Genomic DNA, 137,166 nt, shown 5'->3' with positions numbered 1-137,166 from the left:
TGCTATTCTAACCAAACAGGTGTTTCCAGCACCTTCAGTCTCCGTATTCCTCAGACTGGAGATTGCCTTTCATGGGCAAAGTTGAAACAACATGTGACCACCAAAGAAAAACTTCCAGAAGATCTACCAAAGTGCCTATTCTTGGGCTCTCTTATCTGGCAACAGAATATCTTCTGGTGATTTATTAACAAATTATTGACATCATTCTTAGAAAACATAACCTGTGAACAATTCAAATCACTTAGTCTTACTCCTTTATTCTAGACATAAGGCACAGAGTTCAGGGACACTAAAGAATTTATCTGAATCATATGCAGATATACCTATACATGCACACATGACACTACGCAGACATGCACACACACTTGTGAATACACACACATATATAAAGAGAATAAATTCTATAGACTTTTTTCACATTTGCCTCAAAGTTAATTCCAAGCTCTTCATTATTCACAGTGATCACAGTTTGCTAGAAATAGAAACCAACATAAGATGTCCTGAGTTAAGGGTAAACTTCCAAGGATCATGAGGCTTACTAAGGTCAACATTGAAGCTAAGAAGCAGGAAGCACCTGGAACCAGGACTGAAATCCGGGCAGGACTGTCAACCTCTGCTGCTTTGGCCGTGTCTGTATCCACATCCTTCAATACTCACTGAAGACCGATTCTGCACCGGGCAAATTGAACCCTCACTACACAGACAGTCAGCTCTCACAGACGTTTCACTGCTCCCGTCCATGTTACAGATTTAGCCACATGCAGAGACTCAAGTATAAGTCCCTTAATCCAGCCCCCACCCCACTCCGGTGAGCAGGGAGGCCACCCAGTGCAACAGGTCACCCTCCGTGCCCAATGGATCAGAACACTGCTGAGCAGACAACCCCACGGGCTCCTCAACAAGCACGTCATCTGATCCTTTTGCACCTCTCCCTCCACAGGACTTAAGCCAATATTCAAAAAAAAAAAAAAGGCACCCAGGCACTAGCATAGATGACCAACTATACAAAATAGCACAAATTTTAGTTTTAAAAAGTAGAGAAAATAACACATAAAATAATTTTCAATGTGATGAATTACTTGTTCAAAATCATAATTCTTCCACCTGTTTTCTTTCTACCAGACTTATACTGTACCGGGCTGTACTATTTCAGTTTAACCAGGAAATTAGTGGAGAAGGTACTGCTGAGAGTCTCAGTAACATGATAACTGCCCAGGCCAGTACATTTCCAAGTCAGGGAGAAAGCCACCATAAAGACCCCTACTTCTCCAAATTGATTAGTACACAATTACAAATATGTTGATGTATACCAAGACTTCTGACCTTTATATTCCTTCCTCTGTGCAAGGTGGCTCTTACACTTACACATTATACTATTATCAGATAAAAGGAAGTCATTAACTACTATCCCAGCTCATGGGAAAGACAGGGAGATGCTGGAAGGGGAATCAACCAGGCTGGCTCCATTTAGGCCTGAAGGATTACTTGTTACACTACCCCATTAAGTCCAGGACTCCCTCACCCCTGCCCCACCACCTTCTTTCTCTTGAGCTTGTATATGTCCTGGGGCATTGTGAGGTGAGAAGAAGTTAGAGACACAGCAAAATGTAAGGCAATGGATAGGAATCCTTTTCTCAGGGAGGACCCAAACAAGATGTCAGCTGATGGAGTGAAAACTTCAGGAGAAGCAGAAAACAAGTACAGCTAACTGAGCCCTCAGGGACAGGAGATGCACATTTGGATAAAAGCTAAGTTTTCCCAGGATGTCTCTGCTCCCATGAGTAGAACTATATCTTGTGAGCACACACCTGGGCAAGAATATTGCAAGGTTGCTCAAGGTCCCACCTGCATAGCTATAACCACCTCCCCTTGCCTCCTTTCCCTCACTCCCCCTCCTCATAGTCCACTGGAGAAGGGAATGGCAAACCACTTCAGCATTCTTGCCTTGAGAACCCCATGAACAGTGTGAAAAGGCAAAATGATACGACACTGAAAGATGAGCCGTTAGGTCGGTAGGGGTCCAATATGCTTCTGGAGAAGAGCAGAGAAATAGCACCACAAGGAATGAAGAGGCTGAGCCAAAGTGGAAACAACAGCCAGCTGTGGTTGTATCTGGGTGGTCAAAGTAAAGACCAATGCTGTAAAGAATGATACTGCATGGGAAACTGGGATGTCAGGTCCACTGATCAAGGTAAAGTGGAATTGGTCAAACAGGAGTTGGTAAGAGTTAACATGAACATCTTAGGAATCAATGCACTAACATGGACCAGAATGGGCGAATTTAATTCAGATGACCATTATACTATTGTGGGCAAGAATCCATTAGAAAAATTGGAGTAGCCCTCATAGTCAACAAAACAGTCCCAAATGCAGTACTTGGTGCAGTCTCAAAAATGAGAGAATGATCTCAGTTTGTTTCCAAGCAAACCATGCAGCATCACAGTAATCCAAGTCTATACATCAACCACTAATGCTGAAGAAGATGAAATTGAACAGTTCTCTGAAGACCTACAGGACCTTCTAGAACTAATACCAAAAAAAGACGTCCTTTTCATCACAGGGTACTGGGAATGCAAAGGTAGGAAGTCAAGAGATATCTGTAGTAACAAGCAAATTTGGCCTTGGAGTACAAAATGAATCAGGGCAAAGGATAACAGAGTTTTGCCAAGAGAACACACTGATCATAGCAAATACCCTCTTCCAACAACACAAGACATAGCTCTACACAGGGACATCACCAGATGGTCAATACTGAAATCACACTGATTATATTCTTTGCCGCCAAAGATGGGGAAGCTCTATACAGTTAGCAAAAACAAGACCGGGAGCTGACTATGGCTCAGATCATGAACTGCTTATTGCAAAATTCAGACTTAAACTGAAGAAAGCAGGAAAAACCACTAGACCATTCAGGTATGACCTAAATCAAATCCCTTATGATTATACAATGGAAGTGACAAATAGATTCAAGAGATTAGATCTGATAGAGTGCCTGAAGAACTATGGATGGAAGATCATAACACTGAACAGGAGGCAGTGATCAAAACCATCCCCAAGAAAAAGAAATGCAAAAAGCAAAATGGTTGTTTCAAAAGGCCTTACAAATAGCTGAGAAAAGAGGAGAAGCAAAGGCCAAGGAGAAAAGCAAAGATACACCCATCTGAAAGCAGAATTCCAAAGAATAGCAAGGAAAGATAAAGCCTTCTTAAGTGAATGAAGAAATAGAGGAAAGCAATAGAATGGGAAAGACTAAAGATCTCTTCAAGAAAATTAGAGATACAAAGGGAACATTTCATGCAAAGATGGGCTCAGTAAAGGACAGAAACAGAAAGGACCTAACAGAAGAAAAAGAGGTTAAGAAGAAGTTGCAAGAATACACAGAAGAACTGTACAAAAACGCCTTGCTGCTGCTGCTAAGTCGCTTCAGTTGTGTCCGACTCTGTGTGGCCCCATAGACGGCAGCCCACCAGGCTCCCCCGTCCCTGGGATTCTCCAGGCAAGAACGCTGGAGTGGGTTGCCATTTCCTTCTCCAATGCATGAAAGTGAGAAGTGAAAGTGAAGTCGCTCAGTTATGTCCTACTCTTCGGGACCCCATGGACTGCAGCCTACCAGGCTCCTCCATCCATGGGATTTTCCAGGCAAGAGTACTGGAGTGGGGTGCCATCGCCTTCTCTGCAAAAACACCTTAATGACCAAATTAAGGTCATTAAGATAACCATGATGATGTGATCAGTCACCTAGAGCCAGACATCCTGGAGTGTGAAGTCAAGTGGTCCTTAGGATACATTACTACAAACAAAGCTAGTGGAGGTGATGGAATTCCAGCTGAGCTATTTCAAATCCTAAAAGATGATGCTGTTAAAGTGTTGCATTCAATAGATCAGCACATTTACAAAACTCAGCAGTAGCCACAGAACTAGAAAAGGTCAGCTTTCATTCCAATCCCCAAAAAGAGCAATGCCAAAGAATGTTTAAACTACCATATACCTGCACTCATTCACATGCTAGGAAAGTTATGTTCAAAATCCTTCAAGCAAGGCTTCAGCAGTACGTGAACAAAGAAATTCCTGATGTATAAGCTGGATTTAGAAAAGACAGAGGAACCGAAGGTCAAATTGCCAACATCCGTTGGATTATAGAAAAAGCAAGGGAGTTCCAAAACATCTACTTATGCTTCATTGACTATGCCGTTGTATGGATCACAACAAACTGGAAAACCCTTAAAGAGATCGAAATACCAGACCATCTTACTTGCCTCGTGAGAAACCTGTATGCAGGTCAAGAAGCAACAGTTAGAACCAGACATGGAACAACAGACTGGTTCAAAACTGGGGAAGGAGTGCATCAAGGCTATATATTGTCACCCTGCTTATTTAAATTCTATGCAGAGTATATCATGTGAAATTCCAGGCTGAATGAAGCAGAAGCTGGATTCAAGACTGCCGGGAGAAGTATCAATAACCTCAGATATGCAGATGATACCACTCTAATGGCAGAAAGCGAAGAAGAACTAAAGAGCCTCTTGATGAGAGTGAAAGAGAGTGAAAACTGAAAAACTGTGAAAAAACTGGCTTAAAACTCAACATTCAAAAAGAGAAGATCACAGCATCCAATCCCATCACTTAATGGCAAATAGATGGGGAAACAATGTAAACAGTGAGAAATTTTATTTTCTTGGGCTCCAAAATCACTGTGGATGGTTACTGAAGCCATGAAATTTAAAGATGCTTGCTCCTTGGAAGAAAAGCTATAACAAACCTAGACAGTGTATTAAAAAGCAGAAATACCACTCTGCCAACAAAGGTCTCTATAGAGAAAGCTACAGTTTTCCAGTAGTCATGTATAGATGTGAGAGTTGGACTATAAAGAAAGCTGAGCGCTGAAGAATTGATGCTTTTGAACTGTGGTGCTGGAGAAGACTTTTGAGAGTCCCATGGACTGTAAGGAGAACAAACCAGTCAATCCTAAAGGATATCAACCCTGAATATTCACTGGAAGGACTGATGCTGAAGCTCCAGTACTTTGGCCACCTGATGTGAAGAGCTGCTGCTGCTGCTGCTAAGTCACTTCAGTCGTGTCTGACTCTGTGCGACCCCATAGATGGCAGCCCACCAGGCTCCCCCGTCCCTGGGATTCTCTAGGCAAGAACACTGGAGTGGGTTGCCATTTCCTTCTCCAATGCATGAAAGTGAAAAGTGAAAGTGAGGTCGCTCAGTCGTGTCCAACTCTTAAGGCTCCTGCGTCCATGGGATTTTCCAGGCAAGAGTACTGGAGTGGGGTGCCATTGCCTTCTCCGTAATGTGAAGAGCTAACTCACTGGAAAAGACCCTGATGCTGGGAAAGATTGAGGGCAGGAGAAGGGGGCAATAGAGGAGGACATGGTCAGATGGCATCATGGACTCAATGGACATGGGTTTGAGCAAACTCTGGGAAATAGTGAAGGACAGGGAAGCGTGGCATGCGGCAGTCCATGGAGTTGCAAAGCGTCAGTCAGGACTGAGCAACTCAACAAGAAAAACAACCCCTACTCATATATACACGGTGCTTTCCTCTCTCTTCTTGTCTGTCCCCATCCTAGAACCCCTTCCCTTGCCTGGAATGAAGCCCTGCTCTTTTCTGTTTCTGTTCAAGATATTTTCCTGATGCCCCAAATTCTCTTGTTTTGGCTTCTAGCCAAAGTATTTTGTCCTCTTTTCATCTGAAAGAAAGTGAAAGCGTTAGTCACTCAGTTTTGTCCGACTCTTTGTGACCCCTATGGACTGTAGCCTGCCAGGGTCCTCTGCCCATGGGATTTTTCAGGCAAGAATACTAGAGTGGGTTGTCATTCTCTTCTCCAGGGGGTCTTCCTGACCCAGGGATCAAAACTGGGTCTCCTGAATTGCAGGCAGCTTCTTTACCATCTGAGCCACCGAAGAAGCCCTCTTTCATGTAACTAATCTAAAAAAGAAAATCTCTTCAGTATTCAGATTTTCATGTTAAAGCTTGATGGCACTTCAGACTCCAAATCTAATCAATGACAAGAACAACAAAATGTCTACTTTTGCTCAAGTAGCAGGAGGATCTTAAACTCTCAACTCTGTGAGTAAAGCAAGGAAAGAAGAAAACCAGAGCAGTTGGTTCTGAACTAAAATTGTAATAGGAAAGGAATATCTACAGTTCAACCAAAAGGTATCTCTTAAGAATCAGAGAAGTAAAAAGTGTGCTTTGAAGAGTTCTTGTGTCATGCTGGCCTTGTTACATCAGTCATTCCTCTCCTTTCATGTGGATCGATGGGCGCTGCCTGTCCTGGACTTCCATCTGTCACCAGGAGAATCAGACCATCTGGAGTCGGAACAGATCATCAATCCTTCCACACATTCAAGTTATTTTTTTAATTTAAAAAATGTTATACAACCGAGAAGACGTTATCAGATTCCTTTGTGGTTCTAATTTCTGTTTGGGGTCCATGACAACTCAGAGTGATGTGAGTGATGCCATGATGTCAGGGCAAAAGCTGTGCCTTAGGAGTCTATTAGATTCCTATTGCTGTAGTAACAAATCACCACAAACTGAGGGCTTGAAACAACACACATTGATTTTCTTACACTTCTGTAAAGTCAGAAGTCTAAAACAGGTCCTATATAAGGGTTTAAAATCAAGGTGGTAGCAGAGCTGTGTTTCTTTTGGGAGGCTCTAGGCGAGTTGTTCCTTGATGTTTCCAGTTTCTGGAGACTGCATGAGTTCTTTGGCCTATGGTCACATGACTGACCTTTGCTTCTATCATCACATCTCTTTCTGACTTTCCTGCCTCCTTCTTGCTCTAATAAGAACCCTTGTGTTTATGTTGGGCCCACCCACAAATGCAATAATCTCTGCATCTCAAGATCCCTAACTTGATCACATCTACAAAGTCCCTTCTGTCATGTAAGCTAACATATTCATAGGTTTTAGGGTAGGATATTGGTATCTTGGAAGGGTGGGGGTGGATTTTTCTGCCTGCTACGTGGTCTGACAATCAGAGGCTTACTTCATGAAAATCAGAAAGCATGATTTCCAGTCCATAATTAGGAATTTCAGTAGAAGAGTGCATGGGGGTTGTTAGTGTCTGGGTTTGACCTTGGCTTACTTGACTATTGTCCCAAATCCTGGCCTAGAACCATAGGATGTTACAATGAAAAGCACTGGCTTTCAATTATACTAACCTGGGTTCTCATCTCCACCACTTAGAAATTCTGAGCACATGGGCAAGTCCCTCAGCTTGTCTGAGTTTCCATTGTCACCTGTCCTCTGGGATATTTTAGGAAAAAAGACTCAGAGACTTGCCTGCAGGAGTCCTCTTGAGGCTAACACTGTTATGGGATTGAGGGAAGCAGGACTGGACTGGGATGAAGTCACGAGACAGGTCTCAGCTGAGCCCACAGGGACTGTGGTGCTAGGTGACCCTTCAGCCTTGTCTTCCTGTGGGGCAAACAAGCCAGGCACTGATACCACTTACCATGGCTTGAACTAGGGTGAGTTGAGGGAGGTCCTCGCCTCAAGGACAAAATTTAGGGGTGCCAAAAAACTCAGTAACTGAGGTAAATAATATTTCATTGCACTATTAAAAAAAAATCTAAACTAATGCAAAATTGTGCAATGAACATATTGAATAAAGACAGAATAAGTGAGGGAATTCCCTGGTGGTCTAGTAGTTATAGGCTTCCCTGGTGGCTCAGATGGTAAAGAATCTTCCTGCAATGCCAGAGACCCACGTTCAATCCCTGGGTTGGGAAGATCCCTAGAGAAGGGAATGGCTTCCAGTATTCTTGCCTGAAGAATTCCATGGACAGAGGAACCTAGTAGGTTACAGTCCATGGGGTCACAAAGAGTCAGACATGACTGAGCAACTAACATTTTCACACTAGTGGTTAGGGCTCCACACTCTTACTGCCAAAGGCCTAGGTTTGATTCCTAGTGAGGGAACTAAGGTTTCACAAGTCATGTGGTGTGGTTCCCCCACTCAGAAAAAGGGAAAAAAAAAAAAAAAGAATAAGTAACAGAGCTGTGCAGGGTTATATTGGAGCCTCAGATAAAAGGAGGAATCAGTTATTACTGATATTGTCTCTATTTAAAATTGTGATATTTTGAGTAGTATGGATTCTTTTCATTCTTGATTTTTAAAAATAGTGCATTAAAATATCATTTATCTTGATTTCTGAGTTTTTTGACACTTTATTAAATCTAGCATTGAGGCTTATTCCTCACTTTGTTTCATCCTCCTCCTGGCCCTGTGTAGTGTGGGGGCTGCTCTTCACCTCCCCTTAGGAAGGGAGACAATCTTAGGTCAAGGATAATTCCTGGAGAGGGGCTTAGGTGTGAACCATTTGCAGCCACCACTCCTGGCACCTGGGGAAAGAAATACCTAGATTCTGAATAGGGAGAGGGAACCAGCATCCACTGGTGGGATGATGACACCTATCTATAAGGAGATTGCATTGTCATATAGTTTTCCCTCATTGGGACAGAAAGACAGCCAGGCAGCAGTTGTTTGATTACTAAAGCTCATTGTTTCAGGTGCTAGTGAATATGTTCACAGCCAAATTTGGCCTGACCTCTTCCTTCTACCTTCTTAGGAGCCAATCATCTGAGTGAAAGGTCTAGATTATTTACTTGGATCTGAGACTCCAATTAATACTACTGTAAACATATGACTTTGATTTTTGGTTAGAATTGCTGAGCAAATATACCAAAGTCAAACTTCTCTATCCTGTGGCCAGATCAGACCCTTACCCCCTGGACAGCCTTCTTAGACTAGTGGTCACAACCAAGTGGTGAATAGGGATAACTCTTTCCTTGCTACAAGGAAAAATTTATATAGAGATATACAGACAAACATAGCTATCCCTCAAAGCTCTACCAAATGTAGGATCATGGATGCCATGTGAATGTAGCCTGTAGTCACCATGTTCTTGAAGTTTGTTAACCTGGCATGAAGTAAATACAGAGATTTTTGTCTTTATCCAAAGATTGCATGCGTGCTAAGTCACTTCTGTCATATCTGACTCCGTGCAGCTCTATGGACTGTAGTCTGCCAGGCTCCTCTGTCTGTGGAATTCTCCAGGCAAGAATACTGGAGTGGGTGGCCATGCCCTTCTCCAGGGGATCTTCCTGACCCAGGGATCAAACCCACATCTCTTATGTCTCCTGTATTGGCAGGTAGGTTCTTTACCACTGGTGCCATCTGTGAAGTCCTTATTCAAAGATTACTGATTCTCAAAACAGTAAGGATTCTATAACCCCTGGGGGCTGTGTCAGAATCCCCTGAGGAAGGTGTTAAACTGAAGTCCCTTCTCAACTTCCCACTGGACTAACAGCCATAAAAGGAGAAATCAACAGTAACACAATAATAGTGGGGGAATTTATAACACTCCATTTTCATCAATGGACAGATCATCCAGACAGAAAACCAATGAGTAAGACTTCCCTGGTGGCACAGTAGATAAGAATTCACTAGCAAATGCAGGGGACACAGGTTTGATCCTTGGTCCAGGCAGATTTCACATGCCGTGGAGCGTGCACCACACACTCCACAACTACTGAGCCTGTACACTCTAGGACCCATGAGTCACAGCTCCCGAGCTTCATGCCCACATGCCCTAGAGCCTGTGCTCTGCAACAAGAGAAGACACTACAATGAGAAGACCACGCACCACAATGAAGAGGAGCCCTTGCACATCTCAACTAGAGAAAGCCTACGCATAGCAATGAAGACCTGGTGCAGTCATATACATTTTTAAAAGAAGAAAATTAATGATGAAACACAGGCCTTAAATGACACATTAGATTAGATGGACTTGATTGATATTTGTAGAGCATTCCATCCAAAAGCAAACATGTTCTCCTCAAATGCACCAAGTACATTGTCCAGGATGGATCACATGCACAGCCACAAATTGAGTCTCAGTACATTTAAGAAAACTGAAATCATACCAAGCATCTTTTCTGACCACATGCTGCTGCTGCTGCTGCTGCTGCTAAGTCGCTTCAGTCGTGTCCGACTCTGTGCGACCCCATAGACGGCAGCCCACCAGGCTCCCCCATCCCTGGGATTCTCCAGGCAAGAACACTGGAGTGGGTTGCCATTTCCTTCTCCAATGCATGAAAGTGAAAAGTGAAAGGGAAGTTGTTCAGTCATGTCCGACTCTTAGCGACCCCATGGACTGCAGCCTACCAGGCTCCTCCGTCCATGGGATTTTCCAGGCAAGAGTACTGGAGTGGGGTGCCATTGCCTTCTTTAACCACATGCTAGGAGATTAGAAATCAACTACAAGGGAAAAAAAAAAACTGTAAAAAGCACAAACAAGTGGAGGCTAAACAATATGCTACTAAACAACGAATAGATCACTGAAGAAATCAAAGAGGAAGTTAAAAAAAATACCTAGAGACAAAGGAAAATGAAAGCATGACAATCCAAAACTTATGAGGCATACCAAAAACAGTTCTAAGAGGGAAGATTAGACTAACACAAGCTTTTCTCAGAAACCCAGAAAAATCTCAGATAAATAACCTAAAGTAACTAAAGAAGAACAAGCAAAAACCAAAGTTAGTAGAAGGAAAGAAATCATAACGATCAGAGCAGAAATGAATGAGATAGAGATGAAGAAAAAAAAAGATCAATGAAACTAAAAGCTTGTTCTTTGAAAAGATAAACAAAACTGATAAAACTTTAGCTAGACTCATCATGAAGAATGAATGAGTAAAAAATCAGTAAAAGTAGCAATAAAAAATGAGAAGTTACAATGGACACTACAAAAATATAAAAATCACAAGAGACTGCCACAAGCAACTGTATGACAATAAAGCGGACAACCTAGAAGATATGGACAAATTCTTAGAAAGGTACAATCTCCCAAGAATGAACCAGGAAGAAATATAAAATATTAACAGCCCAATCACAACTACTAAAATTGAAACTGTGACTTAAAAACTTCCAACAAACCAAAGTCCAGGAAAGGACCAGATGGCCTCAGAGGCAAATTCTATCAAACATTTAGAGAAGAGTTAACAACTATCTTTCTGAAACTATTCCAAAAAATTGCAAAGGAAGGAGCACTCCCAAACTCATTCTATGAGGCCATTGTCACCCTGTTACCACAGCCAGAGAAAGATGCCACAGAAAAGATAATTACAGGCAAGTATTGCTGATAAACATAGACACAAAAAGCCTTCAGCAAAAATTAGCAAACTGAACGTACTGTATTGTACATTAAAAGGATCATGCACCATGACTAAGTGGAATTTATCCCAGGGATGCAGGCATTTTTCAATATCCATAAATGAATTAGTGTGATATACCACATTAACAAATTCAAGAATAAAAGTCATATCATCTCTATAGATGCAGAAAAATCTTTTGACAAAATTCAACACCCATTTATGATAAAAACTCTATGTAAATGGGCATAAAGGAAACTTACTTCAACATAATTAAGGCTATATATAACAAACCCACAGCTAACATCATTCTCAACGGTGAAAAGCTGAAGCATTGCCTCTAAGATCAGGAACAAGACAAGGATGTCCACTCTCACCACTTACACAGCATAGTTTTGGAAGTGTTAGCCTTGGCAATCAGAGAAGCAATAAAAAAAATCCAAATTGGGAAAAGAAGTAAAACTGTTACTATTTGCAGATGACATGATACTATACATAGACAATCTTAAAGATGCTACCAGAAAACTACTATAGTTCATCAATTAACTTAGTAAAGTTGCAGGATACAAAATTAATACACAGAAATCTCTTGTACTTTCATACACTAACAAAAAAGATCAGAAAATGAAATTAAAGAAACAATCCCACTTACCATCACATCAAATAAAATACTTAGGAATAAACCTAGGTTTCCCAGGTGGAGCAATGGTAAAGAATCCACCTGCCAAAGCAGGATATGCAAGAGAGGCAGGTTAGATCCCTGGGTCAGGAAGATCCCCCTGGAAACCTTTCCACTTCAGCAGGAAACAGCAACCTGCTCCAATATTCTTGCCTGGAAAAGTCCATGGACAGAGGAGCCTGGTGGGCTACAGTCCATAGAGTCAAAAAGAGTCAGACATGAGTGACTCTTATCACAACAACAAGGAGGCAAAAAAACTGTATTTCAAAAACTATAATACACCAATTAAAGAAATATAATATTAAAAAAACAGATGGAAAGATACACCATGTTCTTGGATTAGAAGAATCAATATTGTGAAACTGTGTATACTACCCAAGGCAATCTACAGACTCAATGCAATCCCTATCAAACTACCAACGGAGTTTTTTTTGCAGAACTAGAATAAAAATTTAAAATTCATATGGAGACACAAAAGACCCAGAATAGCCAAAGCAATATTGAGAAAGAAAAACAGAGCTGGAGGAATGAGGCTCCCTGACTTCAGACTACATGAAAAGCTTAAGTCATCAAAACAGTATATTACTAGCACAAAGATAGAAATATAGATCAATGGAATTGGATAGAAAGCCCAGAAATGAACTCATGAACCTATGGTCAATTGTTCTATGACAAAGGAGACAAGACTAAACAATGAAGAAAAGACAGTCTCTTCTATATGTGATGCTGGGAAAATTGGATAGCTACACATGTAATAAATTAGAACATTCTGTATCACCATACACAAAAATAAACCCAAAATAGATTAAAGACCTAAACATAAGACCTGACGTAATACTCAGAGGACAACATAGGCGGAACACTCTTTGACGTGAATCACTGCAGTGTCTTTTGATTTATCTCCTAGAGTGATGGCAATGAACAAATGGGGCCCAATTAAACTCAAAAGCTTTGACACAGCAAAGGAAACCATAAGCAAAAGAAAAAGACAACCCACAGAATGGGAGAAATTATTTGCAAACAATGTGATCAACAAGGGGTTAATCTCTAAAATCTACAAACAGCTCTTGCAACTCACTATCAAAAAACCAACTCAACCAAAAAATAGAAGACCTAAACAGACATTTCTCCAAAGGATACATACAGATGGCCACGAGGCCCATGAAAAGATGCTCAACATAGCTAATTACGGGAGAAATGCAAATCAAAACTACAATGAGACATTGCCTCACATCAGTCAGAATGACCATCATCAAAAAGACTACAAACAATAAATGCTAGACAGGGTATGGAGAAAAAGGGGCCCTCTCACACTGATGGTGGGAATGTACTGGTACAGCCACTATGGAGAACAATATGGCAGTTCCTTAAAAACTAAAAGTAGAGTTACCATATGATCCAGCAGTCCCATTTCTGAGCACATATCCAGAGAAAACTAAGATTCAAAAGGATACACACACCAATGTACACACACCATTGTTCACTGCAGCGCTGTTTACAATAGCCAAGACATGAAAGCAACTTGGATATCCATCAACAGATGAATGGATACAGAAGATGCATGACATATATACAACGGAATATTACTCAGCCATTAAAAAGAATGAAATAATGCTTTTTGCCACAATATGAATCAACCTGGAGATTCTCATACAAAGTGAAGTCAGAGAGAAAAAGACAAATATTATATGCTATTGCTTATATGTGTAATAAACTTATTTACAAAATAGAAAGTGAGTCACAGACTTAGAAAACAAATTTATGGTTATCAAAGGGGAAATATGGTGGAGGTGATAAATTGGGAGCTTGGGATTGACATATACACATCCCTATTTTTAAAATAGATAACCAAGAAGACCCTGCTGTAGAGCAAAGGAACTATGCTCAGCATTCTCTAATAACCTAAACAGGAAAAGAACTTGTAAATGAATAGATACGTATGTATGTATAACTTGATCAATTTGCTGTATGCCTGAAACTAACACAACATTGTTAATTAACTAAATATTTTTTTAAAAAACTTTCCATTAGAGAGGGGTTCTAGCACTTAAATGGTCTCTGAGAAAAGATTTCGTGATTACTTAGTGAGTCACTGTCAGTGATGGGAGAATAACATGTACATCAGGTTTACTGAAACATAAAATGACAAGAACCACTCTTATAAATTGTTGACACAAGTGTGCATGAAAGGAAAGTGGCAAAATTTTGCAGAATTAACTGACATGCGTAGTGGCATATGAGAAATAGAACTTCAGCTTTTTCATAAGCCAAATTTAAACAGCTATTAATGGTATTGAGAGAGCACGTGGTTTGTGGAAACAACCTTTTTTCCCAGGCTTAATGAGATTTTTAATTTTTATATGTTAGCTGAAGGGTATATTTTAATAATCCCCCTGCCACATTGCGAAATGAACATTGTTGACACTGCCTTTTGCTTCTTGATACTAGTTCGGTAGCTTTTTACCTTCTCCTCCTCCTTTAAATAACTTCCCATCCTTACTAAAGCAAACATTACATTGATCGTGATGAAAGAAGCAACAGACTTTCTGGACACTGTGTACTCTTCAGATAATGCATCTCTACAATGAATCACTTTTTCTAATTTTGCAGATCATTTAGCAAAGTGCACATCCTAAAATGGATCCTATAAATGGTTTTTCATCTGTGAGCTTATTGTATTTCCTTTAGACATTTTTCTATGTGGTTTTAACATCTTCTAGGGTAGGGTGGAGATAGTTTATATTTACTTTAAAATATTCTCTGTGATTGCTTTTTAAATCAAGCAGTCACTTCTCCTTCCTTGTGATAATCATTTCTTTTATGAGCTGAAAGGGATTTTTGTTTGTGGTGTTTTGCTATAATCCTAGTTGATAATACAGTATCTTCATTGTTGCTCAGTGCATAAGTCTTTGAGGTTTCAACTATAGTCAAATCATGAGGAGTTTTCATCACAGCCACTGATGAAAACTCCAGCTTTTTAGCTGATCTTTGGAACAACATTATGTACTGCCTTTATTATAATGTCGGAGCTTTCCTGGTGGATCAGATGGTAAAGAATCTACCTGCAATGCAGGAGACCCAGGTTCAATCCCAGAGTTGGGAAGATCCCCTGGCGTCACAAAGAGCTGGACATGACTGAGCGACTAACACACACACAGATACATTATAATGTCAAGTGATGTGTATCTAGGTGATCTGATGATGGAGGTTACACTTTATAATCATCCTTGGAATACCAAAGATTTATTTTCTACTTGTTCATTAGAGAGGAAAAAAGAAAATATAAAATGAACTAATTGAATAGTCTACATGACAGTTATCTTTTTGTATTTTTCTCTCTGTACCTTTCTAATTTAAACCAAGATAGTATAAAAGCCCACTCACATTTCACATGTAATTTTTTTTAAAAAAGCAACTCCTTTTATACATCAAGGGAAAGAAAATTCAGTATTTTCAGAAACCTAGCAAGAAATTTGAAACTTAAAATATTACAGAGAAGTTTCAGATAAGTTAATCTTGCAAGTATTAAATTGAAATAAATTACAAAATAAATTATGATAACAGATTAATTGTTGACTTTAAAGGTAGAAAATGTAAGGAGGATGGTTTGAATTTAATGAAGTATAGATATTTTCATTACTGTCATATTATGGCTTTCCATAATAGTGGAAATTTAATAGTGGCTTTCCACTGTACATTCTTAAATCATTTAAAAAATTACTTTAAATTTTTAATTGTCATTATAGTCCATCTAATAAATATATCAGAAAACAAATTTAGGTATACATTTATGTTTGCATATACCATCATTGAAAAGTTTTTTATAATTACTACAGAATGTATCAAGTATAGATTATTTACCTTCTGCTACAAATGATAAACTGATCTGATTATGTTTGACAATTTTCTTCATGAAAATTATCACCTATAAATATATTGGTGATCTTGTCTGAATGTGGCTCAGAAATATTCCTAAAGGCTTGTCACTTTTAAAGGAATGGGGTTCTTTTGTGGGGGCTATGACCTATAAATTTATAATACAATATATGTGACAAGTATAATGAAGATGTTAAATTTACACAAAAGTCTCATCTCAGTATGCCATCAGGGTTGACTGCCCATTATTACTTAATAACACTGAAGAAATGAAGGTAGGAATTAGAAGATTATCTTCTAACATTTTGTACCCCTTTCAGGAAAATAACCTGAAAAATGAAAAAGGATCTTCCATTAAAACTGGTTTAAGACATTATTGGATTAGAAGGGAGTGAGTGTAGGAGCCCAGCATACTGCAGTTTATGCTTTCTAGACTTTGTGTCAGTCTCCTGTGTCCCTTCTGATTGTGTTTACACAGTGAGAACAACTGGTGAAGGCATTCAGCGGTCCTCACACTGTTTGAGTGGTCACTGGATTGAATGGACAGTGCATGACACGGCGCAGAGCCCAGATGACTCAAGCCTTCCTTAATTCTAACCATTGCATTCCTGCAAAGAGCGCTGGTGGCTGATGCTTAAGGGAGACTAAGTTGGGAGAATGCAGACCAATTCAGAAATGGTTTCACCGCGTGGTTTGTTTCCAGCCTGAGTAGGCAGTTATATCTTCTTTCATGCTGACTAAGTGGGACCAGATGGTTACTACTATTATTTTTCTTTTATTTGTAAAAATGAAATAAAAATGTTTACTAGTTAAGGTTCTCTTGAGGATTAAGGAAAGGGAAATTGTGTGTATTTACACAATACCTACCAGGGATAGAGTACTGTGTTTGACATATGAAAGGTTTCTGTTGGCAGGTTGACTTTTAAGTACTGTCAGCAGCTTTAGAGGATGTCCAAGGAAAATTAATGATTATGATTTTGATACAATTCTGCTGCTAAGTCTATGGATGTAGTCTCATTCATAACACTGTATCTGGAGAGTAGCATTCTAATGAGAAAAAAAAAATCTAGGAAGTTCTATTGCTATCTCTTCAGATTAAGTAATATTTGTATTTTCCAATGCTAAATTTGGCTGTTGCTGTAACTAGGTGAAAATAATACTCAGATTTTGGTAGCCTCTGAAAATTTTGGCATTAGCAGAAGACAGAAAAGAAAAAAAATTTACTTTGAACTCACTTGTAAAATACAAGAACTGTACAATAAAATAAGTATTACTAAAATTCTAAAATTCTAATGCTTTTGGTTGATCACTTTGTAGAATGAAATAAACTATGAACTCCAAATGAGATACACATATCTATTCATAGATAGAAAAATCCTTAATAAAAATTGTGACAGTTTGATTTAACTAATTTTTAACAGAAAGGATACCACGAAGCTTTTAGAATTTTCCTTGGGTGTTTGGGGACACACACACACATACAAATAGGGGAAAATAACCTCTCTCCGAGGTGGTCATGAAGTCCATGGACTTTTTTTTCCCACAGGAGAGAATGTGACTGCAACAGTCATGGGGATGGCCAAGGAAAGGGGGGATAGCTAAAAGCATCGTGGCAGAAAGAAGTAAGAGAAGGCAGAGAAAGAAGATACCAATGAACAGCACACTGAGTTTATAAACATGTTGAAGTTTAGGGCTTTCATTATCTCCTAAAAGAATAAACAAGTGAAGTAACTTCTCGTTCACTTTATTTTTTTTTCTTGTTTATCTACCTGCTACTTATCAAAATAGGCAAAAAATATTTTGATATGATGACATTTATTATGGGACTGCTGCTGCTGCTGCTAAGTTGCTTCAGTCATGTCCAACTCTGTGCGACCCCATAGACGGCAGCCCACCAGGCTCCCCCGTCCCTGGGATTCTCCAGGCAAGAACACTGGAGTGGATTGTCATTTCCTTCTCCAATGCATGAAAGTGAAAAGTGAAAGTGAAGTCGCTCAGTCGTGTCCAACTCTAACGACCCCAGCAACCCCATGGACCGCAGTCCACCAGACTCCTCCGTCCACGGAATTTTCCAGGCAAGAGTACTGGAGTGGGGTGCCATTACCTTCATTATGGGACATTCTTCCTCAAATTTGTAGCCAAGGGTGATTAATCATACTGAAGGCAAGGTCGTGTATATTTTCTGTTTTGTTTGATTTGTTTTCATTTGTTTATTTACTCATTTATCATTTCTAATTCATCTAGAAATTCATTTACAATTTCAGTCTAGTGTTTCTGAAACACTACACTGAAATTACATTCTGAGCCTGATACCTAAATAATATCAAATGTGTATGACTATTTGGAAGGGAATGCTGCTGTGAAAATGCTGCACTTAATATATCAGCAAATTTGGAAAACTCAGCAGTGGCCACAGGACTAGAAAAGGCCAGTTTTCATTCCAATCTGAAAGAAAGGAAATGCTGAAGAATGCTCAAACTACCACACAATTGCATTCATCTCACGTACTAGTAAAGTAATGCTCAAAATTCTCCAAGCCAGGCTTCAGCAATATGCAAACCGTGAACTTCCAGATGTTCAAGCTGGTTTTAGAAAAGGCAGAGGAACCAGAGATCAAATGGCCAACATCCGGTAGATCATCAATCAAAAAAGCAAGAAAGTTCCAGAAAAACATCTATTTCTGCTTTATTGACAATGCCAAAGCCTTTGACTGTGTGGATCACAATAAACTGTGGAAAATTCTGAAGGAGATGGGAACACCAGACCACCTGAACTGCCTCTTGAGAAACCTGTATGCAGGTCAGGAAGCAACAGTTAGAACTGGACATGGAACAACAGACTGGTTCCAAATAGGAAAAGGAGTACATCAAGGCTGTATATTGTCACCCTGCTTATTTAACTTATCTGCAGAGTACATCATGAGAAACGCTGGGCTGGAAGAAGCACAAGCTGGAATCATGATTGCCAGGAGAAATATCAATAACCTCAGATATGCAGATGACACCACCCTTATGGCAGAAAGTGAAGAGGAACTAAAAAGCCTCTTGATGAAAGTGAAAGTGGAGAGTGAAAAAGTTGGCTTAAAGCTCAACATTCAGAAAACTAAGATCATGGCATCTGGTCCCATCATTTCATGGGGAATAGATGGGGAAACAGTGGAAGACTGTATTTTGGGGGCTCCAAGATCACTGCAGGTGGTGATTGCAGCCATGAAATTAAAAGACACTTACTCCTTGGAAGGAAAGTTATGACCAACCTAGACAGCATATTAAAAAGCAGAGAAATTACTTTGTTAACAAAGGTCCATCTAGTCAAGGTTATGGTTTTTCCAGTGGTCGTGTATGGATGTGAGAATTGGACTATAAAGAAAGCTGAGTGCCAAAGCATTGATGCTATTGAACTGTGGTGTTGGAGAAGACTCTTGAGAGTCCCTTGGACTGCAAGGAGATCCAACCAGTCCATCCTAAAGGAAATCAGTCCCAAATATTCATTGGCAGGACTGATGCTGAAGCGAAACTCCAGTACTTTGGCCACCTGATGTGAAGAGCTGACTCATTGGAAAAGACCCTGATGCTGGGAAAGATTGAGGGCAGGAGGAGAAGGGGATGACAGAGGATGAGATGGCTGGATGGCATCACCAACTCGATGGACGTGAGTTTGAGTGAACTCCGGGCACTGATGATGGACAGGGAGGCCTGGCGTGCTGCAGTTCATGGGGTCACAAAGAGTCGGACACAACTGAGTGACTGAACTGAACTGAAATAAGCTATTCCTAGTAACTTATTACTTGGGAAATCAGACTGACCATATAAATCAAAACAACTTCAATGGTGTGCCCTGCCTTGTTAAGCTGGGTATCCACACGGACCTGAAAGCACAGGTTCCATAGCTTTGGTTGGAGAAAATGAGTGGGATGCACCATGAAATCCAGGCTGAAGGGCTCTTTTGACTCTTTATGCAGAATAATGATCTACCACAAGATTGCTTAGCTCAAATGGAAAATTTTCATCAAAAAGATTCTCTTCCATTAAGACAAGACTAATGCACAATTTTAACACCTTGCCAAAACATTAGTCATTGTGTTTTCTCCAAGCACAAATCTAAGAAATTACCCACTTTATTTTTAGAAACAATTTCCCTCTATTCCCCTCAGGTTTTGAGAGTGCCATTATGATGTGGCTCCTCTCCCAATAAAAAGTACCCATATTTTTTTTTTATTGAAATATCCCAGATTGATGTAGGTTCTTTGGCCAATAACTATAGAGCTTCATTCCACAGCATTTTAGTTCTTTTGAGGACCTCAAGGGCTGAGACATGAGTTAAACATACCCTTTAGTTCATAATGAACAACCGTTAGTCTGGTCAAGGACCCTTGCTTGCTTTCTTTCACATGTGTTTTCAATTCATTCCTGATTACCCTCCCCCCAACCTCACATCCACTTTCCCCTTGCCTACAGATGGCCATTTTAATGAGTTTGATGTTGTTAAATATGTAAATATCTTTGAAAAATACAATATGCATGTTTTAATTTATGTAAGTGGTATTGTAACAGACCTAATTCTGTCATACTTTGTATTCACTCAGTGCTATATTTTTTAAGATGGTGCTATGTATACCGATTCATTGCTACTAATCACTCTGTGTTATTCCACAGAATGTATCCAACACATTTTACTTATTCATTCCTGTAATAATAGATCTGGATTGACACCTAGCTCCCAACTCCTACAGACTAGGTAGTAGAATCTAGTGCTGGGTCTGGAATATGCACATGCTAAATTTCTCCAAGTATTGCAAACTGATCTCATCAGTTCTGAACAAATACTAACCTAATACAAAGTTTCCCACATCTACCTAGCACTTGGTATCTTTGCAAGTTCTAATTTTTACCAATTTGATGAGTATAAAGGGACATCCCATTTTGATTTGTGCTTCTCCGATTACTGGTGAGGATGGCCATTCTACCGTATAATTTTTTTTTTTAATTTTTATTTATTTTTGGCTGTGCTGAGTCTCCATTGCTGTGCAGGCTTTTCTCTAGTTGCAGCGCATGGGCTTCTCATTGTGGGGGCTTCTCTTGTGGAGCACAAAGTCTTCAGTAGCTGCAGCCCCTGGGTTCCAGGGCACAGGCTCAGGGGTTGTGGCACATGGGCTTAGTTGCTCCCCAGCATGTAGGATCTTCCTGGGTCAAGGATCAAACCTGTGTCTCCTGCATTGGCAGGCAGATTCCTTATCACTGAGCCACCAGGGAAGTCCTCTACGTATACTTATTAACCATTTGGAGTTCTCATCTGCAAATTGTCTTTTCACATTTTCCCAATATTTATATATATATATTTTCCATAGCATATTTGGGCTTCCCAGATGGTGCTAGTTGTAAAGAATCCACCTGCCAATGCAGGAGACATAAGAGATTCGAGTTTGATCCCTGGATGAGGAAGATTCCTTGGAGAAGGGTATGGCAACCCACCCCAGTATTCTTGTCTGGAGAATCCCATGGACAGAGGAGCCTGGCAAGCTACAATCCATGGGGTCACAGGGTCAGACACGGCTGAAGTAACTTAGCAAACAAGCATAGCATATTCACATTTCTAATATGAAATGATAGAAGTGAAATAGGACAGTTGTCTGTGCATCCTTGGGCTTAAAATATGGCATGAAAGTTGGAAGTCAGATTATTAGGGGGAATTTCCAGATAGTGAAAACTGGTAAGTATAGATTTGAATCACAATTTCACAACTTAATTGCTGGTTGACTTGGACCAAAGTTCTTTCTCTGTGTGTGTCTCTGGTTGTATGTGTGCGTGTGCGTGTGCGTGTGTGTGTGTGTGTGTGTGTACACATGGGAGTCTTATATAAAGGTAACACGATCACAGGAGTGACACCTCATCACCTTTGCCATATTCGTTGGTTAGAAGCAGGTCCCAGGTCCTGGCCACAAACTAGTGGTAGGAAGTACGATACATGAAAGTGTGAACCGTTGGGGACAGGAATCATGTGGGGGTCACCTTAGAGTGTCACCTTAGAGTGGCAGACACCCCACATGCAAAAGACACATGAAGTATACATGAGGAACTCTCTTGGCTTGTATTACATACTCTGTCACACTTACTTGTAAATCTTAAAACTTTGTAAATTAGGGAACTACTTAATTCTTTACATTCACTGTTAGCTTTAATTCTTGTTCCTGAACATACTTTCAAAAAATTCCATTTTGTCATCCCAATTTCTTCACACATCCCTCTGTTTTTGCTCCCTTTCTTCTTTCATTTTGCAGACATTTATTTAGCCCTCTTGGAGAAGGCAATGACAACCCACTTCAGTACTCTTGCCTGGAAAATCCCATGGACAGAGGAGCCTGGTAGGCTGCAGTCCATGGGGTCACTAAGAGTCGGACACGACTGAGCGACTTCCCTTTCACTTTTCACTTTCATGCATTGGAGAAGGAAATGGCAACCCACTCCAGTGTTCTTGCCTGGAGAATCCCAGGGATGGGGGAGCCTGGTGGGCTGCCATCTATGGGGTCGCACAGAGCTGGACACGACTGAAGCCACTTAGCAGCAGCAGCATTTAACCCTCTTAATGGTTCCAAACACTATTTTAAATACTGGGGATACCATGGTGTAAAGAAATATACAGTGTCATCATGTTCACAGAGTTTATGGATTATAGGAAACCGAAATTATAAATGACAACTATAAGACAGTGTCACAAATGTAATCAGCCAAAAAGCCCAAGGTCATGTGCAGGCATGTAGGAGGAATACCCAAACTGTTCTGGAGGGGAAAGGAAAAGCTTCTGAGGCGGTGACCACAAGATTTTAGTTAAAAACCTAGAACAGTAGTAAAATAGCAGGATGTCAAAGTCTATACTGAGAACCAAACATTCTTAACGACCTAAACAGCAAGCTGAATTGCTGTATTTTCATCCATCTGTTTGAAATTATAGCTTAAACCTCAAACTTTCTTAAGTAAATAGAACTACCATATGATCCAGCAGTCCCATTCCTGGGCATATACCTGGAGAATATCATTACTCAAAACGATGTATGCACCCCAGTGTTCATTGCAGCACTATTTACAACAGCCAATACATGGAAACAAGCTAAATGTCCACCAACAGAGGAATGGATAAAGATGTGGTATACACACACAAACATATATATAATGGAATATTAGTCATAAAAAAGAATGAAATAATACCATCTGCAGCAACATGGATGAACTCTGGCAAGCTACAGTCCACAGAATTGCAAAGAGTTGGACACAACTGAAGTGACTTAGCACAGATGGACCTAGAGATTATCATACTAAGTGAAGTCAGACAGAGAAAGATACGTATCATGATATCACTAATTCGTGGAATCTAATTGTTTTTTACCTGTACAAATGAACTTATTTACAAAACAGAAGACTCACAGATGTTAAAAACAAACTTATGGTTACCAAACAGGAGGAATCAAAGGTGTGGAAAGATAAATCAGAAGCTTGGGATTAGCATATACACACAGGTATACGTAGGCCACCAACAAGGACCTACTGTATGGCACGGGGGACTCTACTCAATATTTGATGATAACTTATATGAGCAAAAAACCTGAAAAAAAAGAATATATATTCAGTATATGTATAACTGAATCACTTTGTTGTATACCTGAAAGTAATACAACATTGTCAATCAACAATACTCTAATAAAATTTTTTTAAGATTAAGTACATCAGCTTTTGTGATGCATTAGTAAAAGTGAGTCTATGAACAAACTCATAAAGATTATAATATTGTTGAATAAAAGTTGTTATTATCTAAACTTAAGTCAAAACTCTTTACTTCTCTATGGCTCAGGTCTCTCATTTATAAAACAATTTGGGATTAGTCATTTCTAAGATATTTGTGTGTGTGCGTGTGCTTGCTAGGTTGCTTCAGTCATGTCTGACTCTGCAACATAATAGACTGTAGCCCATCAGACTCCTCAATCCTGGTTCTAACTTCAGTGATTCCACAAGTCTGTTGACTTTAGAATGGCATTACTTAAACAGGAATGATGGTGCTAGAGGACACTTTAGCTGAGATCCAAGCCCATGTCAGCCAGTCCAGGTAAGACCTCCATCCACTAGCAATATCTTTGTGTGAATTATCATAAGGCTCCCCCTTCTGGTGGATACTTTATAGAAAGGTGTCCTTTCTTCAAGGCACAAAGCTTTTTGAGAGCAGTGAAGGTTGGGTTCAGGGCCTCAGAGGCTCTTGGTGGAGTGGAAGAAGTATATGATTGTACTGCTGCTGCTGCTAAGTCGCTTCAGTTGTGTCCTACTCTGTGCGACCCCATAGACGGCAGCCCGCCAGGCTCTGCCATCCCTGGGATTCTCCAGGCAGGAACACTGGAGTGGGTTGTCATTTCCTTCTCCTGTGCATGAAAGTGAAAAGTGAAAGTGAAGGTGCTCAGTTGTGTCCGACACTGTACTGAGTTCAGTGTTATTTCTGACCCAGTTAGAACCATTCAAAGCTCCAGCTTCACAAGAAATCAGAGATATAGTGGAAGAAGCGGAGAAGGCGATGGCACCCCACTCCAGTACTCTTGCCTGGAGAATCCCATGGACGGAGGAGCCTGGTGGGCTGCAGTCCATGGGGTCGCGAAGGGTTGGACACGACTGAGTGACTTCACTTTCATTTTTCACTTTCATGCGTTGGAGAAGGAAATGGCACCCCACTCCAGTGTTCTTGCCTGGAGAATCCCAGGGACGGGGGAGCCTGGTGGACTGCTGTCTATGGGGTTGCACAGAGTCAGACATGACTGAAGCAACTTAGCAGCAGCAGCAGCAGAAGAGGATTAGACGGTGATTCGTTGCCTGTCACAACCCACCTCAGATCCATGTTAAGTTCCTGAACACTCCAGTAGAAGAAGTAAGGTGCACTTGGACTTATTTTTAACGGCACCTAATGTTTTCAAAGGTACAATTATGTGTTTGCATTTAAAAAAATCTATTTCTGTAATCCTTACCTAATCTTTTCTCAGGCTCTAGTGTTATCACACTTAAAATCTGTAATGGCAAAATTATGAGATTTACAATGAGAAGGGTAGCATCCATAAAAGTAAATTTATTATTTTCCTCTTCTGAGTGACAGTTCTGGTCACAGCCCCTCCTCTGCCCCAGAGCCCTCAGTCAGCTTCAGTCAATACCCTTCTTAAAACCCTGGTCAAACCCTTGTCAGCTCCTCCTAGGGACTTATTGCCCACCACACCCTGTGATTTCTCTCTCCAGGGCAGGTTGTGTCACGGATTGCCTGGTAGCTATTCAGGAGTAATTAGGTTCATTTAAATCCTCACTGGTCTCAAAGGCCCAGTAAGCCCCACCCAGCAAGTATCTCTCCTTCCCATAAGGGTTCACTTAGGTTCTCAAATGTCCTTAGAAGCTAAATGCCTTCTTAGATGCCTCACCAGTTGGCAAATGGATGGACTGTGTTTTATGCTCAGTTTTGGCACTGAACTGGGTAGTCATGGCCAGGGTGACCCTGGACAGTCTGACAATCCTCCCAGAACATGACACCCGTTCCTCCATAAAACAGAGCCCAGGTGAGGTCTTTAAAATTAACGTATAAGATGAGGAATATTATATATAGTGAATAATGTTTTATATATTTATATACAGGGGTAAGAAATCACTTCTCTGACAATATCAATTTATTAAGATTGAGGTAGGAAAGATGGCCAACTTCAATTATCATCATTATTGAGTTTAACAGATTATATTTATTACTCCTTCCCTGTGTACCAGACATTTCACAAAGTACTTCCCTGAATTACCTAATGAAATCTTCACAATGCCAAGAAGTTGCTACTACTACTATTTTAAGGACAATCTCATTTGTTTTGCAACTAATTTTACAAAAGTTAATTAATAAAAAAATGTTTAAATGACTTCCAGTGCTCAGTTGCTGAGTTGTGTTCAACTCTCTGCAACCCCATGGACTGTAGCCTGCCAGGCTCTTCTGTCCATGGAATTTTCCAGGCAAAAATACTGGTGTGGGTTGCCAGTTCCTCCTCCAGGGGATCTTCCCAACACAGGAGTTGAACCTACATCTCTTGCCTCTCCTGCATTGGTAGGTAGATTCTTTGCCTCTAGCACCACCTGGGAAGCAAAATGACTTCCTAGAAGTTGTTTAAAAATGAGCTAAATGGATATATATTGCCATGAAAAGATGTTCAAGAGATGTTAAGTTGGAAAAGAAAATGAAACCAAGCTGTTGCAATTTTTTTTTCAATTTTTAACATCCTGCAAAAATAATTCCATCTTTTTTGTAAAGATACATTGTATATCTGATTGCACACAAAAAATAGATTTACTCACAAGAAATTATTAACTAAAATTTTAATGTAGTTAATTCTAAATATGGCACGGAAAAGATTAGGAAGGGGAGGGACTCTTCTTTTTTAATTTACTCAAGTCTTGTAATTTAACTACAAAAACTACATGGATTTTTGTAACAAAGACCTTTTTTAAGGTAAAAATAAATGAATAAAAGATGTCATAGTCTTGTCAAGTTCTAAGCATTTTCTTCATACAACCCAGGTGAGTATTTCTTCCAAGTTTTAAAACATCAATATGATGAAAAGCATATATAAATATTCATAATTGATAAAAGCTGACTAAATCTAACCAAAGTAAAGAAGTCTGCTTCTATTTTTTAACTGGCCTAAATAAACTGATCCAAGCAGAGTTTTCTGGAAGTCATCTAATTCTCTGTAATAATTTAATGATGATGATGACAATTATGACCAACATTTATACAGTGATTTTCAGATTTACAGATTAAAAATCATGTTCCCTTGCATTTTATTCTATTAATAACAGCAGTCATCTTGTATTAGGTTCAGCAACAAGTTTCAAAAAGTAAATAACAGCAGTAGCACAAGCAAAACAGAAATGCAAGACTTCCCTGCTGATCCAGTGGTTAAGAATCCTCCTGCCAATGCAGGGCACATGGGTTCAATCCCTAGTCCCAGAAGATTCAACATGCCACTGGACAACTAAGCTCGGCCCCTAGAGCCTGGGAGCCACAACTACTAAGCCTGTGCATCACCAGGACTGAAGTCTGAGTGTCCTAGAGCATGTGCTCTGCAGTGAGAAGCCACAACAATAGGAAGCACCATGACTAGAATGGAGCCCCTGATTGCTGCAACTAGAGGAAGCCTGGGCACAGCAGTGAAGACCCAGCTCAGCCAAAAGCAAATAAATAAATAAACTAAAAATATAAACGCATTTCTTTTCTAAAAGCCTGGGAAAATAATCTAGGGCATTTGTGGTGATGATCATAAGAGACCCCGATTCCTGGTCTTTCTCTGCTATCCTCAATACACAGCTTCTGTCTCATTGTTTAAAATGACTGCTTCAGTTCCATCCATCATACCTGAATTCCAACTTGCAGAAAGGAACAAAGGGAAGAAAAGGTGCATCCTCCCTTTTATAAAGATACTTTCTGGAAGTTTCAGATACAACTGCTGCTGCTGCTGCTAAGTCACTTCAGTTGTGTCCAACTCTGTGAGACCCCATAGACGGCAGCCCACCAGGCTCCCCTTTCCCTGCGATTCTCCAGGCAAGAACACTGGAGTGGGTTGCCATTTCCTTCTTCAACACACGAAAGTGAAAAGTGAAAGTGAAGTCGCTCAGGCGTATCCGACTCTTAGAGACCCCATGGACTGCAGCCCACCAGGCTCCTCCATCCATGGGATTTTCCAGGCAAGAGTACTGGAGTGGGGTGCCATCGCCTTAGCACACCTAGTAAAGTAGTGCTCAAAATTCTCCAAGCCAGGCTTCAGCAATATGTGAACCGTGAACTTCCTAATGTTCAAGCTGGTTTTAGAAAAGGCAGAGGAACCAGAGATCAAATTGCCAACATCTGCTGGATCATCGAAAAAGCAAGAGAGTTCCAGAAAAACATCATTTCTGCTTTATTGACTACGCCAAAGCCTTTGACTGTGTGGATCACAATAAACTGTGGGAAATTCTGAAAGAGATGGGAATACCAGACCACCTGACCTGCCTCCTGAGAAATCTGTATGCAGGTCAAGAAGCAACAGTTAGAACTGGACATGGAACAACAGACTGGTTCCAAATAGGAAAAGGAGTACGTCAAGGCTGTATATTGTCACCCTGCTTATTTAACTTATATGCAGAGTACATCATGAGAAACACTGGGCTGGAAGAAGCACAAGCTGGAATCAAGATTGCCAGGAGAAATATCAATAACCTCAGATATGCAGATGACACCACCCTTATGGGCAGAAAGTGAAGAGGAACTAAAAAGCCTCTTGATGAAAGTGAAAGAGGAGAGTGAAAAAGTTGGCTTAAAGCTCAACATTCAGAAAATGAAGATCATGACACCTGGTCCCATCACTTCATGGGAAATAGATGGGGAAACAGTGGAAACAGTGTCAGACTTTATTTTTGGGGGCTCCAAAAGCACTGCAGATGGTGATTCCAGCCATGAAATTAAAAGATGCTTACTCCTTGGAAGGAAAGTTATGACCAACCTAGATGGCACATTCAAAAGCAGAGACATTACTTTGCCAACAAAGGTCCATCTAGTCAAGGCTATGGTTTTTCCAGTAGTCATGTATGGATGTGAGAGTTGGACTGTGAAGAAAGCTGAGCTCAGAAGAATTGATGCTTTTGAACTGTGGTGTTGGAGAAGACTCTTGAGAGTCCCTTGGACAGCAAGGAGATCCAACCAGTTCATCCTAAAGGAGATCAGCCCTAGGTGTTCTTTGGAAGGACTGATGCTAAAGCTGAAACTCCAGTACTTTGGCCACCTCATGCAATGAGTTGACTCACTGGAAAAGACTCTGATGCTGGGAGGGGTTGGGGGCAGGAGGAGAAGGGGACGACAGAGGATGAGATGGCTGGATGGCATCACTGACTCGATGGACGTGAGTCTGAGTGAACTCCAGGAGTTGGTGATGGACAGGGATGCCTGGCGTGCTGCAATTCATGGGGTCACAAAGAGTCAGACGCGACTGAACTGAACTGAACTGAACCAAAAGGTCAACTAGCAAACTTTGCTTTTGGACTGAATGTTCATTTGCTGCGTTAGTTATTCTGCTTACCAGGCATAAACAAACACTCTATGCATGTCTACTTTTGGTCAATACATAGTTTAAATGTAGGAGCTTCTAAAATGAATTATATTATTTCCATCTAATACCAGTAAAAGTGATATTCAGTAAAGAATAATAGGGAAATCCTTGGATAAAGAGAAATAGCCTCCTCCAAACCTACTGAGAAGATTGGCTTACAGCTCTTTATTAGAAATTATGACATATATAAAGTTGCGTTAGATCAGAAAAAAAGAGATGGAATGACACTAGTTTAATGATGATTGCAATGACAAGATAGTACAATTACCTAATCAAATATGTCTTGAGATGAAACAGAAATAAAGGAGATTCATCTCTAGCTACAACTGCACTGTCTGTTGAGCACCTAAAATGTGGACAGTCCAGATTGGGAAGAGCTGTAAATATAAAATGCACATAGAATTTTGAAGACTTGGTATAAGTGTAAGAATGTAAAATAACTCACCAATACTTTTATATTGAGTATATGTTGAAAAAATGTATATATACACACATAAATTTTTTTCCTTTTTTTTTTTTTTTTGGCTGCTCTGCAAAGCTTATAGGATCTCAGTTCCTTGACCAGGGATTGAACCCACACCTCTTGCAGTGGTAGTGTGGAGTCTTAACCACTGAACTGCCAGGGAATTTCCATGAAAAGATATCTTAGATATTTGGAACAATTAAAGTCTATCATTAGATTTCATTTCACCTATTTCTTTTTACTTTTAAAACTATGGCTACTAGAAAATTTTGCTCTTGCATGTAAGGTTCATGTTGTAATTCTTCTAGACAAACGATTTATACAAACAGCGTGAAGGAAAAGAACAAGGACAGAGGGTCTTTACCATTGTCCAAGAGGGGAAAAGAGTCCTGCTCTGAAGTGAACTGAATTTCCCAGTGACAAGACTGACCTCTGTTTCTCAGTAGCAATATTTCAATAGGATTTCTAAACATGCAGTTAAAATCATCTGGAAAATAATTCTATAACTAGCCTATTTCCCTGCAAAGGATTCCACCCTTAGGGAGGGGAGAGAGAGAACCATCTGATGACTAACTGAGCTTTCCTAGATCTTCCAGTATGGGAAGGAGCGTCTGGAGTGGGAGATAAGTGCATTTCTGGTTACTGGAAAGAATATGCTTTAGTGGAAGTAAATGCGTTGATGTACAGTCAGTTATGAGGCTTTTGACTGCAAATAATAGAAAACCTGACTTGAGCTGTAAGGAAATACGTTATCTTAACACCAAGGCCAGAGATAAGGCAAGTTCTTCTGGGTGATAAGGCTCCATTTGTCAGCAGGCTTCTCAAGCTCTGCTTTCCCAGGTGTGTTGGCTTCTCTTCAAATTATGTTTAATAATGTAACAGATAATGTTACATTGTATTTAATAATGAAACAAATGTAAGAAATGTAGCTTCATTTCTTCTCATTCTGTTTAATTCTTACTCCACTCTTCATCATTCAAAATTCCCCAAATATAATCAAATTAATCTTGTCACAGGTTTTTGCCAGCATTCACTTGTTTATTCATTCACTGAGCACCTGTGATGTATCAGGCAAAACACAGTTCTTGCTCTTATGGAACTTTCTGTCTCTCTTCCCATTAGACACAAAAGATAAATACATACAAGTCATAGCCTCAGTTTTGTCAAAATGGTAGGGCTGTTCAATATGCTTGAAGTTTGTGTTGTTGTTATTGTTGTTCAGTTGTTAAGTCATGGCCAACTCTTAGCGATCTCGTAGACTATAGTCCACCAGCCTCCTCTGTCCATGGGATTTCCTAGTCAAGAATACTGGGTTGCCATTTCCTACTCCAAGGGATCTTCCCAACCCAGGGATCAAATCTGTGTCTCCTGCCTTGGCAGGTGGATTCTTTACCACTGAGCCACCAGGGAAGCCCTGCTTCAAGCTACATATGATCTAAACATACCCCTAAAATATACATCTTTGAGAATCAGCAGCCAAATTAGGTGAAAGAGCCAGACAGGTCAGTCTAAGTCACTCTAGGTCTGAAACTTGTATCAACAGGTTTTTCCATTCTTCAGTGACTTAAATCCCTTAATGACTAGTGCCTGTGGGACTATATGATGATGTTTGCCAAAAGTCTTAATCAAATGAGGAGAGTAAGGCTTGAATTCTTCATGAACTTGTTTCTGACCAGCAGAAACACTGGGGGTGAGGGGGAGAATTTCTAGGACTTGACTCAAGGAAGAAGGCCAGGCTGAGCTATCTAATACTACCACCATAATATCATTTCTCAAAACACCTGAATGGTGGGTAGCTCCAGGGAGAAACAAATCAACTCACCTTTTGAACTGGTGAAGCATTTTGCCAGCACTTTAGATCAATTATAAACTGAACTAGACAGAACTTGGTTTGAGTTTTCTGAGTTAGTGACTTTGGATGTGTTATCTCACATGTGATGATCAGGTTTGGGGTGGAAGGTATCTCCAACTCTGTGAAGTTGGTTTTGTTTTGTTGTGATGTCCATTTGAAACCTGAGGAAACTGAGGCTCAAGGAGTAAGTTCAGTTCAGTTACTCAGTCGTGTCCAACTCTTTGCAACCCCATGGACAGCAGCACGTCAGGCCTCCCTGTCCATCGCCAACTCCCGGAGTTTACTCAAACTCATGTCCATTGAGTTGGTGATGCCATCCAACCATCTTATCCTCTGTTGTCCCCTTCTCCTCCCGCCATCAATCTTTCCCGGCACTAGGGTCTTTTCCAATGAGTCAGTTCTTCGCATCAGGTGAACTCCAAAGTATTGGAGTTTCAGCTTCAGCATCAGTCCTTCCAATGAATATTTGGGACTGATTTCCTTTAGGATGGACTGCTTGGATCTCCTTGCAGTCCAAGGGACTCTCAAGAGTCTTCTCCAAACACAGTTTGGAGAAGTTCAAAAACATCAATTCTTTAGCGCTCAGCTTTCTTTATAGTGCAAGTCTCACATCCATACATGACTACTGGAAAAACCATAGCCTTGTCTAGACAGAACTTTGTTGACAAAATAATGTCTCTGCCTTTTAATATGCCGTCTAAGTTGGTCATAGCTTTAATTCCAAGGAGCAAGCATCTTTTAATTTCATCGCAGCAGTCACCATCTGCAGTGATATGGAGCCCAGAGGAGTAAAGTTTGTCACTGTTTCTCCCCTGTTTCCCCATCTATTTGCCATGAAGTGATGGGACCGGATGCCATGATCTTAGTTTTCTGAATGTTGAGTTTTAAGCCAACTTTTTCATTCTCCTCTTTCATCAAGAGGCTCTTTAGTTCTTCGCTTTCTGCCATAAGTGGGGTATCATCTGCATATTTGAGGTTATTGATATTTCTCCCAGCAATCTTGATTCCAGCTTGTGCTTCAAGTCCAGCGTTTTTCATGATGTACTCCGCATATAAGTTAAATAAGCAGGGTAACAATATACAGCCTTGATGTACCCCTTTCTTGATTTGGAACCAGTCTGTTGTTCCATGTCCAGTTCTAACTGTTGCTTCTTGATCTGCATACAGATTTCTCAGGAGGCAGGTAAGGTGGTCTGGTATTCCCTTCTCTTTCAGAATTTTCCACAGTTTGTTGTGATCCACACAGTCAAAGGCTTTGGCATAGTTAATAAAGCAGAAATAGATGTTTTCTGGAACTCTCTTGCGTTTTCAATGATCCAGAGGATGTTGGCAATATGATCTCCGGTTTCTCTGCCTTTTCTAAATCCAACTTGAACATCTGGAAGTTCACGTGCTGTTGAAGCCTGACTTGGAGAATTTTGAGCATTACTTTGCTAGTGTGTGAGATGAGTGCAATTGTGCGGTAGTTTGAACATTCTTTGGCATTCCCTTTCTTTGGGATTGGAATGAAAATTGACCTTTTCCAGTCCTGTGCCCACTGCTGAGTTTTCCAAATGGCCCCCTAATTTTCCCACTCAAAGTTCTTTACTATAAGCAAGTGGGAACCACTGTGACCCATTGCCCTGATCATTTCTTCTAAAGGTCTAAGGACCCAGGAATTCTTTAGTCATTGTACAATGAAACTTCTATAACTTAATCAGGAAATTCAACTGGAGGGAGAGACAGGGGCCGCTGAAAATATTGTGCTGTGCTTAGGTGCTCAAGTCATGTCTGACTCTTTGTGACCCCATGGACTGTAGCCCTCCAGGCTCTTCTGTCCTTGGAGATTCTCCAGGCAAGAATATTAGAGTGGGTTGCCATGCCCTCCTCCAGTGGATCTTCTCAACCCTGGGATCGAACTCAGGTATCCCTCATTGCAGGCAGATTCCCTACCAGCTGAGTCACCAGGGAAACCTCCTAAAATATTAGGAGGTAACAAAAACCCAACCCCATCTACCTTTTGATTTTCCATCTTCTTGGTATTGAGTTGTCAGAGTTAGGCTCCCACTCACTTTAGACTCTAACATGAAACAAAAAGAAATGGAAGTGCTATGCCACCTCCAAGTCCATCAGTCAGTATTTGTTGAATAAATAATGAATTATGTTGAATAAAAAAAAAAAAAAAAAGGAATGAAGGAGCCCAGATTTTTCTCATCTTGAAGATTGCAATGAAGTTGTCTGCAAAGATAAGTTTAATCGCAGGCTGATCACAGCAATAATAACCAGTTGGGGCTAAAAAGTTTCATATACTGGGTTTCATCCTAAAGCCCTTAATAAGTTTCATTCTTTTACCATTCCTCCATAGCAGATAATTTTATCCTGAGACAAGGAAAACCCAAAATGTCTTTAGTTCTCCTCAATTTTCCAACTTCTTTTGATTTGGAAAAGAGAAAACCAGAAAACCAAGTATAGGGAGAATGACTGGCCCACTCACAGCTGGCTCTTTTCGGGCTGGGGAGGAAGATTTTTTTTTTTTTTTCATTTAGAGCAGCTCCTTGGGCTCAGTGCAGGTGAGAGAGATGTAGAGGTGTTTTTCTTGACATTCTAAGTGGAATTGGCCCTCGAAGCTGCTGAATCTCAGGTGGGATACTCAAAGGCTTCAGCCACTCAACTGAATGTGGTTGTGTTATGGAAGCAACTCAGTTTAGGACCCTTCATCAATGGTGAGAGTTTTTCCTGCTATTCCATGAGGCCATCCCACTCCATTTCCCAGCACCTCAGGCCATTTGCCTTGATAGTGATATTTTATCCAGCGAGACAGACAACTATTCCCATGGATGCTTGATATTTTTAGTGGCAAATGCATAACACACATATACATAAATGTAGGTAGATAGGCATGTAAAGACTAATACACTTCTATTTCCTCACAACAATCCACATTCAATAGCAACTTTTTCACAAAACTCATAAAACAGGTAGAGTTTTTTAAACACAAATAAACTGACCTATGGCAAGAGAGGATTTCCTTTCCTTCAAACTACACTTTACCTCAAATCCTACCATCCCATCCCTGTGTCCTTTCCTTTCTCTAAAAGGAAGGAAAACACAAAAGTTCTCCTAAGGATACTTGTCAGTGATTAAAATCGCACCTGTGGAAGCATGTAGTCCTTTGATAAAACGTGTTACTACTTAACGAGACATAGATGACTCCGGAGTGAACCTGCCCATTTGACTTCATCTCAACCTTTTATATTGGTAGGGGAGAGATTTGCCTCCAGAAACCAACTCTGAGATCGGCAGAGGTAGCTGAGTAGGAAAATCTCCAAGTCCTCTCACCAACACACCAAGATCACAACGATCTGCAGAAGAGCCCTCGGTGAGAAAGACTGGAACCTGTCAGAAAAGGTCTGAAACTAACAACATCAAGAAGAAACTATGATGAGATGGGGAGGAGGGACAGACTGGCAGCATACTTAAGCCCCACACGCCCAGGTGTGTGACTCACAAACTGGAGAATTATATTGCAGAGGTTCTTCCTAAAGAAGCGAGAGTCCTGAGCCCCATGTCAGGGTCCCTCGCCCAAAGGTCTTGCACAGGGAAGATGAGTTGCCAGACTTTGAAGGCCAGTGGAGTTTAATTTCAGGATTCCCACGGGACTGGGGGAGACAGAGATTTCACCCTTAAAAGGCCCACACTAAATCCCACATGCCCAAAACAAAAGCAGTAATTTGATAAAACTTTAGCCAGTCCTACCTGCTGGTCTTGGAGAGTCTCCTGGAGACGTGGAAGTCGCCTGTGGCTCATGCTGGGGACATAGGCACTGGCAGCAACCGGTCCTGGGAGCAAAACCTGGCGTGGATGCTGGTGCACGCAGAGGCTGACGGTGAATTTCAAAACCTTCCCTCCAGTTCATCAGTGTCAACACCTGCCCCTACCCAATAACCTGTAGGCCCCAGTGCTGAGAGACTTCACATCAAGCAATTAACACGGCAGGGATACAGCTGCTCCCATCAGCAGACGGGCTGTGTCCAGACCTGGCGGTGGGTTCAGGAGGTCTTAGTACTTTAAGACTCTGCGCTTCCACTGTAGGGGGCTTGTGTTCAATCCCTGGTCGGGGAAGTTTCGCATGCTGTGGTGTGGCCCCAAAATAAAGCCTGATGGGACTTGGGCTCCATATTAAAAAAAAAAAAAAATTAAAGTGATAGAAAATACAATTTAAAAAAATAAAGAGTTTATCCCCTGCCTTAAATTTAAAAAAACAACAACAAAAAAAGGTGGCTGAATTATTTGTTGGCAGTGTAAGATTTTAAAATGTATAAATCTTTTCTTTGAATATAAATTACTTACAGAATAGATTTTCACCCTCTGCATGTTCTTACACACAGCAGTTAACTGCTGAGGCTTAAGGTTTACACAGTGAATGGTGATGACAGTAGTTTCAATAGATAACTTCTGGACAGCTTAGGATAGCTCCCCATAGTTCACTGTAATTGAATAAGATTAGGATAGATAAAAAATTTTCCCTGCTAACCTACTATGATATGTATCTTAAACTCAGAGCTCTGAAACAGTTCAAATAAACACAGTAAAATTTTCTTTAAGTGTAGCTGAATCTGAGAGTTACACTCTGAATGGCTGATTTCAAGGTTTATAGCTATTTCAATTTATGTTTCATTTTGGATGTTTAGTTGCCTTCTTGCTTGTGAGAGCTCCTTGACTACTATCTGCTTTTACCCATCCTTGTAGCAATGGCTTCTTTCAGTTCCGTTCAGTCGCTCAGTCGTGTCCGACTCTTTGTGACCCCATGAATTGCAGCACGCCAGGCATCCCTGTCCATCACCAACTCCTGGAGTTCACTCAGACTCATGTCCATCGAGTCGGTGATGCCATCCAGCCATCTAATCCTCTGTCATCCCCTTCTCCTCCTGCCCCCAATCCCTCCCAGCATCAGGGTCTTTTCCAATGAGTCAACTCTTTGCATGAGGTGGCCAAAGTACTGGAGTTTCAGCTTCAGCATCAGTCCTTCCAATGAATACCCGGAACTGATCTCCTTTAGGATGGACTGGTTGAATCTCCTTGCAGTCCAAGCGACTCTCAAGAGTCTTGCTGCTGCTGCTGCTAAGTCGCGTCAGTCATGTCTGACTCTGTGCGACCCCATAGACGGAAGCCCACCAGGCTCCTCTGTCCCTGGGATTCTCCAGGCAAGAACACTGGAGTGGGTTGCCATTTCCTTCTCCAATGCATGAAAGTGAAAAGTGAAAGTGAAGTCGCTCGGTTGTGTCCCACTCTTAGCAAACCCGTGGACTATTAGGGGAAGCCTAATCTTGTTCTCAGTGAGAGAATAAAATGAGCAGTGAAATGTAAACAACCTCTATTGACTTGAAAGAAATACATTTAGACACAAGTCTCTTTCAAGGTATTCAAAGTCCAAAAATCTCTCTTCACAGAGTAATAGCTGCACCAAGTTTTAAGCAAATATACTCTTAGCAATTATATTTCACATCATTTAATGCTGACTATCTGTGTCTAAAAGTCAAGCCAGTTTTGGTGGGCATCTCTTTTCAAAGGATTCTTTTACCTTCTGAGAGGATTTCTCTGGCATTCTCATCTCACTTTCTTTTTCCTTAATTTTAAGTACTGTTTGAGTTTGCAAGAAATCTCTTTCCTGAACTCCTGTTTCTGGCAGAAGAATGAATTTAGATGAGTGAGAAAACTGATAAGATGAAAAGTGAAAAAGAATGTTGTCTGTCTAGGTACCAATTACACTGCTGCTGGTTGTCTATTATCATGCATTATCTCAGGACTTGGGCTTCCCTGGTGACTCAGATGGTAAAAAATGTCTGCAGTACAGGAGACCTGGGTTCAATTGCTGTGTCGGGAAGATCCTCTGGAGGCTTGGCAACCCACTCCACTATTCTTGCCTAAAAAACCCCATGGACAGAGGAGCCTGGCGGGCTGCTGGCCACAGGGTCGAAAAGTCGGGTATGACTAAGCAACTAAGCACAGTACATCTCAATACTTAGAAAACAAGTGATTAGTATGTCTTAGAGGGGCATCTCCTATTGTACCCCAGTCATGATTCTATGACTGTTTTGAACTGAATAGAGAGATAAGCAGTTTTAAAGTCTATAGAGAATCAGACAAGGGTGTTGTCTAGTAGACTTCCGGAGAATAGAGATTAAGATGCTGTTTCTGAACAACTAATTGAAACTTACAAGTTACAGGATCTGATCAAAGGTGGGCCTTTACTCATTCCAGGGCCTATTCCCCTTCTATGTCTTATTTCTAAATTGTATAACTTAAGTCATGTATGTGTATGCTCAGTTGCTCTTTGCAACTGTAGGCTGCCAAGTTCCTCTGTTTATGTGATTTTCCAGGCAAGAATACTAAAGTGGGTTGCCATTTTCTCCTCCGGGTAAGTCATGCATAGGTTATTGCATAACTTAGTGATGGGAATCAACAGCAATCATGTATTATTTTTAGGATTTCTCATGGTTTTGGAGGTTAACTGAACTCAGCAGGTGGCTGTCACTTGGGGTGTCTCATGCGGTTGCATGTGATTCTGACAGTTGGTGCTCCTAGGACATCCCTGTCATCATGTGGCCTCTCCAGCAGGACAGTTTTAGGGAATCAAATTTGCAACATGGCGATTCAGGAGCCCAAAGGCACACAAAGAGCTTCCAGCCAGCTTTTTAGCTCCTCATTCTTAAATATGATCACATTGCCAAGGTTTATCAGGTATAGGAGGAAAGTAACACAAAAGATAAAGACTAAAACAAAACAGAAACAAAATGGGGGAGGGAGTTCAGAGGAAGTAGATGAATGACATATAGGCTTACCATTGTCCAGGTACTGTTCTAAATGAGTAGTACATATTAATCTCATTTGAACCTCCAAACAACTCTATGCAGTGAGTACTCTCATTACTGCTCTTTTTGCTGAGGAAACTGATAAACAGAGGTCAGGTAACTTGCCTAAGTTACTTGTCATAGTGAGTGGCAGTACTGGCATTTGAACTGGTTGCAGAGTCCAAGTTCATAACCATTACAATCACATACCAGAAACCATTCATGGAAGAGCAGGAAAAGTCTCTATATGTAGTATCTTCAGAGACAAAAGTAGGTTTCACACTTATGAAACAAGAACAGAGTGCTATTTTACAAAGAACATTTAGGAGAAAAAGAGATTTTTAAAATTAAAAAGAAGGCAATGATACAAATAAAAACAGAGAGATTATAACACAAATTTTGAAGGAAACTTTCAGAAATTTAAATAAAAAGCTGAGATGGAAAATAAGATATTAATAGAAGTGACAGGAAAAGGAAAGGCTTAGGGGCTTCCCTGGTGGCTCAGATGATAAAGAATCTACCAATGCAGAGATCCAGGTTCAATCTCTGGGTCAAGAAGATCCCCTGGAGAAGGGAATGGCAACCCAGTCCAGTATTCTTGCATGGGATATCCCATGGACAGAGAAGCCTGGCAGGCTACAGTCCATGGGGTTGAAAATAATTGGACATAACTTAGCAACTAAATAGCAACAATCAAGGATCTAGCATAATGAGTGAAATAAAGATCTATATCAAGGCTCACCATCAAAAAGCCAGAGATAAAGACCTTAAATGTTTTCCAGAGAGAAAAATCAGCTCTTAAAAGGATTTAGAATCCACTGAACTTCTCAACAGCAACATGGGCCATGTTCCAGTTGGAGCATTGTCTTCAACTCTGAGGGAAAATGATTTCCAATCTTGAATGCTGTGTGGTGCCAAACCACAACCAGACCAGAGTACCCAGTAAAGGGATTTTCTGACATGTAATCCTTCAACATGTTTCTCTCTCAAGTCCCCGTTCTCAACAGACCACTTTGCTTCTTCCAAATGACGGAGGAAATAAAAAAAGAGGAAGGCATGAAATTCAAACACTGAGGGGTAGATTGCAGATGAGAATGGATGCTCATGGTCATCCATTTCCAGGGTGGAGGAAATTTCCAGGACTGTTGCAATGTAGCAGGCCTGGAGCACAGAAGGACAGAGAGCCCCATGGAGACTTTTACCATGAAAAAGGCAGCACTGATACGTCACCTAATGGGTCTGATTTTACTAGAAGTTTAACAGCAGTGTTAGAAAATTTGAGGATGTGTGAATAATAGATACACAGGAGGCTAAGGACACAAAATAGTACAGGACTTTGTTAAAGTCCAGGAAACACAAAAATTACTACAAGAAAAGAGAAGAAAGTTGCAAAACATGGTGTGGCCCAGCTGTGAGTGGTATGTATTACGCAATGAATTAACTCGAAAGTGTGCTATAAATACAGTGGGAAGTTTGAAAAAGAGACCTATATTTGTGGGGTATGCCCAGGCCCCTTGATCATCATTTTAAATGCAGGCAAATCAAATCAATCAATAATGATATCTCAAGTTGAAAAGTCAATACCGTGAACAATAGGTAATAAAAATTGGGAGATATGTATTATTGTGGACAGAAGATGTTGCCTGCCGTCAAGACTTCCACCACTGTAGTTGCCCCCTGCCCTCTGACAGGAACTCAGGATGGAGAAAAACATGATACTGGCTCTAAATAGTTAAGATCCATGTGTGCATGCTAAGTTGCTTTACTTGTGTCTGACTCTCTGTGACCCCATTGACTGTAGCCTGTCAGGCTCCTCTGTCCATGGGATTCTCCAGGCAAGAATTCTGGAGTGGTTGCCATGCCTTCCTCCGGGGATCTTCCTGACCCAGGGATCGAACCCGTGTCTCATTGGAAGGCAGGTTCTTTACCATGAGCACTACCTGGGAAATTTAGTTAAGACGCATATCAAGGAATAATCTCAGTGAACCCAGTGTCTCTTGCATCTTCCTACATCTCTCTACCAGCATCTGTAAATGCAAATAGAAACCAGGAACTTTTGCCTCATTTGGCAAGCTTAGACATTTACTTGAAAACATTCTGTTGCAAGAAGCCTGAATTCTCTTTATGGAACAGATTTTCTTTCCACTGGGGCATGAAGGGTCCCTTTTAAATTTCTCTGGTTATCTGGAGTAGTAATAGAGCTGAACTATCATTAATCATTAATTTTGAAAGGAGTTCATCTGATAAGTGAGCACCATTTAGGAGTGCCTTGAGGAAATAAGGACTTCCCTGGTGACTCTGACTGTAAAAAATCCGCCTGCAACACAGAAGACATGTGTTCAATCCCTGGGTTGGGAAGATTCCCTGGAGAAGGGAATGGCTACCCACTCTAGTATTTTTGCCTGGTGAATGCTATGGACAGGGGAGCCTGGCGGGCTAGTCCATGGGGTCACAAAGGGTCGGACACGACCGAATGACTATCACTTTCACTTCTGTCAAAAACTAAAGCGTTCAGTGGGTGTAAAGACTGAGAAAAATATGATCCCCACCTGAACGGAACAAGCTGGACTGGGAGAGAAGAGGTCTACAGGGGCAAAGTGGTGTCAACTGGTGAGTTTGGACATCTGAAAAAGGATGGGAAGGTCGAAAATTAGTTTCCAAAAGGATCCGTTTTTCTAGTTCATGGGTTTGCTTAAAGCTTGTTTAGGAAGCTAGTAACCTCTGTAGTTTTAGCCATCTAATAAACACATCTGATTTAAATACTAGAAGAAGTTTGAAAAGTATCTTAATTTGCTTTGGAATATTTTCAAAATAAATTCTATTTCTAGATGTATTTTCTCCTGGAGAACATTTGTTAATTAGATTTAACTCAGTACCTTCTGGTCCATACTGAAGATGTGTGAGGGAAAAAGAAGACAATGCATTTTTCAAGTAAAATAGGAAAAGGCAGACTTGGCCTTGTTTTTATGGCTCACTGAAAAATTGGGAATATTATAATCTGAAAATAGATGTAGGCAAGATCTGCTATCTTATCCAATCTCCAGAGCAAAATAGTAAAATTCCTGCTCATTAAAGCTAAACATTTTGGGTTTCTCTCCTTTGAGTAACTTGGCTTGCAAGAGTGTTCTCTCAGCAACTTCTCTGAATTTGGTGACTGACTTCATGTAACTCATATCTTTTTCGTGATTTTAAAAGAAAAGCTCCAAACTATACTCATTTTTCTATCTTCTCACAGATGACTTTTCTTTAAGAAGTGCATCTCTTATTGTCTTCATCTCTTAGAGCTCTTTCCCTCCTCACCACCTGTCACCCAAAGGCTCTTTCCAGATAACTTTCCTGTGAAGTAGAAACTACTCTTTAAGGATATTAAAATCATACTTTGGGTTTTAACATGTTTGAAGGGAAAGCTGAAAATACGTTTCAAACATTTTAAATATTCATAGTCAGTGATCTTCTAAAAGAGATATCAGACAAATACACGTGGATATTTCCATTATTTAAAATTGAATTGAAATTACTTAAATATTAATAAATAGTGAATTGGTGAAATAAGTACAATAGTACTATGCAGTGTTATAAATAGTGATGTGGAGATAGTCTATCTATCTAATTATCTATCTTTATATATTTTAAATAGCTCAGAGTATATTGCTACCTGAAAGAGTATGGTATGACCTCATCTTTGTCTTTAAAAAATGTGTATGTATTTAACGTCTATCCACATAAATGTCTGAAAGAAGGTACATGAAAATACTGGCTTCTTTGGGTGCTTACGAATATGCGTGAATTTCTTTTTTCTTTTTTACATTTTAATGAATTGTCTGTTTTGTTTTACAGTAAATAGGCATTACTCTTTAATCACAGAAAGAACAAATCATTTTCATTTAAAAATGCATACTATGGGAAATTATGATTTAAGTTCTTTAAAAATCCTTTCAGTAAGAGGTTATTCCATTCTTAATATATTCAAATTAACTATTGAGGAAAATAGATAAACAACTTTCAAATCATAAAACTATAAACAATAGTCCTGGAAGTAGGACTAAGAAACTGTATCTTTGAGCAAGATAATACTCTTAAATATTTTAATGTGAATATATTTAGGGGCAATATCGGGAGTATAATTAAAAAGTGTTAGTTGCTTAGTCATGTTGACTCTGTGACCCCATGGACTATAGCCTGCCAGGTTCCTCTGTCCATGGAATTCTTCAGAGAATACTAGAGTGGGTTGCCATTTCCAACCATGAATCTTGACTGGGGACAGCTATACCCTTTGGGCAGAAGTAACTGCTTTCATCAACTGAGTGAAAATCATTGGTAAAATCTTTTATTATATGTGCATAATGGGAGTCAGAATCTCAACGCACCATTAATGAATTGGGAAATAAAGTATGATGTCTTGTCAGAAACCCTAGAAATGCAATTGTGAGTTATTAGAGTTTCCAGAGTAAAACAGAAGCCTGTACAAATGTTTTGAGGATACCACACAAATAGTACCTGCTTAATTGGCACAAGGCAGAATAACTTAATTAGGGTAATTGACCACAAGGAAACTGGAACCACTAGAATAAAAAAGAAAGGTTCCATTGACCTGTGAGCCTCAAACCCATTGAAAGGAAAATGAAGTACATCTCAGAATTTTCAGAGGCCCCAGTGTCAGTTTCTAGTTTTAGCCAAATTCCTATTCCTGGTAGTTAATACATATTATCTTTGTAATTTTTTTTTACTTTTATACAGGGGTTCATCATTATTGCTCTTATTACTAATAAGGACAAGGAGCTTGGTTTAGGTCCAATTTAAGGTCTGTGGAAATTAGTTTGGTTTCCTTCCAGACCAAGCCAATGAAAATAACTGGTTCCATTCATTTATTAGTCCAGATAAACAAAGCCAGTTTTATTCTGGGCATAATGCTTATCTGTGTGAGTGACCTGCACTGAAGCCCAGGGGAGGACAGAAACCATGAAAAGCAGAAACTGAAAAGTTGGCCTCTTTCCCCAGGAGCCAACTGTGCTCCAGAGCAAGGAGAAACTGTACTCAAATGAGCTGGAGAGCAACAGGCTCTTTTGACCTTTGAATATAGGAAAATAAAAGCAATTTTACTGTGTAATCTGGAAGAACAGTTTTTCCTAGTTTGTACTCAGTTTAACAAAATATAAAAAAGCAAATGGATTGCTCTTTGGGGCACTGCTCTCTCTTTGTCTCCCAAAGTGTATAGAATATGTTTCCTTTGAAAACAAAAGTAAATTATCTTTATTTTGAGATATTTAAGATAATCCTATATATATACTTGAGCTATTTGGAAATGCTCTTATAATAAAACCAAGTATATAAATATAGATATTCATATCAAGATTGTATGTTACTTACTCTCCAGAAAGCTGCTATAGAATTTACCAAAAATGGCTTTTTTCCATTTCTTCAATTAAATAACTTATAATGGCAAATACATTGGCACTGTAAAAATGCAGAATACAAAGTATTTGCAATAAAAGTATACCTGCTTCCCAGGTTCCCATCCAGAACTAATCATCCTTTGTACTTTTTCACTTATCTTTTCAGAAATTTTCCACGCACATACAGCATTTGTATGTAATAAATTAATGTATAAAAAATATTTATGTTTCACAAGTGGGAACTTTCTTGCTTTTACCTACTTTTACTTTTTATTATTTCTTTTATATTGAAATTAAATATATGTCCTAGAGATCATCCAAATAAGCCTATATAGGCCTGCATTATTCTTTCTAATGAATGTAAAATATTTAATTATATGAATGTACCATAATCTATTTGATCAGGTATGTGTTGAAGGATAGAGAGTTGTTACTTGCTTCTTTCTTTTTCTACAAACAATGCTTCAATAAACATTCAGATACATATGTCTTTGCATGCACATATAAGAATGGGTAGATAAGTTCTAGAAGTAGAGTTGTTAGGTTGAAGTCTGCACCTCATTTTAAATTCTCCCTATTATAATAAATTTGATAAAATTTTGATTTTCACTTGAATCATTTCACAATAAAAATGTGAAAAACCAAAGAATTTACTATATAAAATGGAAACAGTGATGGGTGTTGATTTAAGGTCAACAAAACACTCAGTTTTGAATGTTTGTTGTTTAGTCACTCAGTCGTGTCCCACTCTTGCAATCCCATGGACTGTAGCCTGCCAGGCTCCTCTGTCCATGGGATTTCCCAGGCAAGAATATTGCAGTGGGTTGCCATTTCCTTCTCCAGGGGATCTTCCTGGGCCAGGGATGAAACCTGCATCTCCTGTATTGGCAGGCAGATTCGTTACCACTGAGCGACCCAAGAAGCCCTTTGAATGTTCAATGACCCTGAAAATAGTCATGTAGATGCTACTAACCCAGAGAGAAAGAATCTCTACAAGCTTACACTCCCTTAAAAAAAAAAAAAATCCAGCTTTTAGTTCTGAAAGAATTTGGCACTAAGTTGTGAAGAGGATATTTTCTAGAGCATTTACGGTCTCAAAGCAATTCAATTCAACACTGCAAGTACTTATTGCCTGTTTATTCATTATAAATCCCAGTGGACTGTAAAAAGAATTGTATGCTGTCCCTGCCCATCAGGAACATGAGAGTATGATCACTGCATAAGCAAGCTATTTAGTGAAAGAGACTTATTTTGGGGGAAAAGGGGATTACTGTAACATGGAAAAATCTTTATCATATCAGTTCTCACATAACAAAGTTATGTCATGTCAGCAGTGATATAAGGGAAGACATATTTCTTTAGCACATTATGGGTGTTAATTTCAAATATTATAAAGGAATAAAAAATGGAGGAAAGCAAGGAAAAAAGAACATGAAAAACAAAAACAATTTCCAGCATGCATCATCCAGAAAAACTTCTTTTCTTTGTATCTCCATCAGTCATGTGATGGCCCCAATTTCACACCTTATGACTCATCTACCATGAATTATTTGCTTTTCTCTGCAACACACACAGCACTCTCCTATTGCATTGCCTTTAAATGTCTCCCTTATGTTAGTCCACCCAGTAATAGTCTGTTTATCCTTGCATTGCTGACTCAAGGATCATTATTTTCTCTTTCACCCAGGAAAATATACCCCTTTCTTCCCCTACACTCCTATGCTTCTAGGGTAATATCTCCATCATAGTTTGTGTGTGTGTGTGTGTGTGTGTGTGTGTGTGTGTGTGTATTGGCCATGACATGTGGCTTGTGGGATCTTAATTTCCCAACTTCCCCAACCGGGGATCAAACCTAGGTCCAGTCATGAAAGCGCCAGGTCTTACCCACTGGACCACCAGGGAATTCCTTCTTTTTTTTTTTTTCTTTTCTTCTTGACCTTTTGTATTTCTGAGCTTTGTGTTCTTTCTTGCAATATTTTCACATACTGTCTTTGTCATGGTTACCTGTGAATATTACAACTAGGCTATCGTTTCTTTATTTTCTCCCAAAAATACAAGTTTATCTCTCTCACAATTTTTAAATACAGACTGCTCTGTATTTAATTTTACAAAGCTTACTGTGTGTCTGCCATCCAGTTAGGATGCTAATTTAATGGCTCATGTTGCATCATTAGGGTTTCCCTGATAGCTCAGTTGGTAAAGAATCTGCTTGCAATGCGGGAGAACTGGGTTCGATCCCTGGGTTGCATCATTAAACACTTGGTAATAATAGCAAATGATCATAGTGCTTACAATGTGTGGGCACTCTCTTAAGCACTTTATATAATTAACTTTAATTCTCACAGCAACTGTGGGAAGTAGACTTGGTAATACTGTGGAAACTGAGGCACTGACAGGTTTGATATTTGCCCAAGTTTAATGTTAAGTGTTGGAGAAGGCAATGGCACCCCACTCCAGTACTCTTGCCTGGACAGAGGAGCCTGGTAGGCTGCAGTCCATGGGGTTGCTAACAGTCGAACACAACTGAGCAACTTCACTTTCACTTTTCACTTTCATGCATTGGAGAAGGAAATGGCAACCCACTCCAGTGTTCTTGCCTGCAGAATCCCAGGGACGGGGGAGCCTGGTGGGCTGCCGTCTATGGGGTCGCACAGAGTCGGACATGACTGAAGTGACTTAGCAGCAGCAGCAGCAATGTTAAGTGTTGGCACCAGATACTCTGGGCCATTGTTTGAAAATGACTAGAGGTTTGAGCAGACATTTACATTAACAGTTAGAGCTAGGCATCACAATTCCTGTTTTGGAGATGAGGTTCAGAGAGGCAAAATAGCTTATTCAAAGTCACATAGCTTGTTGGCAAAAACAGGATCCAAATTATGTTTAATTTCAAAATCCGTGTATTTTCCACTGCCTGTTCTTCAACTCAACCTATCTCTTTCTGGGGCATGACTCAAGTTTCAGATTCAGCATTTCTCAGCAGTAGTTTTTGCCTGCCAGCATCCATCTTCCTTTTCTCTAGTAACATCATGTTATTCCTTCAAGGACCTACCCCATCTTACCCTCAATACATGGAGGACACAGGAATTACATTCCTGTTATGGTTACATGTCTTCTTCCCAGGAAGATTTGAAGTTTCTTGAAAGCAGGGATAGTTTCCTCTTTTTCCTCTTCCTCTTCCCTCTTCTTCTTTAACTCTTTCTCTTCTTTTTCTTGTAGGTACATCTCACATGCATAATCCTTAGTAGAGGCTGAAAATATTTTCTGAATCAATGTCTTGCACATGGGACTTGCTTACTCTGTATTTGTGAAATTGGATTGTTTGACAAGATTGCAAATAAAATGAGCCTCAGCAAAGTATAAGAATCTCAGCAGGCAGAGAAAGGTCAAATACATGCCCCAGGCATATTCTGTTTCCTTGTACCATTCAAAAACAGAGCATTTGAGCTACTGGAGGTTTCTGAGATGGTTTTCATGGGAAACTCCACATAGAATTCTTGAGCATAATCCAACCTGTTAGACATGAAGGAGCAATGAAGCTGACAAATTCCATATCTTAGAAAAAAAAAAAAAAAAGCAGCATTCTCCAGGTAGAGAAGTAAAGGGATCATACCTATATCTCATTGGCAAAAGGCAGATAATCCCTATGTGGCATTAATCTAAATTTGATTAAGACATTTAGAGTTTCTAAATTAAAAAAAGATTATTATGTCCACCTATCCTCTACCTTTCTAAAACTAGAATTCAAAACAAAATGAAACTGTACACTCTAAACTAAAAATAAACATAACAAAGTCTTGTAGAATTCTATTTTTTTTCTACTACTGATGATCACTTTTAGGCTTTCCAGAAAGGATCACTGTCTATCAAAAATTTTTTGGAGGAATCTGCTCTGTTGTGTCTCAAGCATGTTGCTGATTTTTCTTTGGAATAGTCTTGTGTTGCCTCTAAAGATGAAGGCAGCAGTAATCAAAGTGTTGATCCAGTCATGAAAAGAGAATGTCTCTGTTTTGTACAGTGACCCTAACTTGAGACTTAACTGGTCTAGATAGCCTCTCTCTTCCTTGTTCAACAGTTTGACATGCATTATTCCTGTACAAAAACCACAATTTATTTCCTATTACCCACAGCAGCATTGCCTGAACATTTTCTGAAGAAAATCATTTTAATAGATGTAATGCAAAAAGTGCTTTGAGGTCACACGTATATGGGGCTTTCATTTCATCCACTGGGGTTATCATGATATCATGTTACCTATTATCATATTAAGAAAGATCTTAAAGGGGAAAAAAAGGTGTACATAGTGACAATATGGGGTCTCCAAAAAGCTGACGCTGGATACCATAATTACCGTGGGACAAAAGAAAAGTGAAGGATGCTAGTACAAACGTGCAAGTCAGACAAGATGCAAGCAATTAAAATGAGTCTTCTCAGTACTACACTTGAATTCCTGCTTTTGACTAAAGACCCTAATACTTTAATCAGCTATTCTCCAGACTGCTAAATCTAGTATAGAAGGGCTATGTTTTTAATTGTACATAACCTAAATGTAGAGTACATCATGCAAAATGTTGGGCTGGATGAAACACAAGCTAGAATCAAGATTGCTGGGAGAAACATCAATAACCTCAGATATGCAGATGACACCACCCTTATGGCAGAAAGTGAAGAGGAATTAAAGAGCCTTAAAGAGCCTCTGGATGCAAGTGAAAGAGGAGAGTGAAAAAGCTGGCTTAAAACTCAACATTCGGAAAACTAAGATCATGGCATCTGGTCCCATCACTTCATGGCAAATAGATGGGAAGACAATGGAAACAGTGACAGACTTTATTTTCTTGGGCTCCAAAATCACTGCAGATGGTGACTGCAGCCATGAAATTAAAAGATGCTTGCTTCTTGGAAGAAAAGCTATGACAAACCTAGATAGCACATTAAAAAGCAGAGACATTACTTTGCCAACAAAGGTCTGTATACTCAAAGATATGGTTTTTCCAGTAGTCATGTATAGATGTGAGATTTGGACCATAAAGAAGGCTGAGTGCTGAAGAATTGATGCTTTTGAACTGCAGTTTTGGAGAAGACTCTTGAGAGTCCCTTGGACTGCAAGGAGATCAAACCAGTCAAATCTAAAGGCAATCAGTCCTGAGTACTCATTGGAAGAACTGATTCTGAAGCTGAAACTCCAAAACTTTGGCCACCTGATGCAAAGAACTGATTCATTAGAAAAGACCCAGATGCTGGGAAAGATTGAAGGCAGGAGGAGAAGGGGACTACAGAGGACAAGATGGATGGATGGCATCACTGACTTGACATGAGTTTGAGCAAGTTCTGGGAGATGGTGAAGGACAGGGAAGCCTGGCCTGCTGTAGTCCACGGTGTTGCAAAGGGTCGGACACAACTGAGCGACTGAACAACAACAAAACATAAAATTGTGGGAATTCAAGGAGGCGGGTAATGTGAAAGAGGAAGTGTCTGCTAAGAGAAAATGTGGCTTAGATCATCACTGTTTCCTTTTGGAGCCATCGATACTTCTCTTTTTGCTAATTTTCGTCTAAATTTCTGTTTTCTGTCTCTATTTACTGAAGGACAACAGTGAGAAGAGCTGGGTCTGGAAAGGAAGTAGCCCAAAGGATAGTTTCAATACTGGCAAATATTTTCACTTAATAATGATTAATATTTCCCTAAGTGCTGATATGTCACTGTGCTAAGACTTGTATCATCCCATTCAATCAAGTTCTTCCTAAAGTAGGTACTATTGTTTACCTAGGTTTACAAATGAGGAAATGGAGACTTAGAGAAGTTCAAACAAACAAACTTATCCAGTGTCCTATAGCTGTGTTTTAATTACTTATCCTGAAATGACTAAGGAATGAAAGGGTCATGCTCTAGGAATTAAAAGCCCCAGACTGTTGTCCCAACTTTTCTTAAACTTTCTGAGCCTCAGAGCTTCATCTACCTAAGTTATGGGGTTATTGTGTAGATCAGTAAGATAATGTTTACTTGAAGGACTTGTAAATACAGACAAACCATAATGCATTACTATATTATACATAAGAGAATGGATCTTGAGTTAGGAAGTTTCCACCTCAGGACTGAAGTTGGGAAAGACCAGACTGAAATGTTAGAAGAAGAAAGGTGGCTATGTGGTGAAGAATTCTGATATTTGGGAAGATGGGGCAGACTGAGGAAGATGAACCCAAGATGCCTTCTGGGAGAGGGAAAGAGGAAGTTCCCAGTGGAAGATGAGTATGTGATGACCAGTATGGGATTCTTAGAGCAAAAAAATTAATAAAAAAGCCGAGAGAGAGAGAGAGGATGTAAAGCCCAACCCAAAGCTACATACTGGAGAAGATGATGGCATCCCACTCCAGTACTCTTGCCTGGAAAACCCCATGGACGGAGGACCCTGGTGGTCTGCAGTCCATGGGGTCGCGAAGAGTCGGACACGACTGAGCGACTTCACTTTCACTTTTCACTTTCATGCATTGGAGAAGGAAATGGCAACCCACTCCAGTGTTCTTGCCTGGAGAATCCCAGGGACGGCAGAGCCTGGTGGGATGCCGTCTATGGAGTCGCACAGAGTCAGACATGACTGAAGCGACTTAGCAGCAGCAGCAAAGCTACATACATACAGAATGCCTGTGTGTGTGCTCAGCTACTCAGTCGTGTCTGACTCTTTGAGACCCCATGGACTGTAGCCTTCCTGGCTCGTCTGTCCATGGAATTTTCCAGGCAAGAATACACAAACAAAATAGTATAAGAGAAATAAAGACATGGAATCTTCTCTGGCTGCTGGATTGTCTACGTTTGCTTATTGTAGCTGCAGGAACAAAAGGTAACCTATTCTGAAGAAGAGAGAACTGCATCCTTGCTCTTCAGCATTTTTGTTTCGGGGATTCATGGGATATATACATTATTTCTATGGGCTTGTTTTTTTCCTATTTTTTCCCCTTAAGGGGGAATGTACAAAATTGAATTTGACATTTTTGCCAAACGTCTTAAGCCAGTGGTCCTCAAATTTAGTAATTGTTAGAATCCCTGGGATAGGTTTGCCAGATTTAGCAATTAAAAATATAGAACATGCAGTAAATTTTCAGTTAAATACTGAAGAATTTTGTTATATGTCCCAAATAGCTCATGGGACATGCCTATACCAAAAAAAATTTACTCATTGTTCATCCAAACTCCAAAGTTAGCTGAAAATTCTGTATTTTATCTAGCAGCCCTACCTGGAGCTTGTTAAAATTCAGACTCACCTGTTCCATATTCTAATTCTGGAAGTACATCTGAAGTAGGGCCAAGTGATCCTCCCGATGATTCCAATGCAGCTTATGCTTAGCTAACACCCTGAGACATACGGGGTAAGCTTGGAATATGCCAACATGGGAATGAGAGGTTTCAAGAGGCCCGGAGGACATCTTCGGAAGATGATGGAGGTATGTGTGCAGTGCTTAGGGGATACTGGAAGACCTGTTCCTTGAGTGCAGCAGGGAGAAATCTGAGTGCTAAGACCCCAGTGTGGTAACTTAGTCCCCACTGTTGTGTCATTTAGTCCTTTCAACAACCCCTGGAAGAAGAAAATCTATTATCTCAATCTCTTTACATGAGGAAACAAAAGATCAGGGTGAAGTAACTTGCCCAAGGTCACATAGGTAGTATTTCACGGGTCAGGTCTGATCTAACATCAATCGTTTCCATAGTCCACGTTCTGAATCAGCCCTATGCAATGCTAGGAAGTTTGGGCAATTTTGCCTGTGCAACTTTTTCCCACTCCCATTTACAGCCTTCTTCAAATTGCGGAGTTAACTAAAATATAGTCAGGTATGTGACATCTGCACTCTAGAAGTACTCAAAGATCTCCACATTCTAATGTATAATAGCCAAAAGGCCTGGCGGTTTGTGAAAAGCTTAAGGGTCTAAGCTGATGAAAAAATGGAAGAGCCATTAGATAAGATATTGTTTGAGGCAAGGTTTTTTTTTGTCTAGAATGCTCAGCACCAGCCAGAATCATCACATCAAAGGGGACTGTGTCAGGGGATGCTCTCCTCTGGTGCATCAACCAACCATTTTCTCACCAGGGGACCTAAGTTGAATAGTCTCTGAAGAGGACACTGGCAGAGGCCACTAGATATAGGGAACAGGTTGATGAAGAAATTGGATCTGATAAGACTAGAAAGGAGACAACCCAAAGAAATCGTGGCTTCAGTTTTCTAATATTTGTAGAACTGGTAGGAGGGAAGAGCAACGAGCAAGGACCATAGGTTAGATGTTAGCAGGAAAAGGATTTTGACTCCACATATGTGGCGGAGTGCACTATTATTCACAATTATTGCTGTTTCTCTGGGGCATGTCTTTTTCTGCCTTGTCCCTTCCTAGGGGAGGTTTTCACATGATTCATGTTGAAAACTTTAAGGTCCAGCATGGGACTCTCCACTCTCTTTTCCTCTGCCACGAGATCTGCAGTGTCCCTGAGAGGGACATTCGCCTGGATCCCAGATGGAAACTGATATGGGGCAGAGCAAAGCTGACCTGGGGTAGGCACCCAGTATAAGCAAGAAGGAAGCCTCTGTGGTTGAAAAAAAGTCACAGACATTTTCCAGCTTTTTATTTCTGTGGGATATCTCACTTTTGCTGACAGGCAAAATGAGAAAGCACTCTCTAGAAGTCAGAGTGGTCCAAGGAGGGAAAGGACAACCTGGAGAAATGAAGAGTTTCCTGGACTAGAAGTATTCAAATATAGCTACAGACAACTTAGAAGGATGTTTGAAAAGCAGGGCGGGGTTGGGGGAGGGAGGCGGGGGTGGAGGCTGGGAGAGGTGAATTGAAGTATTGGCTGAGTGGTTAGGACATTAAGCTCCTTTCCATATCTGAGAGTCTGTGCTGCATGAGTAATAAGGTAAAAGTAGCTGTGAAATGGGCAAGGCCTTTTGCACAGCCAGGCTTTAAATACACTTGAGGAGGAGGAGCACAGTGACACTAGGGCAGATTAATATCAGCTAGTGGTTACTGAAATTTAGAATATTAACTTGTGTTTTGTTTGAGAACAGGCTTCTGGAATGTAACTAAAAAGAGAGTTAAATATTTATGTGGTTTGAGATTAACCATAAAAGACCTTCAGGGGAGGCTTAGAATACAAGAATAGCTCCGGAAAGTGTAATTCAGTCACTGACTCGGGCCTCTCCCAGAACCCTGCTAACTGTTAGATGTACAATGCCAAGCCACACGCTTGGCCAGAGATCAGAGAAAGCAGCCACGAGTGGGATCCTGCCGTTTCATCGATCTGCAGCCCAGAGAAAGGCCAAGTTGGGGTTCACTCCCTTCTCTCTCCCCTTTCCTGTTTTGTCCCTTCATAATCCCAAGTTTTTCTCTTGGCTCTTCTTTCACCCTTCAATTCCCCTCACTCTTAATATTGTCTCTTAATACTCTGACCTGTCATTATTGGATCATCTCTCAATAATCTGATCTTGATTCTACCTATCATTTATTTACCTAAGTCACCAGTGAGAAAGCTAGAAACGAAAAGGTAAAACAAAGCAACATTGTAAAATCAGGAAAGTGTTCATTTATTCAATGAATTAAGCAACATGTGGTGGAGTGTGTACTATGTACAAGCATGGCTTTGAGGGGAAGAAAAGATAAATTCCAAACTTCAGATCCACTGCTTAAGACACAGGGGACCTTGAACAAGTTCCTGAAAGTCTCAGTGTTTCAGTTCCTAATCCTTAAAATGAGGTCAGTAATCTCCTGGCAGGGTAGTTGGAAAGATTAAGTAAAGTAAAATACTTTATACTGCAAATACATAAAAGATACCAGGTAAAAGGTTGATAAATTTCATAACATTTTAGTTCAGCTTGGATCTGTGTTTACAGTTTATTTATTTAATTTCAGGTTTAATACCTTAAAAGCTAGATCCATTTTCTGTTAGTATATTTCAGTGTCCACCATTTGGTTGATCACAGTATTGTATAGTAAGTACTTGAAGACATGGGACCAAAATCTACATATCTAGGTAATATTATGTTGGATTAACCAAATTTTTGGCCAACCCATATTTCATATATATGCTATGGACTGAATGTTTTTATCCTTCCCACAAAATTCACATGTGGAGTTCTAACCTCCACTGTGATGATATTTAGAAGTAGGGCCTTTGGAAGATAAATAGGTTTAGATGAGGTCATGAAATGGGGCCCTCATAGTGGGATCATTGTCCTTATAAGAAGAGGAAGAGAGACCAGAGCACTCTCTCACCATTACATGAAGACACAATAAGAAGGTAGCATTCTCAGTAGGATTCGACTCCAGCAACACCTTGATCATGAACTTCCTGCCTCCAGAACTGTGAGAAACAAATGGCTGCTATTTGAGTCACCCAGCCTATGTTTTGTTATAGCAAGCTGAGCTAAGACTACACACACACACATATGTACATAAGCCTTCAGCACCGGGAGATAGTGCAGCACAGAGGAGCCTGGCAGGCTGTAGTCCAAAAAGAGCTGGGCACAACTTAGTGATTGAAAAATAACAAAAACAACAAAGTTTTGTATAGTACCTCTCCTTTAGAACAACTGAGTGAGATTTGGAGATACTGCCTTAGTATATAGATTATAGTGTATATATCTATATCATATGAATGTCTATATCTAATAAAGGATTTAGTGTCAACTATTTTTGTTATGATGTAGGTCCCATACAGAAGGAAGGGAATAGACGCAATCCCAGTCTTTTAGAATTTTACATTTGTCCAAATGATCTAGGGCATTTGAACAGGTCCTTTTTGTTCCCTTCTTTACTGACAGGTTTATGATTTTCCTTGAAGTGTCAGTGTGTTCACCCTTGCAGTGTCTCACAGTGGTCTAAGTCAATCATGAGAATCTTGTTTCCTGCTTTCCCAGCCCCCCTTGAAACTTGTGGTGTTCTTGAGACATAAGAAGTCCCTAAGGGGGCTCCTTGAGAAGCTTTCACCTTTTTGACAAAAAGAGACAAGTAGTTGGGAGCCGCTTTCACCATCCTGTTCTGGCTTAAGTGCTGGCTGGCAGTGACCATTTTGATTTTGTGACCCTGATATGACAAGTGGAGGAAGAAAAGTCGACATGCCAAAGGTGGTGGAGCAGAAAAATTAAAAAAAAGTAAGTTATTGATTATACTGTTGAGTAAGCCAAAGACTTGTTACATCATAAAAATAAAAAAGCTATCTGTTAAGTCACTATTAGATATTTTTGATAAATTGCAACCAAAGATAATATTATTTTTAAATTTTATTTTATTTTTTTTGGAACTCATGCTATTTTTATTGCCTCTTCACTTTTCCATGTTTTTACCTCTTTCATCTTCTTTTTTTTTTAAATTTTATTTTATTTTTAAACTTTACAATATTGTATTAGTTTTGCCAAATATCAAAATGAATCTGCCACAGGTATACATGTGTTCCCCATCCATTTTTAAATTTTATTTATTGATTTTTTTTATTGTGCTGGGTCTCTGTTGCTGCCCACAGGCTTTCTCTGGTTGCGGTGAGCAGGGGCTGCTCTTGGTTGCAGTGCATGGGTTTTTCATTGCAGTGGCTTCTCCTGTTGTAGAGCACGGCTCTAGAGTGTACAAGCTTCCGTAGCTTAGTGCACAGGCTTAGTTGCTCTGTGGCATGTGGGATCTTGCCAGACCAGGGATCAAACTCTTGTCTCCTGCATTGGCAGGTGGATTCTTTACCCCTGAGCCACCCCTTTGAGTGAGGCCCCAAAGGTATTCTTGATAGATATCAGATAAAAGGATAATGTATAGTGGAATTTCTGCTGCTGTGAAATTTCAGGACAAATGAATAGTGGAATGAAATATTATTGGTATTTGATATTTGATATCATTGGTATAATGATATTTCAAATATCATTGGAAACAAAAAAAAGAGAAGGTTTCACTGAGGAGCTCTTTCTCCCATAAAGAATACAATTTATTTGAGCAAACAAAATCTTCAATATTTATACTATCTTAAAGTAGATATAGTAAGAAACATGAAAATATATATTTTGATCCTGAAAAAAGAATATATATATATATTCCAAATATATATATACATCTAGCATTCTTCATGCTTTGAAATATATGTGTATATATATATATTTGAAATATGTGTATTTCAAAGCATGAAGAATGCTAGATGTATATGACTATCTGATGATGAAAGAAAATTATTTGAGTGAAAATTTTTATAGTAAATAGTAATTATATAATGTTGGCAATTAACACAGTTTGCCAGCTGTCTCCACATGTTTAAGGAAGCTAAGCATCTATTTCTGCTTTATTGACTATGCCAACGCCTTTGACTGTGTGGATCGCAATAAACTGTGGAACATTCTGAAAGAGAAGGGAATACCAGACTACCTGACCTGCCTCTTGAGAAACCTATATGCAGGTCAGGAAGCCACAGTTAGAACTGGACATGGAACAACAGACTGGTTCCAAATAGGAAAAGGAGTACGTCAAGGCTGTATATTGTCACTCTGCTTATTTAACTTATATGCACAGTACATCATGAGAAACGCTGGACTGGAAGAAACACAAGCCGGAATCAAGATTGCCAGGAGAAATATCAATAACCTCAGATATGCAGATGACACCACCCTTATGGCAGAAAGTGAAGAGGAACTAAAAAGCCTCTTGATGAAAGTCAAAGAAGAGAGTGAAAAAGTTGGCTGAAAGCTCAACATTCAGAAAACGAAGATCATGGCACCTGGTCCCATCACTTCATGGGAAATAGATGGGGAAACGGTGGAAACAGTGTCAGACTTTATTTCTTTGGGCTCCAAAATCACTGCAGACGGTGATTGCAGCCATGAAATTAGAACACGCTTACTCCTTGGAAGGAAAGTTATGACCAACCTAGATAGCATATTCAAAAGCAGAGACATTACTTTGCAAACAAAGGTCCGTCTAGTCAAGGCTATGGTTTTTCCAGTAGTCATGTATGGATGTGAGAGTTGGACTGTGAAGAAAGCTGAGCGCCGAAGAATTGATGCTTTTGAACTGTGGTGTTGGAGAAGACTCTTGAGAGTCCCTTGGACTGCAAGGAGATCCAACCAGTCAGTCCATTCTGAAGGAGATCAGTCCTGGGTGTTCATTGGAAGGACTGATGGAGTACTGGAGCTGAAACTCCAGTACTTTGGCCACCTCATGCAAAGAGTTGACTCATTGACTCATTGGAAAAGACTCTGATGCTGGGAGGGATTAGGGGCAGGAGGAGAAGGGGACGACAGAGGATGAGATGGCTGGATGGCATCACCGACTCGATGGACATGAGTTTGGGTAAATTCCAGGAGTTGGTGATGGACAGGGAGGCCTGATGTGCTGCGATTCATGAGGTCACAAAGAGTCGGACACAACTGAGCGACTGAACTGAAGTGAACTGAAGCATCAATATATTCCTTTAAAATTTTTTGAAAGTTTGGCTGCAGTCTGATTTTCTTACTCTTAACTACTCCTTCCTCACCATGACCACCACATATCAGTCTGTGTCCTAATGCCTGTTTGATGGTCTTGGAGTGTTTGCCTTACTGCAATTTTCTCCTGAGATATTATTACCTCAGAATACATTCAGTAGTCTTTTATACTTTCTCAGTTTCAAAAACATCTGAGTTTTACATTTCTAAGCCTATAAAAACTTCTAATAGAAGTAGTTCTTACCATGAAATTTTTTTTCATAAAGGCGTTTGATCATAGTTGGACAGTCAGTTTTATATACTTTTCCTGTTGACCTCTTTTAAAACTGACTTTCCTATATTTGTAATATTTGGTCATTACAAAATTTCCAACTCGAAACCTTGTGATTTGCTGCTATGTTCAGAGGGATCAGAGTCAAATTTAGAAGTTCCAAAGACATCCCTTCAACATGTATATCTATTTAGTCACAGTAGCAGTTTGTATTGTATAACAAACCACACTATAAAAAATGGTCTTAGTCTTTCTAAAATTTATCTCACAGAGTTATGACATGGAATGATATCCTTTAAATGATCAAATAGCAATTTTAATACTGATAGAGATGAATTTTGAAAATCCTTTACTCGCAAAAAAATAAACACAAAAAACCCTTTATTAGACACCATTGTCAAGAATATACTCAATGAGGTTCAGATCTATTATACAAACACTTTTTAAAAATAAAAAAAGATAATTATATAATACTATGTAAAATAAATTTTAATAATTCTAAAATTATTTTTTAAAAAATTAACAGAGAAAATACAAACCAAAGCATTAAAATTAAGTTCTGCTCAAGTCTTTGTTCTTGTTTTGTACACAAGTCATCACTATTTCAGTTATAGTGAAAATTAGCCTCTTTCTCCCCCATTAGCCTGTCAAGGGCAGGAAATGAAAGTGAAAGTGTTAGTCACTCAGTCATGTCTGATTCCTTGTGACCCCATGGACTGTGGCCCATTCAGCCTCCTCTGTTCATGAATTCTTCAGGCAAGATTACTGGAGTGGGTTGCCATTCCCTTTCCAGTGGATCTTCCTGACCCAGGGATTGAATCCACATCTGCTTTGCAGACAGATTCTTTACCATCTGAGTCAACAGGGAAGCCCATCAAGGGCAAAGAATGGTCTGGTCTTACTCACTCTAGCGACTAGCAGAGTGCCTGGTACATACTGACAAATATTCATAATATTTGTTGAATGAATGATATCCTTCCTGCTTCAGACTTTCATGACCCTCCCTTGTCTAATAATTTAGCACAAATTCTTTCCCCCAACAGATAGGTCTTTATACATAACCTGTCTGAGCCCAACCACCTTTAACTAGAACAGAGCGTGCCTACAACATGCCTTAAGCTTTTAGCTGCAGGGCCTGCTTTGTCCAAAATCTTGACTTTGTATTTCACCGCATCTCAAAAGATTCATATCACTTGCTTTACAAAGATACTTCTTGTCCCTCTTAACCAATAGGGTTTCTTTCTTTTGTGCATCACTACAATATGTCTTTTATGGCATTTGTCATATTTTGCTTTTGATTATATGTATTTTCATTTACAATCTATCCCATCAACACTGTAAGATCCTTGAATAAGTTCTTTTATCACTCCCCACAGCACAGCATACAAAGTAGGCATTTCATTCAGACATAAGTGTGTAAACCTACTGTTTGGGCCATCAGAGTTCTTAGCTGTGAGAAGGAAGCTACTAATGCAAAACACATATTATTAGAGTATTCCAAATTACACAGTGATGAAGGATGAAAGCTTCTGTAACAGCTTACATGGGTTGAATCCTCATTCTGCTGCTCAATAGCTTTGTAGCCTACATAATCTTCTAAATATCAGTTTCCTCACCTGAAACATGGTAATACTACGACCTGCCTCACAGGGCTTTTGTTCAAATTAAATGAAATAAGTTGTGTAAAATGTTTCGTATACATAATACACACTTGTTACGATTCCCTCTTAGTATTATTATTATTTGAGCTTAGGACGTTTGATTTTTTTGATGGCTGATATACTTGCACTGCAGTATTAGAAGATTATAGGTTAGAAAGTATCTCTGCACTGAGTAGCCAGCCCTTCATCAACCAAATAATTTAGGGCCCGTATATATATTGCTTATAAATCTCAAAAAATTTCTGCAATTCTCCATTTAATTTTTGTGGAGACCTTTGATGGGCTTCCCTGGTGGCTCAGACAGTAAAGAATCTGATTGCAATACAGGAGTCCCAGGTTTGATCCCTGGATGGGGAAGATCCCCTGGAGAAGGAAATGGCTACCTGCTCCAGTATTCTTGCCTGGAGAATTCCGTGGATAGAGGAGCCTGGTGGGCTACAGTCTATGGGGTCACAAAGAGACCTTTGATATGCTTATTATCATGATATTTAATGTCCAATTATTCCTCATTAGGTTAATAGCAATGATTTATTATTAATAACTCTGTTTACTTATTTAGTATTTATAAACCACATTATAAAGGCTTTTTAGGAATACATTAGAGAGTAATGTATATTACTGAGTACATTGCCCCACTGGAATTATGTACTATCTAAACCACTGTACCTTCATTTCAAAATAGGGCTTCGCAGCTTTCTCGTCCTAGCACAGGAGACCATCGAGGGTGCGTGCATTAATCAACTGAGCAGAAGATCTGGGAGGACATCACTCAACGAATCTTCAAGATACTATTACCATGTGCTTGATTCTAATTTAAATAATTTGGAGTTCTTATAAGATTAGGAAGTTTTGAAAAGTAGAATGTCGACACAAAGAGAGTGAAAAGAAAATTTGGGGGAGGATTTTACAAAATGTTTCTTCTAAAGAACAACATGCTTTTATAGGCCTGAACTGATTTAAAAAAACTTATTAGATATAAATGAGAAGCATGTGCTTCTGGTGGTATTATACTCAAAGGATTTTAGTTAAGTAATGTCTAAACTTTCAGAGTATTTGAAATATACCCAGTTGGACAGTTAATGAACCCTCTTCAACTTAAAGTAGAGAACTGCTACAAGAGAAAAAAATGCACAAAAAAAGTTATAGAAGAGACAAATGGATATTGAAATCTTTTCCAGTGTTCCCATTCCAATGATTTTTAGGAGTTATAGTTAAAGAAGTACAGCTTTCCTTCCATCCCTGAAATTGGTTTCTTGCATAACACATTATTTTGAATGTCAGCAATAAGCCCTTGAACTTCTTTAGACCAAAGACCAAGATTGAGAATAGAGTGAATGCCTATTTCAGTTCTAGAAATGAAGGCATCGTAGTATAATAGAAGGCAAGTGAAAGATAAATACATTTGTTTTTCCATCTGCTAAGACATAACTAAAACATTCTTCCCATTTTTTCCTTAATATTTTGTTTCCTGGCAACTAATAACAAAAATTCCCAATCAACCACATCTTTCACAATTCTTGGTTCTTTAAAAAAAAAGCAGCACTAATACTGTTAGTTAGATTTCTAATATATAAAATTATTTTCAAAAAAGTACTATATATTAAAAAGTTATATATATTATATACACAGGCATACATACATAAAATTATATGTGTATGTATAGTTCAGTAAAGGAGCTATAGGGATGTATTATACAACCATTCTGAAGAACAATGGGGCACTATCTGGTAAATTTTCTGTAACCCAGCTATTTTACTCCTGGATGTTTATTAAAGAGAAGCTCTTTCACATGTACCAGAAGAAAACTAAAAGAATACTTTTAGCAGCACTGTTTGTGATCTCTTTCTCTCTCATATGTGCACTTGGAGATTTTTCCGATGTTTATCAAAAGCAGAATGGATTAACCTGATACAGTGTGAATCTTGTCTACACAGCAAAAAAATTAGCAAAATCTTACACCTATATTTCCATAATATATAAAGTTCAAAAATGTATACAAAATTAACCAGTATTTTGTTTAGGCATACAAACATATGAGGCAAAACCAAAGAAAAACTGGACAATAATTAGCACAAAATTCAAAGCTTTGATTAAGACCTGACAGAGTCCCAAGGGGACATGAAAGTAATATTCTTTCTCTTCACGTAGGTGGTGGGTAGAGAGTTGTTCATTGCATTGTGATTCTTTATATATTGCACATATATAATAAATGTTCTTTTGAAACTGCTCAATATGTGGTAAAAACATATAAACAATAAAACAATAAAAAGCAAAGGTCTACACAATTACTGCCATTATTATATTTGAACAAAATGTTTTAAAAGTAATATATTGTTCAGTCATTTATAATCATCTACTTTTGTGTGGTCTGGGACATTATTTCCTGATATAGCATAGCATGAGATTATGGCAGCGTTTAAGTACTATTAAAAATAAAAAGGTGGCAAAACTAATCAGTCTGGTTCATTTTATTTTGTGATGCTACAAAGGGTCAAATTCCATAAAACCAACTGACGGGCTGTCCCAGGACTTTTGCTTTAGACAATCTTTAAAAATGAAAGGTTATTTTGAAAACTCACTGAGATATTATAAAATACATTTTTTCATGAGGATTTTTATTTTCTTGTACCTTTTTACTGAATAGTTTTATATTACACATTTCTAGAATGATCCCTTAAACATGATCCATGCACTGCAATTCCATCTGTCTAGTGTGTTTATATGGGGTCCAAAAGTCAGGTTACAACATTCACAATTTAATTTTTTATATTGATGAATTTTATTGTATCTTCTCACTTTATGAGAAGAGATAGATTGAGCTAAGAATCATTGGTCCAAAAGTATAAGTATTTCACTTGCAACTGAAGTATATGTATCACTTAAAAGTAAGAGAGACTCTTATCTTTAATGTGAAAATAGAAACTGTCAATGAATGCTTAAAGACAAGCTAAAGATACTGAGTTATTCACCCTCGGATTCAAGGCAAAATGATTTTATAACTTCTCTCATATGATGTAGTTTATAGAACACAGGTATTTGGGTCTGACGGACCTGCTTTTAAATCCAGCTCTCTCAACTGTGCATCTTTGAGCTATTTCCCAAGATCTCCTCACCTGAAAGACAACAGGGATTTTATGGAGACTCAATTAGATGATGTAGGAACAATTCCTGGTACAAAACTATTACTGAGTAAATGTTATCCTTTCCCCACATTGCAGGTCAAAATAGGAGATAAAATGTTTTCAGTACAAGAACATCAAGTCATTGCAACGGATTATAAGCAAATTCCTTATCATCCAAAGCACTTACCAGTGTTTTTTTTGTGTGTGTGTGACATAAACCACAGACTTATGGATTCCTGCCCCATTATCTCCTCCCACTCGCTTCACACATGGTTTCCTATCCATCATTCTCTTTTATTTGGGGGAGTCGGGGTAAGAGAGAGAAATGCCATCTCAGGAAATGGAAAAACTTACTGCGAAGGGATGTACATCATCATCATCATGACCGCTGAATAAAGTTTATAAAAGACATGAGTTGTGAATAACATACTTTTTGACATAAATTGGCAATGACAGCATGCAGTTTTGTAAAATAAGAGACCAGAGAAAATCCCATGGAGGCTGAACATTCAATATAGATTTCTTTTGCATCATTTTATGCTTATTACTATGAAGGCTTTGTAGTGGATGCTAGTTCTGAAGAGAGATTCAGATACATAACAAGCAACATAAAATTATTTTTCCATGTCTGTTGTTGTTGTTGAGTTGCTAAGTCATGTCTCTTTTTTTCACCCTGTGAACTATAGCCCTCCAGGCTCCTCTGTCCGTGAGATTTTCCAGGCAGGAATACTGGAATGGGTTTCCGTTTCCTTCTCCAGGGGATCTTCCTGACTCAGGGACAGAACCTGTGCCTCCTGCATTGGCAGGCAGATTCTTTACCACTAAGCCACCTGGAAATCCCTTTCCATGTCTATACCTAAGTAAGGATAATTTCTTTCTCACATCCATTCTTACTTACACTGAAAAATGTTTTGTGGCCTCTCTGAATCTTTCTGGGGCACTAGAGGGCTTGGGGGCTGTCCTACATCTGACTGCCTCAAGAAGGCTTTTGGAAACGTTTTCTGTTCTAACTCAACATTAGGTAAGGAATAAACTTAGGGTCTTTCTGCTCTCCACGTTAGAGCCTATGAGGCCAGCTTCTTTTCTGCTCTCAGAGTTCCCTCAGCAGGCTGGCTCTTAGCATCAAGTCTGCGTTCCTGCACATCTTATTCTGCACACCATTCTGTGAATGGTGGCCCATGCAGTTGAGCAATATGGCATTCCTGCACAATGAGGTTACAGGACTTCTTCTCAAGCATCCTTTTAATGCCCTTATCCCCACCCCACCTTGATTCTCTTCTCTTTCCTCACTCTTAACACATTTTATTAAGATTTGGGGTGGGGAAGAGAAAACTGTCTCTGACTGAGCACATATTCTTTAAAATATATAGTTTATGGTGTATGTTTTGTGCAGTCATTTTAAGCTTAGACTTCAAAATTCCAATAAATCCAAACTTTGCATGTCAGAAGTTTTCTCTGTACGATCAGGGAGAGTACAAAGGGAGCACAAACATAAAACAAAAGGTGCTTGCTCTTGTTGAGAGACCAAATTTAGATGAACTTGTTAAATAAATTAAAAAACTCAAAAAAATAAAAAATAAAAAAACTCCCCCCGAAACTTAAAAGAACAAATTAATCCTTTTCATGATTTTGTGGTTGGTCAGGAGAGTAAAAAGGCTGACTTAAAACTCAACATTCAAAAAACTAAGATTGTGGCATTTGGTCTCATCACTTCACGGCAAGTAGATGGGGAGACAATGGAAACAGTGACAGACTTTATTTTGCTGGTCTTCAAAATCACTTCTGATGGTGACTGCAGCCATGAAATTAAAAGACACTTGCTCCTGGAAGAAAAGCTATGACAAAACTAGACAGCATTTTAAAAAGCAGAGACATTACTTTGCTGACAAAGGTCCTTCTAGTCAAAGCTATGGTTTTTCCAGTAATTATGTATGGATGTGAGAGTTGGACCAAAAGTAAGTTGAGTGAGGAAGAATTGATGCTTTTAAACTGTGGTGTTGGAGAAGACTCTTGAGAGCCCCTTGGACTGCCAGGAGGTCAAACCAGTCAATCCTAAAGGAAATCAGTCCTGAATGTTCATTGGAAGAACTGATGCTGAAGCTGACGCTCCAACACTTTGGTCACTTGATGTGAAGAACTGACTCATTGGAAAGACCCTGATGCTGGGAAAGATTGAAGGTGGGAGAAGAAGGGGGACGACAGAGGATGAGATGGTTGGGTGGCATCACTGACTCAATGGACATGAATTTGAGCAAGCTCCAGGAATTGGTGATGGACAGAGAAGACTCTCATGCTACAGTCCATGGCGTTGCAAAGAGTCAGACATGTCTGAGCAACTGAAATGACTGACTGACTGAGGTGATTCTTTAGCTGGTATCTACCTGGGCTCTGACACAGAGTTACATTTAGCTGATGGATGGCTGAAGTCTGAGCTCAGCTGGGCCTCTGGGACATTTGGGCCTCTCTCTCCCCCCATGGTTTTCCATTTCAGGCTTCTTCATGATATGAAGAAGCAACATTCCAAGAGACTAAACACAGAATGTGAAAAGTCTTCTAACGCCTAGTCTTAGAAGTCACAGAACACCACCTCCACCATATTCTGTTGGTCAACACAAGTGGCATAATACTCCATGTTTAAAAGGTGAGAAAACAGATTTTACCTGAGGGACACCAGGTTGTGTGAGCTGAGCCCTGCTTGCATCATGGAATCCTGTCAATAGACAAGTAGGGCTGAAATGCACCCTGAGCTCTCTTCAGCCACCTGGATAACCTGGAGTGAATTTACATCTACTGGGAGGATAGGCTCATCCCCTTGGCTCATCACAAGCCATGAGCCTGTGAACTCTCTCTGCCCATTAGTGACATTCTCTAATCCACACTCGCACACACACACACACAAGACACTGTTGAGGCTGGTAGAGGCCCAGTTGAATATCATCTGAGTTTGAATCGAATACACACTAGGTCTTGATGAAGGCTAAAGGCTTTCCCACATAATTAGGTGGTTATTCCAAGGCTGCATAGAGTTTGCAATTGGGGGAGAAAGGGAGAGGAAAAGAAGTTGGACATTGTTCCTGATTTACCTCCTCTGCTCCCTGTTCACTCCCAGGAGTGAAGCCACATTATTAGGCCTTGGGAGGAACGTGTCCCCAAGACTGTTCTTAAGCCTTCAGAGGATGTCCCACATGGATGAGTCCTTTGTCCTCTACTCCTTCTTTATCATGTCTATGCTATTTAATCCCTTTCTGCAGTATCTCCATCTCCGCTTGCCTTTTCTCTGTGGTCCATCAACTCTTCTAACAGAAATAAACACATTTCCTTCCCTAGCAGTGATTTTGTGTGTGTGTGGCCTCAAATGTCAGTTACTTGTCAGGGACTCCTGTTATTGAAGTTTTGCTGAGGGGAGGATCGGGCTGTTTTAGAGTTGGCTGACTCCCTCAGGAATAGAGAACAGGTGCATTCCAACTCTGTGATTGGACATATGTAAGGAGGAAATGACTTTTCTGTTAATCAACTAAAAACAAAGCCACTGAAAAATATAATTTCCTTCAAAGTTTTCCTTCTAGTATGCATGAAAAATCAATATTTCTCTCTTAAACTTAATTATAATGATGCTATTTCTTTTTGGTATAATACCTTAGACCTATTATGCTAAAAGAGCATCCCTATCTTCAATGATTAAAATTACTGGATAGATTTTATAACTATTTAGCAATAAATGATACCACACCTAGGTAGCATCTCTCAACAATTCTCCCTTTATGATACTGGAGTAAGGAGGAGGGAAGGACCAAGAGAGGAGGGAGGTTTATTTTATGCCATTGCAAGGAATGGAAAAATATCAAGGTGATTTGGATTGATTTTGGAGGCTTGCTAGTAGACCAGGGTCTTCAGCTGTGTTAAAGAGTCTTTGGAGAGATGGAGGGAAGAATACTGTATCAAAAGATGTACAAATTTTCAAAAGTGGGAAGCTAAGTGTGGTATGATCAGGAGACCCTAAAAGATTTAATTTATTTAAAATAAGGGGGCACATCCATATTTCTAAAGTAATAAGGTTTTAATTACAATGATCATCCTTTACATAAAGGCTTGGTAACTAAGATTCTTACAAATAGAAAATGCTAATTTGTTTCTATATTTTACTGTTTGGGATAAGATTCTTCTAGTGATATCATCATTGTTTAGGATCTTGAATGGCTGATATAAAAGTCAGAAGGAAATCATTACAAATGTTTCAACAGATGAAGACAGTAGTGACTAGATGAAGAGCCTGATCATCATAGTACTGTTTGCAATGACAAAATTTGGAGACAGTCTTCACTATCCAGTAATAAATGACCGATTAAGTACATCTACACAAAAAGAAACAATGCTGTAATTTGTTGCAAATTACAAATACAAAATAATGTTGTAGAGAAGTGAATTAATTGATGTGGAAGTATATGTTAAGCAGAAAACTTTACAGAACAAGATCCCAAAATGACCTAGATTTTATTTTAAAGACGTGTCTCTATCTCCCTTCACATCTCACATTCCTCTCCCCCAACTTTTTCCAATAAAATACCTTTGGAAAGATATACAATGAAAACAGGTCTGGTAATTAGTACTGATTTATCCTCATGGCAGAAATTCTGGATTTTTCAAAATTCATCTGCATTTTCTGATATTTCTATAGTGAACATGAATTGCTTTATAATTTATTCAATCATTTTAAAGAAAACAGAGAGATAAATTGTGGGGAAAAACAGATCAAGGATACTTGGAGAACTTCTCTGAGGTTAACGTCATGCAGGACTATCACCATCTTTTCCCACAAAACATCCTTTGGTGCCACTGTCAGAATTTAAAATCAGCTCGATTGAATTTAGCCTGACTCAGCATAGCATTTGTTTTTTTTGTCTTATGCTAATGCTGGAAAGCTTGAAACTCTGCACTCTATTCAATCCATTTCATCAAATATTTATTGAGCACCTACTATGTGCCAAGCATTAAGGATACAAGATTAACAAGACATAATTCTGTTGCAACTTAAGTCAATAAGTGCCCTCATAGAAATCTGTATGTCTTAGAAAGTCCCAGATGGTTGTTCTGATGATATTCTTCAAGGGAAAAATCATAAACAATCCTCATACAAGACAATGTCCAAGAGACTTCATACTAAAAATAATCTATCCATGTTTTCACTCATAATATTTTAAGCACAATGTGGAATTATGCTGAATCACTATTTTTAAAAAAACACTCACATATTTGTGGCTCTTCACTATGATACCAGCACCATTCTCCTTTTAAATCAATAGCTTTTCAATTCTTTTAGTAGAAATTATTTCAATCTTTTTAGTCTTTGAGTCAAAACTCTCAGTTTGACTTTGATCCTGAACTGGAGACTCCAGTTTCCACACAAGGAAAAACTGTTTTTAAAGTTTAAATCAGGCAGTATGTTTCAAACTAAAGTTGTTAAGTCCAGGAAAACTAAAAATTAAACAGTTAGCAAATCCAAAACACTTAAAGTTGGACTTGGTGAATCTGAACAATTTCACTAGTTATATTACATAATTAATTTTTGAATTAAAATTTCAGTCTCAGTTAAGTAATTTATGTGTTTTCATTTTTGTTTTCTTTTAGAGGTTTTTTTTTTTCCCCCTGACAATTTTCATGGCATTTACATGAATCAGTGTGTAAAGGAACTTGGAAATCACATTATACCATTGTCTTATTTTGTGGAAAAGAAAATGTAATCCCAGAAACAAGTAACTCATAGGAGTGTAAGTTTCTTTGCATCAGTTCAGTTCAGTCGCTCAGTCGTGTCCGATTCTTTGCGACCCCATGAATCGCGGCACGTCAGGCCTCCCTGTCCATTACCAACTCCCGGAGTTGACTCAAACTCATGTCCATCGAGTCAGTGATGCCATCCAGCCATCTCATCCTCTGTCGTCCCCTTCTCCTCCTGCCCTCAATCCCTCCCAGGATCAGAGTTTTTTCCAATGAGTCAGCTCTTCACATCAAGTGGCCAAAGTATTGGAGTTTCAGCTTTAGCATCAGTCCTTCCAATGAATACCCAAGACTGATCTCCTTTAGGATGGACTGGTTGGATCTCCTTGCAGTCCAAGGGACTCTCAAGAGTCTTCTCCAACAGTGCCTTTGAAATATAAGTATGTGATAACTGGTAACTACTGTTATTAGAAACTTGTCCCTCAGATTCCTAGTCCATTACTCTTACTTGCCTAAATTATTTCTCCAAACTGTTTGGTTAAAGCATTCTTTTGGGCTTGTACCCAGCTCAAGACACTCTGATTATTGTTTTTTTCATGATATTTAGTGGATCTATTTATTAATTTAACAAATATTTATTGAGTACCTATTAAATTTCAGATACTGGTCTTGCCACTACTTTATATATTAACAGAAATTATTAAATAGTGAGTATTATTTTGGGAGTGGTTTAGTTGCTAAGTGCTGTTCGACTCTTGCAACCCACGGACTGTTGCCCACCAGGCTCCTCTATCCATGGGATTCCCCAGGCAAGAATACTGGAGTGAGTTGCCATTTCCTTCTCCAGGGGATCTTTCTAATCTAGGGATTGAACCTGCATCTCCTGTTCTGCAGGCAGTCTTCTGCATTGCAGGTGGATTCTTTACAGATGAACCACCAGAGAGGCCCAAGTATTATTTTAAACCCATATAAATGAGCATTTTGTGGTTAGTCTTGTGTGTGTGTGTGTGTTTTCCTGTGGCAGAGGGGAGTGGAGGTGAGAGAATGTCTGTCTTCCTTCCTGTGTAAAATCTGCTTGGTTTTCTATCTTAACTGACATTTTATACCAAATATGTAGTGTTAAGATAAGCTTGTTTCAGGAACTTCCCTGGTGGTCCAGTGGTTAGGACTCAGCATTTCTGGTTCAGGAGATGCAGGTTCAATCCCTGGTCTGGGAACTGGGGTCTTCCTGCTTCATATAGTAGCCAAAAAAAAAAAAAAATAAAGCTTATATATGTATATATAAAATATGCTTGTTTCTGAGAAGCATGTCTACACTAAGTCTTCTGGGTTTTATTTTATGATGAAATACTGATTTCCTCTTTATAAAACAAATTCTTTATTCCATAATTTTGAATAACATGATACTTTCAAAAACCCTTTGTCTGATTAGATTTAGGACATTAAACATTTCAGCATAACAGTATTTTCCTCTGGGCCTGCGGCATTTTAATTTTATTGTTAAGGAATAACTTTCATTAATTTTAAGACTTTGCTTCAGAATGAAATGAAACAGTATGTGTAATGCAAATAGTAATGCCAGACAAAGAAATACTGTTTTTCTTATTTAAATGATTTGTCTTCATTGTAAAAGTGACCATCAATTTTTAGCTCTTTCTGATTTTTCCTGGTCTTTTTTCACTCATGCAGCATTTTGGTCCTATTTACTTGTTCTCCCCTAGCTTCTCTTTCGGCTTCCCAGGTGGCTCAGTCAATGGAGGAGACTGTCTGGAGTACAGGAGACAAGTGTTCAATCCCTGGGTTGGGAAATTCCCCTGGAGTAGGAAATGGAAACCCACTCCAGTTTTCTTGCCTGAAAAATCCATGAACAGAGTAGCCTGGCAGTTATTATTTGACTTAGAATTGCCGTCAAAGAATTTCAGTTCTTGGATTCCAGGTTGCTTTTCTATATTCATCTGCTCTATCCTGCCCTGTTAGTGAAAATTGCTTGTTGCTTGGTGGGACATCAAAAATCTGATAGTCTTTGGCTCCTGCCTCATTTAGGGATGAGGAGTACCAGATAAGAAACATAGACTCCTTGGTTTAGGATTTCTTAGTTTATTAATTTCTCGGTTCAAGTTTATTGCCTTCGTATTTCTCCCCAATTTCGCAAAGGCTGACACTCTAATATCTGCTTAAAAGCAAACAACAAAGAAAGTAGCGGAATTTTTTAAAAAGGAGCTGGGGGATGTGGAATTTAGGTAGTGTTTTTAGCTCTGGATCTAACAACAAATATGATCAAGTTGGTATGGTAATACACATAAGTAGCTCCTGAACTTTTGTGGGAAGAAAGGGAGAGCTTAAAAAATTGCAGGCAAGTACTGATATAAAAGGGGCTTTTCAGGTGGTGATAGTGGTACAGAACCTGCCTGCTAACCCAGAAGACATAAAGAAACAAGGGTTTGATCCCTGGGCAGGGAAGATCCACTGAAAGAGGACACAGCAACCCAACTCTAGTATTCTTGCCTGGAGAATCCTTTGGACAGAGGAGCCTGGCAGGCTGCAGTCCATAGGGTCACTAAGAGTCAGACATGGCTGAAGCAACTTAGCACACACACACACACACACACACACACACACACATATTAAAATGTCATAAACATAAAATGGTTTCTTGATGCTTGCAGTTCAGTTCAGCCGCTCAGTTGTGTCCAACTCTTTGCGACCCCATGGACTGCGGCACGCCAGGCCTCCTTGTCCATCAACAACTCCTGGAGTTTACTTAAACTCACGACCATTGAGTCAGTGACGCCATCCGACCATCTCATCCTCTGTTGTCACCTTCTTCTCCTGCCTTCAATCTTTCCCAGCATCAGGGTCTCTTCCAGTGAGTCAGTTCTTCACATCAGCTGGCCAAAGTATTGGAGTTTCAGCTTCAGGTAACCACAATATACAAAATAAACAACTAACTAAAGTTTTAAACCCGATTTATGACTGTAATATAAAATAGTACTGTGGATGCTAAAACCAATGTTAGATGAACCAAGTCCTAAAACTACACCTGTTGATACTGTACTGACCAGTATTTCTAAGCCTTTACTTTTCAGTTCAGTTCAGCCACTCAGTCGTGTCTGACTCTTTGTGAACAAACCTTTACTTTAGTAAAGTAAAACTAGTAAAGTACTTTAGGTTAAGAGTATGTACCAAAATGCTGGAGGAAGGCCACAGGTAAACTTTATGGAAAAACCTGCCACCAGGTAATTAAGCATGCCACTGAAACATTTTCAGCTATTTTTCTCTTAATAGTCCCATGTACATTCAAGATACAGCTAAATAAACGAGTAAGTTCATAGGAAGGTAGAAAGGTCATTTTAAGTCCTGGTTTCGGGTGTGTCAATGCTTGTCAGAACAGCAGCAGGAAGACTGAAACAGAAAGTTGTATCTATCATAGAAAGATTTAAAATTTGTCTTTCTTTCTTTTTTTGGTTTTGGGAAGAACAGCAAATCCCACCAGTTCCTTAGAGACTGCGTTCTCACTTCCCGATAGACGTTGGGTTTAAGCAAAACTGCGGAGAAGCAAGCCCTCTCTAGGAAACCTCAGCGTCTTTGCAAACAAGGACAGCGGGTTGTTCTCTACTGTCGCTGCTTTCCCTCTCATCTGGCAATTGGTTTGCCTTTCGATAGCAACCCAGGAAGGAGTGGCGCGCCCCAAATTCGCGAGGCTCTGCCAAATACCAGAAGCTCTTCTTTGGAAGACAGAGGCTCCTCCTTTGGACGTGAGGCGCCCCTACCAGAGCGCGCGCTTGCAGAAACGGAAACCACTAGCTGCGCTGAAGTGAGTCAAGTGATGAAATCAAGACTGCATGGGAAGGAAGCTCACCCAATAGCTCACGAACCTAAGTGGTGACAGACGCTGCTGAACTCTGCTCGTGGAAACCCTACGAGCCAACCGTCGCTACTGTCATGAGGTGGTCCTCGGAGGCACGGGGCACCCCGATCTCCGGACAGCCCACCCCTTCATTTTGGCAAAACGCAGAGGAAGACAAGTGTGTCTGAGGGATATCTAGATCCTCTGGTTCCCTAAGGACTCAGACTGTGTCCCGGTTACAAGGTGACCCCTGACATCAGGTCAGCGCAGGACTCCTCAGGGTAGACAGGCTGAGACTCGCCCGGAACGGAGAACCAGCCTCGCCTCTCGCGCGGACAGAGGAGCCGCGCGGCGGCTGCGCGCGGACAGGGACTGCGCCCTCGCCCCGAGCGCGGACCTCGGTCCTCACCTGGAGCGCTCAGGTAGGGCTTGGGCGGGGCGGGAGGCTGGCGCGCAGGCGCGGGGCGGGGGCCTCGCCCTTGCCGACGTCGCAGGCTGGAGCTCACCTGGGAGACTCCGAGAGGAAGCGGAGCCTCGGTTCGGCCTCTCCTGGCAACGCCGGAGGCCCAGCGGGAAGGCAGGAGGCGGCGGCGGAGGAGGAGCTGGACTAAGCGGCAACTGTAGCGACAGCAACCGGAGCCGTCGCCGCCGCCACCTGCACCTGGCGCCCGGCCCACGTCCAGCGCCCGCCGTGCCGCCGCTTCCCGCCGCCCTGCCCTGCCCTGCCCTGCCCACCCGCCAGGTGAGTCGGCGGGCCGGCGCTGGTGTCGGGGCTGGGGACCCGTTGTCCCAGGGCAGCATCGGAGGTGGGGAGGGGGGTCGGATGGACGCGGAGGCTCACGTGGCGGGGAGACCGGGACGGTCCTGGTGGCCGGTTGGAAATGGTCTCGAGAGCGGTGTTTCAGTTGCCCTTCGGGAGAGGCCGAAAGAGGTGCCCGAGGCCGGGGGAGGTGACGCCCCGGGGGTCACTCTGTCACCCGCGGTGCCCTCTGTAAGGAGGCTCCAGAAGATCCAGCCCCGGGCCGAAGTCCCGGGGGCCCGGAGCCTGTCCCTTTGAGGGTCGCGGACTGGGGGTGGGGTGGGGAGGTGGGAAGGGCAGGGACCGGGGCGGCCGCGCTTCCTCTCGGGCTAACAGGTTGTAGGTCTCCTCCCTCCCCGGTGTGGGTGCCGGAGCGGCGAGCCCGCGGCGGGAAGGGCCGAGCTTGGCAGACAACTTTCCCAGCCGGACCCCAGACAGTCCTAACTGGAAACCGCGGCCGCCGAGCCATTCGAATGGTTTCCGAGTGGTTTGGAAGGCGCTCTGTGGTCGGGACGCGGACATCCTTCTCTCTCTGTCTGTTTGGTCTCTGCACTTTTCCGGGTGCGCTCCCTAAGCCAGAGCTGCGCCCACTTTCCGGTTTGATCAAGAAGCTATTTTCTTCGTGTCAGGAGGAAATCCAACTGCCACTCACCGACCGCACACCATCTCGTTAAAGGACCTGTTGACTTAACAACCTGCATATCGCGGGTTTGGTCTGCCTGTGGCATATGACTCAAAGGTTCAAAAAAACTTTGTTTCAGGAACCTGCCACGTCTGAACCTGGGTGTGCCAGGCCCAAATTCCTTTCCCTGCCTAATTAGGCTTTTCTGAAGCCCAAGAAATGAGGGTAAAACCGGTGCTTACCTTAGATTTTTATTTTCTTTTCTTTCAAAGTCCATCGAACACCTTATTTTAAAATTGATCAAGTAACTGTTTCTGTTTTAAGAACTCCATGGAGTTACCAATTCTTCTGGTTTTCAAAATACCTTATCAAGTGAACAGTAAACATAATTTGCTATAGAAGTTATGCTGCAATATTGAAGACATTTTAATTCAATTTGTATTATTAAAAATCAAAGTTGCTGCCTTTATTTGAGAGTTTCTGGTTGTGGGGAAATCTATTGCTTTTTTTACTATGCAAATTTTTCCTTGAATTTGTGGCTAAACTATGTAAGGTTAGAATCATGCCCTACAAATAAATTTCTTTAAATTTAACTTTTAATATCTGTAGTCTAGCATACATATTAGTTGAAACATTCTGAACAGTTTGTACCAAGCATCTTTCTTTTTGCATTGCTTTGACTAACATTTTTACATAGAAATTTTAATAATATACAGTCTCACTGTCTAGATTTTTTTAGTTCTATCTTTGCTAATTTTTTTTAACATAGTTTAAATTGAACACTTAAAATGCCTTACGAAACACAAATAATATTTTAAGGTGCAATTAAAGTTAAAAATTCAATCACAGCACAATAGGAGATTATTATTAATGACAGCTTTAACCAGTGCGTTTTGCTTTTCATAAAAGAGCCTCACCTTCCCTCTTCTCGCCATACAGAGAAATATACGTGCTAAATACTGTTTAAAAATTAGATATGGGTATTGCTCTCTCTTCTGAGGGGCTTCACAGGTGGGTCAGTGGTAAAGAATCTATCTGCCAGAGCAGGAGATGAGAGTTCGATCCCTGGGTGGGAAAGATCACCTGGAGAACGAAAGGGCAACCCATTCAAGTATTCTTGCCTGGGAATCCCATGGATAGAGGAGCCTGGCAGACTACAGTCTGCAGGGTCATAGTCAGACAGGACTGAGCAACTGAGCGCACACACATTGCTCTCTTGAGTGTATGGTATTAATTTAATCTTATTGATTATTGGGCCAGATGTTATTAGATTATCTTTGCTTTTAATTCTAGAGAGAAATGTAACATATCTGCATTATCTAGAGTAACAGTGTGTCTCATTTAAACTATCTGTAAAATAGAAAAAAATAATACTTCCCTAGATTAAGATAATGAGGACTTAAGTCAGGACTCCCTTCTAGCCCTACCATTCTTAGGATCCCCTTCTCACATTGGATATCCAGTCAACCCATCCATTTTGTGATGAACTGAAGCTGAGAAGAGATTCTAACTTCAGTTCACCTAGCAAATTAATAGTAGACATGGCCTTATTTGAGTGACTTGACTCAAGACCCATGTTATTCACCACCCACCTTCTCATTTATCTTAAGATGTTTATCTTTCTGTCTTTCATATAGTTTGTAAGTCCTTTGTAATTACAGAACAGTCAATTGTTCTTTGTCCAGCTCTGATTTACTCTAATTTCTACTGCCCAGATGATGCCTGACTCCAGGGAGACTGAGTGAGGCTGTCAGTCTTTTCTCTCACTGTGAGCACATGTGTATTGATGATGATATGTGGCTTGAGATTTTTAATCCTTCCTTGGTATTTCAGAGCCACATTTAATTTTTTGACTCAACTTGGACGACATAATTTAGTCTTCTGATCTTTTATTATATTGGCTTAAAATGTATTTTATTTTAAGCCAATAAAACATCAATGTTTTTAAAACTTTTTTTTTTTTTTTTGGACTGCAGTCCTCGGAATTGCATTCTATTCTTCAATACAATAGCCTGAAGTATGTGTGTATATAAATGAAGCAAGGTTTACAAGGCAGTACTAACCTTACAACTGGATGTTCTCTATTATTTACTGTAAAAAATATTGGTCCTAAAACACTGCATTGATTTTATGGGCCCAGATGGGCTGGAACCTACAATAAAAATGGTGATGTCCTATTGAATTTACATTTTTTTAAGGCTGATTTTTCTAGCAGTTTATGTCTCTCTCTCACACACATATTCATGGGGAAGAAAATCAAACTGTACTTTTAAAAATGTATAAAATTATACTGTAATCCTTATGAAACATTTATTGGATGGCTAGAGGCTCTAGGACCTGGTGCTAGACCAATCTCTCAAACATTAGGAACTGCATGAAACCTTATTGTACATCATTGTTATCTTAAATGAGTTCTCAGTATATTGTGGTATGTTTGGGGATAGGAAAAATTGGAAAGGTTTTTCTGAAGGGATTTCAGTGGTAACTATTATCAAATGAAAGCTTGAGAGAGAAAAAGAATTATGTCCAGCTCTAAGTGCTAACTTTTATGGCTGAGTTATATGGTGGGTAGAGGGTGAAAAATATTATTATAGTAAACTGGCAAGTTTATTCTTTGGTTTGTCGTTTGTTAATGTATGTTTTCCTTTTACTATGAAACAAACATAAGACATATTGTAGAAATCATACCATTTACCCACCCCCTGCAAAAACTAGATTGGGAAATTGAGAAATTTGACTGGATCCCTAAAGGACCTGTAGGGATGTACGCTTGGAAACTCTGATTGGATGATTAAGCCTTCCATAGAAGCTTTTAATTTTAACCTGCCTTCTGATTCCTGGTAAAAGGAATCTTTCTCCAAAAAGCAAATATTACTGTTTTAATATTTTGGAAATGATTAATGCCCAGATCATCTTCAGACGTATTTAACTTTTTGGTCCATAGAATATAAAAATACATTTGTTATGCTAGATCTTTTATGACTGTAAAATCTTATTGAGAAAGAAATATTTTTAATCACCTATCTAATTACGCATCTAGTTAGGATCAGAATGATTAGTTTGTTATAATTTGAGTAATCAAAACGCAATTACTATGGGGCCAATGCTGCTGCTGCTAAGTCGCTTCACTCATGTCCGACTCTGTGCGACCCCATAGACAGCAGCCCACCAGGCTCCCCCGTCCCTGGGATTCTCCAGGCAAGAACACTGGAGTGGGTTGCCATTTCCTGCTCCAATGCATGAAAGGGAAAAGTGAAAGTGAAGTCGCTCAGTCGTGTCCGACTCTAACAACCCCAGCGACCCCATGGACTGCAGCCTACCAGGCTCCTCTGTCCATGGGATTTTCCAGGCAAAAGTACTGGAGCAGCAATGAATTCAAATAGTGCCAATAAAGACAAAAGACCAACATGCATTAACTTATGGCAAAGCAGAGACAAGTAGGACTCTGAATTCTAGGTCATTAGTGACTACTGGCAATTAGATGAAATCTTCTTCAGTCATTCTCTGGGTTGGCCTCATATTTTTGGCGCTAAACAGAGATTATTTTCCCAAGTACACATTTTTCCCCTATAATTGTTACAGTTTCAAACTGTCCAAACTAGTTTTTTCATCTCATCTATCCCATTGCCTGCTGGACATCTTTAAGATGTCATAATTACCTGAGATTATACATGTGTAAACCAGAACCTTCATCCCATCAAAACAGCAGCAGCAACAGCAAAAGACAACCTCTTTTACTTCCTGTATCTTCTTTATGAGCATTAGTACATTTACTGTATCTTATCCACAAATCCAAAACCAAAAGAATCTCTGATAACAAAAATTTTTTTGGTTAACTCATTTTTCAGTAGAATTCAGTACATTTGCCATGAAACCTGAGTGAATTGTCAGGAAGCTGTTTATCATCTACTCTGCTTGGTGGATGTGTCTGGCTGAAGAAATAGTTCTGTGCTTGTTTGAGTGTGTGTGTGCCAAGTCACTTCAGTCATGTCCGACTCTGTGCGACCCTGTGGATTGTAGCCCTCCAGGCTCCTCTGTCCATGGGATTCTCCAGGAAAGAATACTGGAGTGGGTTGACATGCCCTTTTCCAGAGGATCTTCCTGACCCAGGGATTAAACCCTCCTTTCTTACATCTCCTGCATTGGCAGGCGGGTTCTTTACCACTAGCTCCACCTGGGAAACCCCTCTGTGTGTGTTTGCTGCTGCTGCTGCTAAATCGCTTCAGTCGTGTCCGACTCTGTGTGACCCCACAGACAGCAGCCCACCAGGCTCCCCCGTCCCTGGGATTCTCCAGGCAAGAACACTGGAATGGGATGCCATTTCCTTTTCCAGTGCATAATAGTGAAAAGTGAAAGTGAAGTTGCTCAGTTGTGTCCGACTCTTAGTGACCCCATGGACTGCAGCCCACCACGGTCCTCCGTCCATGGGATTTTCCAGGCAAGAGTACTGGAGTGGGGTGCCATTGCCTTCTCCGGTGTTTGACTACATGGTACCATCCAAGTGCTGCTGGGGGATACTCTGTTATATTGGCTATGTAAACCATATCTCCTTTATAACATCCAAAATATCTCAATTTTTGAAACATATTAGGCTCCTGGGATTTTGGAGAAGGGGTTATTGATCTGTATCACCATTCAGGTGTCATGCCAGAAATCCAGAGGTCATTTTTTACTCTCATTTTAGTTTCTAGAACTATCAGAATACTGAATCTCTTTAAGGTTTTCCACCTATTTTTTTTTTCTTTCTTGTTTCACAAATTCCTCTCCTACTTCTACTGCTCTAGTTCAGGGTCTCGTCACCTTTTGTCTTGGGTACCATAGTCCCCTGCCACCTGATATCTCAACGGATAGTGTTAAGCTCAAATCCATCCTCAGAAGAACCCCTGAGGTGCTAATCTCTTTAAAAATATAAACCTGAACTTCTTTCTCCTCTGCTTCAAATCATGTAATGACTTTTCATAGCTCACAGGATAGAGAATCTATGGCCCTTAATATGGTCCCACCAGGTATGACCCTCATTTAACTATGGATTTATACTCAGAATTTTTTATTTCAGCAACAGATGTCATCTGTTTGGTTTGTTTTTGTTGTTCCTCTGCACTGCTCAGAGCACCTTCCCTCTTATGTTTACTTCTATAACTTTTTCTGATTCTTAAGAGTCAACTGAGATATCACATCATTTAGGATACTGCCACCCCAAGCAACATACACTCTACATACACCTGAGCTGGGTGAGGTGTCTTTTTATCATGTGACTTACATATGTGATATAATATAGTCTGCTGGCTCACCTGTGAACTCACACACAATTTTTATTAATAAATTATTTGCAAAACATGTAAAATTTCTCTTTCCACTTAAACTATTATGGAATAAAAATATTGGAGTAAAAATGGCACAGAAAGGAGAGAGAGGCATTGGGCAGGAAGAATATTTGCTTTTTTTAATAGACATTGCAGAAATTGGGAAGTAGGAAACATACTTAATTAGGCTATTTAATTTATATTGCTATTATTTCCATCTGATTTCTGTGAATTCAGTGTTATTTTTGTGCCTTTTGGTTCTGTTCCAAGATCTGGGTTTTACCATTTAGAAGTGAAAAGTTAATTTTGTGATTGAAATGCCTTGCAGCTTTTGTTTGCAAATATTCTACAATTGAGTACATATGTATTGGTGAGAAGTTTAGGAGATCAGCTTTCACGTAAAGAATATAATGTAGTTAGACTAGACCAGAAAAAAAAGATGAAAGATTCCTTCCTGGAAGTCTCCCTTCACCAAGTTCTGTCAATTTTACCTCTTAAATAAATATTTCTCAAATCCATCTACTTTTCTCTATTCCTAGCACTAGCATCTCTTGCCTGAACTTTGGCAATGTGTCCTCCCTGTTGCCTCTCTGAACTTCTTTCTAGTTGCTTCGCAGGGTACCTAGAGGGATCTTCTCAGAATATTGGTCTTCTTACCCAGCTGCTTAAAGCCTTTCATTGCCTCAGGGTAAGTCAAACTCCTTAAGATAGCCTAAAGGCATGGCTTGATTTAGTTCCTGCCCAGAACACATCTCTCTCATCATCACTCTCTGTTCTAGCTCTCAGTTCGGTTTAGTCACTCAGTCCTGTCTGACTCTTTGTGACCCCATGGACTGCAACACACCAGGCCTCCCTGTCCATCAACAACTCCCAGAGCTTGCTCAAACTCATGTCCATCAGTTGATGATGCCATCCAACCATCTCATCCTCTGTCATCCCCTTCTCCCACCTTCAATCTTTCCCAGCATCAGGGTCTTTTCAAATGAGTCAGCTCTTCGCATGAGGTGGCCGAAGTATTGGAGCTTCAGCATCAGTCCTTCCAATGAATATTCAGGGTTGATTTCCTTTAGGATGGACTGGTTTGATCTCTTTGCAGTTCAAGGGACTCTCAAGAGTCTTCTCCAACACCACAGTTCAAAAGCATCAATTCTTTGGCGCTCAGCTTTCTTTATTGTCCAACTCTCACATCCATACATGACTACCGGAAAAACCATAGCTTTGACTAGATTGATCTTTGTTGGCAAGTAATGTCTCTGCTTTTTAATATGCTGTCCAGGTTGGTCATAATTTTCCTTCCAAGGAGCAAGCGTCTTTTAATTTCATGGCTACAGTCACCATCTGCAGTGATTTTGGAGCCTAAGAAAATAAAGTCAGCTACTGTTTCTACTGTTTCCCCATCTATTTGCCATGAAGTGCTGGGACTGGATGCCATGATCTTAGTTTTTTTAATGTTGAGTTTTAAGCCAGCTTTTTTGTTCTCTCTTTCACCTTCATCAAAGGGCTCTTTAGTCCCTCTTGGCTTTCTGTCATAAGGGTGGTGTCATTTTCTGCATATCTGAGGTTATTGATATTTCTCCCAGAAAACTTGATTCCAACTTTAGCTTCATCCCACCCAGCATTTTGCATGATGTACTCTGCATATAAGTTAAATAAGCAGGGTGACAATCTACAGCCTTGATATACTCCTTTCCCAATTTTAAACCAGTCCATTGTTCCATATCCGGTTCTAATTGTTGCTTCTTGACCTGCATGCAGATTTCTCAGGAGGCAGGTAAGATGGTCTGGTATTCCCAACTCTTTAAGAATTTTCCAGTTTGTTGTGATCCACACAGTCAAAGGCTTTGGTGTAGTCAGTAAAGCAGAAGTAGATGTGTTTCTGGAACTCTCTTGCTTTTTTGATGATTCAGCACATATTGGCAATTTGATCTCTGGTTCCTCTGCCTTTTCTAAATCCAGCTTGAACATTTGGAGGTTCATGGTTCATGTACTGTTGAAGCCTGGCTTGGAGAATTTTGAGCATTACTTTGCTAGCATGTGAGATGAATGCAATTGTGCAGTAGTTTGAACATTCTTTGGTATTGCCTTCCTTTGGGATTGGAACTGACCTTTTCCAGTCCTGTGGCCATTGCTGAGTTTTCCAAATTTGCTGGCATATTGAGTGCAGCATTTTAACAGCATCATCTTTGAGGATTTGAAATAGTTCAACTGGAATGCCATCACTTCCTCTAGCTTTGTTTATAGTGATGCTTCCTAAGGCCCACTTGACTTCCAGGATGTCTGGCTCTAGGTGAGTTATCACATCAATGTGATTATCTGGGTCATGAAGATCTTTTTTGTATAGTTCTTCTGTGTATTCTTGCCACCTCTTAATATCTTCTGCTTCTGCTAAGTCCATACCATTTCTGTCCTTTATTGTGCGTGTCCTTTATTCTAGCTCTACTAGCTTTTTTTCTTTCCTTTTCTTTTACCAAGTCCCTCTTGCCTTTAGGTCTTTGTGTCATTCTTTCTGCCTGGAACTCTCCTTCCCCTTTCACCCTATCTAGCTAAGACTTACCTTCTGATTCCAATTTAAGCTCTTACTGTAACTGGAATTTTTCATGGGTCTTTTTCCCCACCTCCAGCTATGGATTAAAGTGAAGACTGAAGCCCAAAGAGGTGAAGTCCTACTTAATACCTGGGAATATTACCTTAAATAAAATTAAAGTTTCCTCTGCTCCTAAAAGGAGCAGACTTTCGTATGTGACTCGTATGTATAAAAAATAGATTTTAGTTATTAATGCCTTTATATTTTTACCAAATAACAGTAGTTAATATTTATTGTCTTAATAATTTTTGTCCTCAGTTACTACTTTACTACTAAACAGTTATGTGCCAGGCATATTTTAGGAACTTACGTGAATTAGTTATTTAATTTTCAAAGCTGCTCTGTGAAGTGCATGTTTTTGCCCCTAATTTAGAGATAGGAAAATTGAAAAATAAGTAATTTCCCTCTATCTACAAGGCTAGTGAAATGTCAGAGTCAAGATTCAAATCTAAGTTGTCTCATTCCAAATCCTATACTTCTCCTGACTTACATGTAAATAAAATTAAGTAGGATTTAAAAGATTCTGCAATAGCAACAGAAATCCTCTCAACCCTCATCTCTCCCAATCGTGCTATGAGAAGGCAATCGCTTTCACCTCTTTTAGATGTTTCTTCCCATTTTTACCTTTTGAAATAATATGCTTATACTGCTATTTCTTAATGTATTATTTTGACATTACCTACTGACTGCCCACATGGTAGATAAATCTTAAGCTTTTTCACACACATACTCACTGCACTCCCTACCTTGATTTGCCAATAGATGTCACAGTATAGTCTCACATTTTGTTGGCATTTTAGTATGTATTTATTGTTGTGAAATCTTGTTCACCAGTGAGCCGAGCAAGTCTATTATGAACATGCTTCCTTGTAGAATTTTAAAAAATCTTTGAGTTAAGCATAAACTCACTTAAGAAAAAAGAACGTGTTTAGCTTTTCCATATATGGTTTTCTATATAACCCAACACTGTCTCAGTAAGATATTTTTCACCTAATCAAACCTATCAAATTCATGGGTCCCTTCCTAGAGCTCTCTGTCTTCTTGTTTCTGTTTGGACTATTGCTTTCTAGTCCTTTTCCATAGCAATTGTTTGGGCTCTTTCTTTGCTGACTTCTGACAGAGTTTGTATTTATTAGATATCATGACTTCTGTTGTTTTTGCGCTCCCTAATTTGGATGGAACACCCCCAAATCCAGTAGCCCTTTTCCTTTCACTGTGTCCTTTAATACCCAGTTTTCCTCTCTGGAGGCAATTAATACTTTTTCTTTAAAAAAAAAAAAAAAAGATGTGTATATTTTCTCTGTTTTTGAAATGCAAATAAATTTTGCTTTTTTTCCCCATTTAACTGTATTGTGGAACTAACATCATATCAGCATATAAAGTTGCTTCTTTGTTTTTAACTTTGCTTACTATTCCATCATATGACTCTATCATTATTTATCTAGTTCCCTTTTGGTAGAGTTGTAGGCTGTTTCAACATTTCAATATTAAAAAGAATGCTTTACCCTGGAGAAGAAAATGGCGACCCACTCCAGTATTCTTGCCTGGAAAATCCAATGGACAGGAGCCTGGTGGGCTACGGTTCATGGGGTCGCAAAGAGTCGGACATGACTTGGCAACTAAACAACAACGACAAACATGGAAGCTGTTCTTTTTTCTTTTTACTTTTATATGTTTTAGAATTTTCCATAATAGAAACTTTAATAGAAATTTTAAAAAAAGAATGCTTTAATGTAAAAACTTTACAGGTTGTCATTTCACTTGAATACTAACATGTGTGGGATAAATTTCTGGAAATTATTCTCATACTTGGTTGATACTTTGATGGAGATCTGGGTAGTATAAGACCTTGCATGTTGGATGATTCTGCATCAAATGGGGTAAGAATAAAGGGTAAAAGAATAAGTGGGTAATACTGGTGATAAGTGGGCCCTTCTGGACAGCCATTAATAGTGCAGAGAGGGTTTCTAATGCAAATTGTTTTCTTTGAGCTTTTGACCATGACATTTGTTTTTTCAGATATGACCCATCTTTTTGAACTTTGTCATCACCTCCTTTAGTGTTCATGGCTTCTTGCTCCATTACTTTAGCTCCAGGTCTACCCCTGAAGTAATCCAGAGCGGAGATTATGCTGTTATTTTTCAGTCACTTAGTCGTGTCCAACTTTTTTGTGACCCCCACGGACTGTAGCCTGCCAGGTTCCTCTGTCCGTGGGATTTCTCTGGCAGGAATACTGAAGTGGATTGCCATCTGCTTCCCCAGAGGATCTTCCTGACCCAGGGATTGAATCTGCATCTCCTGAATTGCAGGCAGATTCTTTACCACTGAACCACCAGGGAAGCCCAAGCATGTCATTACGTGGTCTTTTTCAGCAAGCCAAGAACCTATCTTTAACACACTTAACAGCTCAACAACCTTCCCAGCCTCCACACTGATTTATTTGTTGAGTTCAGCTAACTCTTTATTTCCAAATCATATCCTGAGCCGCCACACCTCTTCTGCTCTCACCTGGATTACTTTTACTAGTTTCCTAATTGCCTTCAGCCTCCTCTCTGGCTTTCCCAACCATCTCCCCTCAGGGGGAAAAAAATCTATATTCATCACAGCTTCAAGAGCAATCATTTTAAATTTCAGTTCTGATTAGTTTATCACCCTGCTTAAAATCCAATAAAACCTCTTCCCTTTGCCTGAAGGTTTAAGTGTAAATACAGATCCCACAGAATTAGGTACCTCTCCCTTCTCTACATGGAGCTTGGCATTCAACATGTGTGTCACAGGCCTCAGTGTGTGGTATTGTCCTGACAAAAATTGCCCTACTTGAGGTCATCTGTTGAAAGAAGAATTAAAGTTTAGGCTGACATTGTTTTATTTCCAACTGAAACATACATTAAAAGGGTTTTTTCATACTTTAACCATAGGATGCAGAAATTTCAAATGATTACTGAATCAGTGGAGGGATATCATGTGCTTCAAATCAGGCACATGTCTGGCCTAATCTTAAAGGAAGACATTGCTTTTATGCATAATTAAAATAAATAATGTTATGGATTTATGGAGAATTTATTTTGTTCTTTTATATCTGGGGATGTGTTAGCTAATGGAAATGGGGTAAGTAAGGGAAATATATAAATGCTGAGGTGGAAGTTTTTTTTTTAATTTCTAGGCTAGAGGGTTGGCAAACAGGCCTTGGGCCAAATTCATTCTACCACCTGTTTTTGTAGAGAAAATTTTATGAGGACCAGCTATGCCCTTTTATTTATATATTGTCTATAGCTGTTTCTACACCATAAAAATAGAGTTGAGGAGTTGCAATACGGATGATTTCTGCCCACAGAGCAAAAAATATTTATTGTTTTGCCCTTTCCAGAGAGTTTGCTGACACTTTCTAGAGAGGAATGGAAGTTGAGAGCTTGAGAGCAAGTATTTACTAAATGAGTTGTACATAAACCTGTAGAAAGATGAATGCAAAGGGATAAAGGTTTGAGCAAGCAATCTTCACTTCTCCCCTGTTTCTTAATACTCTGAGACCTCAAAAGAAGAGTGCATGGACAGGCATATATCTGCAACTTGTGAGTTTTGGACCCCAAAAGGAATGTTTGATTGGATTTATTGTGTGCAACTTGCACACCCATCTTCCAACTGTATTCCATGACAAGGCCCCATGCACACTTCCTTCATGAAGATATTGAGAAAAAAACAATGAAGGGGCCCCTGCATTGTTGAAAAAATCTATAGTTGCTATCTTTAGTAACCCATGAGATTGGCTCCCTAATTTCAGTGGAGATGGTGGAATCCTATAGCAGCAGAAACCAAGTGGCAACATTTAACCACCAAGGATGAATCGGGTTACCTGTGCAATAAAGGAAAGCAGGGACATAGGTGTAATCAGAAGGCATTGGCCCTCAGATGGGGCCAAAACCCCAAATGGTTTTGTGGGTGAAGTCATCAACAGACTTCTGGCACTTTGTGTATTTCACAGGAGAAGCTCTAGATCAGGTAGCAAAAAGCTTTAGTGGCCACAGTTGAGTGTCATGACCTTTCATCCAGTTTCCAAACCTAAGTCAGTTTCCAAGTCGAGAGTGATTTGATTGATGTGCCGCCCTGTTCCCCTAGAGGAAGACCACTGTGTCACTGCCTCAAGCGTATACCATAAACCTTCCTCTAAGCCTTTCCCAAAGGAACCTGTAGCCATTTGTTAAACTGCAGTTTGAGGAAAAGGAAATAATCATAGCTTTCACACTTAATTCCTGAGGACCAAAAATATCCTTGTGGTCCACCAGTGAAAATGGGGATGTGTAGTATATGGAGTCTTAGCTCAAGCCTGACTCACGGTATGCTCAGATGAAGGTCAGAAGATCCCCCAGTTTCTCAAAGTATAATTGGAATAGATATACAATATAACTATATTAGCTTTCTAAATCACAGGTCCAGAACCACTATGGTAGGGGACCTAAGTGGAAGACCTTAGGACTTTTCCTTTGTAAGACAGTAGATCAGAAGCAATGCCATATCCCAGAGGAAATTGTTGAGATTAATGCCACCATCAAAGGCTTGAAATAAGACTAGTGATATTTGTCACATCTCCATTTACGTCACTTATTTGGCCTGTGCAAAAGTTGGATAAATCTTAGAGAATGACTGGACTACCATAAATTTGGCTGATTCCACATTACAGCTGACCTTTGAACAATATGCAGGTAGGGGCACCAACCCTCCAAATAGTTAAAAATCTGAGTATAATTTATAGTCAGCCTTCCAACTGTGTAGTTTCTCTGTATTGGCAGTTCTGCATCCGCAGATTCAAAAAACCTCAGATCGCATAATGCTATAGTATTTACTATTGAAAACATACACGTGTAAGTGGACTCATTTATTTCGAACCCATGTTGTCCAAGGGGCAGCTGTAGTTGCTGACCCAGATATAGTATCTTTACTTGATCAAATCAGCACAGCCCCTGGCTTTTGGTGTGTACCTACTGATATGATGAATTTACCAGGACTACCAAAAGCAATTTGCTTTTATTTAGCAGGGCCAACCATATATTGTCACAGTTTTGCCTCAGGGTCAGGTTAGTCCTTCTGTTCTAGAAATCTTAATCATCCCAACATTCCACAAAACATCACACTGGCCTACTCTTGATGCTATTTTATTGATTGTATCCAATGAGCAGGAAGTACTTGGTACTTTAGATGTCTTAGTAAAGTATATGAGAACCAGAGGGTAATATTGATAATTGATAACCAGAGGGTAATATAATATTGATAATCAGAGGGTATATTACCAGAGGGTAATATTGATAATTCAGCCCCACAAAAATTCTAGGACACTTAAGTAACATTTCTGGATATTCAGTAGTCACTGTGCCCAAAAGGCCCTTCTGGATTTTGAAGCAACATGTACTACCTTTGAACATGCCACTTCAGCTTGTCTACAGAGTAACCCCTAAGGTTGCTAGTTTTGAAAGACTATCAGAGCAATAAAAGGCTGTGCAGCAAGTCCAGGACACATGCATACTGTGCTCCCAATCTGGCTATGTGACCTAGCAGAGTCAATGATTTTCTGAGTGTCTACAGGAAATGGAAAGTCTGTACAGAGCCTCTGACAAGCACCAAGAGCAGAATCACAGTGCAGATTTCTGAGATGTTGAAGTAAACCTCTGACCTCTTTAGCTAACTCTTCACACTTTGACACACAGCCTTTGAAACATTTTTTGGTTTGCTACCAGGTAGATCCTGAATACATGAATGTAGGGTGTCAGTTTATCATGTGGGCCAGACTTCTCATCATTGAGTGTTGTCTGAGCTACCTTGCCATGAAGTTGGCCATTCTCAGCAACAATCTGTCATCAAGTGGAAATGGTATTGTCAGGAAGAGGAAAATGTCCTCCTCTGCTCCTCCCGAGTCCCTGTGACTGGACTAATAATAAAATTGACACGAGAGACTAACAGAAATAAAAGAAACAACTTTTAATGCATGCACACAGAGTTCTCATAGAAGATGGGACCTAAGAGGTAGCCAGAGTAGACATCTTTTACACTTTTTACACAAAGAAACAATACAATTTGTGAGGAATTGATAGGACAAAGAAACTTAGGCTTTGAGTGCTCAATTGGTCAAGAATCTAAACAATTTGGGCTGTAGTATTAAATTAAAGAAGTAACAAAGTGTGTGTGTATGTTTAATACAGGTTTCTTGGCCCCAGATTCCTTGTCTCTGGCAATAGGGTGTCCTCTACCTACACAAGGAGAGCATGCCCCCATTTACATGAGAGATTTATTTCCTGCTTCCTCGTATACAGGAGGGCTGAAGGGTCCCTCTTTCATTCAATATTTCTTTTTTTTTTTTAGTTACTCAGTCATGTTTGACTCTTTGAGACCCCATGTATTATAGCCCCCTCCAGGGTCCTCTGTCTATGGAATTTTCCAGGCAAGAATACTGGAGTGGGTGGCCATTCTCTTCTCCTGGGGATCTTCCTGACCCAGGGATCAAACCTGGGTCTCCTGCATTGCAGGCAGGTTCTTTACCATCTGAGCCACCAGAGTAGCCCAGATGTTTCATAAGTAACTTTAATTCAAAATAATATGCCATTGAGGCATATTTGGTGGGGAGGCCTAGCCCTCAGCTCCAGTAGTATGTAAGGGACAGAGCTTGTGCAAATTTGGAAAGTATGAGCAAATGACTCAGACTCCTTTGATGGCAGCTCCTATTGTATTTCTCAAGCCTGGGTTACAGGGGAGTCTGCAGAATATGCTGGTACCATTCAAGAGCTGGTACCCAGCAAGAAAACTCCAGAAAAACATCTACTTCTGCTTTATTGGCTATGCTAGGGCCTTGGACTGTGTGGATCACAACAAACTGTGGAAAATTCTTAAAGAGTTGGGAATACCAGACCATCTTCCCTGCCTCCTCAGAAAGCTGTATGCAGGTCAAGAAGCAATAGTTAGAACTGGACATGGAAAAATGGACTGGTTTAAAATTGGGAAAGGAGTATGTCAAGGCTGTATATTGTCACCCTGCTTATTTAACTTATATGCAGAGTACATCATGTGAAATGCTGGGCTGGATAAAGCTAAAGTTGGAATCAAGTTTTCTGGGAGAAATATCAATAACCTCAGATATGCAGATGACACCACCCTTATGACAGAAAGCCAAGAGGGACTAAAGAGCCCCTTGATGAAGGTGAAAGAGAGAATAAAAAAGCTGGCTTAAAACTCGACATTCAAAAAACTAAGATCGTGGCATCCAGTCCCATCACTTCATGGCAAATAGATGGGGAAACAATGGAAATAGAGAGTTTATTTTCTTAGGCTCCAAAATCACTGCAGATGGTAACTGCAGCCATGAAATTAAAAGACGCTTACTCCTTGGAAGAAAAGTTATGACCAACCTAGACAGCATATTAAAAAGCAGAGACGTTACTTGCCAACAAAGGTCCATCTAGTCAAAGGTCCAGTAGTCATGTATGGATGTGAGAGTTGGACCTAAAGAAGGTTGAGTGCTGAAGAATTGATGCTTTTGAACTGTGGTGTTGGAGAAGACTCTTGAGAGTCCCTTGAACTGCAAAGAGATCCAGCCAGTCCATCCTAAAGGAAATCAGTCCTGAATATTCATTGGAAGGACTGATTCTGAAACTGAAGCTCAAATACTTTGACCACCTCATGTGATGAGCTGACTCATTAGAAAAGACCTTGATGCTGGGAAAGACTGAGAGCAAGAAGAGAAGGAGGTGGCAGAGGATGAGGTGGTTGGATGGCATCATAGACTCAATGGACATGAGTTTGAGCAAACTGGGAGACAGTGAAGGACAGAGAAGTCTAGCATACTGCAGTCCGTGGGGTCACAGAGGTCAGACACGACTGAGCGACTAAACAACAAATTCAAGAGTGGATAGCTATAGCACTACAAGTCTCCTCATTGTAAAGTGCAGTGGAGAAGGAAAATTCTCCCAGTCGGCAGAATTTTGAATGCTGCTGCTGCTGCTGCTAAGTCGCTTCAGTCGTGTCCGACTCTGTGCTACCCCATAAATGGCAGCCCACCAGGCTCCTCCATCCATGGGATTTTCCAGGCAAGAGTACTGGAGTGGGTTGCCATTGCCTGCTCCAATGCATGAAAGTGAAAAGTCAAAGTGAAGTCGCTCAGTCGTGTTCGACTCTTTGCGACCCCATGGCCTGCAGCCCACCAGGCTCCTCCATCCATGGGATTTTCCAGGCAAGAGTACTGGAGTGGGTTGCCATTGCCTTCTCCAAGAATTTTGAATAGTAGATATAATTTGTATAGTGTATCTGAAATGAGGGATGCCAGCAGTAAAGGTGTATAATGAGCCATGGGCAGTTGCTCATGGTTCAACTGTATGGTCAGGGATTTAGGAGAAACAAGATTGGAAGATTGGTGACAAGGAATTTTGAGGGAGTGGTATAAGGATGGACTTTTCAAAAAGGAGAGATCCTGAAGAAATTCATGTCCCATCTGAATGCCCACCATAGAGCACCTATTTCTCTTAATAATGAAGTGGACAGAATTACACACTCTATGGATGCCAGTTAGCCTTTCTCCTGTCTCCCCCAGTGCATATGCAGAGGGCCCATGCATAGTAGCCATGGTGGCAGAAACTGAGGCTTTGTGGGCACAACATGGACTTCTTTCTAAAGTTGCCTGGCTAGTGCTATTGCTGTGCCGGGAGCCAGCACGGGAGTTCCCACCCATGACAAAGGTCATGCAGAGAGGATCTGACATGCAAAGGCGAATCAGAACTCAAGAGGCCCCCTGGACCTGCCCGAGCATTTACCCCAAAACCAAAATCTGTCTGTTTCACTATTTCACGACTTTCACCAACTCTTCTGACATTAATGGGGGGGCTATCCCCGACCACCTTTCTCTGTAAGAAAATCAACTTAAAACTCTAGGTAATAAGTCTCCTGGGCATAATAGGTGTGTTTCAATTCAAACCCCTCTGATGACTTTTTCTGGCCTGCCTGACAGGTTTGTTTGGACTCCTGCAGCTACGCATGTGATTGTTCACAGCCTCCCAACCACAAGATGCATGGGATGCTTAAGATATTCTAACAGTGCAGAGCTTCTCAGAGAGTTAAAATTGTTAGAATAGAACTAGTAGAGGATTTCTTTGTTGAGCTAATGCTTGCTGCCAAGTTTCCATATCCCTTACCTACTGTGTCCCTGGGAGTGTATTGATTAATATAGTTGGTGTATAGAAATGTAAGTAGTAGCTTTAATGTTTGTAACCTTGGACCCTTGATTTAATTCTTTTCTTGATATAGCCCACCACACTTTTGCCCTACAGGAATGCAATTTTATCTAATGCTTTCGGAGGGTGGCGCCTGACTTTAGAATAATCACCTTTAGAGAAAAACAAGTTTTCTGAAGAAAGGGTCATAAAATGTTAACAGGCCTCCTGGCCAGAAGATGATGTAAATCACCTAAAGCTTTTGCATATGATAAGTTTGCAGAAAAAAAGCTTGGCTTCGATAAGGATCAAGGACTGCTGACCTTGCATGACTTTACCGCCCCCGCCCCATTATCCTCTATGCACAACTTAAAGTATAAAAACTACTTTGGAAAATAAAGTGTGGGCCTTGCTCATCAGACTTGGTCTCCCCTTGTCGTTCTTTCTCTTTCCTTTTCCTTTTCATGCTGATCCCCTGAAGCGCAGGGGCCCTCTGTGTTCACTTTCCTGCCTGGGCTTCTAAGACCCACTCGAGAAGGTGCCTAAGGTGGGGCACCTTCCGCGATTTGAAAGGGCGCCTGAGGCCTACGTGAACAGAGTGAGTCCTGTGCTGGGGCTTTATTGGCTTTCTGCATAAACCAAGGAATATCAGCTTCTTTTCTCTCCTCTATTTTCCTAACTGCAAAATTCTTTCCTTATCTCTTTATCCTCTTAATCGAAGACGCAGTCCTCTGCTGAGTTCTTAGTCAATGAGAAATCAACATTGAGTGCCTAGGGGCACCAGCCAGCCACTGGGTGACAGGTTGATTATATCTGACTTTCCGTCATTGAGGGAGCAGAGATTTATCCTCATTAAAACAGACAAATATTCAGGATATGGATTTGTTTTGTCTGCCAGCATTAACAGCACAGAAGGCTTGCAGACAGAGTTCACTCAGAATGAATAGTGGAAGAAGGAAGCCGTGAGTATCAGTTATGGTCTCCTGGCCAATGAGATAAATGAGGATCGCAGTAGCTTCGCACGTTTTTCCGTTGCCTTTTGTATGTATATGTGTATTTGTATCTGCTACCAGTTTTCTTCTTTCCTTCCCATTTTTTTTTCTAATATTACACCGGAAGTTGTTAAAAGTTAACGTTATAATTCAGTCTTTAGGTGACAGAATATTAGGTGGGACTGTGACAGAATTGGAGAAGTAATTCACATAGTCCTAACAGTGGATACAATGGCTGTTGGCACTCTGTGTCTCCCCATTTTGAGGTTTCCCCTTCACTTGTGAGAAGGGTGCATCTTGTTTGGTGGAATATAGTTATTTTGCTATTGGGATATACTTTTCAATAGCCCTACCATGAACACTGGGAACGCACAAGAGAGCTGGCTGTTCAACTTTTATCTCAGGCACTAGCTTGGAGCTACACTGGCCCAAGGTGCCCATGAAAGTTTTACAGTAGACTCCTGCCGAGGACAGCTTTTCAGCTCCATTGGCAGCCAGAAGTTTTCCTGAGCACCTAGCAAATTCCGGGGTTTGATACCTTACTAGGAATGACTTCTTTCAGGACCCCAGAGGGAGTGTCTCCACTAAGGCACCCCATGACTCACTATTAGGGAGCCAGTGCTCTCCCATCTCCATTAAGATCTCTGGATCTCAGCCCTTGTGATGGGATAGTTCTTGGACCTTCAGCTCAGCTTAGGGGTAGTGGTTGCCCCTTATATCTATCATATCTGTGTTCTTTACAATTCTTGTTAACTCCTACTAGCCAATTCTCTGTTACTCCAGTTCTCTCTTAATAATAGATTAACCTTTCCTTGTTCAAATCAGTATCTACTTTCTGTCTCCTTGCTAATTCCAAAGCCATCAACTGTGGTGGTTCACTAGCTAAGTCGTGTCCCACTTTTGCAACCGCATGGACTGTAGCCCACCAGACTCCTCTGTCCATGGGATTTCCCAGGCAAGAATAATGGAGTGAGTTGCCATTTCCTTCTCCAGGGGATCTTCCTGCCCCAGGGGTCGAACATGGGTCGCCTGCATTGCAGGCGGATTCTTATGCCATTTATCTTTCATGTGTTATGTGAAATTCATTCATAGGTGCAGGTGTGGCAGGAGGTAGTATTTGAGCCTCCCTCCCTACCTACCTGGTTACCCCCATGGGTAAGTGTAACTACGTAATTACTTTTTTGTTCCAAACTATAAAGATAGGTTGGCTGGTCCACAAATCAAGATCTACAACCTTTCACCTAAGATACGTTAATGAGGATGTTTATCTGACCAGATATGGTTTAGAAGTTGAATGTCTGACCACCCTCTTTTCCTTACTAAAGCCTATGCTTCACAGTCACTGGAAGTCAAACCTATCACTAGGCTTTTGCCTCAGCCTGAAGATACCTTGGTTCAGAAGCCATCCTACTTTATGACAAAAGTCATCCTACTTTATGACAGTTTCATGCGTTTTGTTGTCTGCGGGTGGCATTTTCCAGTCACCCAGCACAATTTTACTTAGTGTTGAGCTGGGGTCTTTGGGGTTTGTCTGCTGTGTGTGGCTGTCTCAATGTAGTTTGCTTTGTTTTAGTGTCTGTCACTTGTCATACATCCGGAAGTTACTTCCTGCTCAGAATTGTTGACAAGGATGTGCATGTGGACTTAAACAATCAGAACTAAGAAACTATAAGTAGCAAATCATCATGAAATTTTATTCCACCAATAAAGACAAACAGAAATGACTTCCTACCACTCCTCTGTTCATTAACATTTTCAACAGCAGACGACAGGCACTTAAAATTTCTGCCCAAGACTTAAGTGAAAGTCACTCAGTTGTTTCCAACTCTTTGCAGCCCCATGGACTATACAGTCCATGGATTTCTCCAGGCCAGAATGCTGGAGTGGGTAGCCGTTCCCTTCTCCAGGGGATCTTCCCAACCAGGAATTGAACCCAGGTCTCCCACATTGCAGACGGATTCTAACTGAGCTATAAGGGATGCCCAAGAATATTGGAGTGGGTAGCCTATCACTTCTCCAGCAGATCTTCCCAACCCAGGAATAGAAGCGGGGTCTCCTGCATTTGCCAACTGAGCTATCAGGGCTTAAGGCTTTATTATCAGGGCAAGTTTTGTGTTTAATTCAGTGAGGAAATCCAGATATGATGCATGGAAAAGCTCCAGTGAGTATTAATTCACAATAGTGTACTTTTGCTAGTCTACAATCTAGGCTATGATTTGAAGATGTAGTTTTGTAATTTCTTGCTTTGTGTAGTTATTCTTAACTCTTTGTAGCATGCTTTAACTCAAGTTGTAAGCAAGTTTCGTATACCAATTAGGCTTTGTGCCAGCTAAGTTCAACTGAAACCAGACCTTGAATCCCTAAAATTGTAAAGGTTTATTGTGACAAATACAGAAACAAGATATGGAAAGAACCACTGTTTGCTTATTTTATTAAATGTTACTCTTATGTACAGTTATGAAGTTCTGCATTGCACTGCTTTAGAAGATTGTTTTACTTGAAATTTTAAAATGAAACTAATGACTAATATTCTTGCAATGTATGCTTTTTCACCTGGAGGGACAATAATGACTATAATGATGGATCTTATTTTGATATTTTCCCATCTGAATCTGCATTTAAACAACAGCCCCAGATGATTTATTGTCACGTTATAGTTGAAGAAGCCACGGTCTAAATACTTGGAAGCACAACTTTGTAGTTAGATTATTTTAACTTATGAGATTTTGTTTTCTTTTCTGTTCAGATGGAAGCATATTTTTACTCTTGAGAACAATTCATTGATTTTAAGCCGGTCTCACAAACTGTTAGAATTGTGAATATTATTTTAACCTTTCAAAGTATCATTTATAGGTATCTTTATTTATTATTAATACCTTTTTATAATGTTTACATATATACTAAGATATAGATTAATTTTTTAAGAGCAGTACTTCTCTGAATTTTATTTTTTTTCTAACGTTAGACATTTGTAAGGATTTAGAATTTAGAAAATCTGAATTTTAATTACTTTTTTCTAGTTTTGAAAAACTATTTTATGGTATTCCCTTCTCTTCTGTGAATGTGATCTTTTATAATTAGCAAGTGACCATTTTGGATAGGTATGTTTAAAGATTTTAGAAAGAGAACAAGAACAAAGCCTTTGTCTGCTAATCATTTCTAATGTGCAAATATCCTTAGCTTGCTGTTGTGCTGAGTTTTTGTTTTTAATTCTCAAACTTAATAATCCAATTGGAAGTTGTTTCTAGGAGAGATTTGTTTTGGTTCATTGGCTGTTTTTACACTGATCATCAAGGTTGGCAGGTAGTATGGTCTAAGAACGTGGTATTATTCCCAGGAATAGGAATTAAGACCCCTCCCCCCCAGTTTCATCTTACCCATTAATTAGTTAGGATTGTGTCTTTTATTGTTCACAGTCTCAGTTTTTCCATCTTTATTATGGGAATAAAATATTATTTTAAAAATGGTTTTACAGCATCATAATTTGGAATATAACCTCAATGCCTCATTTATATCAGCAATTAATCCTTTAACCTTTTCAGGAAACTTTGGGTCATTCTTGCTTTGGATTTTATCTTATCTCTCTGTGTCAAAATAACTTGCTTAATTTATATCAAGAGTCCATTTTGAAAACCTGTCTTTGGAGTATTAGCAATTAATAATGTGGTTGTCTTTGCTTAGGTGCAGTCCCTTCCTTATCAGGTGCTAGTTTTGCCCAAAGTCTTGTTACCTAAGTGAGTGATTCTTAACCTTTGCTGCCTTTTAGAATTATCTGGAAAGTTTAAAATAACAACAAAAACAGGGCCTAGGCTCCACCACTAGAACAATAAAAAATTATATACTTTAAATATGTACAACATATTGTACATTGTGTACATTTCAATAAAGCTATAAAAAGTTCTTAAAAGTCTCTTTTTAATAATGCACAGTGATCCCAACAGCTAGAGTTCCTCTCCATAAAAGCCACAATGTCAAAAATAAATGAATAAATAATAAAAATAAGTAAAATAAAATCAGACTCTGTAGAGATGGGGCCTAAGGCACTGCAGTTTTAAAGAGCTTTCTGCTCACGTGTGTCCAGAGTTGAAAATCAGTGGTGGAGATGCTTCATGTCGAGTGTAATTTATCATTAATGGAAGCTTGATACTGTACATTAGCAGCAAAGAAGATCACAGTATACACAGTCCTGAGGGAACTATGTTGGAATCTTCAGCTGATCAGCAATCGATAAAAAAAATCTATTCCCTTAGAAATAATCTGAGAAAAGCAAACCATCATCTTCCTACTTTAGTAGACTCTACCACTAAGCAGTCTCAGTTTCTTAACCCTCTGTTGTCAAAATCTACAGTCTCATCCTCCTCAATCTTTATTTCCAAAAATATGCTCTGAAAATAGTTTTTTCTTTAAAACTTCATTTGTCCAGAAAACCTCACTTGAGTTGTTAAGAGACTATTTGTAGTTTTCCCCCCTAGATTTTCCCCTTATTTCCTTACATTTATAACATCAATTCTTGACCCTAGCGGCCTTATTTCAGACAATTCAATGAAAATCTCAGACTTTTACATCAGTTGGGGAAATGTTGCTGGAATGACCTTGGCCAAGCCACTTAATCTATTTGACTCTCAATGTTTGTCAGTGAAATGAAAGTATGTACATTCGGGTAGGAAGTGTCAAAGTATGTGGGACTTAACGTTTAACAAAAGCTATTTCTATTGTTTATGATAATAAATGAAATCTTGGTCTACTTTCATCCCTTCTCTAGTCAATGAACACTTATTGGGTACCCATTATGTCGCCAATATCGGGTAAGTGTCAGAAAAACAACCATGAGTAAAGGAGTAAATGCTTGTCCTTTATGTGCTTTTCTCGACTCTCCTAGTAGAGATATCCTATACTAAATCCTAACTGAGTGACTCCCTTGGGTAGATAAACATATGGACTGGAGAGGATTACTGTACTATTGATGAACTCCTCTAGTTTATAGTTTATCCTTAAAAAAGAACTCACTTCCAATGGCCTCAATAATTCTATCCTTTTTTCTAATTCCCCACCCTATCCACAGATACAACTTCTGGCATAAAATGTTTTAGAAAAACCATCACTATTATAGAAAGAGCTAATAATGTCATCTCCCTCTACTCTGTACTTTCCCAGGACTCTTTCTTGTTCTGCATTGTGTTAAAACGTTCTAAGGAATGAGACCAGCTCATTCCTTCTCAAATTCCTAATCGAGCCTACTCTGGCTATGGAAGAAATCTAGGATCACTCTGTAGCACTAGAGAAAGGGGTTTTTGGTGATTGTCTCAGACAGAAAGGAGGATGAACACAGGTTGATTTACATCTGTTGTCAAGCATGAACACTATGCCAGAAAACATGTTTATGGGTAGGATGGGGAATTAGAAGAATGGAACTAGTGAGGCCATTAGAAGAGAGAAGGGTGATCAGGTTGTATTTTGTAGGTTGGAGACCATTATCCTGTGAAAACTCAGTATTTTTTCTGTCCTTATCTCCCTGGAACGTCTTAGATCATTGTTGCCCTGTTGTTTGAATGTGTCCTAGACCCTAAGCCCAAAGATGTTAAGGGCATGACTATAACTCAACCATTGGATTCTCTGGAAAAAGTTCATTTCTGATTTTGCACTCAAGTCCGTTAGACCAGGTCTCATGACATTTACTTTTAAAGATCAACCACTGTCAAACAATTAACATCTCTCAAGGGTAGTATGCAGATTGTATCCACTTAATTTGGACACATTATCTGTCAGTCTGTTCTCCCTTGTTTCTCCTTTTTTCATATTCCTTTGCTCTTTCCTTCCAGTTTCTCCTTTTCCTCCCCCAACCCTTCAGTTTAGTTCAGTCGCTCAGTTGTGTCCGACTTTTTGTGACCCCATGAACCACAACACGCCAGGCCTCCCTGTCCATCACCAACTCCCAGAGTCCACCCAAACCCATATCCACTGAGTTGGTGATGCCATCCAACCATCTCATCCTCTGTCATCCCCTTTTCCTCCTGCCCTCAATCTTTCCCAGCATCAGGGTCTGTTCAAATGAGTCAGCTCTTCACATCAGGTGGCCAAAGTATTGGAGATTCAGCTTCAACATCAGTCCTGGGTGTTCATCTCCTTTAGGATGGACTGGTTGGATCTCCTTGCAGTCCAAGGGACTCTCAAGAGTCTTCTCCAACACCACAGTTCAAAAGCATCAATTCTTCTGCGCTCAGCTTTCTTTATAGTCCAACTCTCACATCCATACATGACCACTGGAAAAACCATAGCCTTGACTAGACTGACCCTGTTGACAAAGTAATGTCTCTGCTTTTTAATATGCTGTCTAGGTTGGTCATAACTTTCCTTCCAAGGAGTAAACGTCTTTTAATTTCATGGCTGCAGTCACCATCTGCAGTGATTTTGGAGCCCAGAAAAATAAAGTCAGCCACTATTTCCACTGTTTCCCCCAACCCTTAAATGTAGCTTTTTCTCTGGCCTTCTTTATTTCACTGTTGGTGAATTCTTTTGTAACCCAAGACTGTCAAACGTTCATCTCTAGCACAGAGCTTTCCCTAATTTTCAGTCCTATGTATCTTTTTCCCTGGAGAAGGAAATGGCAACCCTCTCCAGTATTCTTGACTGGAGAATCCCATGGTCAGGGGAGCCAGGCAGGCTACAGTCCACAGGGTCCCAAAGTAGGACACGACTTAGCAACTAAACCACCACCACCATGTATCTTTTTACTCATGAGAACTCACCTTGGAAATCCTTCCAGCATCTCAAATTTGTCATGGCCAAAATGGAACATCCCATCTCCAATCTATCTTTCTTTCTATATTTCCTGCTTTTGTTATAGGCATCACTTTACCCATCCACCTCCTCTTTTTCCCTTTCGTTCACAAAGTCTTATTTGATCTCAATTCCTTGAGTCTCTTGAGTCAGCCCTCTTCATTCTTCCTGTTTCCTTCAGTGATTTGGTACACATTACCTTTGCTGGTGCTGAGGAATTTGTGATTTTTCAAAAATATAAATATGATTATGCGCCTTCCTTAAAGTCATTCAGTACTTTCCATTCCATTCATTCAGGACAAAATTGGTAGAGTCCAAGTTTACTGTGTGAGCTGATCTTTAACTGACCTTCTGGCCTTACCTCCTGCCCTTTCCTGCTTGTGGCTTCCATTTCTGCTGTACTCAAGGACTGATCACATCTTTTCTTGCTCTTAGGCCTTTGCCCCTCCATTCCCTGTCTCTCCTCTCTCTTTTGTCCACCAGCCTAAAAATTGCTTATGGCTGGATGATATCTCTGGGAAATTCTCCCTAACATTTCTCCTGATCTTCCACGTGCTTTCATAGTCTCCATCATATCACACTGCTTCAGTGCCTTTTGAAGTGCCATCATTCTTATTGGCCTCTGCTCCTTGAAGCTTACCTTTAAGGTATCTTTCCTTTCATAGCCGTAGCCCAGCACAACATTTGATAGAGTCAAAATGACATAACCACAATTGGGTGGTTCTGAAACTCCTTATATCTTAAAGTGATGTTAAAAGCTTAAGAGATCATTTTAATTTTTACATGATACCATTGAAGTAACCAAGCTGAGAAGTATTGGAATCTCAGTTTTATTGGCAGTAAACATCATAACCCCCACTCCAGTACTCTTGCCTGGAAAACCCCATGGACCGACGAGCCTGGTAGGCTGCAGTCCATGGGGTCGCTGAGGGTAGGACACGACTGAGCGACTTCACTTTCACTTTTCACTTTCATGCATTGGAGAAGGAGATGGCAACCCACTCCAGTGTTCTTGCCTGGAGAATCCCAGGGATGGGGGAGCCTGGTGGGCTGCCGTCTATGGGATCACACAGAGTTGGACATGACTGAAGTGACTTAGCAGCAGCAGCAAACATCATAACTGAGGTATCTTTTGGATCCAAAGTGTCCATTCTATACTGAAAACATATAGAGCAGTCCAGTTAGAAACTATATCAAACTAAGTTTGCAGGTTCTGCCTATTTTCTTTATCCAACTTAAAATTTCTTGTTAAAGACTGGAAAATCCATCTTAGAACTTGGTTTTCTTATTTTAAATCTAGCGATAACTTTGGAAAAGAATTTAATTAAATAAAGTGCTAGCTTTTACTTCTATAAATGGCATTTTCCTTAAAATATGTTTAGGATTAGGGAGCACAGGCATTTTCCTTGCCCCTTTGCCCCTGCTAATTACTTGCTGACTATAATGGTGCATGGTGTATAATCACGTACTGAACCCTTCACATTACATTTTTTTAAGCATTGTGAAGAAAGTCCATCTTCACTGTGATTCAGGCTGTAGTCAATTTCTTCTATTACATTTTGTTTCTTCTGCTTCTGGTGGCCTATATTAGAATTTGGTAAACATACTGCTTTGTTCTTAGGGTCATCTACAAGCAGGATTTTATCACACCAAATACTGGTTGTATAATTCAATGATCTCTATCGCCTCTTTAGAGACACTTCAAATGAAACTTACTGCCTTTTTTTTTTTGCTACTAGATTTTATGTTTGCGTGAGCTATGAAAATAGCCTTTATATAACATTATCTTAATTTTCCAGTCTTTATTGGTTATGTCAAATTCACAAGTACTATCAGGTGTGCAGATTTGGGAGGATGCCGGTTTACTTGGTGGTGAAGCTGCTTTATCATTTTAATTGATTTATATGAAGTTCAGATTGTTGATGAACTTCTTAAAAACCATGATTTTAGATGTGTCTCTGACAGTACCTGTCAGTGTACTTTTGTTTTCTTCTGGATTACCCCTTTCTTTACAATCAGTTTAATGAAGTCCTTTGGCCTCATGGTTATTGAACTAAAATTCTTTTTAAACTCAAAATATATTTATAAAACCTATGCATGTTATATGGTAGATAGTAGCCAGAGTTAACACATAATGTATTTTTTACTGGAGAGAAATCTCTAATATTTTATAAACCCAATAGATTATAGTTAACGATAGCAATTGTCTCCCAAAAGTGTAATTTTTTGAGGCCAAGATAGCTTTGACTGTTATTAACCATAAGAGTGTGTTGTTTACAGCTTTTGTTCAGTTGTTGTCTGAGTGAGTGAAGTGAACCATGCCTATAGGGATGAATAGCTACTAATACCATCTATCATTTCTGTTTACAGGGATTACAATTTAAGGAACCTTCTTGCCAGCAAATCTATGATAAAAAATATACATAACAGAGGAAACTGTAACTATTATTTGTCAAGTGACAAGCTTTTAATGTCAGAATGGCTCACCTAAAACGATTAGTAAAACTGCATCTTAAAAGACATTACCATAAAAAATTCTGGAAGCTTGGTGCAGTAGTTTTTTTCTTTATAATATTTTTGATTTTAATGCAAAGAGAAGTAAGTGTTCAGTATTCCAAAGAGGAATCAAGGATGGAAAGGAACATGAAAAACAAAAACAAGATGTTTGATTTAATGATAGAAGCTGTAAACAATATTAAAGATGCAATGCCAAAAATGCAAATAGGAGCACCTGTCAGGCAAAACATTGATGCTGGTGAGAGACCCTGTTTGCAAGGATATTATACAGCAGCAGAATTGAAACCTGTTCTTGACCGCCCACCTCAGGATTCTAACGCACCTGGTGCTTCTGGTAAAGCATTCAAAACAACCAATTTAAGTGCTGAAGAGCAGAAGGAAAAAGAACGTGGAGAAGCAAAACACTGTTTTAACGCTTTTGCAAGTGACAGGATTTCTTTACACCGAGATCTTGGACCAGACACTCGACCTCCTGAGTATGTTGAAGCATATTAATTGTTTAGTATTTATCTCGAGGGTTTGCCTGGAAGGGGCGTTAGTTAAGGTGATACTTGTTCTTTAGCCACTTTGAAGCAAAGAATTCGCAAATACCAATTGTTTAATCTGTTTCAGTGATTTTTTGCTTATTATTATTGAGGGTAGATTTCTGTATCTATGATTGGTGAGGCATTGCATATATGAAAAATTACCATCTTAGAAATTAGGAAACAGAATTCTAGATCTGACCTCTATAGAAACACAAGGAAATCCTTTATTCTTAAAAGCTTTAGTTTTCTCATCTATTAAGCAGGAAATATGGGGTGGATTTTATGGGAAATGTGGGAGGTGGAAGAGTTATTTCTGTTCTTCTCTGTGTTGCTATAGAATAGAAATATTAAAAATGTGCCAAGATTTTGGAGCTATTAGATAATGATACTTTATGAGCTAAATCCCCGACTCTGTGGCTACTTTTAGTGCTATAATTATATTTCAGAATGCCCTGTGTTTTGTAACCTTTCTTTTAAGAGCCAATATTGTCATAATTACTAATTCAACTGCAATTCTTTCTCTGGCGTATTGTTGAACAAGTTCTTGTATTTATTGAGTTTTCTCCCTTTAGCTTCTGAAAGGCCAGAATTGCTTTTTATTGTTACTTTGTTTACATGTTTATCTCAAATATATTTTGCGTAACATTCTCCCACCCCAGATTCTTCTGTGCTGACTCTTTGTTCTTAGTTAACTGTTTTGTTATCTTTGAGGTAGTATTCAAATACTCTGTTTGGACTGAAATGGTGAAAACGAATTTCAGCACTTTCAGGCAATCTGTAGGTTTGTTAAAAGTACAAGCTAGACAAACTGTAAACAGTGCCTGCATATTTTGCTTTCTAGTTAAAAGAGAATTAAATTTATAAGTGTGGCTGAAGAAATGTACTTTGGTAGACTTAGGTCTATTGCTGTCTTCATATTTTTCTGGATCTGTTATCATGAATACCTGGTCCTACTATGAGTCCCTCAATACTGAAGCTGTGTAAATTAGATTTCTGTTGCTCTATTCTAATGCATATTATTCAGGGTTAAATTGCTTATTATTTTAAATGAATGTGTGAAAAAACAAATAAGTGGAAAATATTCTAGCTGTTCTAACAGGGCACCGAATAGTTCCTTTTTTATGCTGATAGGTTAAAATGCACTATGGCACTTTACTGATTTTGGAAGAAGTGTTGATTGAAAAGTAATCCCCATCACAAATCAAGAAGCATGCTTTTTGTTCTTTGACATGACAAAATGAGCTTAAGATAAGCCTTTTCCCCAGTATAGCATTGAGAATCTATAGAAATATTCGATAATGTTAATCAATAAGTAAGTGCAAAATAGCTAAACAGACAAACTTTTTTTGGACAGTAATGCATACTTAGAACTGTGAAGGGTTGAAGATTTAATATTTCCATAGTTTTAACTTATATCAGCAATAAAAACATTTTCTGAAGAATTGCTAATCTTTTACATGCTCATTAGAAATATGGATCTTGTTTCTCCCAAAGCCAGATGGTCTTGTGCCTGATAACTTAAGCACATTTCTATATGCCAACTTTTTCAAATGGTTTGACTGGGAATCTGTAATTACTTTGGCAAGTCATTTTAATTTCACTACTTTAAATGACATGTGAAACAACTTTTCAAGCATAAATTGAGCATGCTAATTGTTTCAAAATAAATGAGGTTTATGAAATCATATTGTGAAATTTTATTATCATTTGCATTAACAATACTTTTACTTGATATTAGTACTTATCAGTTAGGTAAATAAACCCTAGTTTAAACTGAAAGTCTTATGAGATTAAAGAGATAACATTTCACTAGTGTGAATTTTTGTAGTTTCCTACTTTAAATCTTCAAAAACTTTTTATATTTCTTAACTAATACTATATTAGTTAGTCACATGGCAAATAAATATAGGGAATTTTTTTTTTTTTAATCTCAAAGCTTCCTCCCCCAAATGCTTATAAGACAAAAAATAAGGTTTTCTCTTTTCTTAAAAAAAATACTACAGTATGAAGTTTTTCATAATTTTTACTTATACTTTGTTGTTTTATAAAACTTCATGTATTAAAAATACAAACTTACATTTCGCTATTTGTTTCTGTGTGATTTTAACTCAAGGATAGATAAATTGGTTGGTTGTGTTTGGACTTTATTTTCATGAGTAGATGAGTAGTTTATCCAAAATTCACTTTAGAACAAGTCGTTTGTTTTCATCTACCAGTGCGGATGAATGCGATTATTTTCTTCTGGCTATACATATATGTCACACTTTAAAATCACGACAGTCCTAGAGAGCAAAATCACTTTCGTGCAGAACCTTCCTCCTCTTTTCCTACTCAGTGGTATTGACACCCTCTCAATAGTTTACCCCTAATCTAATTCCTTCATCACTACAAATATTTCAACCTAAAGATCTCTCAGAAAAGGATCTGAAACACATTCATACTGATGTATGGCTATAAAAGTAGTAGTTAGCGAGAGTTTGTAGAGTATGTCTTTTAGGGTGGCTGCTTCCCCAGGCCTCTAGTACCATCGTGGGGGCTCTGGTTTTCCCATCGGCCCTGGCAGAGCAATGGAAGTGTGCTGGGCTCTTATCTCCACGAGTGACAATGATTTCCTTCCCTATCTTTGGATTTGACCAGCACTGTTTGATAGTTCACACACTATTTATAGTGGTATTTGACTGTGTGGGAGGATTTCGTAGCCCGTATTCTAAAAGTGTACAACCTTTTATGGTTATCAAAGATCCAGTTGTTTTATCTTTACCATAAACCACACATATTTTATGTCCCAGGTTCACTCTGTCTGATTTTACTGTGTTTTGAGGCCTCTCCTATGTGTTATTTCATTTGATCCTCACCTCACCTCAGCTGGGGAAGGACTGTGGTCATCTCTAGTCTCAAAGGCTGGAGATTGTATAGACCCACCCACATCCCAATGGGTTCATGTGAAGATTATTTTCCTTGAGGGTGACATTGCTATAAAAATGAATTCAAGATCTATTTATAACTAATGTTTTTTAGCAAATGAGTAGGATCACTCATCAGTCATAAGCCACCTAGGGTCTCTCTCCTTACTGGAGCAAAATCTTTAACACAGCAAGTCATGTGATATATGGTAGGTACTTAACAACTTTTTGCTTCTGATGATCATTATAAGAAAATAGGCTTTGTCGAAAGCGAATTTTTTTTCCCTTTTGGTTCAGGTACAGGTTAAGGAAATTGATTAAACAGAAAATACTACATACTTAACAAATATCTAATTTAAGATAATCTCTACAAAGATGAGTATTAATTTAATAAAGCTGCACTGTTAAAAACTGCAAATATAAAGAGAAAGGCATCATTTCTACAATGAAAGAAAAAAAGCTTTTTTTTTTTTTTTTTGAGCAGTTAACACTTATTTGCCATTTTACAGTTTGGCTCACTTCTAGGTTATTTTTCTTATCTAAAATGTTATTTATATTTAAAGTTATATTGTTGAGAAAGCTTACAAGAGCATGTTTTAATCCATGACATGTGATCAATATCAGCAGACATGATCTCTAGGTGAGTGGTCTATTTGTAAAACTTTTGTTTCAATCTGTTTGCCTTTATATAGCATTAAGATCATCTTACATAGAAATAAACTATGCACCAGCATTTCTACTGTGTTAAAGATTAAAACAATGATAATTTTAGCAATGGTATAGCTGTGAAATAATGTAATAAAATTCATTATCGTTCTTCTACTTTGACTTTTTCTAGATGTATTGAACAAAAATTTAAGCGCTGTCCTCCCCTGCCCACCACCAGTGTCATAATAGTTTTTCATAATGAAGCGTGGTCCACGCTGCTTAGAACTGTCTACAGCGTGCTGTACTCTTCACCTGCCATACTGCTGAAGGAGATCATCTTGGTGGATGATGCTAGTGTAGATGGTAAGAAAGCACACGCAAATTAGATTATTTCCTGAGTAAATCCATGTGGTGTTGTCCAAAGTCTTTTTGGTTGTATTTACTCTCTGTATGCCACCTCAGAGCCTAAATAGAGTGTCTTGGATGCTGTATATGATGGGTAGAAGGAGAACCCAAGGATGTCCATACTCAGATATTTTGGAGTTTATAAATGTGTGAAACACCATTATTTATATTTTTGTAGTCCTCAGTGTGAGATTTTTTTCTTTTAAAGACATGATTAGGAGCACATACTTGTGCCTTGAGTTAGGCTGCCTTGGTTTGAATCCCATTTCTGGTCCTAACAAGGTATGCAACTTGGGCAAGTTACTTAACCCCCTTATACTCAGTTTTTCTGTCTGTAAAATGGGGAAAATGTTATATTTCATCAAATTTATCGTAAGATACATTATTAGTGTATGTATCATTAGAAAAAAAGACCCTTACAGTCAATTAAACTAACATACCATTGATTATAAAAAGTATATAATTTTATGGTTTAGAATTGAAGAAATATATTAGTATACAACTCCTAGGGTTGTTTTAAACATTAGATGAATTAATATAAATAATATATTAATAAATAATATAAAAGAGTAGTTAAAAATTACTGAGGAGTTACCACATCCTGTTTTATTTTTGGTTCTTTTAAATATTCTAATACCACTTACAAAGCTAGCTAAAATCACTAATGAATTTTCACTTCAGTTTACAAGTCAATAGTCAGTTGCTAAGTTACACGTTGTCAGTTGGACTCACAGGATAATTGGACAAATACTCTAATTTGCTGAATTTTCAAATATTACAAATATTTTAGGTATCAAACAGGTACAGATTATTTCAACGAATGCAAAGTTTATTCCTGAATGAGCCCAAGTTTGGAACTAGATTTCTTAAACTCAAATTCCAGCTTTTTGGAAACACTAGTGAGCAGTTTCCTTATTCGTAAAATGATGATGACATTCTTCCATCAAATTCAAGCACCATCTATTATTAGGTAAATCATTACTTTATGGGGCTTACTCTGGTGGCGAAGATGGTAAAGAATCTGCCTGCAATTCAGGAGGCCTGGGTTTGACCCCTGGGTTGGAAAGATCCCCTGGAGAGAGGAATGGTTACCCACCCACTCCAGTATTCTTGCCTGGAGAATCCCAGGGAAGGGGGAGCCTGGTGGGCTGCCATCTATGGGGTCGCACAGAGTCGGACATGACTGAAGCGACTTAGCAGCAGCAGCAGAGCCACAAACACTTTCACTTTTTTTCCCATTGCTATAGACCATGAGGAGGAAAAAAGTTGCCTATTATGTCATAAGTCATCAATTAATTATAAGATATATCCAGATTTTAGACATGGTAGTAAGTGGATAAAGCACAAAATTATTAACTTGGTTTATTTAAATATTTCTACATACAAGTCTAGACATCCCTATGGTTTCAAAATAAAACTAAACTAAAATAGCCCAAGTGAATAGAGGTTATATTATTGAGCTAAATTAACATCCAGATGGAATAGGATTGCTCATCATCAGAGATCTTTGACTTAGCTATAAAACCTATCCACCAAATAGAGAAGCTTTATTATTCAAGTTCCCTGGATTCAAGTTACATTATATCCAGATTTCTGATTTGAATCTTTAATCCTCTGAGCCAGGTTGCTTCACCATCTGATTGTAATCAGTTGGTTTATTTATTGCTTGATTTGTTCTGTATTTTTTAATTCTTTGTATCTATTGGGACCAAAGTCCATGGATTTTTAAGTGATATCTGATTAAGTTCTCTTGTGTGTTTTATGTAAAAAAAAAGAAAAATCCAGAACTTTATTTTAGAAATCTTTTGCTTTGGTTTCTTGAACTTTTTTCTCAGATAATTTTTATTTTGTTGATTTTTGAAGAAGTTGGACAACAGGGACACAGTAAGGCTACGTCTAGTAAGCCTTCAGTTGAAAGTAACTTATATTATTTAATTGCACAGCAAGATTAATAGTGAAAGGAAATCAGAATAAAGGATGATATCCATTTATAATCTTTCTGTTTCAACCATTTTAATCTTTTCTTTCCTAATCACTATCTAAATAAATATATAATGTTTATATAATTATACCCATGAAAGAAATCCAGTTTTGAAATCTGACATTTTCACATCACATTGTTATTAGCCTGTTTCTGTTACCTTCAAAACTTACTTTTAATGACAGTAATGAACCAGATATGTTTTGCTTAACCATACAATTTGTTTACCTCTTAGTCTTACTATAACATGATATTGCAATAGGTACCCTTGTGCTTATGTTATTTTCCTTTTTTTGAATTATATCTTTAGATTAGTCTGGAACGGCAGGGCTATTTGGTTAAAGTGTCTGAATTTTTTTTTTTTTTTTTGTAATTCTTTATAGCAATCAACAATAGATTTGGAAATATTTTCTTGACAAAGCGCTATCTTTGCATAGTAGTGTAATTGTCTTATTGGATTCAGTCAGAGAACTATCCAAGGAGTACCCACTGTAGAAAATGTATCCCTAGTTATGGTAAAGGAACTTGTGAAGTAGAAACCATAGTCCCTGACTTCAATTTGCTCGATGGAAAAGCATGAATATGTGGGTTATCAATTAACAGATAGCTAAAACCCAGTGACACCAAACAAAATATAATGAGCGTTTCCAAAGCATAGACCATGTGCTAGTTTTGTTGTTATTTAGTTGCTAAGTTGTGTCCAACTCTTTGTGATCCCCGTGGGCTATAGGCTACCAGGCTTCTCTCTGTTCATAGGATGTCCCAGGCAAGAATACTGGAGTGGATCGCCATTTCCTTCTCTAGGGGATCTTCCTGACCCAGGCATAAAACCTGGGTCTTCTTCATTGTAGGTGAATTCCTTACTGTCTGAGCCACCAGGAAAGCCCAATGTGCTAGTTAGTCCCTGTCTTAAATATTTTATTTGTATAACTGATCTTTCATTGTATCCTCCCAACAGTCCCCTATGAGGGTAAATCCTATTATTCTCATTTTATAGATAAAGAAAGCGAGGTACAGAAAGGTAAAATAACTGGCCTAAGTTCACATAGCTAAAAGTAATGGTGCTATATATCAGACCCAGGAAATTTGACTTCATGGTTTTGTGTTTTTAAATTCATAAAATTAGGAGTGTGGATGGGGGTTAAATTTAAAAGGCAGGTAAGAATTTACAGGAAATTCAAAAGTTGTGGGTGAATAAAATTTCTTAACTTGTGAACAGTGAGAGGGTTTATTGAAGGAATCTGTAGTGACTCCATTTAAAAAATCGATTCCTGTAAAGATATTTGAAATGTTTCTATTTTATAAGTTTCTGCTTTGAGAATTTATCATTAAAGCAGAAATATCTATGGTTATATTTTTTTAAGACAAATTACAATCCTACTTGTCTTTCAGAGAATTAATTTTGAGGTACTTAGAAGGTGTTAAAAAAGTTAATCTGTTACTCTGATATAGTAATGTTTAGATAACACTTACTTTTCCCCAAATGTTATTCCTAGACTCTTACCTCTTTCATGAATGTTTAAGCTTTAAATAAGCAACTATCCTTTCTGAACCACAGGAGAATTAAAAAAAATGTGCATAATTACAGATAAAGTCAAAGTCACCTCCAATTGCTTCTGAAATCTGGCAGAAGCAAACATCTACCCAGGAGGCTTCCGGGCATTCTCAATATTCCCAAGTCTTTTTGAGTCTGTGTGATGGCCCAAGAAGGCCATGTGAAGAACTACATGATATATTCAACAAAAAATCGAGCATTTAATGTGAAAAAAACAGGCCTAAGGAGTTGTTTAAAAATATGGACAACACTTGAGTAACTTGACTGACATTTGTTTCTTTTACCTATTATTTTAACTCTTGCTTAATATGTATGTCATCCAAATAGGAATACTGAGATCTTAAATTACACACCCATAACTCAGATTTTCCCTGCTTATAACCTCATTACTGATTTGCATGCCCTTTTCTTCCTTCATATTTTTATTGGAAAAAATCTGTGTCAGGAGACTCTAGAGCTTTCAAAATTTTTTTGCTGACTCTTTGTAGAAATATTCACAAACTACTGTAGCCCTGCATTTTTCTACTTGTATTTTTCTCAAGATTTTGGTCTTAAAGTTATTTTGACCACTGACTAAATGTCAGAGAATTTTTTTGAGACTTCACATTTTTCTATAAATTTCCAGATTTAAATACCAATTTTAAAAAGAATTTAAAAGAATTTAAAAAGAGAATCAAATATCTTTTTGGCCAAATTCAGTTTCTTTCTTTCCTTTGTCTCTCTTCTCTGGCCTCTAAATGAATGTTCTTAACTCCTGGGGTCTATTCCATTTGAAGTCTCTCACTCCTCCCAAACACATTGTATTTATTGACATGACACGGACAGGATGCCTATGTGTTATAATGTCATGCATTATAATCATCCAAAAGTTAAGGTTTGTATATGTAGTTTTTTCAGTAGAGTTAAGGATGTAATATTTTTTATCTTAAGGGGTGGATGTGTACAACTGTTAAGATTATACACACAGAGGAATCATTGCCTTGTGCTTTCTTTAGCTTTCATGTTACATGTGAAATAAACTTAGAAATGAGTTAATCTTGATTTTTTTCTCTTACAGAGTACTTGCATGATAAACTAGAGGAATATATAAAACAATTTTCTATTGTAAAAATAGTCAGACAAAAAGAGAGAAAAGGTCTGATCACTGCAAGGTTGCTAGGAGCAACAGTAGCAACAGCTGAAACGCTCACATTTTTAGATGCTCACTGTAAGTATGCACAGAGAAACACAGTTGTACCGTTTTCCCTCTCCCTCCCTCTAATTCAAAAGGTAAGGAAAGCTTTTCTTTAAATGCCCAATAGCATTTTCTTCAACATGGCTTCCAACTGGTGAGTATAGCAGTGATAGCACTAGCAGATTATAGCTCTGGGTAGGAAATTCCTTTCACTTATTTAAAGATCTTACCTCCTTTGTATTTGAGGTTCTTTAACTTTATGTCTCCCAGTGACCACCTTCCCCAGTGAGTTATCCATGCCTGGAACAGTTTTTCAGATGCTTGTTTTGTATTAAAAAAAAAAAAAAAAGTGTTTTTCCTTATCATTCTTGATTATTACACTTTAAAGTGAGTGAAAGTTTTGTTTCTTTTGTTTCCCCTTCAAAGATTCATAAAGTCCTTCTTGTGCCAAATGAGAGGTGTCCCTTCATAGCTTCCTGTGTGTTTCCCATGAATGTTGTTAGTTTTTGTTTGTTTTTGTTGCTGCTGGGGTTTTTTTTCTTTGTATTTTAATTTTTTCTCCAGCATCAATGATTGTAAATACAGTAGTTGAAGACTATTTTTAGAGTCAATGTTTAATGTTCACCATAGATATCACTTAAATGTCACATAGTCCCTGGACTCCAAGCTTCCTGAGTTTTACTCTGTGTATGAGTGTTTAGCTTTGGATTGGCCAGCCCTCAGGTGCTGTTTGACCAAGCAAATGGTTTTGAGCACACACTAATTGTTACAGAAGGGCTTTTGGATTTGCTTGAGTCTCTTTAGAGCTTTCACATCCGGTATTCTCTCAATACCAGGCATTTAAGAAAAGTCTAAAGGTAATCCAAGAGAGGTGTTTTCAAAAGGAAATGGCCCCTTCTCCAGTATTCCTTCTCCTGTTCCAAAATTACAGTAATATCAGACTGGGCATTCTTCCCCTCCAGGCAGATTTGTCTGAGGGTCCTCCTGGGCCATGACTGCAGATGGCTGGATGATGAAAAGTCCTGAGTAGGACTGCACATGCCATATCCCCTGAAGTCTGTGTGCAATGTGAGAGCTTGGCCTGGGGCCAGAATCCGACCTTTTGTGCCACACCTTCATCCCCTGTGAAGTGCTGAGTTGGTTTGAATGGTTCTTTTCCAATTGCTAAAATCAGAATATTCTGATTCCTTTACTTATTTTCTCCTACAACCCTGTCAGAGAAATGAAGATTTCCATTTCTATACCTTACTCAAGGAGACAAGTTTAAGTAAATCAGAATATTTTTGGAGCTGCTGCTGCTGCTAAGTCACTTCAGTCGTGTCCGACTCTGTGTGACCCCATAGACGGCAGCCCACCAGGCTCCCCCGTCCCTGGGATAGCAAAAAGTCACCCTTGATTCATAGTCCATTTTAAAGAGAAATACACAGTGTGAAACTTAAATATATCAGTATCATTTTACTTCCATTCTAAGGTTCAAAAAATGTCACTCCCTCCCCATCAAAGTCACTCCTTAGCTATGCTTAATCTTGCCTGCTTTTTTTTTTTTCATCCTACCCTTATCTCATTACAAGAAACCTTTAAGAAATCTCCCTTATATAAATGTTCAAAATAATAATAATGACTTAGATATTCTCATTTCTCTGCAAACTCTCTTCCAAAATACAAAAAGAAAAAAAAAAAAACCTGGAGTGTTTTGTTGAATTGATTAAAGCTGTATTCTTTCCAGGTGAGTGTTTCTACGGTTGGTTAGAACCTTTGTTGGCCAGAATAGCTGAGAACTACACTGCTGTCGTGAGCCCAGATATTGCATCCATAGATTTGAACACGTTTGAATTCAACAAACCTTCTCCTTATGGAAGTAACCATAACCGTGGGAATTTTGACTGGAGCCTTTCATTTGGCTGGGAAACACTTCCCGATCATGAGAAGCAAAGAAGGAAGGATGAGACATATCCAATCAAGTAAGACGATTGCTCTCAAAGTCTTATATATAGTCAGTTGTTTGAATGTCTATGCATTCTTTGTTTTTTACAGTAATTTCCACCAAGGTGATTCACACTAACAAAAATAAAGAATATTCTGTATGCAAGGAATAAAAAAGTACTTTATTTATGGACTTGCTTATACACAATTTACCTAGTAGGAAGTAGAATTAAGTGAGCTCTATGTCTTCCTTATAATCATTACTTAAGAATCTTTAAGTTTAGTTAAAAGACAAAATAATTTTGCTCTGCTAGGGAAGGATACTTACCAGTTCCTCCCCATCCCCCAGAACTTGACTTTGAAGATTGCATTTTTAGTTTTTATTAATCTGTATAAAGCCTTGAAATTGTGATCTCTCTTTATTTGTAAATTTGATTCAGTTGCTCTTAAAATAGTTCTTTTTTTCTTATTTGGTTGTGTAACAAAGTTTGACAATGGATTATTTTTCAGAACACCCACTTTTGCAGGAGGCCTTTTTTCCATATCAAAAGACTATTTTGAATATATTGGAACTTATGATGAAGAAATGGAAATTTGGGGAGGTGAAAATATAGAAATGTCTTTCAGAGTAAGTTTATAAATATAGCTCACATACAACAATGAAACATATATTTCTAGTTGGCTGATACAGATTATCATAGATGTATGTAGTCTTTACTTTTTGTGCTTTCTTAAATTGTTAGAAATTTTAGAATCAATATATTTTCTTTTAAAATGTAGCTTATTATATTTATTCATATTTATTCATTGCTGCCAGTGTAACAAGAGGAATCAGTTAAATGATTGTGTCCAGGCACTAACACCAATTAATGCACTTGTAGCTACTGAATTCCAGCCAAGATAAATATAATTAAATCTAGTGCTTCAGGAAATTGGTTGACTATCAAGGGAGTCAGAATGGAAAAACATTTACATATAATTTTAAAGAACATTGAATTTAACTCTTTGGATTAAATGAGCTTTTTTTCTATACATATTAAAAGTTAATATGAGAAATAAAACAAAGGTTTTAGATCTCTACATGTATGTATTTGATTTCATAAGTTCATTTTTTTCAATAGCTTTGTCATTCATTTCTCATCACTTAGGCTGGAATGTAGTAGAAAAAGAACTGAACTAACAGTTGAAAGTTTTGAGTTTTGGCTCTGGTTTCATCATATAATGGCAATGATTATCTTAGCCAAGTTTGAGTGGCCTAAGGGCAGGGGTCTTATTTTATTCATTTGAGTATTCCCAGCTCCCAGCACATGTTGAATCTCAAGCACAGTTGAACTGAACACATCACTAAGCTTTCTCACTTGCTTAAAAGAGAGAATGTGATCACAGCCCTAATGTTAGCACCTACTATTAAACATGATGTTTAGATTTCTCATTTATGGCAGAACAGATTGTCAAGACATCTAAGTGAGCAGGTACTGACTTAGCGATTTGCCATTTTATTTAGAGTTAAAGCAAATAAGGTTTTTTGACCCTCTTAAATGGCATGATATTTTTTAATATATATAATGACAAAGTTTAATAGGTTGTGTTTTGGAAAAATGAGTGTCTGGAATCGTTTTCTTGATCACAAAATTGAATGTTCAAGAGGTAGAGTTTGGGCCCACTTACTCCAAATCTTCTGTGGAAGTCAAATGCAGAAGAGCCGTTGGTCTTCTGTGAATACTAGAGAACTTGCATATTTTTTGACCAAAAAAAAAGAAATTTCAGAATTTATTTTTATGAGTGATCTGAAATCACTATTCTGTTAACGTAATTTCTGAAAATATGTTTACTTTTTTGGTCTCTAGTGTCTGTACTGCCTAATGCTAGTTCTTTAAGAACTTAAGTTGAATTGGCAGGGAACAAAGAAAGCTGTAAAGAGAGATAAAAGAGAAAGCTGTTTGTAAAGCTGTAATAAATCTCTTGTTTTTATTAGTATCTTAAAGGTGAACTTAAAAGCAACACTTTGATTTTCCTAAAATACTGTAAATTTAAACAAATATCATTAATTATCAGGTATGGCAATGTGGTGGGCAGTTGGAGATTATGCCTTGCTCTGTTGTTGGACATGTTTTTCGCAGCAAAAGCCCTCATACCTTCCCAAAAGGCACTCAGGTGATTGCTCGCAACCAAGTTCGCCTTGCAGAAGTCTGGATGGATGAATACAAGGAAATATTCTATAGGAGAAACACGGATGCAGCAAAAATTGTTAAACAAGTAAGTTAGAACTAACAATTAACAATAAAAATCCACAGCAAGTTCACATGTCCTTGGATTTGTTTGAGTCAACTCAAGTATAAAACATTTTTTAAGGAATTATTTTTGAAGCTGGTCTTTTTAACTCAAAAATGTATAACTAACTGATGCCAGTTTTCTCTCTCTACACTCTCTCTCTTTTTTTTTTTTAAGTCAAATAAACTGCATTTAAAACCTGAGGCAATATATAGCAGAAACCAATGCAATATTGTAAAGCAATTTCTTCCAATTAAAAAAAATAATTTTTTAAATTGAGGTATTCTACTTGATGTTACTTTTTTTTAACGTGAAAGATATTTAGTTTTTGTGACTGCTTTGGTTCAATATTTTACTTAATGAAAATAAGATTAAGTGGAACTGCTTTCAACTGGTTTTAGGTGATGTGATTAACTCCTGAATCAAGGTGCTAAGTGGCATTTTGAATTAGAGAGACAGTGTCAGATGTGGCAGAATGAACCAAGATATCAAGCTTTTTTGTTTCCAGTTCTGGCTCCACTTTCTGGAAGGGTGACTTTGGCAAAGCCCCTTGACACTATAAAATGGTCATGGTACTTTATAGGGTGATTGGCAGGTTGACCAGACATGGAGTGTATGCTCCACCACATTTCTTCTCTCTCCTTCCCTGTCTTGATATAAAATACTTACCTGTCTCCCAAAACAGCTGTGAAATAAGGAAATAAGTACTAACAAAGGCATGGCACTATGGTTATTATTGACCTGTCCTAGATAAAAGCTCTGTAGAATCATCATGCCTAATACATTTAGAATTGAGTCCCAACAGTTTCAATATTGGATGTGGTAACTAAACTAGACAGTTTAAGGACATGCTTTGGTAAATGGCATCCAATTCTTTGTAAGAAACCGTGCCAGTTCGTAAGGAAGTGTATATTGGGATTAAAGGGCATCAGCACCTCGGATGTCATAAAGATCTGGTCCCCTCATTTGTCTTTTTCTCTGGTCTCTGGTATCTCCCTATAACATGTCAGTACCAAGCAATATCAGAGCAGTACTGGACTGGATTGCTAGCCCTTCACCCGCAGCCACCGACACAAGTGGGGTAGTTTGTATACTGTATAAGGTACTTGGCTAAGCAGGCGAGTGGATACTACATACCGCTTATGATTTGTCACCCACAAAATGGCAAGTGACCCAGAAAACCCATTTTTACCTAGGGCAAATAGACCTACATGATAAAATATATAAGCTACCCAGAAGTCCTTTAGAGTTTCCTACCTTTTGCTAAGACCCCTCCCTGGGTTCAAAACATTGAAGTTGGCACAGAAAATATTTTTGTTAGTTGAACTGATAAGCTTGAGTATTTACTTTTACACATATCTAGGTACTCATAATTTTTCTTTAAAATTTTGCCTATATCAAATACCTTTTCAATTTAGAAGTGCTTTTAAAAAATATTTTCTTATTCCTTTTTAAATAAGATAAAGGGAAATAAAATACAGTTGATTAAAAACTTGACTTTTTCTACTAAAACATTGTTATTGTTAGGATATAATTAGGAGATATTATTAGGAGTAAGCAGCACCCTTAAAACTAGAAAAAAATATTCCTAAAGTATAAAAATTATTATTATCTTTGTGGTCTTGACTGGAGAAGAGATATAAATTACATGGTACATTGGCGCTGTTTCTCACACCTCACTTATAGACCACTTTAGTGTATAAAACTGGGATACATTTCGAATGTCCCACTACCATTTTTTGCTTTCAGCATTTCATTTAGGATCTCTGTCCCATGAAAGAGGTTTGTGGCACAAAGGAAGAATAAAATAGCACAAGGCCAGCACTGCAGTGGCCCTTGATTCTCTTTGAAGCCAGAAGTGAGCGGCCAGGCGTACTTGTTGCCCGAATGAATGGTGACTGTAGTTAAACTGCATATTACATTTTGACCCAGAATTTCTTTTTTTTAAAGACCTAATGTAAATACAAATAATAGCATTTGAAGTACTTCATCAGTGCTGTTTTAATTATGCATTCCCCTTCACTTCTCATCTTCCTCCAGAAATCATTTGGTGATCTTTCAAAAAGATTTGAAATAAAGCACCGCCTTCAGTGTAAAAATTTTACGTGGTATCTGAACAATATTTATCCAGAAGTGTATGTGCCAGACCTTAATCCTGTTATATCTGGATATGTGAGTATTTTCCTGTTCCTTTTTATTTGGTATACTCTTTGCCACCAATATTTATGTGGTTCAAGGAAAAATGCTGTAATACTTTCTGGTTTATTGCTTTTGAGAGTTTTACATTAACACCACTTTCAGAAATTAGTTGAGAAAATATATAAACCACGTAGATTTTTTTAAAATTTATAACTTGAAAATTTCCCTTTAGATTAAAAGTGTTGGTCGGCCTCTATGTCTGGATGTTGGAGAGAATAACCAAGGAGGCAAACCATTGATTCTGTACACGTGTCATGGACTTGGGGGAAATCAGGTGAGCATTGCACGAAAAATCCTGCCTTCTGTTTAGTACCTGCAACCACAAGTAAGTTCTTGCATGTCTTTCAGAACCCATATATCAATTTCATGTTCAGGTAAACTGGTATGTGAAATACTTTTAGAGTAAGTTGGGCAATTAATATTGAAGTTGCAGAGTACTTTATTTTGATTTTCACTCTACCTCTGAAAACAGTTTGAGGTTGCTTACCCATTCAGTAGAAAGGCAAATGAGAATATAATAGAATAATGCCATCTGAAATAAAAACAAAAACAAAAACAGGATCTTCTGTGTGAACCTTTAAGGTTGCATGACTATTAGCATGGTGATTTTGCTAAATTATACATAAAGGCTATATTTTACTGGATTAGACAGCAAATAACATCATGTTCATACTGTACTTTTGTGGGCTACAATATTATCTCAACAGATTTTTTAAAAAATATGTATGTTCTTGATTCTTCTTGATTGGTGACATCTTTGCTTGTTACTACCCTTTTCTCTGTTTTACTAATTAAGACTAAAATGTCATATGTCACTATGGATAGAGAACATATTAAAATATTATTTCTAGGTTTTAGCTTCCTTTTCTAGCCTTTTACAAGTTAATTCCTGGAAGATTAGACTCTCTCTCCGTTGTTAATTCAACAAATTCACTAAGTGACCCCTGCATACCAGGTACACTGCTGGGTTCAAGCAATTTAGATTCCAGCTCCTTCAGGAAACAGCTGTTTCAAAACTGGCATTTACAGTCAGGATGGTAAGGTCTGGGATAAAGCTTTGAGTGCTCTGAGGGTATGGAGGAGGGCATCAGAATTAGGGTGTCCATACATTTGCCTGGGAAAGGTGACATTTGGGAACATTTTTTGAAAGGTACACGTAAGGGTTAGTGAAATAGCTGGTGGGAGTGAGAACAGATTGTCCTCAGGAGAGGAGCTGGTATATCTTTTGGGGGAGGGCAGGATTGCAAGTGTTTTGGTATAGAGTCCAAGATGTACATAGAGGATTTTCATGGTATTATTAATGAATACTCATGATGCCCTGTGTTAACAGGATGGAACTTTGATGATATCAGTTTTAAGAAGAAAGGGCCAGTTTATCTCCCAGTCCATATACTTCCATGTTTTTTTCTACTCAGCTTCAGTTTAATTCAGTTCCAATGCTTACTCATCCAAACCAATCAGTCTACTTACTGAAGGTAGATGATGCTGATGCCCAAAAGCTATAGGTAGGGAATAAGATCCATTGCTTGATGGTTAGATATAATTATGAAATAGGATGGAGATACACATAGATATATACAGACTTACATGTATATACATATACATAGATGTATGAGTATATATCTTCCTATTTTGAAATTTCCCTACACACCATATTTTAAAAGAAAAAAATAATTATACAAATAGTTGCCTTTTTTTGAAAATAACACAGGACTATCCAAGTAAAAATTAAGGTTTGGAGCAATGAGAAATATTTCCTCATTTGTAAAAATCTTACCATTAAATGTGTGTGTGTGTGCTCAGTTGTGTCTGACTGCTTTGTGACCCCATGGACTGCAGCTGCCAACCTCCTCTATCCATGGAATTTTCCAGGCGAGAATACTGAAGTGGGTTGCCATTTCCTTCTTCAGGGTACCTTCCCAGTCTGGTGATCAACCCGCGTCTCTTAAGTCTCCTGCATTGGTAGGCAGGTTCTTTACCACTAAGTGTAAATATTTATAAATTTATTTCAGGGTTCCTATAGCATTACATCTATTTACCATAAAAATTGAAGATATATTTTATACACTGTTCTGTTTTTCTCCTATCATTGCCATAAAGATATTTTTATAGTTCTGTCTCTAAAATAATTTTTAAATTATGAATATCATGGGGCATCTTTTAGAAATTTTGGAATGGTTAAATAATTCACATATTCTTTCAACAAGTATTTGTTTGACAGTCTATAAAGTAAGTCACATCCTTATAGTAGTGAAGAAGACCAAGTCTCTGTCTTGTGAAGTTTGTATTCTAAAAGGAAAGGAAAAAATAGATATGTAATTTTAGGTATAAATAAAAATAGGGTAGGGAAATAATGTGTGTGTGGGGTTAGTTATTTTTGGAGATTCAGGAAGACCACTTTGAGAAGGTGACCTTAGCCTGGAGGCCTGTAGGAGTTAGGAGAGGAACCATGTCCTAGGAAGAGAGCATCTCGGCAGAGGGACCCAAAGCCAGCGGCCCAGTGGCAGGTAAATGGAGCGGGCACAAAGCCAGTGTGGCTGGAGTAGAGTTAGAGTGGTCTAGGAAAAGAGGGTGGAAAGTGAGGTCAGAGACATGGATTAGGGGCCTGGTCATACAGGACTTCACTGGCCATGTTAAGATCATGGATTTAATCCCAGTGTGACAGAAGCCATCTGAGGGATTAGGGGCCTGGTCATACAGGACTTCACTGGCCTTGTTAAGATCATGGATTTAATCCCAGTGTCACAGAAGCCATCTGAGGGTTTTGAGTGGAAGAATAATATTTTCTGGTTTATATTTTAAGATAACTGGTTTCTATTGCCCTGACATGGCCATTGATTTTATTTTGATTTATTTCCTTTAAATGTTATTTTCAGTCAAGCACTGCATTTAAACTAGTTTAGGAATTGTGGTTCCTTAAGTGGTAGATGTTTCTGAGATATCATCTAACTTAGTCATTTCCTCAGGCTTCCTTCTACTCTCTTGACAGATAATGATGTTTTTTGTAGCAGAAAACTCCATTGTAGTGGTATTTAACTATGCCAAATGAAAAACAAGTATTTTGATTATGTGAATAAATCGACTAAATACTGTTGTAGTGCAGAGTGCAGTTTAATCCCTTACCACTTTGTTACACAAGCCCTTGCTTCTTCCCCTTTCTCTTCCGGTGCTTTTGTCCTGGTTCTAAGATAAAGTCTCTCCAGTGTTCTCAGCTAGCTAATTGCATACTCTTTGGCTAAGTATCTTCAACTATTTTCCATTCCTTATAACTTCCCTTTTAATGTTTTTTTAAAAAACATCATGAGTGAAGTAAAGTACTGGTCAGCCCTTCTCATCATCTTTGAGGTCCTAAAGTTTATCTTTTTTAAAGCACAGACAGAATGTTGTTTTCCTGATCTAAACCCATTTTCTTTCAATCTGAAGAAAGAAAGTCTTCCTTCTTTCCATCTGAAGAGCTTTCAGTCTCCATCTGAAGAGCTATCAGTTATAAAAATGACTGATACTATATTTGTGGAAGGAGATAAATTAAGCATGAGGCTAAGGCCAGGGGAACTCAAGATTAATTCAGCTAATGTTTGTGGAGTGCCTACTCTAATACACATAAAGGGTTTAGAACAGTCCCTGCCTAGCACATAATAAGGGCTCAATAAATATTAGTGCTAAGACTAATTACTTCCCTATTGAAAATCAATTATGTTCACTCATTTTCTCTTTGGAATGTCAACATTATGAAATATTTGATTTATAATGGATGTCATTACTAGATACACTGCCTGACTTTGGTCTACAGTGAAGTCAGCTAGCTACACCATAATTCTAATAGAGTGCTGTGGAAGTTGTCTCTGATGACTCTGGGAACCCTGAGGAGAGTGTAAGTTTGTGCATGGGACAAGTTCAGGGAAAACTAAAGAAGGAAGGTAATATTGGAGTTGACTTTTGAAGCATCAAAGGGAGTTAGCTAGGCAGAAAAGCATCCAGGGAGGTATTCCAGGGAGAGCACTGTAAAGCAGTCTTGGAGTTGTGGATACACACGTCCTGCCTTGGTAGGATTATGTGAAAGGAGCAGTGCATAACTGGGACCGTGGTTGATGTAAGATTGAAAGTGGAAGATTTCACAGACCAGTTAAGAAGTATGGGCTTTATCTTAGCAACAGTAGTGATTCACTTAAGCAGGGAACGTAAGGGATCAAATCTATGTTACAAAAGACAAACCGGCAGCAGATTGGATTGTGTTATAGGAGTGGAAGTTGGAGGCACATGTGGAGGTGTTGCAGTAGAGATTTTGAGTGCCTGAACAAGAGAAATGAGGGTGTGGAAGTAAGGATGGGTAGGATGGTAGCATCTGAGAGGAAGATTTAGGAAGACTAAGGAGCCAATTAATTGGATATGTGGAGAGAGAGAAGCATCAATAATAGTAACAACAGCTAAAAATGAATTGAATGCTTACCACATCCAGTTACTGGTCTAAACGTTTTACACATATTAACCTATTTATAGTCATAACCCTATGTGTGCACTTGTGTGCTAAGCAGTTTTAGTCGTGCCCAACTATTTATGACCCTATGGACTGTAGCCCACCAGACTTCTCTGTCCGTGGGATTCTCCAGGCAAGAATACTTGCCATGCCCTTTCCAGACCCAGAGATAGAGCCATGTCTCTTACCTCTCCTGCATTGGAAGGTAACTTCTTTGCCATTAGCGCCACCTAGGAGCTATTAAATTACCTTTTACAGGCAAAGGAACTGAGGTATGAAAAACTGCCCCCCCCCTTTTTTTTTGGTCCATGGAATGAGGGTTGCAGGATCTTAATTCCCCAGCCAGGGACTTAACCTGGGCCACTGCAGTGAAAGTGCCTAACCACTGGACCATCAGGGAATTCCCAAGAGTATGTTTAAATACTACTAGTTTAAATGAAAGTACTATTAATTGAGATGAATAAGAGGGAAGGAACACTTGGGGGGAGAAAAAGGAATGATGGGCTTGCTAAAAGTTTCCAGGCTCTTTTCTATGGCATACTTGTTCTAGTCTCCATCCTACCTAGAATCCAATTTCTGACATGGGGAGGAAGATAGTACCTTCTTAATTAAGTAACTATTGGTGATAGGCTGGAGAAAGGACATAATCTTTTCTGTTCCCCAAACTCAGTTTGTAATTATGATACCTATTTTTCAGTGAGTTGCTGATTTTTTTTTTTTTTTTTTACTGACAGTTTTGCAACTGAGGATATAGGGTGCTTTTGTCAATAACAGCATTCTTCCTTTCACAGTACTTTGAATATTCTGCCCAACATGAAATTCGGCATAACATCCAGAAGGAATTATGTCTTCATGCTGCGCTAGGTGCTGTTCAGCTGAAGGCATGTGCCTACAAAGGTCACAAAACAGTTGCCACTGGAGAACAGATATGGGAGATCCAGAAGGTACCTCCTTGCAGTTAATTCACCCCTCTATATAGTTATTCTGAGTAGCTCTATTGCTTATCTGGGAAAATATATGAAACAGTACATTAATGTCATCCATCAGAATTTCTTTGTCTTTGTTAACTTTGTCATTATGTATCTCTACCTTATGTTAAGAAAGAAGGTATCAATGAATTAAATACTCTTAGAGCAGAATGGTTGTAAAATGTCTTAGAGCATGATTTATGCAGATCAGCTTTCTGTGGATTATTAATAATAGTTGTTCATATTTGTTTTTCTGGAGTTTCTTATAATGCCTGTGACAGTCATACTTTTCTTACCTAAACTGATACTTTCCTTCCCATTTTTTGTACTTTTTCATGAATCTAGATTTGAGGGGATACGTGAAAGGTGGTTTTTTTCCCCCCTGTTTTTAAGCATATGTTTTAAAGCTTAGCTGGAATCTTCCAATTCTTACCTGCACATTGTTTTGTGTAATGTTAGAACATTTATATAGCACCTTCTTTGAATTGAACATCGGTGGCATAAATTGCGTTGCCTACACCAAAAACCAACAAGATTTAATTAAACATAGTAGATCTTAGAAAGATTAAAAGTTAAGAATGGTATATATTTATTCTGTTAAGTCTACCTTAAGCTTCCATGAGACCTTGAAGTGTTTTTATATTTCTCAGTTAACCCTGAGTCTTGAAACTTAATGTCTGTTTTCTTTCTTTTTATTCTAGGACCAACTTCTGTATAATCCATTCTTTAAAATGTGCCTTTCAGCAAGTGGAGAGCATCCAAGCTTAGTGTCATGCAATCCATCAGACTCACTCCAAAAATGGATTTTTAACCAAAATGATTAAGTGTTCCTTAAAATTAAGGAGTTGAAAAAGGAGATATTCTTTCTCATAAAACTGTGACTAGGCATACACTGTAGTTTTTGAAAATTATGCAAAAGCAGCTAATTGTAACTTATTCCAAGTGCATTTTTTTCTTATTTATATCTTAAAATGTCTATGTAGCACTGCTACAGAAATCCCTTAAGTTTCCATTTCAAAGCACAATAACTAGTAATACCAAAGACTATTTTGAAATGTCCAGATGTAGAGGAAGAGAAGTTTATAGTATGATGAAAATAATTTTTCCAGAAAAGTGATGTTTGTGTGCTTTGTACACTTGAGAATATGCATAGTTACATTCACACACTCACAATTTAAAATATTTCTTCTAGTTTTTTGGGGGGGAGGGAGAAAGATTTGATACTATATTTTTTTAACATAGAAATGGATCAATGAAGGTCAAAGTTGGCCTTTGTGTAAAACCAGGAAATTTTTTATAGATCTAGAATTTATTATATAAAAATGCAGGTAAACTTTTTTTTTTTTGCATTTTGTTAACTTACCTGTCAAATGTTTCCTTAAATATGAAATTAAATAAATAAGGAGAAGACTATTTTTAACACTTCGATTTCTTCGCAAATTTAAAAATATATTTTAGTCTGAAGTCTACTTGATTTGAAACACTGAAGTCTTCCTTAAAAGACTTTTTAAAAAGTAACTATACTGTGTGTTTTCCCAAAGAAATTAAAAAAAAAAACAAAAAACCTCTAAGTTGCTCTATGTTAAAAAGGTGTCTTTTTCCTTTCTGTTAGTCTTTTCTTCCTACCAAAATTCACTAATCTTGAATGTTTATGAAATTGAGTTTCAGATGTCATACTTGACTCCTTTAAAGTTAAATTTTGTTTGTTACCGATTCAGTTGTAGATTATCTTTGCAATGAAAATTTTCACCAAAAACCTTCTTTCTATCTATGGAAAATACAATAAAACCAATTTTTATCACTATTATAAAGGATTTGATTTCAGTTTATTTTTTGGATAAAATATATAATTGATAATAGGAGAAGCATGAATTTTGTATACTGAATTTCTAAGCATCAATTGCAGAGTCATCAGATATTCTTAAGGGAAAATTAATAATAAAAAAAACCCTTAATAATAGCAATGGCATAAAAATGGGAAATAGAGAAGATTCTGTGTTAGATATTTAGAGAAATTTCTACTAATTTCTGATAACTTTCCTTGAGTATATGACAACTATTTGGTGTGTGATGCTTACTTGGAAGACTTAACGATTTTTCTTTTTGGTAATTTTATATATAGATCCTTCTATTTTTATTGAAGAAGTAAAATATGATTGGGTTCATTTTTTAACCTGGCTTCAATTGTGTGTAAGAGAATATTTTAAAATTATTAGCCCCGTCTTCTCATTGTACTTTGAACCTACATTAAAAATAAAAAAAAACCCTGCAGTCTTTATTACAATGCCAACATTATTTTAATTCAACTGATACTTATTGTGGGTCTAACTTTGTGTCAGAAGTTATGGTAGGCATATTGCCTTTAAGCCTAGGTCTTATACAGCAGAAACACAGATAATTTTGAAATAGCACAGTGCGTGACATTATGATGTTATATGTTATGATGCAAATGACAGCTCACTATTCATAGTGAATATTTCTTTACTTTAATAAGTACTTTACTTTAAAATATTACTTTATTTTACTTTAAAATAGTTCTTTAATACTTTAAAAAGTATGACTTTAAGTAATAAAAAGTAATACTTTAATAAAAGTAATACTTTAATAAGTACTTTAGTACTTGAAAAACGATGACTTTTTCTAATACTAATATGTATTGTGAAATATACACTAGAGCCCACATACGTGTGCTATTTCTGTTTCTCAGTCTGTTAACTCCAGAGTAAACATCCAGGAGCACAGATTGTTCTTGGAGCTCATTGTATCTCACAAAACCAAACAAATCCCCAAAAGGACTTTATAAATTATGAGCTTAGTAAAACACATTAAAAAAAACAAATCTGAGCTCCCTCTGTGTATCAGTCATATATCATCATGTTAAGACCCAACCAAAAATCTATTTAGATTAGGTTAATTTTCATATAATTTCATTAAATGCATTCAAAGGGAGAGTCCTTTCTACCTGATTTGGGAGTCTCAGGCTGTTGCTCAAGTGTCATAATTCATTTCATTAGGAATTTGTCCTTAAGGGAGAGGATAGTATCTTTTACAATCTGAATTCTGAAACAATGCAAGCAGGAAATTATTTCTGGAGACTTCTTATCATCTATCTGAGAGATTTGGATGCACTCAAGTGTGAAACTGTGGAACTTTTGCTCAACATGAAGCTACCTTGGAGATGATGTAGTGGCTGCAGAAGAGCCGGTATGTTGCCCTTATTCCAGAGGTACTAAACCCGCTCAGGTCAATCTGATGGGTGTAAAGCCATGACATGACCATACAATTAACCATAGCAGAAAATAAACAGTACACTAAAATTGCCTATTACTACAACTGACAATGACGATAAAGTTTTAAGTTCCTACATTGACAGAGATGTGGCCTTACTTTTGATAGACAATTTAGTTCACTACTATGTAAACCATTAAAATATAAGTACAAAAAGATAGGAGCTTCAATTTTTGAGACAATAAAGTTGAATGCTTTGGAGAAACTTTTTTTAAAAAAAACACTGCCAAGTTATGTGTGGATAAGAATTATAAAAGAGAAAACAAAAATTAAATTGCATCACAATTGACCTAGTGTGGTTATGCAGAAAAGATGTTGCATAATTCTCATAAACCAATTCACATTCTTTTAATGTTTCTTGTATATCTGTTAATTCCTGAATATAATTTTTCATTTATTTTTCTAAGAATATTAATAGATTTAAAATTTTTGTGTTTACATCTACTGTATTGGCAATTTCCTCTGAGCTATATTTTCCCATATTGTTTTGCTTTCTGTGTTTCATAATGGCTACTTTCCTTAAATATCTAATGCTTCTTTACCTTTAACAGAGGATCACTGAATACTTAATGGAAAATTCATGAGTATGGGGAGGGCTTGTTGGCTGTAGTCTTTCCTATTAGATGACCTTATTGGGGCTCTTGCAATGTGAAACAAAATGACTGTTTAGATCCCAAGAGAAGAAGCTTCTGGTCACCTTCCTGGAGGGAATAGACTGAAATGTCATTGGGAGAAGAAGGCTGGGCTGTATTTTCAATATAGGACTCCGGTCCTCAACTGTGCCTTGTGTTCCCTGTTTGAGAGACCCTCTCTGTTTTTTACCCTCTCCAGTGAGTGAATATCTAGGCTTCTGCTTGAGGCCAGGAGAGGATCCAGGGGTCTGACTGGCAGATAGACTTTTAGCTAGTCTTCCTCTTTCAACTCTGCTTTCTCTAAACCTCACTTCCAGAGGCACCAAGAACCACCAGCTTCTTTATTAGTATTTCAGTGGTCTCACAGTACAAAATGGATTACTGATCTGCTCTCTCTCCATTGCTATGCTATGCTATGCTAAGTCGCTTCAGTCGTGTCCGACTCTGTGTGACCCCATAGACGGCAGCCCACCAGGCTCCCCCGTCCCTGGGATTCTCCAGGCAAGAACGCTGGAGTGGGTTGCCATTTCCTTCTCCAATGCTAGCTTTGAGTTAATCTTCCTCCATTGGTCTGACCCTTACTATGAACTGGCTTGCGTTCCAAACTCCAAAATTTCATCATCGAAACTCTTTTCTTTCTTTCTGTGAATTTTCTCTGTCTTTTTATTGTGATTTTCAAGGGATTTTGGAAGGGACCAAAAGAGAATGAGGATTCAATCTGGTATTCTTAAGAAAAAACTTCCATGCATTCTTCAATGACCTCAGTCCGTCTTCTGTCACTAACACCTTCCAAGTTGTCAAATCCAATATCCCCTTTCCTGTCCTCGTGTATCTCTGTAACATTTGAGATGATTGACTGAAACCTCATTTTTGACGTTTCTTGAAACATTCTTGAAACGTTCTTCTTTTTTGTCTCTGGGCTTCTCTGTCTCCACAAGCTTATATCTGTAGTCCCATTGCTCTTCTCTAAACCATCATATCTTACATGGATTTAGATGATCTCTTAACTAATTTCCCTAACTTTTTGTCATCCTGACCCAGGCTGTGCTGCTTTCTTGCCTCATCCATGACCAGGTTTCTCTGGCTCCTTGTGCTTCACGCACGGCAGCTGTCTCTTCTGTCTCAGGTCGAGCTTGTTCTTGTCTCAGAGCCATGTCTTCATCTGCATGCTCTTCACAGCAGTATCTTTTACATACGTCAAGTCTCAGATCAAATAACGTGTTCTCAGAAGAGATTACTTTTATAAAGTAACTCAGTCATGACTGCATCACCCTGTTTTTCCATTGTTACATTTATGATTACCTGAAATTTACTGTCTTATTTTATGTGTGAACTTGTCATTTATCTCCACTAAGATGTCAGCTTCATGAGGGCAAGATGAGAAACAATGAAATTGCATTACATTTTAGGAATGTGTACATCTTCTATGTGAAACAGCTCTGTATTTTTAAAGAATATTTTAAGCACAGAAGGGATGCCAGTTGGGGGAGGGCTATAAACATAAGAATGGAAGATGCAAACGATTAATAAAAAGAACAACAAAAAGGGTTTTTTGCTTGGACCGATGAAAATAGATACAAAATTAAAAAAAAATTCTGATAGGAAAATTATGGGTCTATGTATCATTTCTTCAAAAGATGTTTTGCAGAGAACACAGATTTATTTATTTAAAAATAAAAGTACCAATTCACATAGTAAATTTATGAAATTCATTAACTAAATAGTTTATATATGTGGAGATTTTAGTAGATATAAAAAAAGTCAACAAAGCTGATGGTTGATAAATTCACAGTTGATAAGAAAAGGTAAGATGTTTGGCATGTTGCCAAGCTTCCAGAGCGACACGAATGATGGCAGCATCTCACTAAACTTATCCCTTAAGTGCATCAGTCACAGACACATACTTCTTTGAACATTAGCTATGAGAGTATTTTTTTCTGTTTAACGATTTCTTAATTTCAAGATATTCCTTTAGAATCTCAGCTATCCATTGTGTGCATTATTATGGGAGGTGTCTTGATTTTTTCCCAATGAAATTTTGAAAATGTCTTCCATTTTAAAACAACATTGTGAAAAACATTTTTCTTTGAAAGTGTGAAAGGAATCCAAGGTGTTCTTAAAAAGGTACTTTTATTAAGTTTTTTTAAAGAAGAAGAAATAATTTCTACTTATTTGTAAAATTTTTATTATCTGGAAGGAGCATTATTCATTATTCTGTATTAGAGTGCTTTTATTATTTTATTTTTCCATTGAAGTTCTTAACTCTGGATGATTTTGGTAGAAAAGAAATTTGTTGAAAGGGTACTGAGTAGTTCATAGAATCATTTATAACACTGGAGAAAACTAGAAAAATGGGAACGATAAAGCAAAGCATATAGCTTCGAAGCTAACATGCTGCAGAAGGTTGCTGGTGAGAATAGTTTCCACTGTTACCAAACACCAAACGAATGGTTTGCCCCTCTTAGTCACCTGGCATTGGCATTGCCCACTGCTGACACTGGCTACTAGACGACCCTCCTTCTACAGTTGTGAATGAATTCCCGGAGTTACTGCCAAAGCTGCCGCTGGGGTAAATTCCCATTACCAGTATCCAGCAATGGAATTTATGAAAGTGGGAATCTGGGTTTGGGGCTTCTGAAGAAGAAGGCTGACATTCACAGGAAGAGGAAAGGGAGTCCAGATGTCAAGGAGCTAAAAAAAAAAAAGACATCACTTTAGAACAAATCCTAGGATTTGTAAACTATAACATGATTTATTTCCTTGCTATCTTTCGATTTAAAGAGTAAACAGCATATATTATGTATGAAAAGGTTTTCACTTAATCATATTGTGAGCATTTTCACACTGTCCTCTTTTCCTTGCCTATAAATTAGGTCAAGGACATTATATATTTTTTTTTATTTCTGTGTTATTAGAGTTAAATAGGAGAAGGCAATGGCACCCCACTCCAGTACTCTTGCCTGGAAAATCCATGGACGGAGGAGCCTGGTGGGCTGCAGTCCATGGGGTCGCTAGGAGTCAGACACGACTGAGCGACTTCACTTTCACTTTTCACTTTCCTGCATTGGAGAAGGAAATGGCAACTCACTCCAGTGTTCTTGCCTGGAGAATCCCAGGGACGGGGGAGCCTGGTGGGCTGCCGTCTATGGGGTCGCACAGGGTCAGACACGACTGAAGCGACTTAGTAGCAGCAGCAGAGTTAAATAATTTGTTTTCTACCAGCAGTGTTTTTTAGTTTGTTTTATAAAGTTAATTTTTTATTGAGATACAATTTATATATAATAAAATTCAGGGAGCTTTTGTTGTTCATCATAACATTTTTGAGATTCACCCATGAAACTTTATGTATCTGTAGGTTTGCCTTTTAATTACCAAATAATATGCCATGTATGAATACACCACACTTTGTTTATCCATCTTCCATTGATGGACATTTCAGTTGTTTTGACTTTTTGGCTGTTTTGAACAAGAGTACAATGGATATTCATGTACAAGTATTTCTATGAATGTGTGGTTTTACTTCTTTTAGATAGATGCATAAGAATGGATTTATAGATTTGATGTACACTTAACTTTAAAAGATACTGTCAAGATACTGTTGTTTTTTATTTATTATTTTATTTATTTGGCCATGCTGTATGGCTTGCAGGATCTTAGTTCCCTCAGCAAGAATTGAACCCAGGCCCACTGCAGTGGAAGTGTAGAGTCCTAACCACTGGACCACCAGGGAAGTCCCCAAGTGGTTGTTTTTTAAATGGTTGTAATAGTTTTTATTCCCACAGGCAGTATATGAGAGCTCTTAGTGGCTCTGAGTCCTCACCAGCATTTAGTATTTGTAACCTTTATGATTGTAGGCATTCTAATGAATGTGGAAGGGTATCTTATGGTTTCAATTTTTATTTCTCTCATGAAGAGTTGTTTTGAACACCTTTTCATGTTCATGTTAGACAGTCATATATCTTTTTTGTAAAATGTTAAGTCTTTTGAACATGTTTATTGGATAGATTTCTTTATTATTGATTTGTGGAAGATGTTCATGTATTATGAATAAAAATCCTTTGTTAGACATATGTATGGTAAATATTTTCCCCCAGTCTGAATTTGTTTTCTTAAAGATATGTTTTAATGTACAGAACTTCTTTTTATTGAAGTGTAATTTATCACACTTTATGTTTAGTGTTTTGTATGTTCTAAGAAATCTTTATCTGCTCCAAGGGTGTAAAATTGTATTTCCATTTCTTCTAGACACTGTATTGTCTTATCTTTAATTTTAGGTGAATAATTATCCTTGAAATACTTTTTATATATAGAGTGATGTACAAATTTGAGATTTATTTTTCATAAGGATATCTAGTTGTTCCAGTATCATCTATGAACTTTCTTTCCCCAAAGAATTGCACTGCTGTCCTTGTGTAGAAATCAGTGCCCTCTGTGTATGTATCTATTTCTGGGCTCTCTAGTCTGTTTTATCTAGATCTACATGCCTTTCCTTACGGCCATACTACACTATCTTGCCCCTTCATGGGTCACAGGCTTGTCATGGCCAAGGGGCTTGTGTAACTCAATGAAGCTATGAGCCATGCCATGCAGGGCTACCCAAGACAGACAGATCATAGTGAAGAGTTCTGACAATATGTAGTCTGCTGGAGGAGGACATGGCCTTGAGAACCCCATGACAGTATGAAAAGGCAAAAAGATATGACAACAGAAGATGAGCCCCCCAGATCAAAAGGTGTCTAATATGCTACTGGGAAAGAGCAGAGGGCAATTACTAATAGATCCAGGAAGAATGAAGCGGCTGGGCCAAAGTGGAAATGACGCTCGGTTGTGGATGTGTCTGATGGGAAAAGTAAATTCAGATGTTATAAAGAACAATATTGTAAGGCACCCTCGTGGCTCAGTGGTAAAGAATCCCCCTACCAATGCAGGAGACAAGGATTCGATCTCTGGTCCAGGAAGATCCTGGAAGCTGTGGAGCAATGAAGCTTATAGGCCAAAACTATTGCGCCTATGCTCTAGAGCTGCAACTACTGAGCCCCTGTGCCACAAACACTGAAGCCTGTGTGCCCTACAGCCCACACTCTGCAGCAAGTGAAGCACAACAGAGAAGCCCTCACTCCTCACAATTAGAGAAAGCCCACACAGCAATGAAGACCCGGTATAGACAAACAAATTTTTCTTTCAAAGAACAATACTGCATAGGAACATGGAATGATAGGTCCATGAATCAAGGTAAATTGGACATGGTCAAGCAGATGATCAGATTGAACATCAACATCTGAGGGAACTAAAATGGACAGGAAAGGGTGAATTTAAATCATGACCATTATATTTACTACTGTGGACAAGAATCCCTTAGAAGAAATGGAGTAGCCTTCACAGTCAACAAAAGTCCGAAATACAGTACTTGGGTGCAACCTCAAAAGTGACAGAATGATCTTGGTTCGTTTACATGGCAAACCATTCAACGTCACAGTAATCCAACTCTATGCCCCAACCGCTGATGCTGAAGAAGCTGAAGTAGACTGGTTCAATAAAGACCTACAACACTTTCTAGAAAGTGAAAGTCGCTTAGTCGTGTCCAACTCTTTGCAACCCCATGGACTATACAGTCCATGGAATTCTCTAGGCCAGAATACTGGAGTGGGTAGCTTTTCCCTTCTCCAGGGGATCTTCCCAACCCAGTGATCAAACCCAGACCTCCTGCATTGTAGGCAGATTCTTTACCAGCTGAGCCACAAGGGAAGCCCAGGAATACTGGAGTGGGTAGCCTATCCCTTCTCCAGAGGATCTTCCCGATCCAGGAATTGAACCAGGATCTCCTGCACTGCAGGCGGACTCTTTGCCAATTGAGCTATCAGGGAAGCACTACACTTTTTAGAACTAACACCCAGAAAAGATATCCTTTACATCATAGGCGACTGGAATGCAAAAGTAGGAAGTCAAGAGATGCCTGGAATAGTGGACAATTTGGCCTTGGAGTACAAAATGAACTAGTCAAGAGAACATGCTGGTTATAGCAAACACCCTTTTCCAACAACCCAAGGGACAGCTCTACACACAGACATCACCAGATGGTTGATACTGAAATGAGATTGCAGCCAAAGATGGAACACCTCTATTCAGTCAGCAGAAACAAGATCTGGAGCTCACTGTGGCTTAGATCATCAGCTTCTTATTGCACAATTCAGCCTCAAATTAAAGAAAATAGGCAAAACCGCTATGCCATTCAAAGTGAAAAAAGTGAAAGTGAGAATCACTCAGTGGTGTCTGACTCTTTCCCACCCCATGGACTGCAGCCCACCAGGCTCCTCTGTCCATGGAATTCTCCAGGCCAGAATACTGGAGTGGGTAACCTTTCCCTTCTCCAGGGGATCTTCCCAACACAGGGATCAAACCTAGGCTTCCTGCATTGCAGGCAGATTATTTACCAACTGAGCCACAAGGGAAGCCCAGGAATACTGGAGTAGGTAGCCTAACCCTTCTCCAGCAGATCTTCCCAACCCAGCCATTCAGGTATGACCTAAATAAAATCCCTGATGATTATACAGTGGAGGAGACATATTAATAGGTTCAAGGGATTAGATCTAGTAGACAGAGTGCCTAAAGAACTCTAGACAGAGGTTCATAACATTGTACAGGAGGCAGTGATCAAAATAATCCCCAAAATAAATGCAAGAGGGCAAAGTGGTTGTCTGAGGAGACTTTACAAGTAGCAGAGGAATGAAGAGAAGCAAAAGGCAAGGGAAAAAGGGAAAGACATACCCAACTGAATGCTGAGTTCCAGAAAATAGCAAGGAGAGATAAGAAGGCCTTCTTAAAGGCAAAGAAATAGAGGAAAACAATAGAATGGAAAGGACTAGAGATTTCTTCAAGAACATTGGAGATATCAAGGGAACATTTCATGCAAGGATGAGCACAATAAAGAAAAGAAATTGTAAGGACCTAACAGAAGCAGAAGAAATTAAGAAGTGGCAAGAAATCACAAAACTATACAAGAAAGATCTTAATGACATGGATAACCACAGTGGTATGGTTACTCACCTAAAACCAGCCGAGACTGTGAAGTCAAGTGGGCCTTAGGAAGCATTACTACGAACAAAACTAGTGGAGGTTACAGAATTGTGGCTGAACTATTTAAAATTCTAAAAATGATGCAGTTAAAGTGTTGCACTCAATATGTCAGCAAATTTGGAAAACTGGAAAAAGTCAGTTTTCATTCCAGTGCCAAAGAAGGGCAATGCCAAGAAATGTTCAAACTATCATACAGTTGCACTCATTTCACATGCTAGCAAGGTTATGCTCAAAATCCTTCAAGCTAGGCTTTGGCAGTATATGAACTGAGGACTTCCAGATATACAAACTGAATTTGGAAAAGGCAGAGGAACCAGAGATCAAATTGCCAACATTCATTGGATAATAGAGAAAGCAAAGGAATTCCAGAAAAACATCTACTTCTGCTTCACTGACTACACTAAAGCCTTGGACTCTGGGAATCACAACAAACTATGGAAATTGCTTAGAGATGGGAATACCAGACCACCTTACCTGTCTCCTGAGAAACCTATGTGTGGGTCAAGAAACAACAGAACCAGACATGCAATATGGACTGGTTCAAAATTGGGAATGGAGTATGAAAAGGCTGTATGTTGTCACCCTGCTTATTTAAATTCTGTGCAGAGTTCATCATGCAAAATGCCAGGCTGGATGAAGCACTAACTGAAATCAAGATTCCTGGGAGAAATTTCAACCACCTCAGATACGCTGATGATACCACTCTAATGGCAGCAAGTGAAGAGGAACTAAAGAGCCTTTTGATGTAGGTAAAGAGGAGAGTAAAAAAGCTGACTTAACATTCAAAAAACGAAGATCATGGCATCTGGTCCCATCACTTCATGGCAAAATAGATGGGGAAACAATGGAAACAGTGACAAGAGTTTATTTTCTTGAGCTCCAAAATCACTGCAGACAGTGACTGCAGCCATGAAATTAAAAGAAGCTTGCTCCTTGGAGGAAAAGCTGTAACAAACATAGACAGCATATTAAGAAGCAGAAACATCACTTTGCTGACAAAAGTGTGTATAGTCAAAGCTATTGTTTTTCCAGTAATCATGTGTGGATATAAGATTTGGACCATAAAGAAGGCTGAGCGCCAAAGAATTGGCGCTTTTGAATTGTGCTGGAGAAGACGGTTGAGAGTCCCTTGGACTGCAGGGAGATCAAACCAGTCAGTCCTAAATGAAATCAACCTTGAATATTCATTAGGAGGTCTGATGCTGAAACTCCAATACTTTGGCCACCTGATGTGAAGAGCCAACTCACTGGAAAAGACCCTGATGCTCGGAAAAATTGAGGGCAAGAAGAGAAGGGGACAACAGAGGATGAGATGATTGGATGGCATTACTGACTCAATGCACATGAGTCTGAGTAAACTCGGGGAGATTGTGAAGGACAGGGAAGCCTGGTGTGCTGCAATTCATGGAGCCGAAGAAACTAGTCTGTCACTGTTTCCAATTTTTCCCCATCTATTTGCCATGAAGTGATAGGACCAGATGCTGTGATCTTAGTTTTTTGAATGTTGAGTTTTCAGCCAGATTTTTCACTCTTCTCTTTTACCTTCATTAAGCTCTTTAGTTCCTCTTCCTTTCTGCCATTGTGTCATTTGCATACCTGAGGTTACTGATATTTCTCCCAACAATCTTGATTCCAGCTTGTGCTTCATTCAGCCTGGCGTTTTGCATGTACTCCGCATACAAATTAAATAAACAGGGTGACAGTACACAGCCTCGTTGTATTCCTTCCCCAATTTGGGACCAGTCTGTTGTTCCATGTCCAGTTCTATCTGTTTCTTCTTGAGCTGCATACAGTTTTCTCAGGAGCCAGGTAAGATGGTCTGGTATTCCCTTGTCTTTAAGTATTTCCCACAGTTTGCTATGATCCACACAATCAAGAGCTTTAGTGTAGTCAGTGAAGCAGAAGTCGATGTTTTTCTGGAATACTCTTGCTTTTCCTATGATCCAACGGATGTTGGCAATTTGGTCCCTGTTTCATCTGCCTTTTCTAAATCCAACTTGTACATCTGCAAGTTCTCGGTTCATGTTCTCTTGAAGTTATTCTCAGTGGTGGTGAGGGCTGAGAAAAAAGGACACTCATAAGTTGCTGGGAGTGACATAATCTTCCTGAATGGCATTTCAGCAGTGTGTTAATTGCCTTAAAATTGTGCAAACCCTTTGACTCAACAATTCTATTTCTAGAAATTTGTCCTGTAGTAAAAAAAAAAGTGTTTTTTAACTTTTACTTTAAGAATATTCATTAGGATTTTGTTTAGTGGAGGATTAGAAAATTATAAATGCTTATTTGAAGAAGATTGTTGTGAATAAATTTTTGTATATCTATACTATGAAATAGTATATTTATATATAAATTTATATATATCATGTAAAAAATAATGAAAAATATTTGCACTTTTAAAATCATGGCTAGACCCTTCACAAATCCAATCTCTACCCTGTTAAAAATGCCCACTTTTCTGAGTTTTGGGTTTATTTTCCTTTGTTTATTATAATTCTACTACATATGTTTATAATTTTAGTATACTATATATACAAATACAAACATTAAACATTACTGCTTTTGAAGTGAATTTATTTAGATGGGAAGTATATTTAGGATATACTGGATTTTTAAAAATCCAATTAGAAATCTTCGTATTCAGAATAATCTCATTTTTTGTGGAAAAAAATCTGGGAGGATATACAACATTGTTACTAGGTTGTAACAATTCTGGGTGGTGGGGTAATATCTGATAATCTAGATATCTTACTTTTACTAACTTATTTTATGGATTAGTTAAATCAGTAAAGGTGCTTATTGCATAGAAAACTATGGTTAGAAAGGATTATTTAAAAGGTAGTGTCCATTGAGGAAACCAGAATTGAAAGAGACACATGTACCCCAGTGTTCATCGGAGCACTGTTTATAATAGCCAGGACATGGAAGCAACCTATATATCCATCAGCAGACGAATGGATAAGAAAGCTATGGTACATATACACAATGGAATATTACTCAGCTATTAAAAAGAATGCATTTGAATCAGTTCTAATGAGGTGGATGAAACTGGAGCCTATTATACACAGCGAAGTAAGTCAGAAAGAAAAACACCAATACAGTATATTAACGCATATATATGGAATTTAGAAAGATGGTAATGATGATCCCATATACAAGACAGCAAAAGAGACACAGCTGTAAAAAACAGACTGTTGGACTCTGTGGGAGAAAGCGAGAGTGGGATGATCTGAGAGAATAGCATTGAAACATGTATATTATTATATGTGAAATAGATCGCCAGTCCAGGTTTGATGCATGAGGTAGGGTGCTCAGAGCTGGTGCACTGGGATGACCCTGAGAGATGGGATGGGGAGGGAGGTGGGAGGGGGGTTCAGGATGGGGAACACATGTACACCCATGTCTGATTCATGTGAATGTATGGCAAAAACCCACAATATTGTAAAGTAATTAGCCTCCAATTAAAGAAATTAAAAAAAATAAATATATAAAAGTGTCATCCTTAGTGCATTTTTCACTTCTAATTATTAAAGTAAAAACAACTACTAGTTGTCTTAGGAAAAGTAGAAGATGATTAAATTATACTTTTATTTACTTAGTACAACACACTCATGTTCGGTTTAGGCACAAATGAAGGCAATAATATTTTTGTGACCTTTATTTCACTTGCATCACTGTGGAAAGGTTTCCTTACCCCTGTAAAAGACAGTAAGGAAATACCTGCATAAAATGTGAGAATGCAAAGAGAATTCACAGAAGCACTTTAACCAGAGAGACGCCCAATCCCCTATTCTTGATAAGGGCAGGGTAGTGAGACCATACATTCTGCCTTATATTTATCAAGTCTTGGTATCTGGTTTCAAAGAAATTTGTACACATCAGTAAGTTAGACATTAGGTGACTTATTAAAACGAGTAAGATATGATCTATTGCCTCAAGGAGTGTCCAGTTCAGCGAGGAAGTGGACCACTGATCAGCTGATTACAGTTAAGGTAGAAGTTGGGGATAGAGATGAGCACAGAGTGCAAAGAGAGGTAGAGGGGTGACCTTGTTCACAACAACGGGCATGTGGGTGTCAGGGAAGTTTTCTGGAAGATATTTCTGGGAGCTTTACTTTGAAGGGCCACCTAGATTTAGCCAGATTGACAGTCCTTCAGCTTCCCGCAGTAACCTGGCATTTACTCTTTGAATTAAGCATCTTTCACCCAGTCTTGACAGCAGGAGGTGGGCCACAGTGAACTTAGAAACAGAGAAGGCAGAGCTCATCCCCCTCCTGACTCTTTTTCTGCCAGACCTACTGGACTCACACCCCACATGCCCTAGCTTTGGCAGTCCCTCCCTCCCAGTCTATTTTGCTCTGCTTCCTGATTAGTGAGCTTTGTAAGTTCACAGGGAAACTGAAGGCATGCTATGACAGAGGTCCTCTTTAGCTCATTTTCTGCTGGCAGATATCCTCTATCAGAAGCAATATTGATCTTTTTCTTACACAGATAGGTTTGTGATTGTTACTGAGTTTTTAAAACCTAGAGTATGTGTTGTTAGAAATCACATTTAGTGAAAAATCTAAAGAATAGCAAGTCAATGACTGACATGAAAATCAGTGTTTACTGAGAATGTGGAAGTACGGGGCTGTGATTGGGAGGGAACACACAGGACTGTCTAAGGTCCATTCCATCAGTATTTCTTAAGGTGGGTGCTCAGGTGTTCATTCTTCTTGAAAATGAAGATTTATATTTCATACAGTCTTCTGTATTTATGAAGCATTTTATAATTAAAAGAAAAAATAGTTAAGTAAAGAAGGAAGGAGGGTGAGTATGGTGAAGAGTTGGGGGTGGTGGTGGAGGTGAAATACACATCACGAGGAGGGTCCACTTTGTCCCTAAAATGGCCCTCTTGTCTCTCACATGCCCTAAAGCATTAATGATAAATACTTATC

At 38.9% G+C, this 137,166-nt stretch overlaps 1 protein-coding gene and 1 long non-coding RNA gene across 5 annotated transcripts; both read left to right on the top strand.

Moving 5' to 3' along the window:
- Nucleotides 1-40,508: 40,508 nt before the first annotated feature.
- On the top strand, nucleotides 40,509-61,207 carry LOC147378460 (uncharacterized). Its single transcript, XR_015152715.1, has 3 exons — nucleotides 40,509-40,612; nucleotides 54,288-54,521; nucleotides 59,437-61,207. It is a non-coding gene; the product is annotated as an uncharacterized LOC147378460 (long non-coding RNA).
- A 10,514-nt stretch (nucleotides 61,208-71,721) lies between these two features.
- Nucleotides 71,722-123,050, top strand: GALNT3 (polypeptide N-acetylgalactosaminyltransferase 3). Of its 4 annotated transcripts, none has more exons than XR_015152713.1 (11): nucleotides 71,722-71,857; nucleotides 100,065-100,687; nucleotides 104,480-104,652; nucleotides 109,288-109,437; nucleotides 111,131-111,365; nucleotides 111,838-111,955; nucleotides 113,448-113,583; nucleotides 115,639-115,770; nucleotides 115,970-116,071; nucleotides 121,063-121,215; nucleotides 121,941-123,050. XR_015152713.1 is itself a non-coding variant. In XM_086370654.1 (11 exons), exons 2-11 carry the CDS (start codon nucleotides 100,173-100,175, stop codon nucleotides 122,061-122,063), a joined length of 1,902 nt encoding a protein of 633 aa, XP_086226780.1. In that variant the 5' UTR covers nucleotides 71,722-71,857; nucleotides 100,065-100,172; the 3' UTR covers nucleotides 122,064-123,050. The 4 variants fall into 4 exon arrangements, 2 of the variants coding, with proteins under 2 accessions (XP_086226780.1, XP_086226769.1); XM_086370654.1 differs by having other exon boundaries at nucleotides 113,383-113,583; XM_086370643.1 differs by lacking the exon at nucleotides 71,722-71,857 and adding an exon at nucleotides 71,881-72,177 and having other exon boundaries at nucleotides 113,383-113,583.
- Nucleotides 123,051-137,166: the final 14,116 nt, after the last annotated feature.

This window comes from Bos grunniens, chromosome 2 (assembly GCF_055505025.1).
Source record: "Bos grunniens cultivar Pamir isolate PY7600 chromosome 2, Bosgru_T2T1.0, whole genome shotgun sequence".
NCBI lineage: Eukaryota > Metazoa > Chordata > Mammalia > Artiodactyla > Bovidae > Bos > Bos grunniens.
The sequence above is the reverse complement of the archived record's forward strand: the minus strand, read 5'-3'. Positions and strand labels throughout refer to the sequence as shown.

Bases quoted from the DNA above. Each gene is read 5' to 3' on its own strand.
- GALNT3 (XM_086370654.1), top strand. From the start codon at position 100,173: ATGGCTCACCTAAAACGATTAGTAAAACTGCATCTTAAAAGACATTAC. The intron at 104,653-109,287 runs GTAAGAAAGCAC...TTTCTCTTACAG, and splicing joins GGATGATGCTAGTGTAGATG to AGTACTTGCATGATAAACTA. The intron at 121,216-121,940 runs GTACCTCCTTGC...TTTTTATTCTAG, and splicing joins AGATATGGGAGATCCAGAAG to GACCAACTTCTGTATAATCC.